The sequence below is a fragment of the Oncorhynchus clarkii genome, chromosome 13 (assembly GCF_045791955.1).
Source record: "Oncorhynchus clarkii lewisi isolate Uvic-CL-2024 chromosome 13, UVic_Ocla_1.0, whole genome shotgun sequence".
NCBI lineage: Eukaryota > Metazoa > Chordata > Actinopteri > Salmoniformes > Salmonidae > Oncorhynchus > Oncorhynchus clarkii.
Window position 1 is genome coordinate 38,472,877 of NC_092159.1, and position 144,179 is coordinate 38,617,055.

General features: G+C 45.3%; 4 protein-coding genes, 1 non-coding gene and 1 pseudogene across 5 annotated transcripts in view; 3 read left to right on the forward strand and 3 right to left on the reverse strand.

Moving 5' to 3' along the window:
* Positions 1 to 12,767: 12,767 nt before the first annotated feature.
* On the reverse strand, positions 12,768 to 29,246 carry LOC139364656 (cyclin-dependent kinase 12-like). The gene is made up of 14 exons (XM_071101586.1): positions 27,220 to 29,246; positions 23,481 to 24,182; positions 22,603 to 22,782; positions 22,233 to 22,372; positions 21,706 to 21,876; positions 21,413 to 21,602; positions 18,703 to 18,759; positions 17,819 to 17,920; positions 17,433 to 17,510; positions 16,560 to 16,676; positions 16,303 to 16,434; positions 15,842 to 16,065; positions 15,203 to 15,646; positions 12,768 to 13,327 (listed from the first exon to the last, which is right to left on the reverse strand). Exons 1-14 carry the CDS (start codon positions 28,476 to 28,478, stop codon positions 12,903 to 12,905), a joined length of 4,221 nt encoding a protein of 1,406 aa, XP_070957687.1. The 5' UTR covers positions 28,479 to 29,246; the 3' UTR covers positions 12,768 to 12,902.
* LOC139365349 (small nucleolar RNA SNORA5) lies at positions 23,055 to 23,191 on the reverse strand. Its single transcript, XR_011626636.1, has one exon. It is a non-coding gene; the product is annotated as a small nucleolar RNA SNORA5 (small nucleolar RNA).
* A 2,860-nt stretch (positions 29,247 to 32,106) lies between the features above and the next one.
* On the forward strand, positions 32,107 to 55,432 carry LOC139364657 (F-box/LRR-repeat protein 20). The gene is made up of 15 exons (XM_071101587.1): positions 32,107 to 32,366; positions 37,977 to 38,038; positions 44,690 to 44,744; positions 44,857 to 44,931; positions 45,662 to 45,756; positions 45,899 to 45,967; positions 46,085 to 46,180; positions 46,585 to 46,711; positions 48,777 to 48,851; positions 49,706 to 49,836; positions 50,168 to 50,228; positions 51,170 to 51,214; positions 51,312 to 51,368; positions 51,653 to 51,865; positions 52,025 to 55,432. Exons 1-15 carry the CDS (start codon positions 32,325 to 32,327, stop codon positions 52,130 to 52,132), a joined length of 1,311 nt encoding a protein of 436 aa, XP_070957688.1. The 5' UTR covers positions 32,107 to 32,324; the 3' UTR covers positions 52,133 to 55,432.
* A 4,097-nt stretch (positions 55,433 to 59,529) lies between these two features.
* Positions 59,530 to 91,888, forward strand: LOC139423932 (SH3 and cysteine-rich domain-containing protein 2-like). Its single transcript, XM_071175582.1, has 11 exons — positions 59,530 to 60,208; positions 74,947 to 75,301; positions 79,058 to 79,152; positions 80,340 to 80,430; positions 81,514 to 81,632; positions 82,787 to 82,856; positions 82,999 to 83,087; positions 83,212 to 83,300; positions 85,761 to 85,812; positions 86,191 to 86,328; positions 86,563 to 91,888. The coding sequence occupies exons 1-11, from the start codon at positions 60,125 to 60,127 to the stop codon at positions 86,659 to 86,661; spliced, it is 1,281 nt and encodes a 426-aa protein (XP_071031683.1). The 5' UTR covers positions 59,530 to 60,124; the 3' UTR covers positions 86,662 to 91,888.
* Positions 91,889 to 124,217: 32,329 nt separating this feature from the next.
* LOC139423554 (P43 5S RNA-binding protein-like) lies at positions 124,218 to 128,912 on the reverse strand (annotated as a pseudogene).
* A 4,617-nt stretch (positions 128,913 to 133,529) lies between these two features.
* The window catches only part of LOC139364658 (disintegrin and metalloproteinase domain-containing protein 11-like), a 25,002-nt gene continuing 14,352 nt past the window's right edge, over positions 133,530 to 144,179 (forward strand). The window contains exons 1-4 of the mRNA XM_071101588.1: positions 133,530 to 133,653; positions 134,087 to 134,280; positions 139,250 to 139,326; positions 141,228 to 141,294. Coding sequence (XP_070957689.1) covers positions 133,596 to 133,653; positions 134,087 to 134,280; positions 139,250 to 139,326; positions 141,228 to 141,294 — 396 coding nt within the window. The 5' untranslated portion in view covers positions 133,530 to 133,595. The remainder of the gene's footprint in view (positions 133,654 to 134,086; positions 134,281 to 139,249; positions 139,327 to 141,227; positions 141,295 to 144,179) is intronic.

Sequence of the window (144,179 nt, forward strand, 5' to 3'; positions counted from 1 at the left end):
TTGAGTTTCAGATTATTTTGTGAATGGTATGTCATTTTGGAGTCACTTTTATTGTAAATAAGAATAGAATAGTTTCTAAACACTTCTACATTAATGTGGATGCTACCATGATTACAGATAATCCTGAATGAATCGTGAATATTGATGAGTGACACACACACACACACACACACACAGACACACAAATATCATAGCCTCAAGACATGCTAACCTCTCACCATTAAAATAACAGGAGAGGTTAGCATTTTGCTATTTGTGCGTTTGTGACTTTCTCACTCATCAATATTCACGATTCATTCAGGATTAGCAGTAATAATGGTAGCATCCACATTCATATAGAAGCGTAAAGAAACATATTCTATTCTTATTTAGAATGAAAGAGACTCCAAAATGAAACAATACATTATTTACTTGGACACAGTTGGCAGGCAGTGGGGGGAGAGAGGAAGGTCAGGTGCTGTGACGTAGCTAGCCCAGTAGGGGGCAGAGGTGTGAAGGCTGGGAGTAGTTGGAAGTCAAACCAGACCTCACTGTGTCACACTGCACACAGTGTGTCACCACCCTCTGACAAAGAGGGGGAGAGAGGGATGGTAAAAGAAAGGATGGACTGCAAGTGTGTTTGTGTGTACTTGGCCTTCTCGGTGCTGATGTGTTGGTGTGACTGTGTGCATTGTATGTGTGCGTTAGATTGTTTGTATGTTCGACACAGCACATCTCTGGGTCATCTGTGTGTGTGTGTGTGTGTGTGTGTGTGTGTGTGTGTGTGTGTGTGTGTGTGTGTGTGTGTGTGTGTGTGTGTGTGTGTGTGTGTGTGTGTGTGTGTGTGTGTGTGTGTGTGAAATCCTATTTTATTTCCTCTTTCTTCTCTCTCTATCCCCTGAATGTGTCTCCTGGGACTCACTTGGCATCACTCCTCACTTTTTATTCTCGCTCCGCAAACTGCTGCTGTCTGAGCACAAGCTGGCATACCACACACACACACACACACACACACACACACACACACACACACACACACACACACACACACACACACACACACACACACACACACACACACACACACACACTCCCTGGCACACACTAAAACACAGACACTCCCTTAAGATCCCACCCATACACGTACAGATCTACCCACACACACAACACACACTTTCAATTTTAAACCACACACACTCATTCTTTCAAGCTCACATCACAGATAAAGAACAAGCTGTATTTTGACATGCACTCTCCCAATACAAACACCATCAAATACAAGTTCCATCAAAGACATTAACAGAAATACACAGACATCTATGCAAGCCCATGATGCGTGTACAGACTCTGAGGTAATACACACAAACAGTTCATCAGTGACAACAGCACATACAGAGTCAGGGCCACTCAGAATACCAATGGAGAGAGATAGAGCGTAAACACACACAAACACACACACACACACACACACACATACATATCCTGTAAAAGGAGAAGGTTCCACACGTTCAGAAGCACAAAAAAAGAACTGTCACAAGTGCTCACACAGTCATCCACACAAACACTCTCCCACAAACGCAGACTGACAGGCAGACGAGAGAAACTTCAAAAAGCAACAAATAAATAAATAAAAGACAAGTATGTTAGAGATTAATTATTAACAAGGAGAGAGAGATGCAAACAGGAAACAAGAGCAAGAGAGAGGGAGTGGGGGGAGAGAGAGGGAGTGGGGGGAGAGAGAGGGAGTGGGGGGGAGAGAGGGAGTGGGGGGAGAGAGAGGGAGTGGGGGGGAGAGAGAGGGAGTGGGGGGGAGAGAGAGGGAGTGGGGGGGAGAGAGAGGGAGTGGGGGAGAGAGCGGGAGTGGGGGGGAGAGAGAGGGAACGGGGGGAGAGAGCGGGAGTGGGGGGGAGAGAGAGGGAATGTGGGGAGAGAGAGGGAGTGGGGGGAGAGAGAGGGAGTGGGGGGAGAGAGAGGGAGTGGGGGGTGGGCGGGAGTGGGGGGGAGAGAGAGGGAGTGGGGGCAGAGAGCGGGAGTGGGGGGGAGAGAGCGGGAATGGGGGGGAGAGAGGGAATGGGGGGGAGAGAGGGAGTGAGGGGGAGAGATAGTGAGAGTGAAGACAGAGACAGCTGGGGAGGGTAGACCCCCATCTCACTTTTCTATTGAGCCTAATACCAATACTCACAGCTGTTGAAACTTAATAGACAGCAGGAACTACATTATTCACTGCATACACAACTAGCAGAAGCTCTAGTTAAACTGAACGTTTGAATGTGGGGTTGTGAGTACTGTAGGTACTGACTACATGTACCTGTGTGTATAGTATATGAATGTGTGTAAGTTTTGGCGACAGTGTTCATGAGTGCGTCCTATTTCGCCCGTTTTTTGAATTTCCTTCCCTCTCTCTTTTTTTGGTAAGGGAGCGAGTAGTGTGATCGCAGTATGCAAATGAAATGGTTATTACCGCATTGCTCATCAAGCAGCGCGGAGCAGACATTAATAGGCTGATGAATATGCATGTGAATTTGTTAATTAAGTTAATTATTCTGCTGAAAATGCATTCGTCTTCCAAGGACATCTTTCCCAGGATTCCAACCACCTCTCATTAGTCATGTGATATTTTACACTGGGCCTGGCTGGTGCTGGGACAAGTTGGGTCGGGGGTCAGGGGTCAGGGTGCAGCACACACTACATACAGCATGAGGCTTAAGTCTACTTAATAACAGTAATCACAGTCTCAGTGAGGAGAATAATGACCTCAGATCATTTATGTATTCAAAACTATGTATTCACATTTAGTCAGGAGAGAGAGTTGAACTTGACCAATATATTCTATCAAAACATACACCTGCCTTTTGTGATCAGGTTTTCCCCCCATCTCTATTTTTCCTCCTCCCTCCATCTCTCCTGTCCATCTCTCCTCTTTTCCAGTCTGGTAATTCCCTTTCTCTCCTGGTTTTCCTCTAATTGCTTATTAAAACCCTCTTAAATGAACTTTTTGTGCCAACTTTTCAACACATTAATTAATTGTTGTAGCCAATTAAGTGTCGCTGTGCAAATGAGCTTCAGCACAAATGGTCCTGCAGGGCCACCCCCCCCCCCCCCTTCCCAACCCCACCCCACCCCCAACCGCTCCCCAACAGTCTGCCATCCCAGCAGCCCCTGCTCCCTTAAAGAGGCAGACCTGAGCGAGAAATAGAAAGAGGCAGAGCGACGTCTGGCAATGGTCACTTTCACCCACCGGAAATGTGGGATTATTCAGTGACTTTACTTGGTCGATGGAGCTTTCTATTGACTAACCCCAGTCTTACCCCCCTCAAACACTGTGAACACTGATCTGTTTCTCTCATCTCTGTCTATACTTGGTCGATGGAGCTTTCTATTGACTAACCCCAGTATTAACCCCCCCCCCCCCCTCAAACACTCTGAACACTGATCTGTTTCTCTCATCTCTGTCTATACTTGGTCGATGGAGCTTTCTATTGACTCACCCCAGTCTTAACCCCCCCCCCCCAGACACTGTGAACACTGAACTGTTTCTCTCATCTCTGTCTATACTTGGTCGATGGAGCTTTCTACTGACTAACCCCAGTCTTAACCCCCCCCCCCCCCCCCCCCCCCTCAAACACTGTGAACGCTGATCTGTTACTCTCATCTCTGTGTATACTTGGTCGATGGAGCTTTCTACTGACTAACCCCAGTCTTAACCCCCCCCCCCCTCAGACACTGTGAACACTGATCTGTTTCTCTCATCTCTGTCTATACTTGGTCGATGGAGCTTTCTACTGACTAACCCCAGTCTTAACCCCCCCCCCCCTCAGACACTGTGAACACTGATCTGTTTCTCTCATCTCTGTCTATACTTGGTCGATGGAGCTTTCTATTGACTAACCCCAGTCTTAACCCCCCCCCCCAGACACTGTGAACACTGATCTGTTACTCTCATCTCTGTCTAGTGGTTCGACTAGCGATTCTGTTACCGTCTTTCTGTGGCTGTTACTCATTAGTGATAAAACGGCGAACAACAAACTGTGGCACCATTTTGTCTGTGAACTATAAACTGAGGAGGATTAGTATTTGGTGTTTAAAACAGCAATAAAGCACTCTGCAGCAGCAGTAAAACATATATCACTGGAGGAATAAAGTCAACGAGCCCATCAATAAACATGTAGCCATATCTGGAACGACTGACACACAATTTGGTTGCAAAGATGGTGAGGAGAGACGACTAATTAAACATTGTGCTTAACTTTCACCACACGGCCTGAGTTGAATTCGAAATGTAAATATTTTTCAACGTTTATAATTGTGTCTTAGCCGTGAGCGCCCTTAGCGGCGTTGGCAGGAAGCAGATGTTTCTGGTTTTCAGGGATACAGTATTTTCAACCTAACTTCCGTTTCCCCTGAAAAAAAGGAAGCAAGGACTCCGCAACGTTAGGTTAAGCCATGAGGTTCGTTGTAAGTGTTCAGCCATTAAACAAAATGTTGCAATTCTGCTGTTCATGCAACTCTATATGGACTTTGAAGGTGACACGTGCTCAGCAGCGATGCCTGTTCCCTTCCCTGTGTGTGTGTGTGTGTGTGTGTGTGTGTGTGTGCGTGTGTGTGTGTGTGTGTGTGTGTGTGTGTGTGTGTGTGTGTGTGTGTGTGTGTGTGTGTGTGTGTGTGTGTGTGTGTGTGTGTGTGTGTGTGTGTGTGTGTGTGTGTGTGTGTGCGTGTGTGTGTCTGTGCGTGTGTGTGTATATATAACTATGTCTTAGCTCTGGGGCCGCGGGAGTCTCTGTCTCCGCTCCCTGAATCTACACAGCCTTGGATCAAAGAGCCTCAGTCATCAAACTGAACATCAAACTCTAGCAGGGCACAGGGAGGCAACTGTGGCTCAGACACAAGCAAACACTCAGGAAGTACAACAAGCATAAGCAAAACATACACACACACATACATGCACAGCTGCACACACACACACAAACACCATATTCCAGAAGAACATATAAAAGTATCTTGGTCTACTGCTCTATGGGTACAAAGAATGACTTGTGTTATAATTAAGCAATAAGGCCAAGGGGGTGTGGTATATGGCCAATATACCACGGCTAAGGGCTGTTCTTATGCACGACGCAACGCGGAGTGCCTGGATACAGCCTTTAGCCGTGGTATATTGGCCATATACCACAAACTTCAGAGGTTCCTTATTGCTATTTTAAACTGGTTACCAACATAATTAGAGCAGTAAAAAAATAAATGTTTCGTCATACCCATGATATACGGGCTGATATACCACGGCTGTCAGCCAATCAGCATTCAGGGCTTGAACCACCCAGTTTATAATATTTCTTATTCCTCCAGAACCATATCAAAAAAAGAAGCGTGTAGAACAAGCTGTGGGATGAAACCAATGACGACAGTCAAAATGGAGTGTCTTAGCACAGACATAGTCCATGGGTTGTCTAGATGGGCCATAGTGAGTATGATAATCAAAATGGCAGGGTGGCACTTTTATGGGAATTCCCTGATTGATGATAAAACCTTGTCTACCCCCGCTCCTCAATGTATTCCTCTTGTCTCTAAGACTTGGCACTGGCATGTCCACTACTTCTCCTGTGGCAGCTCCCCGTGGGCACATTCACTATCATATAAAGCCCCTATAGGACAGACACACATCACACACACACACACACACACACACACACAAGCACGTCAACACACAAACAGACATATATATGCACACACACACACACACACACACACACACACACACACACACACACACACACACACACACACACACAACCAACCCTCTCAGTCACACACTCTGCGTTTGGGGCAGGTGAGCCCCCCACCATCACCACTCATAAAGGATCACTCACCCAGAGGGCTCAGCTGGGCCTGTGTCTGGCTGGTGGGGCAGGGGGTAAGCGTGTCTGTACGTGTGCCAAATGTAGAACTAGTCTGTGGGCAAAATAGGGCGAGAGGAGAACTCAACATCAACACACACAGCCTGCCATTAGACTGTTCAGCCCCACCTCTACATTTGCCCCATTCTTTACTTCCTCCTGTTCATTAGGCTACATGAGCTAGATGTTATTAGTTTAGTCCTTTTTTTAAAAATCAAACAAACACATTGTAAAGCCATAAAAACATTGAGCATGACATCCAGACATACCCTCCAGGACAACATGCATTCACAATCTAATACTACTTCAGCTTCACATAAGGTGAACATGGGTTCACAAGCACAGTGTTAACATTCAACCTGGACTATCACCTCCCAGTCCCAGAAACGACTTGACGAAGAAAGTGTGTTCGGATTCTCTTAACCTTTTCATTTCTACCAGTGATTCTAGCAAACGTTTGTTCATAAGATGCCACGTCCAGACTTGATTCTTTCTACCCACTGTTTCAGAGTAGGAGTCGCATGGCCTTTCCAAAGCAGAAGGATCAATCTAGAAGCTGTAAGGATACCAACAGTGATCAGTGAAAATTCCTCATTTGATACATTAGGTAATTATGTTGTCACCGAAGAGACATATTCTAGATGAAACTGGGATTGTTGATTCTGACCATTCTCCCAAATGTTTCAGAATATCCTTCCAAGAAGGTAGCTATGCATTCCTATATAGCTTGTAAGAATGTCCCTGTGTCAAATTGACATTTCCAGCACAGATTATTGTCCATAAAACCCATTTTATGAAGCCTTGTTGGAGTCCAAAAGAACCTTTCTAGCATCTTGTATTGAGTGACCTTCCCCCTGGCTTCCCTTATGTTCCTCACAGAGTTAGACCAAGGTATCATGAATTTCACATGATGTCCAGCTACTTTTGAATTGCAAACTAAATGTTTAAGCCATGGAGTTAAGAAATGTACAGGCAATCCCCCATTACAGTTTCGGCCTTAGGTCCTCCTCTCATGACTGAGAATCCGTAGCATGCTGTAAGTGTTAATTGCGTGCATGATTTCCCATCTGCATTTACTTTGGGAGTCTATGGGATACCGTTTTGGCCTACCCAAATGACGCGCCAGTCAATTGCTTATGTAATGTGCTCTTGAAGATTCAAGTGTTGTCTTTGTCACGGTAAACAATGAGGTTTCTCGCGCTTCCCGCCTCATCAAACGGTGGTAACCCATAAAATGCTGGACAGGACAACGATATTTTTAGAAGACAAATAGCCTGTGGTTCCAACCGAATAAATCGTGTTACCGTCTGGATAAAATACAGGTAGGTCTAGGCTGGACTATGTTTAAGGTCTTTGCGCACCGGTTGTTGTTTTTTTGCTACCTGAATGAGTTTGGTCTCTCAGAATTGTCCGACGACTCTTTTCATGTGGATGCCCTCAGTGCCCCGACAGGAGGAATATGCGGAGCCGGCTTTTTCAACACAGTCCTTGCAACCTAATGTGCCAGTGCCACCCAGAAGACTAACACCCCATCCCTGTCCCCCAGGGTCCAAACCTGGCCCTCCCTAGACTACGGAGGTCCCAATGGGTTGTCAACCTGAATTCAGGGTCAGTCTCTCATTCCCCCAGGACGAAGACGCGCAGCACCCTCCGCTGGACTGGTGTTGGTAAACGAGACCAGACCTACTGAGAAGACACCCCGGTATAAGCGAAGGAGACGGAACAGGATCAGGGTGAGTCCTTCTCCGCTCTCATATGTAAGCAAAACTGTAGCATGTATCTTCTCTTTTCTCAGTAGGCTAACATATTTAATTTGGCTACTTCAATATTTGAACTATATGAGCCTAATATTCAGATAGCGATCATTTTTGTTGAATGTGTCGTGGATTTGTCTAACCCCTTGCTATCTCTTCCACAGGGTAGACCTACAGCACATTCAAGGCAAGGACAGAGACAGTCCAGCTCACCTGCCGCTCCTGAGGCTCCACAGTCACAGTCAGTGGACACGAATGGACATTAACCTACTTTGAGTAACGACCCAGCTCCAGGCCAACACTGAGCTGCAGCTAGCCTGGCATATCCAACACCTTATTCTGTCAGTGGACAACAGAACAACACCTTGAGCCACCTCTCAGTAATCAGGACTTAAATGGTGGAGATATCTAAATTTAAAGCAATTGAAATGTTTGCTTGTTAGCAATACTTTACTCTACACTACATGATTAATCATATCAAGTATTCCATAAAATCCGATTTTGTGTATTAGTGCAATGGGTCGTGTGTGTGTGGGGTGGGGTGAAAAACATTTTCTGGGGACTGTAATTTTTCCTGATCTGGTATGAAACCAGGTAAAACTCCGGACCAAATTTGGTATGACATGATTAATCTGTTGTAAAAAAAATAAAAATAAAAGGTTTAATATAAGTTTACGGGAGCCGTTTTTCTAATCAGTTGACATGTTTGTTTGTTTTTATCCTGGAAAAACCCCTGGCCTTGGGGAAGATAAAAACCCATTCATATGAATTACAATACCAGTCAAAAGTTGACAGACCTACTCATTCCGTTTTTTCCCCTTTATTTTACTATTTTCTACATTGTAGAATAATAATGAAGACATCAAAACTGTGAAATAACCCATATGGAATCATGTAGTAACCAAAAAAGTGTTAAACAAATCAAAATATATTTTAGATTTGAGATTCTTCAAGCAGCCACTCTTTGCCTTGATGACAGCTTTGCATACTCTTGGCATTCTCTCAAACAGCTTAATCTGGAATGCTTTTCCAACAGTCTTGAATGAGTTCCCACATATGCTGAGCTCTTGTTGGCTGTTTTTCCTTTCACTCTGCGGTCCAACTCATCCCAAACCATCTCAATTGGGTTGAGGTTGGGTGATTGTGGAGGCCAGGTAATCTAATGCAGCACTTCATCACTCTCCTTGGTCAAATAGCCCTTACACAGCCTAGAGGTGTGTTGGGTCATTGTCCTGTGGAAAAACAAATGATAGTCCCACTAACAGCAAACCAGATGGACCGCAGAGTGAAGGAAAAGCAGCCAACAAGAGCTCAGCATATGTGGGAACTCCTTCAAGACTGTTGGAAAAGCATTCCAGGTGAAGCTGGTTGAGAGACTGCCAAGAGTGTGCAAAGCTGTCATCAAGCAAGGGTGGCTACTTTGAAGAATCTCAAATATAAAATATATTTGGATTTGTTTAACACGTTTTTGGTTACTACATTATTCCATGTGTTATTTCATAGTTTTGATGTCTTTATTGTTATACTACAATGTAGAGAATAGTAAAAATTAAGAAAAACCCTTGAATGAGTAGGTGTGTCCAAACTTTTGACTGGTACTGTATATTTTAAAGGACTAGGGGGGTTCCTAAACACAGCCACTGGAGGCTGCTGAGGGGAGGACGGCTCATAATAATGTATGAAACCGAGTGAACGGAATCATGGAACCCATGTGTTTGATAACATTCTGCTCCAGCCATTACCACGAACCCATTCTCCCCAATTAAGGTGCCACCAACCTCCTGTGACACACAGAGAAAGCAACCTGGTTGGACAATAAAACTCACAGGGCTGAGCTTGCATCATGCAGGTTTGCATCATTTAGTCCTGTCTTATGTAACTGTAGGTCTAATAAAACAATGACTCACAGTCTTGTCAGCTATTGCATTTATTGATTCATTCCAGTTAATAATTTGGTATTGAAAAAGTCTAGCCTAGTCTGCCCAAGATGGAATATACACTGAACAAAAATATAAACGCAACATGTAAAGTGTTGGTCCCATGTTTCATGAGCTACAATAAAAAAAATCCCAGACATTTTTCATAATCGCAAAAAGCGTATTTCTCTCACATGTTGTGCACAAATTTGTTTACATCCCTGTTAGTGAGCATTTCTCCTTTACCAAGATAATCCATCCACCTGACATGTGTGGCATATCAAGAAGCTGATTAAACAGCATGATCATTACACAGGTGCACCTTGTGCTGGAGACAATAAAAGGCCAATTTAGAATGTGCAGTTCTCACACACAACAAAGTGCCACAGATGTCTCAAGTTGAGGGAGCGTGCAATTGGCATACTGACTGCAGGAACGTCCACCTGAGCTATTGACAGGGAATTTAATGTTAATTTCTCTACAGTGAACTGCTTCCAACATAAAACTCATTCTGATTGGCTGGGCCTGGCTGCCAAGTGGTTGGGTTTATGCCTTCCAAGACCCACCCATGGCTGCACCCCTGCCCATTCATGTGAATTTATCTTGATTCACTAATGTCCTTATATGAACTGTAACTCAGTAAAATCTTTGAAATGGCGTTTTTATTTTTGTTCAGTATAAACCAAATTTGATCCCATTCACATTCTCCCCCCCCCAAAAAAGGGCTATAAAAGCACAACGTTACTGCTTCGTTTACCCTGGCCAGAGGGACAGCTCGTGTTAGTAGCCTAAAGTTGATCAGACTGAAAAAAATGGTCTCGTTTCCATCCAATAAAACATGTCAGGTCACTAATGCTGCTACATTTATGGATGATTTTTTTGCTCATCGCCTTTCTAAGTAAAAACACGGAGGAAAGTAGAGAGATTTGTGGCCGGCCCGCGCGAACTGCAATTTCTGTCTGATTGGCCAAGGTAAGCAGAGGCTGCAGCAGCATCAACGTTTAGTACTGAAATAGTGCAGGAGTTGTCAAATCGTTAAAAAAAAAAAATACACAAAAAAACTTTTGCCCTCCTTTTAAAACATTTGCGTCATTTGATTTTATTAAAACTTAATCAATAGTGCCACACCTGATTGAAAAGTCCTGTGGCAAATTCTGCCTTGCCACACGTCTTCCAGTGACCCTGTGTCTGTGTGAGAAAGCGTTTGCGAGAAAGATGATTCAATGTGCCACCTAGTGGCCATTCTGAATTCTATCAAGCAAAATACAATGAGTATACAAAACATTAAGAACACCTGCTCTTTCCATTTTATAGACTGACCAGATGAATCCAGGTAAAAGCTATGATCCCTTACTGACATCAGTTGTTAAATCCACTTAAATCAGTGTAGATGAAGGGGAAACTGGTTAAAGAATGTTTAAGCTTTGAGACAATTCAGACATGGATTGTGTATGTGTTCCAGAGGCTGAATGGGCAAGACAAAAGATTTAAGTGCCTTTAATAGGGTATGGTAGTAAGTGCCAGGCACACTGGTGTGAGACAAGAACTGCAATGCTGCTGGGTTTCACACACTCAAGTCTCCCATATGTATCAAGAATGGTATACCACCCAAAGCACATCCACCCAACTTGACAACTGTGAGAAGCATTGGAGTCTACATGGGCCAGCATCCCTGTCAAATGCTTTCGACACCAGGTGGAGTCCATGCCCCGAAAAATTGTGGCGGTTCTGAGGGCAAAATGGCTACAATTCAATATTAGGAAAGTGTTCCTAGTGTTTGGTATACTCTGTGTACATGATAAGAGAATAAATCACATCACTTTAAAACTTTCTGGTCACATGATTTCCTTTAATAAATTGAACCGAGAAAACACATATTACAAAATATCATCTTTTACAGTCACATGGTCACATGAAACCCAAAGCCAGATCTCTTCCCAATTTCTCCCGTCCCAAAACAAAACAAAGGAAACACAACCATGGACCATCGTTTTAACATGTAACTTTGTCTTTAAAGTAGAAAATAATCACACAAAACATATTTGCTGCACAGAGTTAGGCAGGGAGGCAAGAGATAACACAAGGCTATCAGAGATCATCAGGGAAAGCTTTGGAGAGAGGTGTGTGTGTGTGTGTGTGTGTGTGTGTGTGTGTAGGTCTATAGGTGTCCAGTCACTATGGGGTTGGGTGACCGGCTTGCTAGCTGTGAACAGAGGGTCAATGAAAGACTAGTGAGTATAGTAGAGCAGTTAATGACACAGTGTCAGAGTGTGTTTTCTGCCAGTGTGTAGCAGAGGAAGTATGAGGGTTAAGAGAGGCACACGAATCTGTTATTAGAGAGCGCGAGCGATCGAGAATGAACATGTTCATTTCTACATGGGAACGCTAACTGAGGCTGACATACATAGATTGAGCGAGAGAAACAACAAGAGGAGATAGGACTGAGACCCAATACCTTATTTTACAGTACCTTTGACCAAGGACACACAAGGTATGCTAATTTATTTTGAGCCATGCCTTCTCTTGTTAATGTGCCTTCCAGAACAGAAGAAACAACTCAACTCTTCCGTGTGGGCAAAGATCATTCAGGGGTTGCTAAGGACACAAAGGAGGCACGAGGTTGAAAGTCAGGAGCCCGCTAGCATGATGAGACTGACTGAGTAGTTAACTCGCTCGCAGTCCCAGTGTTTCACATCTGTACCCCTAGTTAACCACCTCTACATTTCAGACTTGTTCTTTGTTCCACCGGTGTCATACGTAGCAGACACCAACCCCCACCCATTCAACCGCAGATGAAAAGGAGTGAGGACACCAGACTCCAAAACCCACTGATAGCCTCGTAGTTAGAGGGCACTGCAGTAGACATAACAATCATTTGAGTTGCAAATGAAACAAAATAAAATCACAGCTGATCACATTCCATGTGTGGAACCAACTTCTTCAGCAAGTCAGGAGGTCGAGGAGGAGGGGCAGTGTTAGTGATTGAAGGGTGTGGAACTTTGTCACACCCCCAGGTCTAGAACCCTCACCAAGGCCCAACCCCAGTCTGTCTGTCTGTCTGTCTGTCTGTCTAGAGTGGGGCTTAGTTTGTCCTTTAGCCAAACCAACACTGGCATCTTCACAATAACATCCTCCAAATATCTAGACCCAAAGACCTGCTCTTTTCTCCAGACTAACAATCTCACAGCCATCTACCTCACATCTTCCAATATACACAACCTGCTCAGGTGAGCTGCTCTTCTGTTCCCACCTAGAGAGACTGGTCTATAGTATCATCATTATCAGTAGAGTAGGAGTCCCTGGCTCCTGTCCCTGTAGGTCGGTCCACTCTACCCCAGGTCTCTAAACAGGCCCACCCAGGATCAGCGAGCGGTCCTGTGGGCAAAGCGGAGGTCCTGGTCCTTGGGGAACTGTGCTGGGATAGCAGAGGCAGTGGGTTCCATGCCAGTAGGAGGCTCTCTGGCAGGGGATGGTTTAGGGGAGTCAGTCATCCAGGCAGGGGGTGGCTGTCCCCGGACAGGGGTGCCCACGGCGGGGGAGTGGTCCCTGCTGCGCTGGGGGGCCCCAGCCTCTGGGTCCTGTTGGGAGATGAGCTGCAGCAGGGCGGCTGCCACCGCCGGGCAGATGTCCTGGCCGGGCCCGGGCAGGGCTTCAGAGCTGGGCTGCTGCTGGCCAGGAGAGAGGAGGGCTGAGGGTGGAGGGCCAGGCGGAGAGGGGGGACGTCGCTCGGAGGATGGAGGGACCTGATTTGTTCCAATCTGCTGCTTCCGCTTGGTGACTGCACAGTCTGAGGGGGGAGTCAGAGAAAACAAGACAGTCAATCGGATATATTTACAAGAAACACAAAAGCACACACAGTTACAGTGAGATTTCACCTGGACATTTGTGCCATCTACACTACAGACACATTTTTATTCAATTCCCTTTAGTGAAATGTCCCAGGTAAGTGTTTGTGAGTGGGGTCTAGACAACGTAGAGCTGTATCTCCCACCGTGGCCAGCAGAGGGAGATCATGTACCATTCCTACCGCTGGATCCTCACCATCCAGTCAACAATATCGTTTCAGTTGGATAAATGTTTTCAATAGGCTACTGTAGAATTGGATGAGTAAAATGTGTAGCGGTCACGGGTTGATAATGCTACTAAATACCACAATTGTGAATATGATAAATGTTCATTCTCAAAACTAGGCTGGAATTGTGCCACCTACGTAATTCCTCCCCTCTCGGTTCATGGTATGTCATAAAATTCTTACGTAGGTGTTTAAAGTGTACCAATTTTTTTTTTTATGTTGACAGACAAGTCAGAATGTTGAGAGATGATGGAATATCAAAAGACCTCACGGTGACCTAAATAATCAACATAACATTTATTCACACACACGTATGTGAACAACAAAAGAAAGACGCAGGACATGGGGGGGGTGGGGGTGGGGGGGGGTTTACAACAATAATAATTGATTGGACCAATATAGCGCTTTTCGAGACACCCAAAGCACTTTACATAGTAGAGGGGAATGCTCACCTTAGGGTTTGTTCAACCCTGACAGACACTCAGTTATATTTCAACAACAATACGAGCATGGGTTATTATGGATAGGGAGGGGTAAAACCTGAAGTTTGGGGAGGGGGAGAGGTGCATAAAGCTGAGACAGAGAGAGATGCCTTCTCAGTCTGCTGCCATGGCTACCGGGAAACACTGCTGCTACAGTTGTTTCCTAGGCAACAGGGTTGTTGCGTTAAGTGACAACAGTAGGGTGACTACGGATACAGACTACAGAGGAGAACGCTTTACTAGCGTTGGATGATTGCGAGGACTAATGTAAAAGACAACATACAAACATAACATTTAAAATGTGTGATTTTAAATAAAAGTTAAATGAAGGACATGCAGGTGAAGTCTAAGGTTCAAAACCTTTATTTTTGCTTGATAATTTATTAGACTTTCTTCATAAAAATGTGGACATTACAGACTGGTTTTGAATCAATATATTTTTATGGAAAGAAGAACAATCCAAGAAACCTGCTTTAACAAATGGAGAAATGAGAGAGAAAGAGGGAATGGGAAAAGAAAACAGGGTGATAAAGAGGGGCAGGAGTGAAAGGGTGAAGGGGAGAGTGCAGTGGGAACCATTGTCTTTCTAACGCTGTAAAACTACAAACCTTCTCTTAGTTTACATTCACACCAATGAGAAAAGTCCTTGTGCCCAAAGCCCAGTCCATGTGACCTGGGCCGTCCGAAGCCACTCTGGTCAGACATCTTGAGGACTTGCCAACTTCATGTATGGTATGTTTCCACCTATGTGTGACTGAGTGGGTGAAAGTAGCCTTTGGAAGTAGGAGACGGGTGAGACAGACAAAAGGTGGATGGGGGTGAAACTGTTGGTGAGAGGAGGAGGGAGAGGTGGTGGGTCTAGACAACATAAAACTTCCTCAAAAAATATTCAAAGTAACCGTGGAATCTTTCTTTCGATTTGCCATTTAGTTAAGATCTTTCATCTCATCAGCTCGTTTATAAAGTCATTTACAACGGCTTTATGGTAAGCGGGAAAATAATTGGACGACAAGATCCGCACCATGACAAGATCGTCCACCAGTCTCCTGTGAGATCCCCTGACCCAGTGCTCTTTGCCCCTCCCCCTAGAGACTGAACCCAGACTTGCCCTTGCGGTCAGCAGTGGAGGCTGACGAACCGCGAGTCACCGCCTCCTCTGATTGGACGCCATTGCTCTCGTCGCCTTGCTCCGCCCCCTCGGCCTGCGGCTTGATGAGCTGGCCCAATAGGAGGGCCAGGAGGTTGGTCTGGTCATCCTGGCTGAGGGGCGGCTCGCTGTGGTGCGGGGAGGGCTCCTGAGGCTCTGGGGGAGGTTCAGGGGGCTGGGGCCTAGCCGGACCCTGGTCCTCTGAGGCCCCCCGGTGGTGGGAGGCCTCGGTCAGGGCAGACAGGGACTGGCTAAGGGTCTCTAGCTGCTGCTGGCTCTCTGGGTTGGAGGAGACGTTGAGGAGCTGGGCCATCTGAGGCAGGCTGAGGTCTGTCTGTCTCTGCAGCAGGTTCAACAGTACAGCCAGCTCTGTCTGGTTCAGCTGCTCCGCCGCAGCACCCAGGCCTGATGGGAGAGAGACAATGTTTACACATACTGTAGACAGCAGCCTGCTGAGAGCGTATGGAGACAACATGCGTTCACATTATAGACTTACAACAACTTTTGTCTACCTGTGCAGCCACTATCTAACCAAGGAGACATTTGGATAGGGGCATGTTCTTCTATAGTAGCAAACTGTGACTACTGTTTCTGCCTGACCTGCTAGCTCATTGGCAGAGATGGCTGAGGGTGGTGGTCTTCCCGGCGGAGGGGGCGGGGCTCCAGCTGGGCTGGCTTGGGGCCGGCTGTTCTCTCCACTGGAAGCCCCCGAGGGGTCCTTACGGGGCACTTTGGGCACAGGCACATCCTCGGGCAGCCCGCTCTGACGCTGGCGCCTCCGTTTCTTACTCCACAGCTCGTGGCAGTCCTGCCAGTGAGGGAGACTGGAGAGAGAGAGGGAGAGAGTATGATAAAGAGGCAAAAACAGGGTGATGAAAGTATGAGGGAGAAAAACAGAAAGAAAGGCTAAAGGTAAGTGTATGGGATATAAAGCGAAGAGGGGTGTTGGGTGTGACAGAAAGAAAGCAATAAGGGTTTGGGAGTATGGTGGTGGATAGTTTGAGGTTGTTCTCTAGATGTAATGGGCCCAGGAAAGGACAGGGCAAAGACGAGGTCCTCACTTGGGCGGGGACATCTTGCTGGGCTCCACGTTACACAGGAAGTCACTATTGAGGGCCTGTTCGGCCGTGCAGCGCCGCGCAGGGTCAAGGGTCAGCATGCGGTCCAGCAGGTCCAGGGCCTGAGCAGGCAGACTGACAGAGAGAGAGATGAGAGCGTGCGAGTCAAACAAATAGCATCAACAACTGATGTACTGACACAACTATCAGATTGATGAAAGGACTAGAAAATCCCGTGGTGTGCATGTCATGTTACGTACAAGGCAAACTCCTCGCGCAGCCGTCGGCGGTACTGTTTCTTGGGCTTCATGGTGTTGAAGTAGGGCAGCTTGATGACGTCAGGCCAGGCAGCGGGACACGGGCTCCCACACAGACGACTGAGACAGAGAGGGAGAGAGTTAGAGCTGTGGTAAACATGGACTGTATCCCAGATTGGAGCCTATTCCCTACATATGCAATGCTGTTGACCGAGGCCCTTAGAGCTCTGGTCAAAAGTAGTCCACTATATAGCAGGGGTATTCAACTACTATTTGAGAGGGTCCAGTCCCACAAATTTCCTAGGCGGCAAAGGTCCAGATGGGCAGCCATTTATCAGCGTAGTAACAAACCCCAACCTCAAAACCCATACGACCCGAAATGGTTCACACGCCTCTTGTTGGCGAAGAGAACATACTAATTTCCTGCAATTTTACACATTTTGCCATTTCTTATGTGTGTTCATATGATACTCGCGTGGCTCAATAAAATCTAAAATGGGGGACCAATGTGGGTCGAGGCCCCCGGGCACATCATTTGGCCATGATAACTACAAGATTTAGGTAGCTGGGTCAACTTACCTCTCTAGTTGACATCAACTGGACATTTATGACAAGTTAAAAACAGCTATTTAAGATCGGTCAGTGAATGACAGAGGAAACCATGCCCTTCCAAATTTAGAAGTCACACTCAACAGCAGTAGGTTCCAAAAAACAAAAGAAAGTCAGGACCCGCTGTCCGTATTGACCCCATTCTGGGTCTGGACTGCGGTCTGCCTGTTGAGTATGGCTGCTATATAAGAAATAGGTTGCCATGTCAGACAGGATTTTAACGTGGCAATGCAGTCTTCCAGGCAGCAGGGGGCAACACCAGCATACCTGATCAACTCTAACTGCAGCAGCTCCTGATTGGCCTGGAAGATGGGCTTCTTGGTGAACAGTTCTCCCAGAATACACCTGTGCACAAACATTCAATGGACAATGTTGATAACTCACATAAAAATTTAAATTAAGGATTTACCAATCTTGAGTTAGGATTTGTTAAGAGTGATAATTCATTGCCAGTCCTTAGGTTTAGAGCTCCGACTACTTCAGTCAAAATGATATATCAGTTTTATAGTGACACCATGTGGAAAAACAAGGTAAGTGCAATCTGTTTTCCTACATAGGAAGTTTGATTGGAGAATGTGTGTGAATGAAATGTGTCCAGGTAGATGGCAGTGTGTGGGTGAGTCGCGCTGAGCTGTGTGTGTGTGTGTACTAACCCGCAGCTCCAGACGTCGATGGCTGGAGAGTACCTCTCCTCTCCCAGGAGGAGCTCAGGGGGACGGTACCATAGCGTGATTACTTTATTAGTGTAGGGTCGACTGGAGAGAGCAGGGAAGGGAACATTCAGATAGAACACGCAGATACAGTACCAGTACCTCTACTCTGCCCTCCAGTGCCCAAACACCCACAATGCATCGCTCAACAATGGGCTGACGGAGGGAGAACCTCTTTATACAGGACACAGCACCACCAAGTGGGGAATCATTGGAATAGATAGGTGTTTTCATTCAGACTGCCTTTTCTCAATTGGATTTGCTCAACTCCAGCGTCCTCTCTCCTCCGTCTTCTCTCGCTTTCTTTTGAAGGTCAAAGGTAATCGAGGAGAGGTGAGGGAGCGTGGATGAAAATGTGCTTGTATGAAATGAGACTCCTCCACTCACAGATCATGAGGCAAATTAGGTTTACATTGGTGGATCCCAAAATAAATGTGTAAAGTGATCAACTAAATGAAGTAGCATGTTGTTTGTGTGCATGCTTTTCTCCTCCAACAAAACAAAAGTGGATTTAAAGAGGGTGTGGCAGGTATCAAAACCTCCGTGAAGGACTCTGGTAGGATACACATGACTATCCTCATGAAAGGTGGCTATCAAGGAGGGAAGGACACTGTTCCGGTCGCCTACTTACAAATTGAAATTTCCCGTGTCACAGAGGTCGTCGGACAGAGGTGAGAGGGTGGAGGACAGGGCTTTTTACCCAAATGAGAAAAGGCCAGTGTGAGGGTCAGTTTAAAAAGGTTTGAACCAGGGACAGGAAGGACCTCTGACTTTATGATGATGTCACCGTTGCGCCGAAGCAACTTGAAAAAATCCAAGTATCTCACCTTTCCTCCGAGTTGTAGAGGCGGGCCAAACCAAAGTCAGCCAGTTTGATCTGACCACTGCGCGAGGAGAGAGATAAAAGAAGTTAGAGACAGAGAATCAAACTCAATAACAACACAACTTATTGCATTTCTACAGCTGTTACCTTACACAACCCTAACTACAGAAGTGAATAATTCAATCACAACAGCGAGGCAGAGGAAAGAGCATTTGAATTCCCATGAAGGAAACGTTGCACATTGAAAGAAGCACCAGTCAAAAAGGGGAAAACCCAACCCTACTATAGCTACAACAATCATTTCAAACAACTCCCTGTGTTCACTACTCAAACCACACAAACTACTACCGTTGCCATTACCATAACATTCTAGGTTAGTGGGTCCATTGTTTATACCAGGGACCGACAAAGCTATGCTTTTCCCTCCTTGGGGAACTGCTTACATTAAAAGGTAGACTCAGCGAGGTGACGTAGCTGTTGTCAAGTCCCACGACAACTAAGAGCGTTGACGCGCGAGGCTGAACTCGGCCGCTGTTTTGGTCCCGTAGATACCACGGTGTAGCAGCGTGAGGTGCAGAGATACTCTGTGTGACGGGGAAGTCTTGACTCATCTCACGGTGCTGCCTGTCTTCTCGTTGAGTCTACCTTTAAAACTAGCACTGTGGAAGTGTATCATTTCAAATGGACAGTGAACCATCTCAGCGACCAGCCAGCAACATCTCACGGACCGGCCCATGGACCAGGGGTGAGATGTTGCTGGACCAGGGGTTGAAAAAAAACACTGTTCCTTCCCTCCTTCTGAACCTATTAGTGTTGTCACGACACCAACATTTAACTAATGATACTATACGAGGGGGGAAATCAGTGGCCTAGCATCCTGTTTGCCCCGTCTCCCGGACGCTTGTTCCCGTTTCCTAAATGTTCTGCGCACGTGCTACGCAAAGAACCTGTCACTGAAATTCACACTTCTACTCAATACAACGCAGTGCATTTAACTGCATAGAATGGCTGATTTGCTCATATTTGCAAAGGCCCTACCTGTGATTTGGCTGGAGGAATGGTCTGCATGGCATTGTAGCAGTAAGGGGAAAGCACTGCACGACACATTTACTCTTCAGTTAACACAGACACAGTCCCTCACACACGCCGTCTCCCAACTTAAAACGTTAGGCACCAAACACAATTTAAGGAGCCCCAGAAAGAGACATTTGATATAGTTTAGGCTTACCTCTATGAATCTAGCTTTGAAGCACATCTCATGAGTAGCAGCCCCTTCTCCGTTCTTCCTGTGCCAATCAAATTAGCCTAAAGCTACTGTCAAGTTACCAGATTGTTAGCTAGCTAGGTAACATGACTGAACAAAGTTAGCGACCTCGGATTCGTTTTAAAAAACTACCCGCGACATGGTTTGTGAAATTATATCTAATGCGCACGAATCCCGCTAGAAAGACAACAAGTTATCTCCGGTAATATTGCTCAGATGTTTTGTTGTTGTTGCAGTTTAGGCTAGAGACAAGCCGTTTTCTTTGCTGCAAAGCATGCCTGTCGTGACGCGGTGCTCCATTACCCCTCTCTGACACTCAGAGGCTGTATGACAGTGAACTCGCAAAGTCTACTCTGACTGGCCTATGTTCTTGGTTGGAACAGGCGACGAAATGATACAATGTATCAACATTGCTTGAACTGAGCGCTGCACCAATGTAACACACGTACAAATCTAACAGAAGCCATCGGGGTCTGCATCCACGCTCGCCATCACGGCTAAATTATATTTGAAAAAATAATGGAAGAATAGATGAGCATGAAGAGGGGATGGAGAGAGAAGCAGGTAGGGGATGCTGAGAGAAGCAGGTGAGTGAGGACTGGTAGGGGATGCTGAGAGAAGCAGGTGAGTGAGGGCTGGTAGGGGATGCTGAGAGAAGCAGGTGAGTGAGGGCTGGTAGGGGATTCTGAGAGAAGCAGGTGAGTGAGGGCTGGTAGGGGATGCTGAGAGAAGCAGGTGAGTGAGGGCTGGTAGGGGATTCTGAGAGAAGCAGGTGAGTGAGGGCTGGTAGGGGATGCTGAGAGAAGCAGGTGAGTGAGGGCTGGTAGGGGATGCTGAGAGAAGCAGGTGAGAGAGGGCTGGGTAGGGGATGCTGAGAGAAGCAGGTGAGAGAGGGCTGGTAGGGGATGCTGAGAGAAGCAGGTGAGTGAGGGCTGGTAGGGGATGCTGAGAGAAGCAGGTGAGTGAGGGCTGGTAGGGGATGCTGAGAGAAGCAGGTGAGTGAGGGCTGGTAGGGGATGCTGAGAGAAGCAGGTGAGTGAGGGCTGGTAGGGGATGCTGAGAGAAGCAGGTGAGAGAGGGCTGGTAGGGGATGCTGAGAGAAGCAGGTGAGAGAGGGCTGGTAGGGGATGCAGCTGGCTGATTATAGCCGCCATACGTGATAAGCGCACAAAAGTGAAGTGGACATTATTGGACCTGTGCATACAAGAGACTAGTGGCTGGTGCTTCAATTCAACCGACTTTATAAACCAAACCGACTTTATAAACCAAACCGACTTTATAAACCAAACTGACTTTATAAATATTTTCTAACAGGCAGCGGGTTCATTAGATCGGTAGGGCTGAAAGACTTCGTAGTCTCATAGGAAACGGTACAACGGTATGTTAAAATGTTGGTATCATAAGTGCCATGATGTTTTGGTACCGTGATATTACCATGCTACACTAGTACCTGTTGTTGAGCAGTATGTTGGAGCACTTGATGTCTCTGTGCAGGAAGTTCTTCTTGTGGCAGTAGTCCAGCCCCTCCATCAGCTGTCTCATGAAGCTCCTCACGTGTTCCTGGGAGAACTGACACAGCCCCGACTCCAGCAGACCCATCAGGTCATGATCCATGTACTCAAACACCAGGTAGAAGGCACCTGACGGGACAGGCAGGGGTAAGGATGATCCGCATACACACGCATACAGGCACAGACATACACCAAGCACAACCCCCCCACACACACACACACACACACACACCTTTGTCCTTCTTGAAGTCCAGTGCGTCCTGTTTGTCTGTGACGATCTCCTTCATGTTGACCACGCTGCGGTGGTTGAGCTGGCGGAGGATCTTGATCTCTCGGATGGCCGTGATCGGGAAGCCCTCCTTCTCATTGTCCAGACGCACCTTCTTCAGAGCCACCAGCTCACCTGGAGGGCAGGTAGAACAACATGAACATTAAGTCACTGTCCAATGTAAGAGGGTGGATGAAAACGTCCGTTTTATGGTAGCAACTCTGTCGATTGTCCTGATCAGAAGCTGAATAAAAAACACATTTGTCCAATGTACACGGACGCCCAACGGAAATGTGTCTTCTGCTTAATTTCAAACTCCTCTGAAAGACACGCATAGAGAGGCTGGAGCAAAGGGGACATGGGGAGGCGAGATCAGTCACAACACCCCGTGGCATACACACATACTGCAGGCGTGGGGATCCTTTGAGCCTCTCTCAAGAACAACGAAAACACAGGTATGCCAGTGAAAGGGCGACACACGGGGCTCTCACCGGTGTCTTTGTCCTTGGCCTTGTACACCTGGCCGTAGGTGCCCTCCCCGATAATGCCGATGATGTCAAACTTGTCCACGCAGCGTTTGCCCCAGTCGCTCTGTGTCTGTTTGCGTTCGCCATAGCGTGGACAGCAAAACCTAGACAGGAGAGCCGAGGAGACTTGCTATTAGGAAATGTTTTACCTCACGGAATAAGCCCTTGATGATAACTTTGTACTATCTTATGCTTATTTTTTTTCCCTTTCTATTGAAAGGAAATAGGCTGCGGTGGGAGAGGAGGGCTGTGGAAAAGAGGAGTGTAGAGAGGTGGTTTGAGGTGATTGATGAGGAGGAGAAGGGTAGGTTAGGTTGAGCAGATAGGAACTCACTTTGGTCTCTTCTTGAGAGCGGACTGGGGCGGAGGTGGAGCTCTGTAGACGGGGGACTGAGGGGGAGAGGGGTCTCCTCCGGCCAGCGTGGGGGGCAGCGGGAGGTCGATCAGAGACGGCCGATTCCGCACCTCTTTCTCCTTCCTGGAAGACCTCTGAGGAGGAGTGGACTTCTTCGGACTGATGGAGGGAGAGAGAGAAAAGGAGAGCGCGAGAGATTGAAGGTAGAGAAGGAAGGAGAGAAAAAGAGAGCGCGAGAGATTGAAGGTAGAGAAGGAAGGAGAGAAAAAGAGAGCGCGAGAGATTGAAGGTAGAGAAGGAAGGAGAGAAAAAGAGAGTGCGAGAGATTGAAGGTAGAGAAGGAAGGAGAGAAAAAGAGAGCGCGAGAGATTGAAGGTAGAGAAGGAAGGAGAGAAAAATAACATTTCATGAGTTTGGATTTTCTTTTCCTTATATGTCTGTGGCACAAATGTATCCCCAACTACCATGACAAAGGGATGTGGGGCCCATGAACTACAGTTTCACCTCAGCAGCCATTTTGGCCAGCGCAGTCCACTGTAGAGGAAGCACTGAATTTGACAAGGCTGCAAGGAGTTAGTAATGATTTTGAAGTCCCACGTAGGCCTGCTTTGACTACTTGACGTAGTCACGGTCTGATGGCAGCTAAACCATCGCCTACAGAGCATTCAGTTAGTCTGTTCAGAATTCCAGTACTGTACTGCAGGCAGGTGTGTGTTTCAGAGAGACTGACTGTTGGGGGAAACCTGAGCCTACAGTAAAGGCCTAACGACTGTTCTGTTGATGACTACACGTTTGCCAAGCAACAGGACTGGGAAGAGGATAGTTGTGTGTGTGTGTATGCACGTTTCATGGCTTACCTGTCCTGGCAGTCTCCCACTAGCATGGGTGGTAAAGGCAGGGGGGGCAGAGTGGAGGTCTTGTGGATGGGTGTCAGGCGAGCAGGGCTGCGAGTGGGCATGGGGGCAGGAGATTTGGACTGGGGAGACGACAATGAGGAGGAGGAGAGGGCTGTGGAGGGTGCGAGGATGGTCTCAGTCTGGCCCTGGGGTGTAGGTGGCTGAAGTTGGGTGACAGGGGTGGAGGGCAGAGGAGGTGGAGGTAGTGGGGTCGTCTGACCGGGGGGCAGAGGGGGAGCAGGAGATGAGAAGGGTGGAGATGCAGAGCCGTGTTCTTCCCCAACAAGAGTGTCCCGGGGCTGGGGTGCACTGGGTGGAGGCTGGAGGTCCGCGGCTTGGACAGTCTCTCTCTCAGGTACTCTCTCAGGCTCAGCTTTAGGGGGGCGTGAGGTGGACCCCTTGGTCTTGCGTGAGGAAGGTGGAGGGGAGGGGGGGCGAGCTGCAGCCACCGCAGCCTGGCGCTCCTTCTTCCTCCGGCTAAGCTCCGCCCCCAGGCTGGAGTTGAGTGGCAGGCGGGAGGAGGGTGGGGAGCGGCTGGTGGGCCGGCTGCTGTGAGACCCGCCTCCCCCGGCAGAGGACGAATGCTTCTTGTTGCGAGAGCGAGAGGAGGAGCGACGGGAAGAGGAGAAAGGAGGCGAGCGGCTCCGGGAGCGAACTGAGCGCCTGGAGAGAGAGGGAAGATGTTAGGAAAACAATAATTCCTTGTTGGCTGCAAGTTCTCTCTCTCTCTCTAAGTTGGGAGTGAGCACCAAGAAAGAGGAACTCGAAGGGAGGCCATTTGACATTACTGGGGCATTGTGCACTTGTGTATTAAGGTGTTTATAAAAACAACAAATGGCACGTCATTGCAGATGATAACTACCAAACGTGTGTTATGTTTATATAATGAGATAAGGCCATGCGGCAAGCTCACTCCACAGCTAGCTTGGCATTTCACCAATTGTGCTATGGAATTGGATCCTTTTCTATAACAACTGGTTTGTAAGTGGTCAACTGGCAGTCACGTGTGTTGGTGAGGCAGGACCCTGATTCAAGCTCAGTTAGAGGCAAGTTTAGGGAGGGAGTGCTATTTGCTAAGATAAAATGAGTTATGTGTAAATGTGGTCAGTGTGCGGTGTCTCCTTCCATATAAGCTACACTTCCCATTCCCTTAGTCAGCATACAAACATACAATTAGGTCAGTCAGGGGAACAACCTTTGCTTTAGTCTGAACTTAAAGTAGCCAATGTGTGTACAAACGTCCTCCGGAAGTCTACTGTCTTGTGAGTTAACCTCAACATTCCTCTGGCATTAGGCCAAATTCAGACACCTCATCACCATACATACTTTTGATAACCATCAAAGTAACCCTTATTCAAATGTGGGAGACGTAAGTATGAAAAGTACGAAGATTCTGAACATACTTAAAGGGATACTTTGGGATTTTGGCAGAGTGAGATAAACTCATCAATACCATTATCTTTGTGTCCAGTATGAAGGAAGATCGAGGTAGTTTTGCGAGACAATGCTAACTAGTTAGCAATTCATCTAGCGCTAGTTGGCAACTTCCTTCAAACTGCATGCAGACATAAAAATGGTATCCACAAGTTGATCTGACTCTTGGGAAGTAGATTTTTATTTGAGATCAGAAATCAGTTAAGAACAAATTCTTATTTACAATGACGGCCTCATAAAGGGCACTTGGAAGAAGATGGCACTGATGAAAATAATTAAGTATCCCTTTGACTGCGGAGACAACATTCAGATTCAATCATTTGTTTGAAGGTTAGGAAAACAAATTAACTAGTAGCAAGTGAACATGTCCCTGAGCATGAAGACTTATAATAGTCTACAAACTAAATCTAAAATTTGATTATTATAAGTTAATAACTGGGACATTGAAGTTAATTAGCTAGACTAAACAAATAGCCTACAGTTAGATACAGGCTTGACTGGCACCCGAGGGATGCAGCGGTCTAAGGTACTGAATCTCAGTGCTAGAGGTGTCACTACAGACCCTGGTTCGATTCCAGGCTGTATCACAACCGGACGTGATTGGGAGTCCCGTAGTGCGGTGCACAATTGGCCCAGTGTCATCCGGGTTAAGGTTTGGCCAGGGTAGGCCGTCATTGTAAATAAGAATTTGTTCTTAACTGACTTGCCTAGTTAAATAAAGGTTCAAATAAAATAAAAAGAAATAAAAAGACTACACCAACATGATTCACCAGCAGCATCTTTCAACAGTCTACTGACAGCAGAGAACTTTTTAACGATCACTATGGAGGGCCTAGTTTTATCGTACAGCTATGCCCCCTCCCTCCAACAGAAGCTCAAGGTCCACTCTCTGACGCAACACAAAATCAAAATGGCTGAATGTCAACAGCCTAACCCAAGGCTCTCTAACCCTGTCCCTGGAGAGCTACCATCACCCCGCTGTCTGGCTAGTGTAGTCTATCCCCCAATTTATGCCCTCTCCTGCTCCAAAGACCACCACAGCTCCTCATAGGGTTTCCCTAGACTGGAGCACAGGCCTTGCCTGTGTCTGTCTGAACCCAATGTGATGCCTCACCTGACTTCCATAGGTTTCCCTTCCCCCTCTACACCACATGGCAAGAGGCAACAACTCCCTGGCAGAAACAGCCCTGCATGTCACACAGACACATCTGAACATAGAATCAATGTCTCTTCCCTGACCATAGTTTTAAATAGCCTATACAGGACACTGCAACCTGGCCTAGCCATTCCCATTCCAACACCCTGAGGCTAGGAGCACAGGAGAGGAAGCTGCAGGTACTGTCTGTCACCCATGGCTCAACCTCAGCTGTCTAAAGCGCTGTCTCGACCACTTACGATTTAAAAAGGTGCAATATGCAGAAATCTCTCTGCCATTTCCTGTTTGCTAAAATTCTAATAGTTCTCCTAATTTCAGTTTGTGACTAAACAAGCAATGCATCATTGTACCAACTAAACTCGCTGTGAAATATTGTCTATAACCCAAAATATTGTATTTTCAGCTGTTTGAAGCCGGTGTACAAAACCGAAAGTAAAAGACGCAAAAACAAAACTTTACAGGAAGCATAGAAATAGCACACATAGAACGCATCTACTGCTTCCTAAACTTACTTTCAATGAGAATGGCAGATCTATAACTCACATTTCTATGTGAATTTGGTCAGGTCGCCCCCAAAAAATACATATTGCTGCTTTATCAAACACACAGTACAAGCACCTCCTTAGCACACAGACAAAAGGAGGTAGAAAAACAGTAGAAACAGTCAGTGGCCTGGCCCTGTTCCAGTATGACTAATGAGACCATCAACAATAACAACAACAGTTCATTACCACGTTTGGGGCCTTACTGGGTCTCTGTAAAAAGGCACATTGGGCATTTGTGAGAATCAATGTGTTAGACAGCACTGGTGAATATGCCTCTGTGTGTGGAGGTGCATGCCATGCATACAGTGAGTGAATAACCGACTGAGATTGGGTGGCTAGTAGTAGTCCATAGCTACATGTTAGTACTAGGCTGTGTCTCAAATGACACCATATTCCCTTTGTAGTCCACTACTTTTGACCAGAGTCTCGTGGGGCCTGGTCAAAAGTAGTGCTGTATAAAGGGAATAGAGTGCGATTTGGTACGAATTACGCAACTAGCATAAATGTGAATCTGTATATGAGGCAAACTGAATGGAAGGTGCCTGGGTCAGGCTAGAATACTCACCGGGACACAGGGCTAGCGCTGGAGGACCTGCGGTTACCATAGGGACTGATGGAGCGTCTCCTTGAGTAGGGGCTGTCGTCTCGCTCATAGCTGGAAGACCTCTGCCTGCTGGCGTAGGGGCTGTCTGACCTCTGCCTGCTCCGCCTGGACATCTCCCTGTAGGGGCTGGGGCTCTGTGGGGCCGGCCTGCGTCTCTGGTGGTGGTAGCTGTCCACCTCCTGGCTGTAACTACCGACCATGGGGCTTCCATTACCCCCTCTCCTTGGGGGGCTGGGGGACTGTGTAGGGGCTGTTACCTTCCGGCGAGGGCTCCCCCTGCTCGAGGAAGGCTGCCCCTTGCCCTTAGGGCTGGACTTGTGGCTCTTTGAGGACTTGCGTTGGCTCCTCTCTGTCCGGACCTTCTGAGAGGCAGAGGTGCTCTGGCTGGCGGTTGCATCCCCCCGACCCTCAAGCCCTTCTCTCTTCTGTGGCTTATCCTTACGAGACTTCCCAGAGCGGCCACCCTCCTTGCTGCGAGATGACGAGGAGGAGGATGTGGTGCTTCCCACACTAGCCGCCGTTTGGGCCTGGGAGGAAGGGGGCAACTCTCCACGCTTTGGCCCCAAGTCAGCCTCCAGCTGACCCTGACGACGTGACCCGGAGGACAGGGATGCTACAGAGGACAGAGAGGCCACCTTCTCCTTGACTTTCCCAGAGCTCCCTCTCTCACGGTCTTTGCTGCTTTTTTTCTTGGTACTCTGACCCCCTTCCCCAGAGTCTCTAACTTTGTTGGGATCCTTCGACTTTTTGCGCGAGTGTCGGTGCTTGTGTTCCCGACCATCTCTACCAACAGCCCCGCCACCATCTCCTTTACTATAATCTGGGACAGGTTCTAACCGATCCCCAGACCCTCTCTCAGCAGGCGGGTCCGAAAAAGTATCCGAATCGGAACTTATGTCGTCATATTCTACCAGCGGCTTCACGGCGCTAACGGAAGGAGGCGCTGTGGAGGCGAGCGCAGAAAAACCAGGGCCCTGAGCCACCTCGGACTCACGTCCATGTTTGGCTGATTTATGCCGTTTGCGCTTGGAAGAAGATGGCACTGACGACTTTGACTGGAGGTTACCGTCCTTGCTCGTCATGTTGCCCGCAGAGGTATGAGGCAGGACCAGGGGCTGGTGTAGCCCACTGTTGCCGCTCGTTGTTTGGGGTGGCAGGGCAACGCTACTGTTGGATTCCGGCTTCCTCTTGGTCCCATGGTGTCTATCCGACCCAGGCATTCCTCACGTCAGCGGCGGAACCTCTCCCGAGCGTGGGCCTCTGTAGCCGAGATAATACATTAACGGGAGAGTAGTACTCCGAAATCCGGTAAAATTAGATCCAGTGTTCTAAGCAAGCCGACAAATAGAAATGAGTCTGCCCAGGTTTAGTCCTCACGCATTATCCAAGTCGTTCGGCAGCATGGTTTGTCAAATCAGAAAAATAAAGGTTGCTAGTGCCAAAAAAAGCCACTAAAATGAAGGCCTGTGCATTTAGCTAGTTAGAGAAACTGGCTGAAAGGCCCAAACAATAAATCGGAGCATTGTGCGCTCTTCTCCGTGTCTATTTGGCTAGCTAGCTCTGTGTAGCTAGCATGCTGTTTGGTAAAAAACGAAAGAAAAAAATAAGTCCCTTTTCTTTTAGATTCCCTTGTCCGGTGCCAAGCTTAGTTTAGGTGTTATTGTTCCTTAGATTTACGGTTTTGGAGTTCAATAAACAAACAGTTAGCCGTCATTAACAGCCGATGTTGTTTCTCGAACAAAATGAAAACTTGACCCGGTTGGTACTGTTTACATGGTCCCTTTTAATATAATTTTATCTCTTGTTAATTTGATATTGATCAGAAATTATAGTATTTTCATGTGCAGTAATTGTTCCAGTTTATTTTTAATGGCTCTGGGAATCAACCAGGCCTATCTTTAGGGCGATGATAGTGGATTTAATAACATCCACAGCCCTGTCAAGAGACGACAACCGCCATTGTGGCTCCTGTTATAAATTCTGCAACTGCGCTCTTATCGTTATCGCCCTATGACTAGTACCGGAAGTCTCGACGGCTGTCATTCTTCATGGTAGCTCAGCAACAGCCTATCCCAAAGCGTTATCCAGGGAGCTGCACCGCCAACCGCCCTTGGCGAGACGTAATTTTTCACCTGTAGAGGGCCTATTAAATATAACTTTCTTTCCATGAAAGTCAACATTATTGTTTTCCAACTACATTAGCTAGCTTGTAAATAATTTAAACAACTTCAGAAGTTTTATAACAAAATACGGAACACAAAAACGATACGGGTAGAATAATGTGTCAACATTTTATTAAGAAATTAAACAGAAAGTGGCCCTGTGCAGCCGTCCAACAGCTAGCTATGATGTGTAAATACAGATTACTGAGACCCCGCTGACGCAAAACATAGCAAACTGACACTAACCGATTTAAAACAAATGTATTTTTTTTATCACTCAGTGGTGTCACCTAAAAAAAAACACAACACTCAGTGGTGTCACCCCAACAACCACAGAAATGGTAACCAGAGACCAACTGTTGCTTCCATGCGGTATCAGCACGTTCAATAATTATTTAATTTTGCTCCATAATAAATCAGTGCAGTGCTCAACATTAGACAGTTTCTAGTAGTAACGCCAATGTTAAATAAATACTAACTTATTTATTTCAACACTAATGTTATCGTAGACCGGTCTCCACCATCAGAGACTTGTGTTATGAAAAAGTATCCATAATTGTATCTTGAAACATATAGAAAATTATCTAACCGATACCTCCATTTCCAACCTGGACTCAAGGGTAGACGTAACATAGTCAACAAAGTCCGGGACACTCAACTTAGTATATGATATGTTACATTTAGTATGGTATGTATTAATTTGCGGATGTCCATCATCCATTTCTATGATATGTTACGAATTTGCTATTTGCTATGATATGTTACTATTTCCAATTTGTTGTGGCTAAAGTTAGCTACTTGGCTAATGTTATCTAGGTGGCTACGTTAGCTAGGCTAGGGGTTAACATTAAGGTTATGATTTAGGTTAAAGGTTTAGGGGAAGTAGTTTCAGAGTAGTAAAAAAATATTTATCCGTTATTTAACTAGACAAGACAGTTAAGAACAAATTCTTATCTACAATGACAGCCTGGGAACAGTGGGTTAACTGCCTTGTTCAGGAGCAGAATAACATATTTTTACCTTGTCAGCTCAGGGATTTGATATAGCAACCTTTCGGTTACTGGCCCAACGCTCTAACCACTAGGCTACCTGCCATCCCAAAAGTAATTGCAAGGTTGCTAATTAGCTAAAATGCTAAAGTTGTGCGTAATGAGATTCTAACACACAACCTTTGGGTTTTAGACCTTTGCATTAGCTAACATGCTAAGTAGCTAAAAAAGTAGTAAGTAGTAGCTAAAGTTGTCTGTGATGAGATTTGAACACACAATCTTTGGGTTCTATGCCTTTGCATTAGCTAATAAAATGAAACCGTTGCATTGGCTAACATGCTAAGTAGTTGCAAAGTAGCAAGTAGTTATAAAGTTGTCTGTGATTAGATTTGAACACAACCTTTGGGTTGCTAGATGTTCTTGCCATGACCGACCGACCAACCAACCACTCTCCTTTCGTTTTAACCTTCTGTAATCATACCAAACGGATTTTAGTTTACTATGTTACGCCTAGTCTATGAGACCAGCCTGCCATTTCTCGACCAACTACGCTTGTCCATTGCTTTTTCGGATTTCCCAGTTGTTTTGAACGCACTAGTCGGAAGTCGGAGATTTCCGAGTTCCCAGTTGGTTTGAACGCGGCACATGTCCCGGATATATGACGTTAGCAGCTGGACGTATGTGCATGCGACGCTGGAAATTTTTGCCAAAGTATATTTCCTCCGTTATAAAGACATTATGTGTAATCATGTTTTCTTTATACTGTGTGAGTCGACAATAGGAATCCAGAAAGAACTGCAACTTGATTTAAAGTGCAATGGCTCAGCATGGATTTCTACTCCCTGTTTATATGCACCTTTTCCCGCTACAATGACATCGGATGACAAGTCACATATATGTGTCTTGATTGGTTTCTTGCAGCTGGAAGCAGTCCAAAGCGGAAGTGCTCTTTCCCCAAACAGCAACAACAAAGTTACAATGTATCAATTCGTTCTTCAGATTGGCAGTTTCAGAATGTTGTCCATTGTTTTGTCAGGGGCTATTGAAGTTTGATATATATATATATATATATATATATACACACGTTTTATAATGGGAAATAATGGACACCACAGTGCATTATTTTTTAATAAAGATATGTTGACATTATTATGACCATTTATGTGTATACACACAAAGTAGGTATATGCAAAAGGCGATGATATTATGTATGTAATCTTTATTTATGCAACATCATTATGCCCTTTATCCTGCATGAAAGACAACACACAAAAAACTACAAAACAAATCGCAGGTAGGTTACGCTCCTGTCCGAAACTAGGCCTCACATGGCTCCAATGACAACTGGACAGCACAATAGCATACACAGTAGGACTACCAATAAACTGCCATTGCATAGTGTCCTCCTTTATATCACAGTTATTTAAGGTTAATGTTTTGATATCCCATAGCCCAATGATATAGGCAGGGCCTAGGCTAAAGGGAGAAATAGGCTAGGCCTAATTCTATAGAATTCTAAATAATGGCAGAATATTGCCCTGATGAAAAATGCATGTAGGCTATACATCGTCCATGGTTATTATCAAATGTCATTATTTGTGTCCATAATAAAGAAGGCTAATGCTAAAAGCAGTGTTCACAGATAAAGGGGGAACGGTGGAGGGGAGGGCGAACTAGTGAGCGGAGATATAAGAGTTCGGGTTGTTGGCTGGGGCAGTTGTAGAGAGGTAGGCTATTGCAATTGTGTTACAAACCGAAAAAACGATGAAATCCGCCGTCGCAGCTGCCGAAACAACGGTAGCATGGTAGCTTTGGACTGGGGTTTCCAAGACGAGCGCCGATATCTACACGTTACTGTAATTTTAACACCGAATTACTTATCCCCCTGATCGAGTCGGGTAAACCACCGTCCGAGATGGGGAAGGAGGTTAATGGTGTTTCGCGGAGCCGGTTTGAGGTGAGTTTATAATATATGCGATTGATAGATGACAATTATTTTTGATTGGTGTTATGGTGTTTGTTAAACTGCGTCCATGGTTGCGCACCGATGCAGCTTCCGCAGTCAATGTTTGGATTAGGGCAAACATGTTGTTTTCAAGTAACGACAACATCTTGATTTCTTCAATAGCTTACCAGAATGTACAATTATTAAATTGGATTATAGTTTAACAATTTGTTTTATAAAGCATTCATAGGTTAAGGCTGATTTTAAAATTGTGGAGCCTATCCGAGCTTTCTCTTTGTGCCGTCAAAACAAAGACAATGGCACAAACACAGACTTTTAGGCTTCACACTGATACGAAGCCCTACATTTCCCATCGTTTTATAAACATAAAATGTGATATAATATTCGGGCCTACTTCATCCTACTGTGTGACTGAGTTATTTCACAGAGTTGACGAATTGGAATGTTGTCTTTGATCAGCTATGGTTCTGTTGTGTGTAGACTCATGGCCGCTGCTGGTTGATTCTAATACAGATGGGCCATTCGCTCGGCCACGACTCGGCTAGTCCACCACCACACTCTGAATATCAACAGCAAATACAACAATATATCTGTTTTTCAAATCATACAGGCTATAATTTCCCTATAGATGTTTACGTTGACAGAAGTCCCATGTTGTTTTTTATGCAAGCGATCGTTATTCAACGTTGTGGCAAAGTTTGTCCCTTTATACGCAGCGATAAATAATGCACCAAATGTGAAATATTGCTTTGGATAAATAGTCTAACAAATGCCACTCGTGTGTGTGTTCACATCGTGACATTGGCCTGTCTACCATGAGCACTCTGTGTTGTTTAATCCTCATCTAGGCGGCGTAGGATTTGTGGTTTTATTTATTTTTAAAGTGCAACAGCTGACGACTCAGAAGATTCAGGCCGTACCGTCTGGCCTGACAAGCTGACATCTGCGGCAGATACGTGATCTGTAGTTTATTAGCCAATAACAAAGGACTTTAACGGTTTGCAGAGTAGAATTGAAATTGTGTTGCATTTATAGGCAGGCCTATTCTTAGTCACGCCCCTGTTTTTTTATGGATCGACATATTGCATATTGTCAAGAGGCCTAGTGTTTGTACATTGAAACGCTACAGTTAGAGATAAACAATTTTGTGTTGTGCGTATTTAGTTTCCAAAGTGATGAGGTGTGTTGTCTTCAGAAATTCTTAGTGTGAATCAGTCAGTGAGCTCAGTTCATATACCAGTACATGTACTGTAACCAAGGCAAGGCAACACATATCCCTTAAGTCTTAAGCATTTCCAACAGTTTTTCATAGACCAGAGACAAAAATGTTATAAGAGAATGTTAACCCATTGGCTTTGAATTGTGTCTTGTATTCTGAACATTCTATTTCAACGTTTTTTAGACCACACTGTCAGTTATTGAACTAATAGAAAGTCATTCATATCTAGATTTCATATTCAAAGGTTAGAGAACAATTTGTACATTTAACTTATAACTTATCATGATGGGAAAGGATCCAAATTATTTGAAAACTTCCTAAATAGTATGAGTATGATTTAGCCTTATTTCAAACCATTTGATTTACAGTGCATTCGGAAAGTGTTCAAGACCTCTTGACTTTTTCCACATTTTGTTAAGTTACAGCCTTATTCTAAAATAGATGAAATATGTATCAACCAACAAACAATACCCAATAATGACAAAGTGAAAACGGGTTTTCAGAAATGTATTTATAATTTATTTTATTAATTTATAAAATCAGCAAAAACAGAAACCTTATTTACACACGTATTCAGGTCCTTTGCTATGTGCCTTGAAATTTAGCTCAGGAGCATCCTGTTTCCATTGATCATCCTTGATGTTTCTACAACTTGATTGGAGTCCACCTGTGGTAAATGGACATGATTTGGAAAGGCACACACCTGTCTATATAAGATACCCATAGTTGACAGTGCATGTCAGAGCAAAAACCAAGGCATGAGATAGAAGGAATTGTTCGTAGAGTGCCGAGACAGGATTGTGTCGAGGCACAGATCTGGGGAAGGGTACCAAAACTTTTCGGGAGCATTGAAGGTTTCCAAGAACAAGAACCCGATGGTCACTCTGACAGAGCTCCAGAGTTTGTCTGTGGAGATGGGAGAACCTTCCAGAAAGACAACCATCTCTGCAGCACTCCACCAATCAGGCCTTTATGGAAGCCACTCCTCATTAAAAGGCACATCCCACTTGGAGTTTACCAAAAGTTATCTAAAGGACTTTCAGACCATGAGAAACAAGATTATCTGGTCTGATGAAACCAAGATTTAACTCTTTGGACTGAATGCCAAGTGTCACTTCTGGAGCAAACCTGGCACCATCCCTATGGTGAAGCAAGATGGTGCCAGCATCATACTATGGGGATGTTTTTCAGAGGCAGGGACTGAGACTAGTCAGGATTGAGGGAAAGATGAACTGCGCAAAGTACAAAGATCCTTGATGAAAACCTGCTCCAGAGCGCTCAGGACCTCAGACTGGGGTGAAGGTTCACCTTCCAACAGTACAACAACCTTATGTACACAGCCAACACAACGCAGGAGTGGCTTCGGGACAAGTATCTGAATGTTCTTAAGTGGCCCAGTCGGAGCCCACACTTTAACCCGATCGAACATCTCTGGAGAGACCTGAAAATAGCTGTGCGTCGACACTCCCTATCCAACTTGACAGAGCTTGAGAGGATCTGCAGAGAATAATGGGAGAAACTCCCCAAATGCAGGTGTGCCAAGCGTCATACCCAAGGAGACTCCAGGCTGTAATCGCTTCAACAAAGGTGCTTCAACAAAGTACTGAGTAAAGGATCTGAAAACGTTTTGCTTTGTCATGGGGTAATGTGTGGAGATTGAGGGGGGGAAACAATTGAATCAATTTTTTTAGAATAAGGCTGTAATGTAACAAGATGCGAAGAAAGTCAAGGGGCCTGAATGCTTTCTGAATGCACTGTACAATAGGATATATCACATGAAAGAGTATTTACCATTCAAGAAAAGGTACTTTGTAAAAATGTGTGACATAACATACTCAAACCATAAGGGCAGTTCCACGGTAACGGAATTGCGTAGATTTTTCGCTTAAAATGTATGCCCAACAAAAACCATTGATTTCAAAGTTTAACAAGCCTATGGAAAAGGAATAGTTTTGAAAGCAATTTACACGGAACCTTTTACAATAACACATTTACTGGAAGAACTGTGCAGATGCAAAGTTTGGTAACAGAATTTCATAAAAATCTCCCTGTGTCAACGTTTTCCAGAAACTCTAAACATCTGCTCCGAATTAAGATTCAACAATGTCTGCAGACAGACTGCGATGTCAGCTATGACCTGAGACATTGACTTTGAAAAATCTCTTTTGATTATTAAACTACAGTAAGTGAAGTGGATTTACACCCAGTAACGGAATTGCGGTAACAGAATTTTGTCATGGGTCCCTGATCTGTACTACACAGAAATGCATAATAATGGATATGCATATCATTCTCTTCATAGTGTTGTATCCTAAATAGGTACACAAAAGGTATAAATATGTAATATCCTCCTCTGCATATTTGGGTATTATTCTACACACGGGCTATTATTTTAATGAGCTCTGCCCCCAGACAAGACCAAATTTGAATGGACCAAATCAAAACCAATCATAGACCTCTGTTTCACAAGCTTGGACATTCAAAGTACAGTACAGCACAATAGAGCTCAGTGAAGGACAGAACAGTAGAGTTCGGTAGAGTATAGTTTACCATTGTAGCCAATTCAATTTCAGAAAATCACTTACCAATTTGGGGGGGGGGGGGGGGGGGGGGGGGGGGGGGTTTAATCACTTAATAATGAATTAACAAAATGGATATCTGTAAAAACAGTAACTTTATTGATAGGTCTACCTTTACTTGTTACTTAAAGATATGTTGGTTTTTGGTAAAGGAATTTCAAGGCACAGGGCAATGTTTCTTAAACTTACACAAGGCAAAAAAGTTATAGAAAACATGTTTATTAGTTGGCAGGGGTCTTTATTTCCTTAAGCATTGTTGTGTTTTTATGTATTTCTATTACCTTTTTTTTTTAAATACTTTTTCTGGTAGATGTTTTCTAAGACCCCTTTTCCATCTGTTTGGCCCGAAATCAAAGCCTTTACTCATTCTGAAATGTTTAGGATGGATTTTTTAAATGTATGTATGTATGTATGCCTTCTCAAAAATATAGTCTTCGTTTTCATTTGACACCAGATTTGATATGCTCATGTGGATTTCACATGTTGGTGCTCATGGGTCCTCTTTACATGGAAATGACCAATAACTACTGTGGCCCTGCAAACAATCACATAATGTTACACCACAAAGGAAAAACAACGTAGCCTATACGCCCCAGACCATGAGCATCTGGTTATTTTGGAAATGGCCGTGGATTATTTGACCCGTTGAGTAGTTCTCTGAAAGGCAAGCTTGTCAGAGTGAATTTGCCCCAAAAGCGAAATGCCTGTCCTTTCCTGCTCCCTCAGTGTGGAAGTAAACAGGGATCATAGGACAGGCTTAATGTACTATTGACCCAGTGTGTCTCCTGAATTTGTATTATAAGTTAACAGACAAATCATAGATTCACATTCAAAATATACATATATTAGAGGTCAGGCTAACAGCAGACTCATGTTGACTTTGTCAGAAATTTGCTCAAGTCTCTACAATGGATTAAGTATATTCCTGTTTATGCTTGATATCTTTGTCATTACATGGAACACCAGTATGGTTCAGCATTACTGCATTTGACAGGTCCTATTCTGACTACAATACTCCTCCCATTAATCATTTTTAAAATAATATATGCCATTTAGCAGACCAAAGTTATCCAAAGCGTCTTAGCGACAGGCCAACTAAGATATTTGTTCCACTAATTGGTGTTTTTGACCAATCACATCAGATCTTTTCGCGCATCTTTTTCAGAGCTGATAAGTTTGGTCGAAAGACAAAAAAAATCTGAATTTAATTGGCCTATCAGAATTGGGCTGATTGTGTAAATGCAGCCTTAGTCATACAACCAATGTTGTATGGGTGGCCCCAGGAATCAAAGACGAATGCAATTGACTTACCCATTAAGTGCTTCATACTTGGACAAATGTAAGTTTGCTCCTAAATATGGGAACTCTGCACACTAGAGTAGGATACTATTTTCCATGACATCATCTTTCAGTGTATCAAGGGACTGAATATCTCATGGGTCCTAATTCTCTGTCTGTGGGTGTGTTAAAACACCTCTTCTGTCGTCACTGTTCAGACATTTACAACGTAAACATGGGAAGCAAGAAAACAGTGAGATGATCAGACAGGAAGGAAGCAAGTGACATTTCACACCGGGTTTGATTAGGAGGCAGAAAATGTCTCAATCTCCACCGCACTCACTGTATCACCCCCTTTCTCCCATCAAGCTTTGACGTTGAACCTATCTACTGATGGTGATCGTTTATATGCTGGAGCTTTCCTTGGGGCGGGGCCAGAGAGAATAGAGGAAGTCTAGGCCAGTCCTGCTGTGAGCGACAGAGCCAGAGGAAGTTAACACACTCTCCTTCATCTCTTCCTCACAGATGTTCTCAAACAGCGACGAGGCCGTCATCAATAAGAAGCTGCCCAAGGAGCTGTTGCTACGGTGAGCGAGGGCTTTCCAATGACTGGGCCGTCTGCGCACACATAATATACCATGCCACATGCTCAACGCCATCAGACATCTTAACCTGCCCAAAACACAGCATCCACCTGCTCCACACAACACAGCCACTGACAATTTGGGAGGTTACATCGTGACACTTAGCCATGATCTACCTTAGAAACAAAGGGTGACTATACCGGGGCTCTAGTGGTTTGGTCAACATCACCGACCAACTGCCATCTGCCGCTCTCCCTCATGCGCCCCATCCCACTTGCCCCAATTTCCCCTCCCCCAATGCTAAAACTAATTAAACACAGATGGTCTGGGCTATAAAACATTCAAATCAATTAAGCAAAACAAAAAAAGTAAAAGCCCTTGAGCAAACAGAAAATGGAGGCCATAACTCAAGCCTGGGTCTCACCAGCAGAACGGTCTGGGATAGAGGTGCTGACAGTTGGGGGTGTGCTGAAGGTGCGGGGGGCCACAGACTGAGCTCTGATTTACTAGGGCTTTTGGGTTAGGGGCAGGCTTGCCGAGGCCAATTGCAACATTATACTCACCCTATATCACACTGGGCTGCAGAGTGCAATGTGTTCCATATGAATCCATCACACATCCACACTATTCTTGAAGGGCATAGATGGCAAGGCAGTATTCACACCTTGACTTCTTCCACATTTTGTGTTACAACCTGAATTTAAAAATGGGTAACATTTCAATGTTTTGGTTCACTGGCCTACACACAATACCCAATAATGTCAAAGTGGAATTGTTTATGGAAATGTTTACAAATGTAATAAAAATTAAAAGCTGAAATGTCTTGACTCAATAAGTATTCAACCCATTTGTTATGGCAATAAAATGTCTTAACGAGTGGCGTACGTTGTATGGACTCACTCTGTGTGCAATAATAGTTTTTGAATGACTACCTCATCTCTGTACCCCACACATACAGAAAATTGTAAGGTCCCTCAGTCGAGCAGTGAATTTCAAACACAGATTCAACCATAAAGACCAGAGACATTTTCCAATGCCTCGCAAAGAAGGCTACCTATTGGTAGATGGGCGAAGAATTTAAAAGCATACCTTGAAAATCCATTTGAGCATGGTGAAGTTATTATTTACACTTCGGATGCTGTATCAATTCACCCAGTCATTACAAAGATACAGGTGACCTTCCTAACTCAGTTGCCAGAGAGGAAGGAAACTGCTCAGGAATTTCACCATGAGGCCGGTGGTGACTTTAAAACCGTTACATAGTTTAATGGCTGTGATGGGAGAACTGAGGATGGATCAACAGCGTTGTAGTTACTCCACAATACTAACCTAATTGATAGTGAAAAGGAAGCCTGTACAGAATTCAAATATTTGAAAACAATCATGCATCCTGTTTGCAACAAGGCACTAAAGTAATAATGCAAAAAATGTGGCAAAGCAATTAACTTTTTGTCCGTAATACAGTGTTATTTTAGGAGGCCAATACGTTACGGAGTACCACTCTACATATTTTCAAGCATAGTGGTTGCTGCATAATGTTATGGGTATGCTTGTAATCGTTAAGGTCTGGGGAGTTTTTCAGGATAAGAAAATTAATGGAATGGAGCTAAGCACAGGCAAAATCCTAGATGAATTCACCTTTCTGCAGGACAATAACCTAAAATGCAATGCCAAATCTACACAGGAGTTGCTTACCAAAAACACAGTTTGACTTAAATCTACTAAAATCTATGGCAAGACCTGAAGTTTCACAGCTGCAATTGCTGTAAAAGGTGCTTCAACAAATATTGAGTCAGGGGTGTGAATACTTATGTAAATGAGAATGTAATAAATGTTGAGTTCTGGCTGTAACACAATGTGGAAAAAGTCAAGGGGTATGAATACCTTCTGAAGGCACTGGTACACGACATACATACATACATACATACATACAGTTGAAGTCGGAAGTTTACATATACTTAGGTTGGAGTCATTCACTTTTTCAACCACTCCACAAATTTCTATAGTTTTGGCAACTTGGTTAGGACATCTACTTTGTGCATGACACAAGTAATTTTTTCAACAATTGTTTACAGACATTATTTCACTGTATCACAATTCCAGTGGGTCAGAAATTGACTGTGCCTTTTAAACAGCTTGGAAAATTCCAGAAAATGATATCATGGCTTTATAAGCTTCTGACATCATCTGAGTCAATTGGAGGTGTACCTGTAGATGTATTTCAAGGCCTACCTTCAAACTCAGTGCCTCTTTGCTTGACATCATGGGAAAATCCAAATAAAAAAAATCAAGGTATTGGAGTGGCCATCACAAAGCCCAGACCTCAATCCTATAGAACATCTGTGGGCAGAACTGAAAAGGCGTGTGTGAGCAAGGAGGCCTACAAACCTGACTCCGTTACACCAGCTCTGTCAGGAAGAATGGGCCAAAATTCACCCAACTTATTGTGGGAAGCTACCTCAAACCCAAGTTAAACAATTTAAAGGCAATTCTAACAAATACTAGTTGAGTGTATGTTAACTTCTGACCCACTGGGAATGTGGGTCAGAAGTAGAAATAAATCATTCTCACTATTATTCTGACATTTCACATTCTTAAAATAAAGTGGTGATCCTAACTGACCTAAAACCGGGAATTTGTACTAGGATTAAATGTAAGGAATTGTGAAAAAAAAACTGTATTTGGCAAAGGTGTATGTTAACTGACAACTTCAACTGTACATGCAGTACCAGTCAAAAGTTGACACCTACTCATTCCTGGGTTTTTCTTTATTTGTACTATTTTCTACATTGTAGAATAATAGCGAAGATCAAAACTAAAAAATAACACATGTAGAAACAAAAAAACTCTTAAAGATTGTTTTTGTTTATTGTGTTATTGGCTTGTTTATTCCATGTGTAACTGTTGTCTGTTTTGCTTTATCTTGGCCAGGTCGCAGTTGTAAATGGGAACTTGTTCTCAACTAGCCTACCTTGTTAAATAAAGGTGAAAAAAATATATATATATATTTTTGAGATTCTTTAAAGTAGCCACCCTTTGCCTTGATGACAGCTTTGCACACTCTTGGCATTCTCTCAACCAGCTTCATGAGGTAGTCACCTGGAATGCATTTAAATTATCAGGTGTGCCTTGTTAATTTGTGGAATTTCTTTCCTTAATGCGTTTGAGCCAATCAGTTGTGTTGTGACAAGGTAGGGGTGCTATACAGCAGATAGCCCTATTTGGTAAAAGACCAAGTCCGCTTTATGGCAAGAACCGCTCAAATAAAAAAAGAGAAACGACAGTCCTCATTACTTTTAAGAAATGAAGGTCAGTCAATTTCAAGAACTTTGAAAGTTTCTTAATATGCAGTCGCAAAAACCATCAAGCGCTATGACGAAACTCGCTCTCATTAGGACCGCCACAGGAAAGGAAGACCCGGAGTTAACTCTGCTGCAGAGGATAAGTTCATTAGAGTTACCAGCCTCAGAAATTGCAGCCCAAATAAATGCTTTACAGCATTCAAGTAACAGACACATCTCATCATCAACTGTTCAGAAGAGACTGCATGAATCAGGCTTTCATGGTTGAATTGCTGCAAAGAAATCACTACTAAAGGACACCAATATTATTATTATAAAGAGCCTTTCTTGGGCCAAGAAACACAAGCAAATTAGACCAGTGGAAATCTGTTCTTTGGTCTTTGAGTCCAAATTTGAGATTTTTGGTACCAACCGCTGTGTCTTTGTGAGACACCGAGTAGGTGAGCGGGTGATCTCCGCGTGTATGGTTCCCACCGTGATGCATGGAGGAGGAGTTGTGTGGGTGCTTTGCTGGTGACACTGCCAGTGATTTATTTAGAATTCAAGGGACACTTAACCAGCATGGCTACCACAGCATTCTGCAGCGATACGCCATCCCATCTGGTTTGCGCTTAGTGGGACTATCATTTGTTTTTCAACAGGACAATGACCCACTATATCTCCAGGCTGTGTAAGGGCTATTTGACCAAGAAGGAGAGTGATGTAGTGCTGCATCAAATGACCTGGTCTCCACAATCACCCGACCTCATCCCAATTGGGATGGTTTGGGATGCGTTGGACCGCAGAATGAAGGAAAAGCAGCCAACAAGTGCTCAGAATATGTGGGAAGTCCTTCAAGACTGTTGGAAAAGCATTCCAGGTGAAGCTGGTTGAGAGAATGCCAAGAGTGTGCAAAACTGTCAAGGCAAAGGGTGGCTACTTTGAAGAATCTAAAATAAAAGTGTTAGTTACTACATGATTCCATATGTTATCTTATCGTTCTGATGTCTTCACTATTGTTCTACAATGTAGAAAATAGTTCAAACAAAGAAGAAACCTTGAATGAGTAGGTGTGTCCAAACTTTTGACTGGTATTGTACACACACACTGAGTATACCAAACATTAGGAACACCTTAATATTTAGTTGCACCCCCGTTTTCGCCCTCCGAACAGCCTTAATTCGTCGGGGCATGGACTCTACAGTTGTGGCCAAAAGTTTTGAGAATTACACAAATATTAATTTTCACAAAGTCTGCTGCTTCAGTGTCTTTAGATATTTTTTGTCAGATGTTACTATGGAATACTGAAGTATAACTACAAGCATTTCATAAGTGTCAAAGGCTTTTATTGACAATTACATTAAGTTGATGCAAAGAGTCCAAATTTGCAGTGTTGACCCTTCTTTTTCAAGACCTCTGCAATCCGCCCTGGAATGCTGTCAATTAACTTCTGTGCCACATCCTGACTGATGGCATTCTTGCATAATCAATGCTTGGAGTTTGTCAGAATTTGTGGGGTTTTGTTTGTCCACCAGCCTCTTGAGGTTTGACCACCAGTTCTCAATGGGATTAAGGTCTGGGGAGTTTCCTCGCCATGGACCCAAAATATCAATGTTTTGTTCCCCGACCCACTTAGTTATCACTTTTGCCTTATGACAAGGTGCTCCATCATGCTGGAAAAGGCACTGTTCGTCACCAAACTGTTCCTGGATGGTTGGGAGAAGTTGCTCTCGGAGGATGTGTTGGTACTATTCTTTATTCATGGCTGTGTTCTTAGGCAAAATTGCGAGTGAGCCCACTCCCTTGGCTGAGAAGCAACCCCACACATGAATGGTCTCAGGATGCTTTACTGTTGGCATGACAGAGGACTGATGGTAGCGCTCACCTTGTCTTCTCCAGAAAAGCTTGTTTCCAGATGCCCCAAACAGTCAGAAAAGGGATTCATTCGAGAAAATGACTTTAACCCAGTCCTCAGCAGTCCAATCCCAGTTACCTTTTGCAGAATATCAGTCTGTCCCTGATGTTTTTTCACACCAGGCCATCCTCTTGACACCAGGCCATCCTCCAAAAGTATTTGCCTCACTGTGTGTGCAGATGCACTCACACCTGCCTGCTGCCATTCCCGAGCAAGCTCTGTACTGGTGGTGCCCCGATCCCGCAGCTGAATCAACTTTAGGAGACGGTCCTGGCGCTTGCTGGACTTTCTTGGGCGCCCTGAAGCCTTCTTCACAACAATTGAACCGCTCTCCTTGAAGTTCTTGATGATATCCTTGCCTGTGAAGCCCTTTTTGTGCAAAGCAATGATGACTGCACATGTTTCCTTGCAGGTAACCATGATCAACAGAGGAAGAACAATGATTCCAAGCACCACCCTTCTTTTGAAGCTTCCAGTCTGTTATTCGAACTCCATCAGCATGACAGAGTGATCTCCAGCCTTGTCCTCCTCAACACTCACACCTGTGTTAACGAGAGAATCACTGACATGATGTCAGTTGGTCCTTTTGTGGCAGGGCTGAAATGCAGTGGAAATGTTTTTGGGGGATTCAGTTAATTTGCATGGAAAAGAGGGACTTTGCAATTAATTGCAATTCATCTGATCACTCTTCATAACATTCTGTAGTATATGCAAATTGCCATCATACAAACTGAGGCAGCAGACTTTGTGAAAATTAATATTTGTGTCATTCTCAAAATTTTGGGCCACGACTGTACAAGGTGTCGAAAGCGTTCCACAGCGATGCTGGCCCATGTTGACTCCAGTCCACAGTTGTCAAGTTGGCTGGATGTCCTTTGGGTGGTGGACCATTGTTGATACACACAGGAAACTGTTGAGCGTGAAAAACCCAGCATCGTTTGCAGTTCTCGACACAAACCGGTGCTCCTGGCACCTTCTGCCGTACTCTGTTCAAAGGCACTTACCTTTTTTGTCTTGCCCATACACCCTCTGAATGGCACACATTCTCAGTTGTCTCAAATCCTTCTTTAACCTGTCTCCTCCCCTTCATCTACACTGATTTGAAGTGGCTTTAACGAGTGACAAATGAGGGATCATAGCTTTCACCTGGATTCACATGGTTAGTCTGTCATGGAAAGAGGTGTTTTTAACATTTTGTGTGTGTTAATGCCCCACAACACAATCTCGCTCTGCAAAAGTAAACATTTATCCAGCCTTCAAGCACAATAACCATAGTAAAGTTAACATAAAGTCACCCACACAATAACACAATCATAAGTGTCATGCTCATCAAACAAAGTGGCAGAGTTCTATATGTAATTATAGGGTAGAACAGGGATTCTGGGTAGAGCCTTGTATACATAGAGGGCTCTGGTTCTGGGTACCAGGGGTTCTGAACCATCCCTGTCTGTGTTCCAGAATCTTCTCCTTTCTGGATGTGGTGACACTCTGTCGCTGTGCCCAGGTCTCACGGGTGAGTTGGTGTTTCTGAAGTGTGTATTTGGTTCAGTGTGAGTGTGTTCAATTGTGTGTTGGACAGAATAGTGAAACCAGTGAAGTTGACCTTGTGCCCCTCTCTCCCTCAGTCGTGGAATGTGCTCGCCCTGGACGGCAGTAATTGGCAGAGGATTGACCTTTTCGACTTTCAGAGAGATATTGAGGTCAGGAAGTCTCGCATAAACCTTCTTTTTCCTCACCTCTTCTCTCTCCTATCCTCTCCATCTCATCCTCACCTCTTCTCTCTCCTATCCTCTCCATCTCATCCTCACCTGCCATTAATTTTTTTGTTTTATTTTTTTGTCTGTCTGTCTTGCCATCTTTTATGGAAACAAAGTGGATATTCATGGCTTTGACCTTTTATAAACACAAACAACGTTGACATTAAACCCACATACCGTGATTATCTAAGATTGAATTCAGGACCTTAGCAGTTGATTGTCTACCAAAGGAAAGTTTTAATAGACTACTATTGATGTAGTGCGTTCACCACAGTCAATGCCATGTACTGTATGTCAGTCTATTGACCATGTCACTGTATGGATGACAACATATGACCATTTAAAGGCCTTTGAAATGTATGACTGATGTATTCACACACGTGACAAGTTTAGTACATTGCCATAATCAACGATGAACAACCTGAACGCCAGGTCAAGTATAATCGTGTTTGCCAGACTTGAGTGCCATATGAAGACAGACACTCAACAGGCTCTGTGAAATGGGTTCAAGTCAAGCAGTCAGTGTTTACAAAGATGGTTGAGTTTAGCCTAAACAGGCAGACTCCTACCCTATGCTCCTGCCACATGTATTTTTGCATGTATGTGAAAGTGAAGATGATCCCGGGATGAATCTGGTTTGTGAGAGGTGTTTGTTTGTGTCCGTGTGTTGCAGGGGCGAGTGGTGGAGAACATTTCGAAACGATGTGGGGGATTCCTGAGGAAGTTGAGTCTGCGGGGCTGTCTGGGGGTGGGGGACAGCGCTCTGAGGTGAGGACTGACTGGGAATCTGGACTAGACTGGGCACTCTTGGCACTGAGGAGGGTGAGGGGAGGAGATTGATTGTGGGAGCTGGAGGGCAAGTACACACACTCCAGTGCAAATATGTCTGTTCCTGTTTGTTTTTCAACAGAACCTTCTCCCAGAACTGCAGGAATATTGAGCTGCTTAGTTTAAATGGCTGCACCAAGATTACTGACAGGTATTTGCAGACATTTATGCCTTATTATGTTTGTCTAGTATAATTATGTTTCGCTAATGTACTAAATTGTTACATTATTATACATGTAAGCCTCTTGTCTCTTTCTCTCCCATGCAGCACATGTAATAGCCTCAGTAAGTTCTGTCCCAAGCTCAAGCACTTGGACCTCGCGTCCTGTACCTCAATCACCAACCTGTCACTCAAAGCACTTAGGTGAGGGGTCTCTCTTTCTCCCTCTCTCGTGCACACACACTCATACTGTCAGCATTCCTGGAAAAACCTTGTCACTCACCTTTTGGTGATTGGATTGTAGTCATCCCTCTTCATGCTCCGTGACAGTTTGTTGACTCTAGGACTAATATAAGCCAATCAAAATATCCGGGGACTTTTTTGAGATACAAGGTTTTTCTAGGACTCCGACAATACTCACTCTCTCACACACACACCGGGGAGTCTCCTCAGCAGGAGCAGATGGTTGCATCTGTTGTGCAGGCGTAGGGTGAACAGGTAATTCCGTTATTCAGGGGATGTGCATAAATTTGGGGGCACATTTGTTGTTTTGCCGTCTTTTTATCTAATATCTGTGCCGGGGTCTGACCCATTTTCTTCCCCTGCAGCGAGGGCTGTCCTCTGTTAGAGCAGCTTAACATCTCGTGGTGTGACCAGGTGACTAAGGATGGCATCCAGGCCTTGGTACGATGCTGTCCCGGACTCAAAGGCCTTTTCCTCAAGGGCTGCACACAGGTAGGGCCAGGGCAAAGGGCAACAAACGGGTCCGCTAGAGATGGAACCATTAAAAAGCACAAGGTCTCTACCTCGGTCTAAGAAAGGTGCATTAACAGAAGAAGAGACTGGATGTGTGAGAGGTATTCAGACACCCTTGGGAGGTGAAATGAACAAACGGATCGCATAAGGTTCGTATTGTAGCTAGGAGGATGAAGCGTTAAGATATAGGTAAACTGAAGGGCTGACTGAGGGGAGAGGGGCTTAGCTAGTCTAGATATGAGACCAGGGCTAATGTTTGTATTGCACGCAGTGTTATGGGGATGGTAGATCCAAACAGCAGGTAGGGCATTTAGTTGCAGGAGGGGGTTAGCTAGCTACAGTGCCTTGCGAAAGTATTCGGCCCCCTTGAACTTTGCGACCTTTTGCCACATTTCAGGCTTCAAACATAAAGATATAAAACTATATTTTTTTGTGAAGAATCAACAACAAGTGGGACACAATCATGAAGTGGAACGACATTTATTGGATATTTCAAACTTTTTTAACAAATCAAAAACTGAAAAATTGGCCGTGCAAAATTATTCAGCCCCTTTACTTTCAGTGCAGCAAACTCTCTCCAGAAGTTCAGTGAGGATCTCTGAATGATCCAATGTTGACCTAAATGACTAATGATGATAAATACAATCCACCTGTGTGTAATCAAGTCTCCGTATAAATGCACCTGCACTGTGATAGTCTCAGAGGTCCGTTAAAAGCGCAGAGAGCATCATGAAGAACAAGGAACACACCAGGCAGGTCCGAGATACTGTTGTGAAGAAGTTTAAAGCCGGATTTGGATACAGACCACTGCAAATCTACCAAGACCTGGCCGTCCCTCTAAACTTTCAGCTCATACAAGGAGAAGACTGATCAGAGATGCAGCCAAGAGGCCCATGATCACTCTGGATGAACTGCAGAGATCTACAGCTGAGGTGGGAGACTCTGTCCATAGGACAACAATCAGTCGTCTATTGCACAAATCTGGCATTTATGGAAGAGTGGCAAGAAGAAAGCCATTTCTTAAAGATATCCATAAAAAGTGTCGTTTAAAGTTTGCCACAAGCCACCTGGGAGACACACCAAACATGTGGAAGAAGGTGCTCTGGTCAGATGAAACCAAAATTGAACTTTTTGGCAACAATGCAAAACGTTATGTTTGGCGTAAAAGCAACACAGCTCATCACCATGAACACACCATCCCCACTGTCAAACATGGTGGTGGCAGCATCATGGTTTGGGCCTGCTTTTCTTCAGCAGGGACAGGGAAGATGGTTAAAATTGATGGGAAGATGGATGGAGCCAAATACAGGACCATTCTGGAAGAAAACCAGATGGAGTCTGCAAAAGACCTGAGACTGGGACGGAGATTTGTCTTCCAACAAGACAATGATCCAAAACATAAAGCAAAATCTACAATGGAATGGTTCAAAAATAAACATATCCAGGTGTTAGAATGGCCAAGTCAAAGTCCAGACCTGAATCCAATCGAGAATCTGTGGAAAGAACTGAAAACTGCTGTTCACAAATGCTCTCCATCCAACCTCACTGAGCTCGAGCTGTTTTGCAAGGAGGAATGGGAAAAAATGTCAGTCTCTCGATGTGCAAAACTGATAGAGACATACCCCAAGCGACTTACAGCTGTAATCGCAGCAAAAGGTGGCGCTACAAAGTATTAACTTAAGGGGGCTGAATAATTTTGCACGCCCAATTTTTCAGTTTTTGATTTGTTAAAAAAGTTTGAAATATCCAATAAATGTCGTTCCACTTCATGATTGTGTCCCACTTGTTGTTGATTCTTCACAAACAAATACAGTTTTATATCTTTATGTTTGAAGCCTGAAATGTGGCAAAAGGTCGCAAAGTTCAAGGGGGCCGAATACTTTCGCAAGGCACTGTACCTCATTGGTGGGGTTACCTTGGTGCACTGCTAATGGGATTTCAAATGACTCTCTCTGTCTCTTTCCTCTCTCTGCCTCTGCCTCTCTCTGCCTCTCTCTCTCTGCCTATTTCTCTCTGCTTCTTTCCGTCTCCACATATTAACTAGTTGGAGGATGAAGCACTGAAGCACATTGGTGCACACTGTCCAGAGCTGGTCACTCTCAACTTACAGACGTGTTCGGTAAGCAAGCACCTCTTTCAGTGTTTAGGTCACATAACAGCAAAACCTGCTGGTCACAGCTCCAAAATAAAGTGAGTGTCTTGCTTGATATTTCAGCACCCATCATGTTTGGGGCTGAATGCTTTGTTGTGGTGGGTTGGGGGCTAGTAACTCCTGAATAGGTTTGTCATTGAGAAATTAGGAATTTGAGAAATGAGGAATCTCTAATAGCTGTTGTGGCCATCCATATGGAAGGTAAATGAGTAATGTCCTGCCTCTCTGCTGTTTTTTTTGTGGACTTCTTTTGTGTACAAGGCTGCTCAGTCAGTCTGCATCCTGCCCTGCAGTAGAGGGACTGGTGTGGACTGAGGCCTGCCCTGCCATCTAACCTACATAACGAATAGCGTGTGAAATCCACCCAGACAACACATTTGTTTCTCTGGCATCCTCTTTATCGGTGTCTCCAAATTCCCTTCCTGTTATGTCTACACCCCAAATGCCTCCCTCCCTCCCTCCCTCCCTCTTTCATTCCTTGTCTCCTTCTCAATGTCTCCCATCTTTCAACAGCTCCCTCTTCTTTTGCCAGACTCACCTCTTTTTCGTCCTCTCTCTCTCTCTTTTTACACCTATGCTTTCTCTGTGTGGTTCCCCCTCGCAACTTTCTGCAATCTTGTAAGATCAGAACTATAGAGGGAAAAGAAAAGAAAATATATCACAAAACAAGATATGATTCTCATTCACCGTTCTGAGGTGGATATTCATAGCCTACGGCATCAGTTATGGTAATATTATGTTAATTTTGTAATAATGGTGTTATAGCTGTTTGATGCTGTGGAAGTTCTGCTAGTTACCCGTGCCTGTTTCCCTCTGAGCAGCAGATCACAGATGAAGGTCTCATTACTATATGCCGGGGCTGTCACCATCTGCAGTCGCTGTGTGTCTCAGGTTGTGCCAACATCACAGACGCCATCCTCCACGCCTTGGGACTGAACTGCCCGCGCCTCAGGTTGGTACTCCCTTTGCTCCTATTCTACCTCCTCACCCCGAACTTTGCTCAAACCCCTCCACACTGGTCTAAGGTGTGTGTGTGTGTGTGTGTGTCCACCAAGCCCGCCTCATCCAACCCACATCCACGCTACCCCCACCCATCCCTGCTTCTATCCCCTGTTCACTCCAAATACCACCAGAAACCCCATACAACCCTTCATACATTAACGACTCAAATACACCCCGCTCTCCTTTCTGGTTAGTGCCCAAGTTAACCCATCTTGTATTTCCTCACACGTCAATACATAGCAGTTCCCCCGACCATAACAGTATGTCCTGTCTCCTTTCAGAATATTAGAGGTGGCTCGCTGCTCTCAGCTCACAGATGTGGGCTTCACTACACTGGCAAGGGTGAGTGTGGAAACTGAAGCAGGTCACACACACCTCTGACATACACTACCGTTCAAAAGTTTGGGGTCACCTATACATTTCCTTGTTTTTAAAAGAAAATCATTATTTTTTGTCCATATAAAATAACATCAAATTGATCAGAAATACAGTGTAGACATTGTTAATGTTGTAAATGACTATTGTAGCTGGAAACTGCTGATTTCTTATGGAATATCTACATAGGTGTACAGCGGCCCATTATCAGCAACCATCACTCCTGTGTTCCAATGACCGGTTGTGTTAGCTAATCCAAGTTTATCATTTTAAAAGGTAAATTGATCATTAGAAAACCCTTTTGCAATCATGTTAGCACAGCTGAAAACTGTTCTGATTGAAGAAGCAATATAACTGGCCTTCTTTAGACAAGTTGAGTATCTGGAGCATCAGCATTTGTGGGTTTGATTACAGGCTCAAAATGGCCAGAAACAAAGAACTTTCTTCAGAAACTCGTCAGTAAATTCTTGTTCTGATAAATTAAGGCTATTCCATGAGAGAAATTGCCAAGAAACTGAAGATCTCGTACAACGCTGTGTACTTCTCCCTTCACAGAACAGTGCGAACTGGCTCTAAGCAGAATAGAAAGAGTGGGAGGCCCCAGTGCACAACTGAGCAAGAGGACAAGTACATTAGTGTCTAGTTTGAGAAACGGATGCTTCACAAGTCCTCAACTGGCAGCTTCATTAAATAGTACCCACAAATCACCAGACTCAACGTCAACAGTGAAGAGGCAACTCCGGGTTGCTGGTCTTGTGTCTGTGTTCTTTTGCCCATCTTAATCTTTTCTCTATATAGGCCAGTCTGAGATATGGCTTTTTCTTTGTAACGCTACCTAGAAGGCCAGCAAACTTTTGAACGGTAGTGTATATGTGTTGTCTTAGTGTTCTTTTTTTTTTTTGTGGCAGAATTGTCATGAGCTGGAAAAGATGGACCTGGAAGAGTGTGTGCAGGTGAGCTAGCCTGTGCAACACGCACGTTCCCACACACACTAACATACACTGTAGCACCATCCACCAGAAGGATACGTTTGTTTATGTCCCTCCCCAGATCACGGACGGCACACTCATCCAGTTGTCCATCCACTGCCCTCGTCTGCAAGTTCTGGTGAGCACTAGCTAATGGCTTCTATCCTAGGAGCTTGTCTCAAACATGCTTTGTTCAATCTAAGGAACCTCTTGAAATTCTACGAAATACATTTCAGAAGAACTTGTTTCTTAGATAATCCACAGTCTCATGGTGTTAATAACAAAAGACACCCAGTGTGTCGGGTGGCAGTAGTATTGCTGTTCTAAACTGTGTTCCCTTGTTGTTGTTGTGATCTCTCTCTCTCTCGCTCTCTCTCACTCACTCACTCACTCACTCACTCACTCACTCACTCACCCACTCAGAGCCTGTCTCACTGTGAGCTGATTACTGATGATGGCATTAGACATCTGGGCAGCGGGCCCTGTGCCCACGACCGGCTGGAGGTGATCGAGCTGGACAACTGCCCCCTGATCACGGACGCCTCGCTGGAGCACCTGAAGACCTGCCACAGCCTGGACCGCATCGAGCTCTACGACTGCCAGCAGATCACCCGCGCAGGCATTAAGAGACTAAGGGTAGACACTGGTGCTACAGCGTACATTGCTGCTTATGCGTTGTGCAGACACCCAGACTCGCATAGATTACAGTAGAGGAATTAACATTTCTTAGATGCGGTTGTATAGACCCTTACACCAACACTTGTGTTTTTTATCTCTTTCTCTCCTCCTCTCCAGACCCATCTACCTAACATCAAAGTGCACGCGTATTTCGCCCCAGTCACCCCACCCCCCTCGGTCGGGGGGAGTCGCCAGAGATTCTGTCGTTGCTGTATCCTGCTATGATGTGAAGACTGCGCCCACCCCCCCTCCCAAAATCTGCCCTTCCACCCAACCTGGCTCGGCCTGGTCCGATCCGGCCTCCAGGTATACATGCTGGTGTGTCCCCCCCCGATTGGAGCTGCAGAGAGAGGGAGAGAGCCCAACCACCACAGGGTCTGGGAAGAACCTTCCCCACGACGTTCCCAAACCCACTCACAACAGCCTTTGTCAAACACACAAATAAACACACACCCACACACACATCACCACAGATGAGCGTCAGTACATTCCCTGCTGTCCCCAGGCCCATGTGCTAAAGACCACCCAGCATTACAGGGAGGATTACATAATAGAACCACTGCTGTTTACAGATTAGGCTCCTGATACACTGTATGGACTACATGAAACTAGGGCTCACTGGATACAAGGTTCCCTATGGACTAGTATGACCTTTTACTGAAGGATCATGAAGATAGGTTTGGATCAGAAACTCACATCCAATGTGTCTGGGTGTTGGGAGGATAACCAGAAACATGGCTAGAGCTATGAGGATATTGGTTTGGTAGGAATGCCCTCAGAATCTTTCAACGACTGACAAGCTACCTCTAGACATCTTTGTTATCCTCTGGTTCCAGACTGCCCACTCCAAACATATAGCTAGGCCAGTTTTTTATTTTATTACAAAAGACCGGTTTCCATTGGCACTTTGAAGTCAACCCAGGTTGGACTGGCCTTGGTGGGCAAGCTGAAATTGCGTTTCCGCTGCCTCCAAATAGAATAAATGATGTCATGTTGCTAGGTAGTCAATATGTGACTGCAGCTGGCTTCGCTAATGTTGCTAACTGGCAAGATGTTGACGAAGTTAAAGCATTGTGAGGGTGAATTTAAATAACTTTAACCCATACTCCTGTCAGTGCTAGCCATACTCGGAGCCATGTATTTAGCTTGCTAACTAGCCAAACGGTTAGCGTTGCCATTCGCAATTGGCTAGCTAGCTAACCAAGCAAACCAGGCAACCGGTTTAATATGATGCAACTACGACCTGGCCAGCTACAATTCCTGCTAGCTCATTTTAGCTAGCTACAGTAGCTTGTTTTAACTCAGAAATGCTAGCTAATAATGGTAGCTATCATTTTAGGGCTGACTGTTGTCATAAAGGTTTGTGTAGTGCAAAGATATATGGATCCAGCTGTGGTGGTAATTCGTGTCATGTCTAACTACTGCATTACTGCTTGTCCATGTGCTAGCTGTCAGCTCACACACCCAGATGAGCTAGCTAAACGTTGGCAGCACCCAGCAGTGATTTTTTAATTAAAACATTTTATTTTTTTAACTGCGTTACCAGCTTGACCAGTTGTGAAACTGGCCTGCTCTGGCTCGAATTTGGGAATTCCATTCGAAACAGCTCTAATTTGGCCCTAATTTTAAGTGCTAGTGGAAAAGGGTGTCTTCTACAACCATTAAACTGCCCCCCCCCCCCCCCCCCCCCCCCCCAAACATAGTGTAGATGCAGTAGGTGGTAGTTCTTATCTAGACTCAAAGTAGCTGCAAAGTAGCTGCAGCTTAATGCAGGCCTGCTAGGGGATATGCTGAGTTTATCCAGCAAAATGATGACAGAGTCTCTGACTCACCTAATAGTTTACTGCCACATGACTACACACACTTGAACATGCGCGCGCACACACACACACACAGCTCAATACCCTTTCCCCCTTCCCCTTTCTCTGTTACAATCAGAAGCTTCATTGTACAAAAAAAAAAGAGAGAATGGTGAATATTTTTCTAAAAAGGACACCAATTGAGACTTACACGTGGGGACTTGAGAAGATGCCAAATGTTGCATGTAACAATTCTAGTTTTTTAAATGTAATATATGTAAGTACTGTGGAAATCCAGCCCCGCAGCCAGCTAAACCACACCACAGACCATCGTGTGAAGGAGAGATTTACATCAATGGGTCTCGCACTATGAACTATGTTAAGCCAAACACGTACTGTGTGTGTGTGTGTGTGTGTGTGTGTGAGAGAATGTTCCGGGGCTATGGGGAGTAGTTTGGACAGTGAACCATTTTGGAGACATAATAAACCAGGCCCCTGCAAGCTAGTCTTAACAACAGCAAAATATAGAATACAGACACAAACTCATAAAATAAAAAAGATTGACGTCACTGCGAGTTTGTGATGCCAGACAGACCAGGAGAACGGAAAGAAAAAGCAAACCGAAAACAAAGTATCTGTATTTTTATTTTGTTGCTTTTAGTCTTTTTTTTCCCTTGTTGATGAACATTCTTTATGAATGCGAGCTGGCGAACCACACATGGGTAGGAGGAGATGCCCAGTGTTGCTCGCGGGCACCGGGATCTGGTCAGTGACAGTGATGCCCCTTCAACTCCCATGAGGCCTTGCAGGGGAGAGGGTGCTATTGAAGTTGACCCTGCCACCAGCGCAACGCCCCCTCTTTCTGCCTGGATCCAGTGACATGAGAGGAGGAGGGGCCGCTGGGATTGGATAGGAACAAGGAAGTTGTTTAGAATCTTGACCTGGAGTGAGCTGAGCACACAACACTGGCCTGCTGACAGATGTTGGAGTGCAGGGGTATGTGTCCCAAAACGCCACAACTACCACCTTATGAAAAGACTTTGACCCCTGTTCATGAGTATCAAAGCCTTTCATCTGGATCCTTCCTCCTCTCCCACACTTTAACCTTCTCTGTTTTCTGTCTCTCCTCTTCGATTCTCTCTGTTCTGTTTTTCTTTTTGTAGTTGTCTTTGTTTTAGCCTTTTTCTGTTCAAGTTGGTGACTTCTACATCTCGTTCTCACCCCTCGCCACTCTCTTTTCTGTTTGGTGTGTTTTGGGGTGGGGCTGTTTTTGTTTTGCATTCAGTCATGAGTTCAGTGTTTTCCCCAGTTAAGTTTGAGCCCTCTTGCAGTCCTTGGTTTTTGGTCTTATGCGGTTTGTGTTCTATTACGAGTTCTTGTTACCTAATGTCCAGAGTGTAGCCTTTGTACAGCGGGAAGGGTTGGACACAGTGCAATTTGTAAAATAAGTTAATGATGAGGATGAACCGGTGTCCATTGTATGTATAATGGATGTTATACAACGTATTGAATGTGTTTCCATGAAGGTGTTGTCTGGGAACGTGGGGGGTTAGGGCCTAGGTTGTGTGCTGATGTAGCAGAAACAGATTCCTCTCCTGATGTGCTTTCCCTTTACTTGTTATGCCTTGCTTTGGGGATCCCCTAACACCATGATGCAGCCCAGCCCACTGTAGAAACAAAACAGAGTTGGTACGCCCAATATAAATGTTTTAATGTTCCCTAAAAATGCATATTTCCTTCTAAGATTCAAACAAACCAACAGGCAAAACATTTAATGATGATTATTTTCTATTTTGTGATTTGTCAGCCAGGGGTAGAAGTGGGAGGGGGATAATGCAAACTGAGATGAATCTAGTCTGATCTGTTTTGTTGAATGTGGGTTTATGGGGGATTAGAGAACATCCAGGAGCCAAGATGGCAGAGATGCATAATGTACTCTTGTACTACTCACCCTCTGGCTACGTGCAACTGTGCTTCCACTGCTCTGTACGGTCTGAAGTTACTGGAAGGAAAGTCATGGTGAAGCCTGGATCCAGAACACCTGTTTGCCCTCTTCACACAGTTGCTGAGTCACAGGCACCACTTCTACTCGCTTAGTCATACACAGACACACTGAGACACACACGGTACGCACTGACCATTTGCACTCCCATGGTCCTCTCTGAATCATAACTCAGTTGAGAGCGAAGGTATGCAGAGTAGACATGCAAGCCTACACATACACACTATTGACAGCACAGACAACAGGCAAATTCAGACTCGAGCGGTACCTTTTAGAATGTATTCAGTATACAAACACATGAGAACATGTCCATACCGGGTTCTCATAAACTACACAAACTACCCTGTAGAATGTCAAGACGAAACACATGCAAAACAATTATACTGCTTCATTCCACTTTTTTCCCCAGCAGTTTACATGAAAGATGACAGATGACTGAATTCTGGATCGGTCCACTCAGTCCCTATGACTAGGCTGTGTGTTGGAGGGGGTAGGGGAGGAGGGATGGCTGCGTGAACAAGATGGTGGATCTAAAGTGTGTCCTTGGTAGTTTGACACCCGGGGATGACTTTACTTTTTTTTTTTTTTAATTATTTACTTTACACAATGACTGTAGTTCATATAAATTAATGTCAATCTTTTTTCCTTTTTTTTTATTTTCTTTTTTTTTTACAATTAACTGATTATAAATAAATATGTATGTATGAATAAATATATAACTATATATTATTAAGATTTGCCTGTTTGTTTATTTCTGTAATTGCAGTATGTTGAAGTGTTCATTAATTTTGCTCTGAAATTTTTCCTGGCCTGACTAGGAAAAACTCTTGGCCCCAGTTATAGGCTATATATAGGGACTAGAGTTTTTCCTGGTCAGGTAGTCTCCATTATATTGTAATAGTCCTACATGTTTTCCTGTTACTGTATGTAATGCATGTTGTCCAAACCTTAGCGCAACACTAGAGGGCAGCAATAAGCTACTTTCCCCAAAAAAAGTCTGAGATACCCAACCCTGAGGATTGTGCAGGGTTGGAAGAAGCAGACTGGAACTACGTTACGAGTAGTTAAATGCTCTTTTACTTAATTGATCCACTTTGTAGCTAAATTTAATTCAAACATGTATGTGACCCAAGTCTTCATACTAATGGTGTGTGGGTATCTGATGTCAGTGACGAAATCGCAGAAGAATGATCCTGTTCATTCAATCTGCCCCATTGGGAGTAACCACACTTCTACCCGTCCTACAGTGCCATGACGACCAGCGACTTAGCTTGTGATGTTGTTGGGCTCATAGTGCCACATGGGGGCCATTTTGGCTCCAGTTGTCCCCCTGCTGCCAGAGATATTGTGTTCCCCCTTCTCCTTCCCTCTGGCATGGAGTGGCTTGTTTTTGCATCCTATCTTGTCATTGGGGGGGACCTTATTTTTAGCTGGCTTACAGACACCTGGGGTATTAGTCTGCGAGTGCACAGGAGAGAAGGCAGATTATAAATCGTATGAATGTTCATTGAGGGTGTATTGTTTTCTCCACACAAAGCAATTGACTAATAAGAATGGCTAAGTTTGTAGTCAAGACTCACACTCGGGTAATTGGTCACACTTGTGCCATTCAGGATAATGACATTCTGCACACACTTTAGAGACTAATGTGGCATATGCTTAAATATGACGCATGTGGCAGTCGACAAACAATGCGCACACACATGCCTCCCCTAAACACACATGCAGGAGACTGCAGCCCCAGTGTTATATCAGGAAGCGTGTTCCATTGCTCTCTGCGTCTGCACAATCCGCCATGCAGCTGGCACTTGCTGCTGACGTGCTGGAGAAAACTAGGAATAATGCATTTGAATATGATTACTGAGGCTGGGGTAACACAATAATAATGTCACCGTCCTTGGCTTCCTTTTCTCCTCTCTTGCTCTCTCTCTCCCCCTCGCTCTCTCTTCTCTCTCTTTCTCCCTCTCTCCTCCATTAAATGGCTTCTGACAGCTTAGCCCAAACTTTGATGAAGGGCTTAGGTGGAATAATGGAATGCATACATAGACATAGAAATACTGTAATCATATGCAGAAGTGTAGCTCTCTCTGATGTTGTGGCAGACTGCTACCAGCTCTGTGTTTGCGCGCGTGCGCACACACACACACACAGGCTCTCCCTCACTCTTTCACCTATGTGAAAGTAGAAGAGTTTGTCCCTGATTGTCCCTGTCAGTGAGTCCACAGTTGAACAAATGACCAATCAATGGAAAACAACAGATGAATGTGATGGGCTCAAAGACGAAGGAAAATGTTTGTAACCACAGCCACCACCCGTAGCCCCCCTTTTAACCATCACCCTGTCAGTATCACATGGCCCATGACGAATGGCCACTGCCTGCTGTTTAAGCATCAGAGGCACATCTGTATAGGAGATTAGGAGCTCACCTTTTATAAGGCAGATAGGGTCTGTGACTGTGCCCGCTGTGTTTTATAGGACAGGGAGAAAATGAAGGAGAGATGGGCTGTGCAACACTTACTGAATCCGCTAAATGGAAGCTGCTGTAACAAAGACAGCACGTAGGGGTTCGTTTTATAAGCACAGGTAACCTTGGAGAGGAGCATGGTGGTTAAATAAAGGAGAGGACAGAAACCAGGAAGAGAACAGAGAAGATCATTACCTGAAGATGCTCTGGTGTTTCTCTTTCCCTTGCTCTCACTCTCTTTATTCCCTTTCTCTAACTATCCTCCCACTTCCTACCTCTCTTTTAGATACGCTCATGTAGATACTTTCACACAGACAGTGGAAAATGGGCCAACCCGTCCCACAAGGGTCGTCTTTCTGGGGGAAATCACTTGAAAACTATTAATAAGAATTGAAGCTCTCCTCGGATTAGATTCCCAGAATTTTCATCCCTCCTCTGGGTCATTCAGATCAGTGTTTTTCATATTTAGCCTAAGTATAAACAGACCGTGTTCTCAGTAGGCTACCCGGTGAGACGGCTTCATTCTCTGTATTCATTCCAAGACAAGTGCACTAGTCAACGTGCAATGATTGAAACGGTTTTTGAATAATCTATTACACTTCAGGCAAGATGTCATCACATCAGTGTGGAAAACCTGGCCCCCTAACCAATCATTTGATAATAGACAGGTATGACATCTACATATATCCTGTGGTGTGTGCTCTAAGGTGTAATAAGGTACAGTCTATTATTTGGAAGTGATTCATCATGCTTATTCATGAGCTGTCCAGTACACACACACACACACACACACACACACACAGAGAGTCTGATCTGGTTTGTCTTGTGCTCGATGACGCATACAGAAAGAAGGGCACATATAGTCTGGTTACCTACATTGATGACTAACACCTAGAAACAAGACATGGTGGTGACAGTGGAAACAAAAGTAAAGGAGATTCTTTTCTAAAGTTTTTGTTCATTTATTTTTTTTATTTCATTTATTCTAAAATAACAACCTCTAATGTAATCCTTACGCGAAATGTAAGTAAACACTTTATGATAGCCCATCAATGGAAATGTTGACAAGTGTTCTGTGACCATGGCATTCATTTACACAGAGATGGTCCCTGTTCCCAATACGTTTGATGGAAACTTTACTTGAAGCCCAGTATTTTCTATCATAACCTACTGTCACACCAAGATACCGTCCCTTTTATGAAATTCTGACAACCACCAATCCTGAAATTGGAGTAAATGAATATTGACATAGTTGTAAAGAGTGCTCCAATCATGCGCCACGGACGCACATGGAGGCGTGACTGGGTTTGAAGTTTAGTCGAATTTATGTAGGCAGCACACGTCCAGTAAAAGGTTCGACGAAAGGAAAATGCTATTGCACCCTTACCATACTACTACTACAGGAGTTCTGGCTTGTGAGAGGAACCTTCCTGGAACGTCTACTTGTTTTTGGAAATCTAATGGACTATAAAAGCCCTCAGATTCGAACACATTATTAATATTTGTTCTTCTTTAGTAGAGTCGCACCTGCTTGTTCCAACATGAGGTATTTGGATCAGAGTTTAGTTGACTACTATAGTACTATCAGAGTGAATAGCAGTTGGTAGGTTACTTGCCTCGCAGGGCAGGATAGGACCGTCATTTGCTGATGCGTAACTAAGGTCCAATCTTTCGAATACCGCCACAGACTGCACCCTTTCTGCAGCCCTGACCTAAAATGCCTTTAGACCTGTGATGTGTATTAATTGGATGTAACCCTGTGCATCTCGTGGCGCAAAATCCTCAACAGCCTGCCTATTACCCGCGCGCGTGAATCGTTAAAACGTGGTGAGATGTCACACTTTATTTAGCCAATTTCAACGGCTACACTGGGCAGTACTTTTGACTAACTCACATTTGAATGAATTCAGCAGTAACAGCCGACTGTCTCATTTCATCCCGTGAAGAGACTGATGATGACGGAGAACATCGAGATGGAGACCGAGACGCAGCTCCAGCGCTCGCCAAGCAACTTGTCCATCACACCGGTGTCAAAGGCAAGTAGTATACTACAATCACATGTCTCACTGGCTGACAACTGTTTCGGACCTCGGTGAAACAACAACTATCCTTGCAAGATAACCAGCGGGAGAAATTTGAACCTCAGTCCACAGTGGTGTGAAGGTTTTACGCAGTCCGTTCTTCTGACTAGATAGTGGAGATTTTAAAATATGAAGGTGTTTGACTGGTTGTTCCAGGTGTTTTCACATAGTGAATATGTTTGATTTGTGTTAACACGTGTAATATTTGGCCAGAAAGCCATGACACAACCACATACCAGTAGCCTGTATGACTTGGGTTAAGAAAGTTAAAAGTACTTGTTGCTTTCACTATCACATTGATACCTTTCTTTTGTTTTACGATGCTGAGACGGAGTTACTGTTGACTTAATATCAGGGAAAAAATAATAGTTAATCACTGCTTTATTACAGTATTGTAGTTTTTTAAATATTATTTATTATAACATAGAGTTTTTTTTTTTTTCATCATTTGAATCGTTATAAACCCAACTGTCTTGAACACAGTAGATTTCAGCCAGGTGCATTTCAAACCGCATCATCAGTAAATTGCGTCACTATGGGGGAACTAAAATAACTCACGTCAGGTGACGTAAAGGGGGCAAGATGATTGGAACATTCTCTTTCTCCCACTTACTGTGCGTGTGTGTGTGTGTCTACGCTTACACACATGCTCAAAATGAAAAAGACTTTACAAAGGGACACTCAGGTTCCAGAATGTCTTGGAATAAATGTCCTGTCCAAGTTATCTTGCCATCAGGCCCATTAGGAAAGTTTGTTTAGTTTTGAATGTAAATTATTTGAACACTGCAGACACTCACAGCATTACTTCACTCACAATTATTTAGTTTAATGGAAGAGATTACAGAGTGCCAAGCAACTTCTCAATTGATGCAAACTAATTTACTGTCCAGAATTCAAGGTCCCTGGGGCCAAACATGAAAGAAACAAGCTATTACATGTTGTCTCTTGAATTTCTGGTCATTTGACTGCCTTGCTGTGCATGTATGTTTCTATCATTGTCTATCACGTGTCATTGACTGAGGTTAATGCTGGGTTTAGATGGCACGAGGTAGACGCCAAACTGGATGTCATCGTTTTCAATGAGAGAACGACGGTAAATGCCTTGAGGCTGGCAATGAACGCAGTCAGACGCCACTGTAGACGGGTCTTGCCGCCAGAGTTCAACTATTTCAACTTTTGCCTTCTGCCATAGCGTTGTTTTCTATGTTGAATTGCACTCTTTGTTTACTGAAATCACCATAGCAACGCATACACTCGTGCTGCCGTCACTCTCTTTCTTGCTTCTCTTTCTTGCATTCTTGTCCTGCTACGCCGACTGGTATGAAGGTTTTGCAGCATTAGATTAAAGCAGACAACATCCATTGATGTAGCCTGCCTACGCTCAGCCTCAGTTGTTCAAATGAGGTTTGTGATGACATAGAATGCTACCTGACTGTGAGACACTATTTCGAAAGGTACATTGAAACCATTTATTGAAGTGCCTTTTTAAACAGACACAAACACACACACACACACAATTCTTTGGGGACTGTTTTCTTCCAGCCTGAAATCCAACACAACACCGCTGTTGTCCTCAAGCTCCTTGTGGAGAAGCTGGGTGACACCAAGGAGGAAGATGTTAAAGAGGACTGGTGCCAGCACACACCCCTGCCTCACACCGATGCTTACTTCAAAGGGCACTGACTCCTGCCCTCCTATGGCCACCTGAGCCATCATCCCATCATGGAACTGGCAAAGGATGTTGAGTAGAATGCCCCATAGTAGTTCCCTGCTCACTGTGTCGAAGGCCTTGGACAGGTCGACAAAGGCCATGAAAAGGTCCTGTTGTTGTTCACGGCACTTCTCCTGGAGTTGCCGTGCCATGAATATCATGTCCACCGTACTCCTGTTCTTTCTGAAGCCGCATTGTGACTCTGGCAGCAGTTCCTCTGTGATGTTGTTCACCAGCCTGTGTAGCATCACCTTGGCCATGACCTTGCCGGCAACAGCCAGAAGGGATTTCCCCCGGCTGTTGCCGCAGATGGACTTGTCACCCTTGTTCTTATGGTGACAATGTTTGCATCCCGCCACTGTTGGGGGACGTTCTCCCGCTCCCAAACCTCTGTGATGTGCTGGTGGAGCATTCTGGTGCAGAAGTAACCTCCCTTCTTATGTAGCTTTACCGGGATGCTGTCAGCGCCAGGAGTCTTGTTGTTCTTGAGCGAACAGATAGCTGATAACACCACTTGGAAGGTTGCGAACGGTTGAGGTCTTGAATGGGTGGACGGACAGGCAGTTCTTCCAGGATGGAGTGGTCTGTAGGAGAATGATGATTGAGTAGTGCTTCAAAGTGGTCAGCCCACCTCATAGGATCTGGTTTTGGTCCTTCAAGAGAGTCAGACCATCAGCTGTTTTCATGGGGGTGATGGTGCGACTTCTTGGGCCATAGATAGCTTTTGTTGGAGAAATTGTGCATGTCGTTTTTGTCCGCATAAATTCGGATTTCCTGTGCCTTATTAGTCAAACATTCGTTCTGCAGAGCATGCAAGGTTGTTTGCAATTTCTTGCGCGATGCACGCCATTCCTTGTGAAGGGTAGCAGATGTGGGACTGTTGAGAGTAGAGGTCGACTGATTAATCGGCATTTCCAGAAGAAGAAGAAGGTGTAACCTTCTCCCTCCTCTTTCAGGGACCCTTCATCCAGGAACCTGGTCTCACTCAGGGCAGCAATGTAAATGTTGTCGCACCTTAGTTCTGCAGCAATCAAAGCTGTTCTCCGATGGGGTCTATCGCTATTATCCTCAGTGTCCAAAAGAGTTCTGATGTTCCATGTCACCAGTTTCAGGGGAATTATTTTCTGAAGCATTTTTTGACCGCTGAGTGGAACTGAAATAGGTGCGGTAGCCTATCCAGGATGGAGTGAGTGGGCAATTTTTAGGCCACCTTTTCTAGGCCTCTCCCCAGCTGGGGTGAGCAGTATGGCTCCTAAATAGGGCTGCTCAGTCACACAGGGGTCTGCCGAGAGCAGCTGCCACTCAAGTCCCAGCTGCTGGCGACCATAATAGCCCTATGCTGTTGGCGTGCAGGTGTCTGATTAAGCGCTCCCGCAGCCAGACACCCCAAGGCCGCCAGACTTTAGTCCGGTTTCCGGTCGATAGTGGTTACCTGCGCAAAGGAAGTTATTTAAGGTGTCGCTGAGGGTGCGCAATCCTCAACAGCACTACTTCACCGTAGGAGGGTTGAAATTCCAGTGGCAAGGAGGGAAACCCAGGACGACCAGTATCTTCCACATCTGCAGGAGGCTGCTGGAACCCCAGTCTGTCTGCGTCCGCCTACCGCGCGCCGCCAGCATGCTGCTTTTCTCTCAGGGTGAGCTCCCCTAGCTTTTGTCCTACCAGACAAACGCACAAGGCAGTGGATCAGTGGTTGATGGCTGCCAGGACGTGTCCACACAGAGGTGGGCCTGCACAGTCGCATCTCTGGGGCCCACTGCTGCTCCGAGATCCCCTGCCGGAGAGCCTGGCATTTCAAGTCAACCAGTTAACGTGTGCCGTCGCGAGGAGGCCGGACAGGAGTCTTGGTCATGGAGAGGCTTTGTACCGGCAAGGGGAGACTTGTGCATGAAGCTGCTCCCCAATTCACCACAAGGGCTAGCCGGCTAGTATGCAAGCACGTGGTAAGGGGGCATGCAATTAACCTCTACCTAGACACTACTGTAGTAGACGCGTCACATGCACCCTGCGGTTGCCCACACGCTCTCTCTCTCTCTCTCTCTCTCTCTCTCTCTCTCTCGCTCTCGCTCTCTCTCTCTCGCTCTCTCTCTCTCTCTCTCTCTCTCTCTGTCTCTGTCTCTCGCTCTCGCTCGCTCTCTCTCTCTCTCTCTCTCTCTCTCTCTCTCTCTCTCTCTCTCTGTCTCTCGCTCTCTCTCTCTCTCTCCTCGCTCTCTCTCTCTCTCTCTCTCTCTCTCTGTCTCTCGCTCTCGCTCTCTCTCTCTCTCCTCGCTCTCTCTCTCTCTCTCTCTCTCTCTCTCTCTCTCCTCGCTCTCTCTCTCTCTCTCTCTCTCTCTCTCGCTCTCTCTCTGTCTCTCGCTCTCGCTCTCGCTCTCTCTCTCTCTCTCTCTCTCTCTCTGTCTCTCGCTCTCTCTCTCTCTCTCTCTCTCCTCGCTCTCTCTCTCTCTCTCTCTCTCTCTCTCACACACACCACACACTGTCTCACACAGACACTGAATCAGCTCACACATGCTTCACATTTCTATTGTATTCCAGATGTCTATGGTTTACTACATCACCCTGAAGAAGGCACAGTGATGCCAAAACATTGGTGGTTTATCCAATGAATGACTTGGAGCTTGTGTGTACAGTCTGCGACTCTTTATTTATTTTCATAGCATACAACCTACTACATCACTCTGACATTGCAATCAGAACATGTTCCTATCATATCATCACTGCTAGGAAAAAAACACATTTACCCACGTAGAATGATTTCTCTCCTGTCTCCTGTCTTTGTTTTGTGCTCAGTGAGCATGTGCCTCATCAGACACGCAGAGTGACCTGTCTCTCTGTCTGTCTGTCTGTCTGTCTGTCTGTCTGTCTGTCTGCCTGCACGCACCCAAAATATCAGACCACCATTCAAAAACCACCCGACTCATCGACTCATCAAGGATTTGAACATCCCGCTTCATTCCTCAATGTCAGCTACTACTATAATCTCTGCTTTCGTTACTGGGAGATTAGGTTGTAGTATAAAGGCATCAAGAGTCAGTGCCACAATTATTTATCTTTTTCACCTTAAACCCCATGGTTCTGATTGAGGTTGACTCCTGGAGTGTTAAAATAGTAGGTTAATTGCCAATGGAGTTCCCATTTAAATGCTTGAAATATAATAGGTTTGTGCCCAAAGACACTTTCTCGGTTGTTGTCTATTAAGAATCCATTAGTTGAACACTGTGGTAAATGTCAAAGCCATTTTCTCCAAATAATTGGATCAGGGGGAGGGGTATGGACCCTATAGACAGGGTCTGATGGTCTCAGGATTTGGGGTTCTTGCTGTCAATCTTTCGCACATGCACGCACACACACACATACACCCACACACACACGCTGCACACATCCCATCTCCCCGTCTATCCTTCTATCTTATCTTTCTATCCGTCTATTTCTCTTTCACACACATAATCAGAGCCACTCCAAAAAAAGAAGGCCTCCTGAGTTATTTGACGTGACCAGATATCAGACAAGCACAAGGCCATTCTGATGAGAGGGAGATAGAGAAGAATGACTCCCACCAGATAACAGATGCTCCCTGAAGCTGCCTGCAGCGTGTTCTCACTAGTCCAAACTTAGATGAAGGATGTCAGAAATTGAGAGAAAGGCAGAGGGCCAAAGAGGGAGAAGGAGAGGAGGACTCTAGAGTGTTGCCGCTGGGCTGGCTCACAGTGGCGTGCCTTGTCCAGACGGGCTGAGGTCTGTGTGCATGTGTGTGTGTGTCTGTCTGTGTGTGTTGAGGAGCAGATTAGATTCTGGGGGAGTGGACAGCAGCCAGGAAAATAGCACCCTTCTAGTAGCTGCAGACTGTCATCACTAGCAATATCTTGAAGAACAATCTGGCCTTAATGGACATGCACTCTTCTAATCTCCACCCAGCTCAGCCAGAAGAGAACTGGCCACCCCTCAGAGCCTGGTTCCTCTCTAGGTTTCTAATCTCCACCCGGCACAGCCAGAAGAGGACTGGCCACCCCTCAGAGCCTGGTTCCTCTCTAGGTTTCTAATCTCCGCCCGGCACAGCCAGAAGAGGACTGGCCACCCCTCAGAGCCTGGTTCCTCTCTAGGTTTCTAATCTCCGCCCGGCACAGCCAGAAGAGGACTGGCCACCCCTCAGAGCCTGGTTCCTCTCTAGGTTTCTAATCTCCACCCGGCACAGCCAGAAGAGGACTGGCCACCCCTCAGAGCCTGGTTCCTCTCTAGGTTTCTAATCTCCACCCGGCACAGCCAGAAGAGGACTGGCCACCCCTCAGAGCCTGGTTCTTCTCTAGGTTTCTTCCTAGGTTCAAGCCTACAGGATACAGGAGACTTCCGGGAGACTGTATGTGATCGGCAATGACTCCTTCAGTAAGACAGGCCACAACACCAAACTTTCACATTCAATATGCTCTTCCTCAGTTAGGTTTGGGGATTTTGCTTTGGGGTGTGCTATAACATGGTGTCTGTCATTCCCTCTGACACTTCTAATACTCCTCTACCTCCCTTTGGGCAGGGCTCTTGTGTCAGAGAGACAGAGACCACAGAATGATGGGGGAGGGGGACTTTAATTGGTGTAACACCTTCACTGCCTGGTTGTTTATTGATGCGACACCTTGCCTGACACCTTGCCTGTCACTGACAGGGATGCACTGCTGTAGGACTGTGGCACACTGCAGGGAGGGAGCAGTGCGAGGATAAGGAAACATCCACATATTATGTGTTCACTGGAAGAGCTCCAGATTTGCCGCAGGTAGCATGTGCTTTGGCAATTGGGTCTCTCTCTCTTTCTCTCTCTCTCCCCCCTTCTCTCTCTCTACCCCCTTCTCTCTCTCTCTCTCTCTCTCTCTCTCTCTCTCTCCCTTCTCTCTCTCTCTCTCTCTCTCTCCCTTCTCTCTCTCTCTCTCTCTCTCTCTCTCTCTCTCTCTCTCTCTCTCTCTCTCCCCTTCTCTCTATCTCTCTCTCTCCCCCCTTCTCTCTCTCTCTGTCTCTCCCCCTTCTCTCTCTCTGTCAATCTCCCCCTTCTCTCTCTCTGTCTCTCTCTCTCTCCCCCCTTCTCTCTCTCTCCCCCTTCTCTCTCTCTCTCTCTCTCTCTCTCTCTCTCTCTCTCTCTCTCTCCCCCTTCTCTCTGTCTCTCCCTCTTTTCTCTGTCTCTGTCTCTCCCCCTTCTCTCTCTCTTTGTCTCCCTCTCCCTCCCACTCTGTGATTGACAGGCCGTGTCTCGGGGTCTAGCATGTGGACAGTGACCAAGAGAGTGCAAAGGGCGGGTGATGAGCTGTCAGGGTGAAGGTGATGGTGGGTTCCTGGGGGGGGGGGGACCTGGTACTGCTGATCTGAGGGGGTGAAGAGAGGAGGGGGACGGGGGTGGAGGTGCCAGCCAGGTAGAGCAGCTATCCTTTTATATGGAGCTTGGTTTCACACAGCCTAGCACAGTAAGTCTGGAATAAATACAGAGAGAGAGAGAGAGAGAGAGAGGGGGGGGGGGGGGGGGGGGGGGGGGAGAGCGTGTTTGTGAGTGTGCCCATTGTTGGATCAGTTGGGTTCATGTGTGTACTTGTGTGTCTGCGTGTGTGTACGAGTGTGTGCGTGCAGAGAGAGCTAGAGAGAGACTGCTCGTGCATCTCTCATTCAAAGTGGGACTCTGCCGTTGCCATGCATAATGAGCAGCTCTAGTCTAGCAGTGAAATCTACAGACATTCAACAGTTTCATGTCTCTTCTGTTTTTCTTGCTTATATAATAAAGAAGAAAAGTGTTTATATTACCCTTAGTACCTGATCGGCTACTTGAATCCTCTCACAATAGGATCCCCTTGCATTTAATTGGACCTTAGTAAACACTGTTGCATAGCGTGATCATTTGTGTCTTTCCCTACTATTCCTCTATTCCTCTCTGGCCACCTCTTGTTTCTATCAACATCAGCAGCAGCACCAACACAGCATCTGCATCCCCAGCACTTCTTACATCCACACAGACTCTGCAGATATTTGTATCTTCATTAGAATAATGGGAGGTCTCTTGTCAGCGTTTTAAATGAGTCCTCTGTTCACATTTTCTCTCCAATTCCCTCTCCCAGAGTACTCAATATAACACTGACTGAACCGAGCCGTAAAGAACAGTCCTATCATCTGTCTATCTATCTATCTATCATCTACAAGTAACTGCCAAAATAATGGAAACACATTTATTGGTTTATTGGTTTATGAATGATTTATTGTGGACACTGAATGGTTTAATGAGCATGAAAACGATGTAAACTATATGCCATGGCCGTCTCAGACACCACATCTCAACCCAATTGAACACTTATGGGAGATTCTGGAGCGGCGCCTGAGACAGAGTATCCATGAACAAAACATCAACTGATGGAATTTCTCTTTTGAAGAATTGTGTTGTTATCCCTCCAATAGAGTTCCAGACACTTGTAGAATCCATGCCAATGTGCATTGAAGCTGTTCTGGCTCGTGGTGGACCAACGCCCTATTAACACGATTTATGTTGGTGTTTCCTTTATTTTGGTAGAGACTTGTATCTATCTGTCTATCTATCTATCTATCTATCTATCTATCTATCTATCTATCTATCTCTTGACCTAATTACCTACCTACCTACCTACCTAGAGTACATACCTTACTGTTCCTACCTACCTACCTACCTACTCTCTATCTAATCTAACTCTACCAGTGTCCTGACCTGATCTAGCGGTGAGGGATGGAGCCACTCTGCTGTGGTGCTTCTAGCAGGATCACTGCAGCAGAATGATCACCTAGCGTAGCACTTAAACCTGGTTGATTTTTCTATTGAATTGACATAATGTGTGCACTCTAAACCAATAGCTATGGAAGTAACCCAGAGTGGAGGCAGCAGTGGAGATATTGGGTCAGAGGATGTCTACAGAAAGTGGTGGGGGGAGTGAAGAATATGAAGACACATGTGTGTCCCCAGGGCCAGCTAGTCAACCTGCTGCAGTCAACCTGCTGCAGTCAACCTGCTGCAGTCAACCTGCTGCAGTCATTCTGCTGCAGTCATTCTGCTGCAGTCAACCTGCTGCAGTCAACCTGCTGCAGTCAACCCGCTGCAGTCAACCCGCTGCAGTCAACCCGCTGCAGTCAACCCGCTGCAGTCAACCCGCTTCAGTCAACCCGCTGCAGTCAACCTGCTGCAGTCAACCCGCTGCAGTCAACCCGCTGCAGTCAACCCGCTGCAGTCAACCTGCTGCAGTCAACCTGCTGCAGTCAACCCGCTGCAGTCAACCCGCTGCAGTCAACCTGCTGCAGTCAACCCGCTGCAGTCAACCTGCTGCAGTCAACCCGCTGCAGTCAACCCGCTGCAGTCAACCCGCTGCAGTCAACCCGCTGCAGTCAACCTGCTGCAGTCAACCTGCTGCAGTCAACCTGCTGCAGTCAACCTGCTGCAGTCAACCTGCTGCAGTCAACCCGCTGCAGTCAACCCGCTGCAGTCAACCTGCTGCAGTCAACCTGCTGCAGTCAACCTGCAGTCTGAACAATAATCTGGTCCGGTCAGGGAGAGGATTGCTGGGTGATGGTAAAATAAGATTATACTTGATTGTTTGCTTGCCCTGAAATTTGCCTTTCCGATACAATAGTTCCTTAGCAACCAATATCAGACAGGTAAAACAAGTTACAATAGATAACTGGGTACACAGAAAACCAATACTGTCATATCTTCTTTGCCCTTATGCGCCAGCCGGGGTAATGAGGATGAGTGAGTGAGTGTCATATCTTCTTTGCCCTTATGCGCCAGCCGGGGTAATGGGGAAGAGTGAGTGAGTGTCATATCTTCTTTGCCCTTATGCGCCAGCCGGGGTAATGGGGAAGAGTGAGTGAGTGTCATATCTTCTTTGCCCTTATGCGCCAGCCGGGGTAATGGGGAAGAGTGAGTGAGTGTCATATCTTCTTTGCCCTTATGCGCCAGCCGGGGTAATGGGGAAGAGTGAGTGAGTGTCATATCTTCTTTGCCCTTATGCGCCAGCCGGGGTAATGGGGAAGAGTGAGTGAGTGTCATATCTTCTTTGCCCTTATGCGCCAGCCGGGGTAATGGGGAAGAGTGAGTGAGTGTCATATCTTTACGTAACACACCCATGAGTCAGAGAGGTAAGGAAGGGCTGGTTCTGAGGAGAGGAGAAATATTGGAGGGGGATAAATTCAACAACAACTCAAAGACCACAAAGCATCAGTCACTGCAGCTTTGGATCAAAGTTCTCACAGAGACCTTTGTTTCACTGGAATAATGTTCTAAAAGACAGACAGCACAACATTCCCCAATGCCCCCTCCCCCTGTGCTGCTTGCATCCCATTAACAAGTCAACCGCAGCAAGAAGAAATAGAAAATGTGTGTGTGTGTGCATGAATGCTTGCGCGTGTGTGTGTGGGTGGCGTGCGGACGGTGTCTCTTCCGACATTATTCATTTAGACTTAGGGAAGTTTCCCAGCAGGTTATTTATACTGTATCGTCTGCCAATCGTTTCTCTTACATCTCCAGACAGAGAAAACCCAAGGTATGGTTTTTTTTGTGTGTGTGTGTGTGTGTTCTGTTTGTTCCCTTGTTTTTCATTTTGAGAGCTGTCCATAAACATCCCTTTGTCTCTCCCAGGGCTGCAACAGTGTTTGGTGCTCAGCACAGCTTTGACCTGGGAGTTGAACAGTTAGACATTGGAGAGGGATTCTTCTTGAGGTGGTGGGTTGGATGCCCATGATATATGGCAGGGAGAGAGAGGGGGAAAACAGTTAGAAAAAGGGAGAGGGAGGGATGGGAGAGACAGAGAGAGAGAGAGAGAGAGAGAAAGAGAGAGAAATGAAAAGATAGCGAGATAGAGAAAGCTTTTCCTCTGAGGCAGCCCTTCTCTTCTCAGCCCTTCCTCTGACGCAGGACCCACGTGACTACACAGGACGTGGAGAGGCTGGTGTTAGGTAAACGATCCTAGACTTTCTGGCAGTATTATCACGAAATTACAGGGGATAGGCATTGAATATGGCAGTTAAGCGACTAGTTCACACATACGTATGCCAGGGTTGGATTGTACAGTTGCTAGGTCACCTAAGGTATTGTATGCAAAGGACATAATCCACATGTAAATGACAACAAACAGTCATTATGAACTGGAGCCTTGTGGATTACTATACATGAAGCCAACTGGCAGTACTGAGGGTTAATGTTGGCGTTACTCCAGATGATAACGTCTCAACTAAAATAGAGTTTGACGAGGGTTTTTCTCTGGTCGAGTCCCAAATGGCACCCTATTATATCTGTAGTGAGCTGCTTTTGACCACGGCCCATATGCACTAGAAAGGGAATCGAGTGCTATTTGGGAAGATCAGCACAGAGGCTTGATTAGATACACTCTAATTGAGACGTGTGTTCTATCACGGCGCGGGCGGCAGGCTACGACCGACCATAGAAATAGAATCTAGATTCGGTTACTATGACGCCCAGGCTTCTTTCCTCTGACTTAACATGCTCTGGACAAACGCCTCTGACGCGCTGCACCGCACCTCATGGTCGCTGCGTAGGGAGCGCCGCGCTGACAGGTGTGTCAAACCAAACCGCCTCTCCGCTTCAATTCCCAATCGTCATAGGCTCAGATGAGCAGCTGTAATCAAATGATTTGACACGGGGAGAAACGCACACTCGACACAAACAGGCACCCGCATGCACGCACACAACACTTCTATGCTCATCAACACGTACACAGGGACAGCTATCAGTCTTTCTGACTCACACGCTCTCTTGGACAAACTGTCTTCATCTCCTATTCCCTGAGAAACAGAGGCGTAAGCCTCCGCTAGCAGCAGACAGACGGACAGAGAGAGAAAGAGAGTGTGTACGTGTGTGTGTGTGCGCCGGTGTCGGTGTGTGTGTGTGTGCGTATGTGCATTCGCACGCAAAGCGCAGGGAGCTGTGTCTGTGGTGGATCCACGGTGTGTCTGCCTACCCTGGTCCGTTCTTTTAGTTTCCGACAACGCCCTCCTCTCTCTGCTAGCTCCTCACCTCTATGGTGTCTCTGTGACAGACACTTCACCACAGCACCATCCATAACACCGAACTCCACATGATGTATGATCATCAATATCTCTGGCCTGAGGAGCAGGTTGGCATTTTATTGTCATCAATCTTGCCCCGGACGCCGCTCTGCGGTGGTCACTAGCTAGCACAGCCAAAGTCATAAAATCTGGTTTTAAACCTAACCCTCAACTTAACCCCACCGCTAATCTTAATGCCTTACCCTAACCTTATATTCAAAGTTTTAAAAAACACATTTTTGTCTTCATACATTTTTAAGATAATAGACCATTTTGACTTTGCAGCTGGCCCATCTAGCAGAAAATATTCAGTTCTGCCACCAGGGAAAGATTCATAACAATAAACGTCAACCTGCGCCTGGGGAGAACATCAGTCAGTTGAGGGACATGTATTTATTTAGGTAATCAATGCAAGTTGGAGAGACAGAGAGACAGGATACAGGAGCGATGGCTTTGACATGTGTTCATTAATAAGTCATGCAGGAACAGCTCGGTCAATAGAGCTGATAAGGAGTAGATTATAGTCCCGTCATGTACAATATGTGGGGTAAGGATGCTGTGTGTATAACCGTGTGTGTGTGTGTGTGTGTGCGTGTGTGTGTGTGTGTGTGTGTGTGTGTGTGTGTGTATGTGTGCATTGCATGTATACAGTAGGTGTGTGTGATATGTGTGTACGTTTACCATTTAAGCCCAGCACTCGCACTGACAATGGACCAGAGGTAGGCTGGTGTGATGACATCGTCAATAGGCCCTCAACTAACCTGCACACTGACTCGGCACCGGTGCCCCCTGTATATAGCCTCGTTATTGTTTTTCTTATTGTGTTATTTTAGTCAATTTGGTAAATATTTTCTTAACTCTTCTTGAACTGCACTGTTGGTTAAGGGCTTGTAAGTCAGCATTTCACCTTAAAGTCTACACTTGTTGTATTCGGCGCATGTGACAAATAAAGTTTGATTTGATTTGATAAAGGTACTGAATCAGATAAGGAGCCATGAGATTGGCTGCTGATAAGGCTGCTGGGTAATCTGTCTCGGTCCTTTTCATCAGCCTTTCTCCCTCTGAACCAGGGAAATGTTATTTACACACATCCAAACCTCCACGTAAAGATTTCCCACTGGGCACACACTGGTTGTAAATATTTCCCACTGGGAACACACTGGTTGTAAAGATTTCCCACTGGGAACACACTGGTTGTAAAGATTTCCCACTGGGCACACACTGGTTGTAAATATTTCCCACTGGGAACACACTGGTTGTAAAGGTTTCCCACTGGGAACACACTGGTTGTAAAGATTTCCCACTGGGAACACACTGGTTGTAAAGATTTCCCACTGGGAACACACTGGTTGTAAAGATTTCCCACTGGGAACACACTGGTTGTAAAGATTTCCCACTGGGAACACACTGGTTGTAAAGATTTCCCACTGGGAACACACTGGTTGTAAAGATTTCCCACTGGGAACACACTGGTTGTAAAGATTTCCCACTGGGAACACACTGGTTGTAAATATTTCCCACTGGGAACACACTGGTTGTAAATATTTCCCACTGGGAACACACTGGTTGTAAATATTTCCCACTGGGAACACACTGGTTGTAAATATTTCCCACTGGGAACACACTGGTTGTAAAGCCTTCCCACTGGGAACACACTGGTTGTAAAGATTTCCCACTGGGAACACACTGGTTGTAAATATTTCCCACTGGGAACACACTGGTTGTAAAGCCTTCCCACTGGGAACACACTGGTTGTAAAGATTTCCCACTGGGAACACACTGGTTGTAAAGATTTCCCACTGGGAACACACTGGTTGTAAAGATTTCCCACTGGGAACACACTAGTTGTAAATATTTCCCACTGGGCACACACTGGTTGTAAAGCCTTCCCACTGGGAGCACACTGGTTGTAAAGATTTCCCACTGGGAACACACTGGTTGTAAAGATTTCCCACTGGGCACACACTGGTTGTAAAGCCTTCCCACTGGGCACACACTGGTTGTAAAGATTTCCCACTGGAACACACTGGTTGTAAAGATTTCCCACTGGGAACACACTGGTTGTAAAGATTTCCCACTGGGCACACACTGGTTGTAAAGATTTCCCACTGGGAACACACTGGTTGTAAAGATTTCCCACTGGGAACACACTGGTTGTAAAGCCTTCCCACTGGGCACACACTGGTTGTAAATATTTCCCACTGGGAACACACTGGTTGTAAAGATTTCCCACTGGGCACACACTGGTTGTAAAGCCTTCCCACTGGGAACACACTGGTTGTAAAGATTTCCCACTGGGCACACACTGGTTGTAAAGCCTTCCCACTGGGCACACACTGGTTGTAAAGATTTCCCACTGGGCACACACTGGTTGAGTCAACGTTGTTACCAAGGCATTTCAACAAAATTACTTTGAATTGACGTCCATGCCCAGTGGGTTACGGCTAGCAACCTTAAATGAAACCCAACTAAATGGGATTTCCCAAATGATTATTTTCCATGTGAGTGCTAACGTCTTTTTGTGCTGTCGTTTTTTTTCATGAAATGGTAAGTCAGTATCGCGTGTTTATGGAACTACTACGGAAACGACTTGGCAATGGAAAATTGCTTGTTCATCGTCTCGGGGGAACAACTGGTACGAACAACCTGTTATTGTACCCGTTAAGTCCCTGACGTGTTGATACCTGTTGTGAATGTTCTCCTGATGCTCCCCTCTCTCCACTCTCCCTCCCTGCAGCTCCAGCGTCTGAAGTGCTCCCTCTCCTTTAAGTCCCTGATGTGTTGATACCTGTAGTGAATGTTCTCCTGATGCTCCCCTCTCTCCTCTTTCCCTCCCTGCAGCTCCAGCGTCTGACGCGCTCCCTCTCCGTTAAGTCCCTGACGTGTTGATATCTGTAGTGAATGTTCTCCTGATGCTCTCCTCTCTCCCTCCCTGCAGCTCCAGCGTCTGAAGCGCTCCCTCTCCTTTAAGACCCTGATGCGCAGTAAGAGCGTGGAGAACTTCTTCCAGAGGTCCTACAGTGACGCCCGTCTCCCCCCTGACTTCATCACCGACCCACCACCCCCCTCCCCGCCCCCTGGCTCTCCCCTCGCCAGTGAACGCTCACCCTCCCTCTCTCCGTCACTCAGCCCCAACCCCTCCCTCTGCTCCCACTCCCCGTCTCTAAGCTCCTCCCCCTCGCTGTCTTCCAAGGCCCCGCCCCCAACCCACCTGACGCAGTTGACCCACTGCTTCCAGGAGCACGTGTTCCGCAAGCCCACCCACTGCCAGCTCTGCAAGCACCTGATCGTGGGTAAGGTGCCTACTTTACTCCCAGGCCTCTCGACACTACCAGCCTGCTTAGGCCTCAGTGTCTATGTAGGACTAGTGGCTTCATTCAGCCATTTCTCCTGGTTACTTGATCTTGTATTTCTAGCTGGTCATTGTCCTTACTTTATTAGGTCACAGCCACTATCCATTATACTAGAATCCACTTGACTATTAAGTGAACAGATTTCAAAGGCAGCACTTGACTAGGTAGCTAATGACTGGAATAGTTAGTTGAAATGGCTCACATCATTTAATTCCTATTCAGTAGCAATAACAATTTAATATTGATAACAGTGAGGCAAACATTAGTTGGACTATAATTGGAGTTGATGCAGGAGAATAGCAGAGGTACCACAGAAAGGGTATTAGACTCCTCTCGTGGTTGTATTCTTGGTTTTCGGACATAAAGCATACGGTTTGATTGGATTGAGAAGCTGAGGGCAAGTCTAGTTAGCATGTTCACGTGCCCTTGATTTGATATGCTGCTGCGTGTGTACAGGTCCCTAAACATTCTCATACTCTTTTCCTCTTTGCTAAATCTACTTCCTGTCGCCATGATTGATTGCAGAAGAAGTCTTACTCTTTGTTTTTGCTTGTGTTTTGCTTACATCGTCGTTTTTTTCTTCACTGCACCAGCTGACCCAGCTGTCCTGTAGCCCGCCTCATCGCTCCCAGTCTCTTCTCTCTCTCTTTCCTGGTCTCTTCTCTCTCTCTCTCTCTCTCTCTCTCTCTCTCTCTCTCTCTCTCTCTCTCTTCCCAGTCTCTTCTCTCTCTCTCCCAGTCTCTTTCGCTCTCCCAATCTCTCTGTCCTCTCTTCATCCCCATCTCTCCTGTCTCTTCCCGTCTCTCCTCTCTCTTCCCGTCTCTCCTCTCTCTTCCCGTCTCTCCTCTCTCTTCCCGTCTCTCCTCTCTCTTCCCGTCTCTTCTCTCTCTTCCCGTCTCTCCTCTCTCTCCCAGTCTCTTTCGCTCTCCCAATCTCTCTGTCCTCTCTTTCTCCCCATCTCTCTTCTCTCTTCCTGTCTCTCCTCTCTCTTACCGTCTCTCCTCTCTCTTCCCGTCTCTCCTCTCTCTTCCCGTCTCTCTTCTCTCTTCCTGTCTCTCCTCTCTCTTACCGTCTCTCCTCTCTCTTCCCGTCTCTCCTCTCTCTTCCCGTCTCTCCTCTCTCTTCCCGTCTCTCCTCTCTCTTCCCTTCTCTCCTCTCTCTTACCGTCTCTCCTATCTGTCCCAGTCTATATCAGTCTCTCCCCTCTCTCCCAATTTCTCTCTCTTCCAATTTCTCCTCTCTCTCCCAGTTTCTCCTCTCTCTCTCCCAGTCACCCCCCTCTCTCCCAGTCTCTCCTCTCTCTCTCCCAGTCTCTACCCTCTCTCCCAGTCTCTCCTCTCTCTCTCCCAGTCACCCCCCTCTCCCCCAGTCTCTCCTCTCTCTCTCTGTCATTCACAGTCTCTGTCACTCACAGTCTCTCTCTGTCACTTCCAGTCTCTCTCTCTCCAGTTTCTCTTCTCACTACCAGTTTCTCCTCTCTCTCTCCCAGTCTCTCCTCTCTCTCCCAGTCTCTCCTTTCTCTCTCCTAGTCTCTCCTCTCTCCCTCCATGTCTCTCCTCTCTCCCCTCTAGTCTCTCCTCTCTCTCTCCTCTCCCCCTCCATGTCTCTCCTCTCTCCCCTCTAGTCTCTCCTCTCTCTCCCAGTCTCTCTCCCAGTCTCTCCTCTCTCCCTCCCAGTCTCTCCTCTCTCTCCCAGTCTCTCCTCTCTCTCCTAGTCTCTCCTCTCTCCTTCCAAGTCTCTTCTCTCCCCTCTTAGTCTCTCCTCTCTCTCTCCTAGTCTCTCCTCTCTCCCTCCAAGTCTCTCCTCTCTCTCTCCTAGTCTCTCCTCTCTCCCTCCAAGTCTCTCCTCTCTCCCCTCTAGTCTCTCCTCTCTCTCCCAGTCTCTCTCCCAGTCTCTCCTCTCTCTCCTAGTCTCTCCTCTCTCCCTCCAAGTCTCTCCTCTCTCTCCCAGTTTCTTCTCTTTCTCCCAGGCTCTCCTCCCTCTCTCCCAGTCTCTCCTCTCTCTCCCAGTCTCTCCTCTCTCTCCCAGTCTCTCCTCTCTCTCCCAGTCTCTCCTCTCTCTCTCCCAGTCTCTCCTCTCTCTCCCAGTCTCTCCTCTCTCCCCTCTAGTCTCTTCTCTCTCTCCCAGTCTCTCTCCCAGTCTCTCCTCTCTCTATCCCAGTCTCTCCTCTCTCTCCCAGTCTCTCCTCCCTCTCATAGTCTCTCCTCTCTCTCTCCTAGTCTCTCCTCTCTCCCTCCAAGTCTCTCCTCTCTCCCTCCAAGTCTCTCCTCTCTCCCTCCAAGTCTCTCCTCTCTCCCTTCTAGTCTCTCCTCTCTCTCCCAGTCTCTCTCCCAGTCTCTCCTCTCTCTCCCAGTCTCTCCTCTCTCCCTCCAAGTCTCTCCTCTCTCTCTCCCAGTCTCTCCTCTCTCTCTCCCAGTCTCTCCTCTCTCTCTCCCAGTCTCTCCTCTCTCTCCCAGTCTCTTCTTTTTCTCCAAGGCTCTCCTCTCTCTCCCAGTCTCTCCTCTCTCTCCCAGGCTCTCTTCTCTCTTCCAGTCTCTCTTCTCTCTTCCAGTCTCTCCTCTCTCTCCCAGTCTCTCCTCTCTCGTCCAGTCTCCCCTCCCTCTCCCAGTCTCTCCTCTCTCTCTCCTAGTCTCTCCTCTCTCTCCTAGTCTCTCCTCTCTCTCCCAGTCTCTCCTCTCTCTCTCCCAGTCTCTCCTCTCTCTCTCCCAGTCTCTCCTCTCTCTCTCCCAGTCTCTCCTCTCTCTCTCCCAGTCTCTCCTCTCTCTCTCCCAATCTCTCCTCTCTCCCTCCAAGTCTCTCCTCCCTCCTTTCTCTCCCAGTCTCTCCTCTCTCTCCCAGTCTCTCCTTTCTCTCTCAGTTTGTAACAGAACTGAGCTTGAGCAAATAGAAGATTCAGTTCATGTATTTTTTGTTTGTGTTTCCACGTCTTTGTCATGGATTGGTAATCATAGGGCTCTAGACTAAATCCTTCTAAACAATATTTTTGGCACGGTGAGTAAGTAAACCTTGAATTGGAAATGATGAGTCAAAACAATGCAGCTGAATGACATAGGGATTATCTTGTCACTCTCCAACGTATCAAAGAAAAACAAAAGTAATTATGTCAAGAAAAAGGACAAAGAACGTTTCTCCACTCTTACTAGGCTTGTTCCTAAGACACTGCTTGATGAGAATTGGTGTGACTAAAAACCAAATTGAACCCAAATGCCTCAGTCTCTCCATGTTTTGAGAGGGACCGTTGATGATGCTTAGTTCAGCAGGCAGTGCAGCAGAATAGAAGCTTGATCAACCCTCTCTGGATGACCGAGATGAGATTTACATCAAACTGGAACCTGCTCTTATCACATGCCTTATTTATTACTACATTCTGTCTCTCTCTCCCTTTCTCCCTTAACCCCCCCTCTCTCTTTTTGCTCTCTCTCTCTCACCCCCTCCTCTCTCTCCTCTCTCTCTTAACCCCTCCTCTCTCTCTCCTCTCTCTTAACCCCTCTTCTCTCTCCCCCCTCTCTCTCACCCTCTCTCCCCCCTCTCTCTCCTCTCTCTCTCTGTCTCTCTCTCTGTCTGTCTCTCTGTCTCTCTCCCCATCTCTCCTCTCTCTTAACCCCTCTTCTCACACACCCCTCCCTCTCTCCTCTCTCTTAACCCCTCTTCTCTCTCTCTCTCTCTCTCTCTCTCTGTCTCTCTGTCTGTCTGTAGGTAACTCTAAACAGGGTCTTCGGTGTAGAACCTGTAAGATGGGTGCTCACCTGTGGTGCACCTCAGAATTGTCCCAGCAGCCCTGCAATGGAAAGGTATGTCCCCTGCCCTGGTCTACAGATCTGGACACACACACACACACACACACACACACACCCCGCAGTACTGGCCCCAAGGCTGAATACGTGCTTCTCAACGTCCTGTCCATGTATGCAGTGAAAAAGTGCTAACCATATGGGCACACATATGGAATGGGCAGTGAGTAAGCAGCAGTGTTTGTGGGTGTGTGTATACATTTGTGTACAGCTGTGCGTGCATAGATACTGCTGATGCTGTTGAAACCGGTCCGTTAATCAGTGGTCAGAGTGGTCCCTCTAGTAGAAGGCAGAGGCTCCCCTGTCTGAACTCTGTCTAAATATTCCCTATCTGTTTCAAACCACACATGATCTCTCTGGATCCCTTCAAGGACGCCAGATAGATGCCATTGGTAGGCAGGGGAAGTCAGGTCCCTGAACAACGCTGTTTGAGATTCCCTGAGAAACTCAGGAGCTGTTGGATGTAGATAAAATACTGTACTGAGAAGTTGAGGGGGGGGAGTGAGAGGGAGGGGGAGAGTTAGAGAGAGAGAGAGGGAGGGATGGAGGGAGGGAGGGGGAGAGAGAGAGAGAGAGGGAGGGAATAAGGGAGGGAGTGATAGACGGAAGGAGGGAGAGAGAGAGAGAGGGAGGGAGGGAGGGATAGGATTATCTACGATGAGCCAGAATATCTCTGGAAGGAACAAAGGAAGACCATTCATCCCTGTTACTCTGCCTCTGTATTATAACAGTGCTGATAGCTCATCTCAATGTCAGTGCACATGGAAATCAATATCTCCATTGAAACGGTCCCGTGCCTAATTCAGTGTGAAATTGTTTGTTGTGTTCTGTGTGCAGTTGTGAAAATGTAGGTAGGCTATGTGCTTGTGTGAGTGTTTCATTATGTGTGTGTGAGTGTGCGCGCGTCGAGACCCCGGCAGTAGGTTTAATTGATTTACAATTAAGCCAGAGAAAACACAGTGATGTTAGCAATCTTACTTCTCGCAAGATACTCATGTATTGACTTTTGGCAACTGTTGGTCAGACTGTTGCTGCCAAGTCCGCCCTATCTCGTCCTCTCTCTCTACTTCAATTACTGTAATGTAATTCTATACATTTTCTGAATAAATACCCACTACCACAGGCTATAAAAATGAATGCATGTAAACAGAAAATCCATATTATTCCCCCTCCTCTGTGTGTGTTAGTCTGGGGTCGGGGTGTTCAAGCGGAACTTCAGCTCTCCCATGCTGGTCAACGAACAACTGGCTGTCGTCAAGGAGGTGCAGCCCACCCAAGGTGAACATGCTCAGTAAAGAGTGTGTGTGTGTGTGTGTGTGTGTGTGTGTGTGTGTGTGTGTGTGTGTGTGTGTGTGTGTGTGTGTGTGTGTGTGTGTGTGTGTGTGTGTGTATCTGTAGCCATGTGTGGGGTGTCGTGCATGAAGACGTGTGTATTCTCCACGTGTCCATCTGCTTGTGTGTGTCCTATCCTAGCCCTGCGAGGAAGTGGACGTGATTCATGTCCTTCACCCTATAGAATAGATCCTTGTGAATAAGGGTCAGCTCTCATTCCACCTGCTGTCCTTTCCTTCTTCCCTGGTTCCTTCCTCCTTCCATCCATCAGTGTTCTGTTAACCTGCCCCCTCCCTCCCACCACCATAACCCCAGGTCTGTCGCTTTGACCTCTGGGCTTGTGTTCCAAAATGGGACCCTATCCCCTTGGCCTTGTCAAAAATAGTGCACTATAAATGGAATGGGGTGCTGTTTGGGACTCACATTGGGTCTGAGCCAGGGCAGGCTAGGATTATCACCTGTCATCACACACATCAGGTAATACAGGACAGTCCATCTGGCTGCCATTACAGTGACTGTCGAGCGTGGAAATGACTGGTTCAGTTTTAGTTAAATCTAGGTTTAGTTAAGTTTGGTTAAATCTAGGTTTAAATTGATGGAATAGAGAACCAGTCTGCCAGTCTACCTGGAATAGAGAACCAGTCTGATTCTCATTCTGACTGAAACTCTGAAAACACAGCTTCAACCACTAATGCTTGACTTTCATCTCACAGAACTCTGAAACGACAATGTACTTCCTGAAAATACAATGTGCAAACTTGTAAAGAGCCTTGGACTTCACTGGTGCCCTCTGTCAGATCTTCAGCAGGTCACTGTCTGTCTGGGACTGTCATTACACCTATATTTAGAGCTCTGGGCTGGGCCTCCCTTAACGTCAGTTATGATGGCAGTTATACATGATCCCAATCTGTGATGCTGCTTCTACAAGGTTGTGTGTGTGTGTGTGCGCGCATGTGTTTCTGTCTTCTTGCACGTGTGCGTGTCTGTGCGTGTGTCCCTGTAAAGGTTTAAATATCTGTGTGTTTTCAGGGGCAGGCCGGGGGCGTGGGGTGGACCCTATTTACGCAGCCCTGCGCTATGGGACGTCCCTGGCACAGATGAGCCGCTCCAGTTTTGGGAGCGTGTCCGAGTCACCCACGCACAGCCAGGTATGACGTCACCACCTGTACCATGGGGACACGCAGCCTGTTAATTAGTGACTCTATAGATGGTGTCTTCACCTTCGTGTGACCCTGTATTCAATCTTCACATGTTCCTTCACCTTCGTGTGACCCTGTATTCAATCTTCACATGTTCCTTCCCCTTCGTGTGACCCTGTATTCAATCTTCACATGTTCTTTCACCTTCGTGTGACCCTGTATTCAATCTTCACATGTTCCTTCCCCTTCGTGTGACCCTGTATTCAATCTTCACATGTTCTTTCACCTTCGTGTGACCCTGTATTCAATCTTCATATGTTCTTTCACCTTCATGTGACCCTGTATTCAATCTTCACATGTTCTTTCACCTTCATGTGACCCTGTATTCAATCTTCATATGTTCTTTCACCTTCATGTGACCCTGTATTCAATCTTCACATGTTCCTTCACCTTCATGTGACCCTGTATTCAATCTTCACATGTTCCTTCCCCTTCGTGTGAGCCTGTATTCAATCTTCACATGTTCTTTCACCTTCATGTGACCCTGTATTCAATCTTCATATGTTCCTTCACCTTCGTGTGACCCTGTATTCAATCTTCACATGTTCTTTCACCTTCGTGTGACCCTGTATTCAATCTTCACATGTTCTTTCACCTTCATGTGAGCCTGTATTCAATCTTCACATGTTCCTTCACCTTCATGTGACCCTGTATTCAATCTTCACATGTTCCTTCACCTTCATGTGACCATGTATTCAATCTTCACATGTTCCTTCACCTTCATGTGACCCTGTATTCAATCTTCACATGTTCCTTCACCTTCATGTGAGCCTATTTCTCTTGTCCTGTTGTGTTTCTGTACAACAGGAAGGCTGTTTAAAAAATAATACAAATGAACCCTTATTTTAGCAGGTAAGTTGACTGAGAGCAGATTATCAGGCTCTGAGTCATAGAGATATATTGTAGGTAAGAATGCTAGTTGAAGTGAGGGACAATTTCTGGGATTACTGGTTGGCGGGAAAAGTCTTGACATAGAAAACTACAGAAACACATTTAGTGTCTCGATGTGTCCCGAGTTTGTCCTCTCTCCCTCTGTCTCTCACTTCCTCTATGATTTGTTGTCTTGAATCCCTCTTTTTCCATTTCTTTTCTCTGTTTCTCAGGGTGAAGGAGGAGAGGAGGGGGAGCAGAGGCAGTACAGCATGGAGGAGGAGATGCCACAGGAGACAGGGGGTAAGAACACGAGTGTGTGTGTGTGTCTGTTTGCGTGTGTGTGTCCTAATGTATTTATGTGTGTGTATCTTGAGTATGTACATCCTTGCTTGCTGTCTGACCTGATCGTTCAGGCTGAGTGACCCATCTCCTTGTCTGTCAGATCTGCCTCCGTGTGAAAACGAGAAGGCTGAACCTGAGGGTGGGGGCAGCGAGCAGCTCCAGGAGCCTGTAGAGGAAACCAGCGTGAAGGTACACACACACACACACACACACACAGTCCTCTTGCTGCTAGCTGACCTTATGTTCAGAGACACTATATTTAACTAAAACGTTTTTCCGTCTGTATTCCTTCTCCCTGTCTGTGTCCATCCAGGTTCCCAGGCGTATTGAGGTTCACTCCATCCACACGTATGTAGCGCTCTTCAAGTTCCTGCCTCAGGAGCACAACGACCTCGGACTAGAGTGAGTGGTGGAATGGGGTCTGTTTGTGTGGGTTTGTTGTGTGCCTCTATGTGTGTCCGTCCCAGCTGTAATTTCTTCGAGATTCAAACGGAACCCTTAAGGAGGTGCAGCATGGGGCCTCCCGGGTGGCGCAGTAGTCTAAGGCACTGCACCGCAGTGCTAGCTGTGCCACCAGAGAGAGATTCTGGGTTCGAGCCCAGGCTCTGTCGCAGCCGGCTGCGACCGGGAGGCCCATGGGGCGGCGCACAATTGGCCCAGGGCCGGCAGGGATATCCTTGTCTCACCGCGCACTAGCGACTGCTGTGTCGGGCCGGGCGCAGTGGGTGCTGACCAGGTCGCCAGGTGTGCGCGGTGTTTCCTCCGACACATTGATGTGGCTGGCTTCCAGATTGGATGTGCGTTGTGTCAAGAAGCAGTGCGGCTAGGTTGGGTTGCGTTTCGGAGGACGCATGACTCTCGACCTTCGCCTCTCCCGAGTCCGTGTGGGAGTTGCAGCGATGAGACAAGACTGTAACTACCAATTGGATACCACGAAATTGCGGAGAAAAAAAGGAGGTGCAGCCTGCTAAATATCAAACACAACGACAATTACCGCCCAGAAAATACACACAGTCAGCTTTAGGGAGGGGCTTAAAGACTGAAAATGAATTAGAGATGAAAGGAGGGATGGAGGGACTAGATGGAGAGAACAGCTTGAAACAGACACAGAGGGAGAGGAGAAAACAAGGGGGCTGGGGGGGAAGGGAGAGACAAAAGAGAAGCAAACAATGCCAGCAGAACAGAGACAGGGTAGAAGGGAGTGAGTGGAGGAGGAAGGAAAGATAGAAGAGTATAAAGGTCAGGATGTGTGTTAGGGAGAGAAGAGAGCTGTGGGTGCAGGTAATAAAGAGGTGCATCGCCATGGGGATGGTTCACAGCCACCTGGTGTCTCACGGGTGTGTGTGTGTGTGTGTGTGTGTGTGTGTGTGTGTGTGTGTGTGTGTGTGTGTGTGTGTGTGTGTGTGACAGGCCAGGACGATCAAATAGGGCAGCAGGGAGAGCAGAGCAGACACCCAAGGGACTCCATAGAGAGAATTTGTGTAATGGGGACGGTACAGTAGCTCTGTGTATATAGGACAGTACAGTACACTAGCTCTGTATATAGGACAGTGGATACTAGATAGTCTGTGTACATGAGTCTGATTCGTGTTTTTAAGTGCTGTGTGCTTGTGGGCTGTGACGTCATGGAATTTTGGGTGATGGTAATTGGCCAGCCAAATGACCGCGGTCACCGTAATAACTGTTCAAGTAGCCTGGGGGGGGAAAAAAATATATATACACATTTTCTCCTTTCCTCTGCTCCTGGCTGCATGTGCTGCCATAGAAATATAATTAATAGAGTGGGCGTCCCCTTCAAGTCAATGGGGGCATAATGGGTGGAAGTAAAAGCAGGAAGTACCCGTCAATCTGTGCTGTGATTTGTTGATTCAACTCAACTGACAATACAAAAAATGCATTACATCGCATGAGCCACGTCAGTCAACATCTACATCGCCATGGAAGGTCTTCTGTCACAGTATCAAACAGCCTAGGCAACTGAAGACTCGTTTGCTACAACACCTTGCTTGCTTCGGCAAGGAGAAACAAAGTCTCATTGCGTTGTTAAGAGTCCATGTTACCGCAGATAACCGCACCACTGCCCGGCCGCCCTGTCTCCAGTCAGCTGTTCGCGCTTGTTTTATTTTCATGTCAGCCTTCATCCATAACTGTCTGTTACACGCTTATACGGTCGTTGTGCCAGATCTATGCTGTACATGCATGTGTGCGTGTGTTTCCTTTTTGGGGGGGGGGGGGGGGGGGTCTCTGAGTTGTGAGTTATTGTGTATGTGTAAATTGTGTGTATACATACGTGGGTGCGTGCGTCTGTGAGTGAGAGAAACATAGAGCGGGAGAAAGACAGAGTCACCGTTTGTCAGACACCGTGCTTGCCACTGATTGGTGCTATTACGTCAGTTAAACATCCATATGTTGCTCTTCTCAACGTCATTATTCTGTGTAGGAATCAAAGTCACCTGTTCCTTACCTACATTTTATTCATTTAGCAGACGCTCTTATCCACAGCAATTAGGGTTAAGTGCCTTGATCAAGGGCACAACAACAGATTTTTCACCTAGTCGGTGCGGGGAATCGAACCAACGACCTTTCGGGTTTATGGGCCGACGCGCTTAAACTCTAGGATACCAGCTGCCACCTCTGAGTCATGGGAGGGTAGCATGCTGTGTGCAAAGATACACCACAGAGTACAGTACTCACTCAGTCTACAGTCCCTATACTCTGGTCACGTTTGTTTGAAATCATGGACACACTCTCCCTGTATGGTTCTCTTCACTTTTTTTCAATGCTGGCTTTTCATGTACTCTCTCCCTCCCTGCTTCCCCCCCCCTTCCCTTATCCTCCTCTCTCTTTCTTTCTGTCTCTCAGGCCTGGTGATCGGGTGCTGGTCACTGATGATTCTAATGAAGAGTGGTGGAAGGTGGGCAATGAATAATCTACACCACTGTAAATGTGTGTGTGTGTGTGTGTGTGTGTGTGTGTGTGTGTGTGTGTGTGTGTGTGTGTGTGTGTGTGTGTGTGTGTGTGTGTGTGTGTGTGTGTGTGTGTGTGTGCGTGAGTGCGTGAGTGCGTTAGTTAGGCGTGTGAGTATGAACTATATCACCTGCCATATTGTTTGCCTCTCCTAAACATCCAGGCAGTCTGAAATAGAAACATCATTTCCTCAGAAAATCACTTTAAGAGGGAAACATAATGAATTAAACTAGCGGTGCGACCTGAAAGAGCTTTTTATTGACTCGGTAATGAGTATTTATTTGAATATATGTCACATCTACTCTACGTGTCATCTGTGTGGCAGGGTAAGAGTGGAGACAAGGTGGGCTTCTTCCCTGCTAACTTCGTTCAGAGGGTGCGCCCAGGGGAGAGGGTGTGGAGGGTCACCCAGCCTGTCCCTGCCAGCCGAGGGATGGGCCACATGCCAGTGAAGGAGGATCAGGTGAGACACTCATTTTGTCTCGTCTTTCTTCCTTTGCCCTGTAGTTGTGCCAAAACTATCTATTTCTTGTCTGCTCCCACTGCCTTTCTATTTTAACCTTCCTAAACACCCTTGTCTCTCTTTCTCTCTCTCTCTTTCTCTCCCCCTCTCTCTCTCCCTCTCTCTCTCTCTATCTGTCTGTCTCTCTCTGTCTATCTCTATCTCTGTCTCTCTCTCTCTCTCCCTCTCTGTCAGATCTGTGTGGGGAAGAGTGAGGACAGTGAGGGTTTCCTGAAGCTGAGCAGTGGGAAGAAGAGAGGACTGGTCCCTGCTAAATCCATTGAGGAGATCTAACCTCTGTCTCAACACCAGCCCCCCATCTCTCTCTCTCTCTTACCAGCACCCTGTAACCTCCCCACACACCTCTGAGGAGGACCAGCCAGTCCGGGGGTCCTCGAACACCACCATCGTGAGGCCCACCACCCTACTAAACTGAGTGGGGAGCCGTGATAGTTCAGCTTGTGAATTCCAGGTGATGTGGAGGATGCCTCAGCTTTATCCTTGCTGACCTTGTCTCCTCCACCCCAATGTAGCTGACAACCCAGACTTGAAAGAGTTGGCCTAGGTGTTGTGGAGGACTATCTAAGACCCCAGTACCCCATGTTTTCCTGCTGTAATGTACCTTAGTCTATTAGTGAACTGGGTTGGTCTGTAGTCCACACCACAGGGGTAAGAGTTTTAGGACTGAAGGACTGGCTGCTGTGGACTCCAGTAACTTCCCTCAGGATGGAAGGAACTTTGAGACTATTTTCTGTCTGATGAGTCTGGTCTCTCTGTGTGTGATTTGACCAGTTCTTTTTCACTGTCCTCTATGGCTGGATATCACAAGGCTGAAGAATGCAGGATTAAGGCCGTCGCACACTATACAGTCGAAACGTGGCGCGTTCCGTTTCGCGCATATATAATGACTCAAATGTGTGCCGTTTTTGTTTGGTGTTTGGCAGGTTTTTTTTTTTGTCTGTTCGCTCACACAACATTTTTTATTGGGGCAAGTTGAAGTTCAGTAGCCGATGTCTACACCCTTTCGTCTGTCATTGGTCAACTGTAGTGTTTTCAAATGAAGGTCCTTTAAGGGAGTATGAGAGCACAGTCGTGCGCGCACACCTAGCCGAGTTCTGCCAGGAGCAAACAGAACCTAGTATTAGTATACGTTGCCTTAATCAGGAGGATGTACTTGTGTTGTGTGTGGGGGTAATGTTCCTGGTCACTGCATGGAAGAAAACATTTGTTCTTTCTCTGATGAACTAGAACAAGTGTCACACTCCTGATGGTAGCATCACAGATGGACGCCCACTATGATCACAGTAATTAATTTAAGAGGTGACCGTGAAGGAGATAATTGCATGCTGAAGGATGCACTTGTTTCAATGTCGGTGTCAGTGAGATGTTCAAGATACTGCCGATGGTTGTAGGTTTCGGTGCTCGCGTTTTCTCTCCCCCGTTCCTTTGGTCCACCTTCTCTCTCTCTCTCTGTCGCTCTCGGTCTCTCTCTCTCTCTCTCTATCTCTCCTTCCCTCCTCCATCTTTCTCAGCTATCACATTGGTCCCTTGGCTGGGATTTGACTTCAGCTTAATTTAGACTGGCACAGAACTTAACTGCTCTGCAAGGACGGATGGACGGGCAGGTGGGTGGGTGACACTGGGCAGAGTACACCCTGCTCAGACCGACCAGACAGCCAGCAGAGGACAGGACAAACTAGGTCTATTTCGACACACACTCTCTCAGATCCTGACTCACTGGCTGACTCACTGACATTTGACCTCGCACTTGGCAGGTTCCAGAAGGTCATGGATGTAAGCCACGTCATTCTATTGTACAGGTCAATCAGTCGCACACTTCAGAGAATGTGTTTTTCTATGTCCTATTTATGAAAAATACAAGAGACGACATTAGATTGGGGCGGTGAATACTTACATAAATACTTCAGTGTTTTTTGTTCTCTCCCTCAGTAGTGTTTGAATAGCCTAGACTGTAGAAAACATCTATGAATAGAGACATTGTTTAAAAAAAGAAGAAGAAACAAATGGAGCAACAACACATTTTTTTTAACTGCTCTAAATTTGTTTCAATTTTCTGGCCAATTTAGCAGACGGGCACTGAGGAGCCGTGGAAGACTTGGGAAGTGTTTTCGTGTCTTTTGACTCGTCTGTTTGGTCCACCGCTGGTAAACAAACAACAGCCAAGAGCCAGTCGGCTGGAAAACCACATGAACAGACCTTGTAAGTGTGACCACCGGACATGGTCCCGCTGGTCTGAGGGACAGGGAGCCAGGGATATGGAGGGACAGGGAGCCAGGGATATGGAGGGACAGGGAGGGATGTAGACAAAAGGGGTTGACCCAGGTGTTGAACCATCATGAATCAATGTGTCTGTATGCAGCTTTCTTTGTCTATGGATGACCAATTCAACATTGATCAAATGTCAGTCCATCTCTTTCTCTCTCTCTCCATTCCCCACTCGCTTTCCCTCTGTCTTTGACACTATTGGGCATTTTTGCTGCTAGTGGGAAGGGTGGCTGGACTGATGTATTGTACATGTAGATGTAAGCATGTTTAATGATAGGATAATGGGTTGGATTTCAACGTTTCCATAATGTACTGATAATTTATTGATTTAGACAGATATCTATCTACTTGCTGAGTTGCAGCACGTAGCGGTCACACTGTTGGCATTAACGGCCAATAACATGTCCCCTCCCTCTTCCTGTAGTATAAGAATGCAGTATATACAGTAAGTCATCGGAAGTGTAAAAGAAGTACGATGATGAACATATTGGGTGCGTTCGTAAATTCAATCTGGAGTGCCAGAGTGCGCTCTGGGCGTTCGTAAATTCAGATTGTTGTCAGATTGTCCGTTGGTAAACGCTCTCGGAGCGTTCAGAGCTCACGCTGGACGCTCCGGCCGAGGAGGTTTGATCCAAGCGTTCAGACCCCACAACGACAGTCAAGCACCCAAGCTAACTGGCTAACTTGCTAGCTACTTACAGACACAAATGAGAGAACACCTCACTCTGACCAGTTTACTCGCCCTAACAGAGCTGGTTAGGCTGTTTTCATGTTATCCAGAGTGTTGGGGACTGTAACTGTTCTGCCGGCAACAATTTAATCACGCTTTCTTTGTCGACGTTTACTGACGCCGGCCATATTCAACGGGTGTTGCGTGTTCGTAAATTCATCAGTTATGCTCTGGCACACTCAGACGAGAGTGCTCTGAAATCAGTGTAGATGGGCAGAGCGAACTTACGAACGCACCCATTATTTCATGTTTTGTTCATCACATTGTGCATGATAATATGATCATCTTTGGGTCTATATCCTCTGTGTGTGTGGATGGATGAAGTTTCACAGACTGTGATGAATATGGTATTTTCCTTCCATTGGGTCCATGTGTTCCTATGTGTAGCAAGGACTTCTCTGGTCCTCACAGTCCCAGACCAGGAGCTAACAAGACCTCAGTATAGTCACTGGGTGTATAACTGGATTAATTGTTTGTTAGCTTATTCTCTACCGAATTTTCACATAAGATGTACATTATCGGTGTGTTCATGTAGACTTAAGAGTCTGTCACCCATTGTGGACCCTGTTTGATTCGCTCTTCGTGTAGCATTTCTGTGTACAGGCCCTGGCCTCGTTTCCCAGTTGCGATGTAACTTAAGCATTACGACGATTTGAGCAACTTTTTAGAGCTACTGCCTCTGAAATTTTGGTCATAAATGGTATGTCACGGAATGAAGGGTACAGGAACAGTTTTTCGTGTTTTATTTTTATTTTTATATCCTGCCCATAGATAGCAGCACACAAGTAATCATCTATTCAAAGCGACGCTGCACGTGACCCGATCATTAATGCCCATGGTCAATTTGGTTTGACAGTCAATATCCCTATGGGGCAAGTTAGGGACCGTCAGTAAATTACACAATTTTGGGACAATATTTTAAAACTTTAATAGCTCCAAAATTCAATGACTTAAAAAACTCAAACCAATTGTAAAAATTAATATACAAATATTGGAAGCATTTAACCTTTTACTGCAGTGGGCTAAATCAGGGTCACACAGAGTGTTTCTTGGTAGTCTTAAACAAATCTGCTTAGAAACAAAGTATACACCTCACACACATGGTTATGGGCTTAAAAATAAGAAGATGCCTTTACCTTGTCAGATATAGAGTTTAAATGTATTCCATTTTGAGTTTGCATCCCAATATTACACGTTATATACATCACAGAATACTGAAATGTAACAACTTTTTGACATAGAAACAAGATTTTCAGAAGTTTTTTCAAAATAATGTTGATTTATTGTGAAATTATGAAAAATATGAATAACATTCCACTCACTCATGAGGCCACTAGGTAATTTGACTGCATGAAAGAGCTACTGAGACAAAAAAATAATATGCAACATTAAAATATTGTCCCATTTACATTGTGTAATTTATTGATATCCCTAACTATCCCCAGAGATAGGCTGTCCAAAGTCAAACCGTATTTTCCCCGATTAGCTGAAGCTGATTGGCTAAATAATTTGGCTAACTATTCCCACCTGCAAACACACAAGACACCCACATTAAACCACACCCCAAAACCAACTCACGTTTGAATTCAGTCATGGCCGCTAGCATTTGCTAATGAACCAAATCCAGAACAAGGCCAAATTAGGAAGTGCAGTCACCTTTTAAGAGTGTTTCCCAAACAAGCATGTAGAGAGGCATACCGCTCGCGTCATTAGACCATGTGTCAATACTGATTGGATCAAAAGAAAAGTATCACTCTCAAATCAGCTTCCTCCATTCAAATCTTACCTTAACATTATAATTAGAATTATCCCACAATCCTGACGATGGATCACTTCCTATGAGATATTACCACCTACAGTATGGCTACAAATAAGCTATTGATGCGGCTTATTATGCTTCCCCAATAATAATGCACTAAATCACAGAGTGGGCCCATCACTGCACAAGTGTTGTCACACATCATGAAACACATTGAGGCAAAAAATTACAGATAGTAGCAAAATAGAATTGAATGAACATGAAATGCATTTCAGTATGATTGAAATAGCCATGTAACCTATGTCTTTTAAAGCAGTCATCTCACTTTTCATTTGAAACACAATTGTATCCTTGACTTGTTTGTAACAAATACTTTGGTAACTTTGTATTTGTAGTCAACTTCGTTTTGAAGTTATCAGCAGTCACAGTCAGACAGATAGAATCCAGATGTTTAGCAGGAGATCTGTGAATAACGTGACGCAGAAGGGCACTTTGGGCACGAGTGGTCTGCAAAAGGTTTTTAAGAGCCACGTTACTAATGAAGGCTCTGGGAAAACACCTCGGCTACTAAAGACACATCGTCTAGAAAGTTCTAACGATCTGATCTGTCAAGATGAAGGCTCTGGGAAACAAAGCTCTGCACAGTAAGTGTATGTTTTAGTGTGTGTGTGTGTGCGGGATATAGCCTTAGTTAATATCACTGGAAGAACACATGCCTCAATAATAAAAAATTAAAAACTCTTTAACCTTGAATGAAACTCTGGTGTTGTGTGAGTAACTGCCTCTGCTCTCATTCTCCCTCGTCTAGCCACGTTACTCTGTGATACCAGCACCATGTCCTCTTTGCTCTCTCTTCGCTCTCACTCAGTCGTTCTCACTCACTTCCGCTCTACAGACATCGGACCTTAATTTGAGACAGTTCGCTACAGCAGGAAAATAATCTCGCAGCAACAGGAAATGTGATTTATTATGTGGATTATAATAAATGGACGTTGTTAAATGTTTTGATACATTTTTCACAAGGGAAAATCAAGTCTGACATTTTTTCTGGGGGGTGGAAAGGACTTAACTTCAGAAACTTATTTGAACCTCAAATGCATTACAAGTACAACATTTCATGCATTGCATTCTCCTCCAACACACCTCTTTCTTTTGTGGAAGAACCTCTACACTTCATTTGCAGGGTAGGATAGTGTGCAGAAATCCAGTAGGTTTGGAAAAGACAATGGTATTCCAGACTCCTTGTTTAAGTACAGGGATAATAAACACTTTACTGAAATGGGGCCTACTTTTATAACTACCAATGACTGCAATCTGGCCTTTCTCTAGTGTGTGTACCTTAGTATGAGTGTGTGTGTTTTCTCCTATTCTCTCAGCCTCCACACTGTTACTTTAGAGAGAGAGGGTGTGTGTGTGAATGTGTGGTGTGGGCACATTTGCTGGCAGAGGTGTGTTACAGCCGCAGGGGTATTTTGGTGTCCTCTTGTCTGCCTGTAGTAACCATCATCTGTCTAATTGGTGTATAAGCAGCAGAGCATGGAGGGAGGCATGCTGAGTGAAACAGTACTTGATGGAACCCACCCACACACAGTCAGTCACAAACGCAAATATAGGGACTAAATATTTTGATGCTTATGCAAGGAACACAAATCGTAAGGGGTTGTGATGTCGTTTCCTAGTTTACAACGAGGCTGCTGAAAGGAAGAGCTCTGACAAGCCAGAGAGAGAGAGAAGCGGAGGTAAAGAGATAGATAGAGGAAGAGAGTGGGGGGGTGGAAAGAGACTGTGGGAGTGGTGCCAGAGGAAGCTCCATATCAGAGTGAAAGGTAACACTTTAATTGGATTGTCCATCTGTAGATGCTCTACAGACTATCAGTAACATTTCAACTAACCCTAACCTTCACCCTTATCCTAACCTTCATTCTAACCATAACCTTAGCAAGCAGTTGCTCATCAACAGATAGTTTGTTGATAGTATGAGATTCCTGACAATCCAAATAAAGTGTGAACGAGTGAAAATAAATGAATCACAAACTCTATGTTATGTCACTGACTGTCAAACATCCCCTGGTTTTTGGGAGTCCTGATGGGTTCATGTTTGATCATAACTTACAAACCAAAACGAATGAATAACATGTATGCAGGACACGTCTCCTGAGGGGAATAAACAGGCTGTTCGCTGTACCAATTGATCTTCGGATTTCTGTGAGCGTGATAGGGCAAAGCTAGCCTGGGAACCCTACTAAGGTAGATAGAAGGCTACATTGGAAGGCTTTCTGAAGAAAGTTCGCTGCCCTGTGCAAAGCCTGATCTTAAGGCCAAGATAGTTTACTACACCTAAGGTGAAAACATACACTGAGTGTACAAAACATTAAGAATTTCGTTTTTTTTTGTTGCCTCAGAACAGTCTCAATTTGTCGGGGCATGGACTCTACAAGGTGTGGAAAGCCTTCCAGAAGGATGCTGGGCCATGTTGATTCTACTGCTTCCCACAGTTGTGTCAGTTGGCTGGATGTCCTTTGGGTGGTGGACCATTCTTGATACACACAGGAAACTGTTGAGCGTGAGAAACCTACTACCATACCCCCTTCAAAGGCACTTAAATATTTTGTCTTGCCCATTCACCCTCTGACACACATACACAATCCATGTCTCAAGCTTAAAAATCCTTCTTTAACCTGTCTCCTCCCATTCATCTACACTGATTGAAGTGGATTTAACAAGTGACATTAATAATCAATCAATCAAATGTATTTATAAAGCCCTTTTTTACATCAGTAGATGTCACAAAGTGCTATACAGTAACCCAGCCTAAAACCCCAAACAGCAAGCAATGCAGTGGATAGGAAAAACTCCCTAGAAAGGCAGGAACCTAGAAAGAAACCTAGAGAAGAACTAGGCTCTGAGGGGTGGCCAGTCCTCTTCTGGCTGTGCCGGGTGGAGATTTATAACAGTACATGGCCAAGATGTTCAAACGTCCATAGATGACCAGCAGGGTCAAATAATAATAATCACAGTGGCTGTAGAGGGTGCAACAGGTTAGCACCCGAGGAGTAAATGTCAGTTGGCTTTTCATAGCAGAGCACTCAAGAGTTTGAGAAAGCAGGTGCGTTAGAGAGAGAGAGTCGGAAAGAGCGCGGCTCCGGGACAAGGTAGCACGTCCAGTGAACAGGTCAGGGTTCCATAGCTGCAGGCAGAATAGTTGAAACTGGAGCAGCACGACCAGGTGGACTGGGGACAGCAAGGAGTCATCAGGCCAGGTAGTCCTGAGGCGTGGTCCCAGGTTACAAGTCCTCCGGGAGGGGCGGGAGAGACCATAGCTTTCACCTGGATTCACCTGGTCAGTGTATGTCATGGAAAGAGCAGTTGTTCTTAAAGGAAAATTCCACCCAAAACTGATATTTTGGCATTTGTTTCATTAGTCCAAACTGTTTGACTTGTCAGCAATGAAGTTTTCAAGATATGTAACTTTCAAAATACAGAACTCGGCAGCCCGGGTGGCACAGTGGTCTAAGGTGTCACTACAGACCTGGGTTCGATCCCAGGCTGTGTCACATCTGGCTGTGACCGGGAGTCTCATAGGGCGGTGCACAGTTGTCTGGGTTAGGGGAGGGCTTTACTTGGCTCATCACGCTCTAGCGACTCCTTATGGCGGGCCGGGCGACTGCAGGCTGACTTTGGTCGTCAGTTGAACATTGTCTCCACCCGACACATTGGTGCTTTTGGGTTAAGCCAGCGGGTGTTTTGAAGCTTGGTTTGGTGAGTCATGTTTTGGAGAACGCATGACTTGACCTTCGCCTCTCCCGAGCCTGTTGAGGAGTTGCAGCGATGAGACAAGATTCTAATGGGATCGCAATTGGATATCACGAAATTGCGGAGAAAAAGGGGTTAAAATACAACATTTTTTATAAATACAGAAATCATCCCCAAAATGCATCATATGGGGTTGATTTCTGTATTTTGAAAGTTGCATATTTTGAAAACTTGACTGCTGACAAGCAAAACATTTTGGGACTATGTCAACAATGGAATAATGAAACGAATACCAAAATATAGTTTTCCTTTAATACACTCAGTGTCTTGACCCAGAAGAGCCACCACTACGGTAGTAATTCATCATCGTTGGCTCACCAGCTTCTCTAAACACTTCACTGTGACGCCTGCTGCCCATCTGTTATGAGTCAATACCCTCTGTGTCCTCCTCCAACTGATGAACTCTGCTACTCTGCTGTGGGGGACAACTGGACAGAAACTTGCAGTTAAACAATTCCACCTCTCTCCTCTGTTTTCCGTCTCTCTCTAAATGCCTGTCGCTGACACTGATGTCATTCAATCCCTCCCACAAGGTCTCGTACAGGGGCGCAACTTTGGTTTTAGAAGTGGGGGGGACATATATATAGTTTTCTGTCCAGTCGGATAAACACTCCAAACAGCCTATCTGACCGCTTGGAGGTGGCGTCCGCACGGTCCTAAACCACACAATTGACTCGTTTTGTATCACAGTCCAATTATAAAACTGGGGGGGGGGGGCAAAAGCAATTTTGGAATGTGTCCCCCTCGTTCCCCAGTGAAAGTTGCGCCCCTGGTCTCGTACAAACAGACACTCACACACACTCTCACTCATATCAACCCTCACTCCTCTCTCTCTCTCTTCCCTTCCTCCTCTCGTCCTGTGATTCATCACTGCTGACTGGGAACGACTGACTCACTCTCTTGTTCATAGTTAATATGGTCCTTCTCTTGATGGGACATATGATCGGAGGTATTGAAAGGAGTTCTCCGTTAAGCCTTCATCTATATTCACCCCGACACATTAGGTGATGAGAAGAGGGGGAGGGGAAGGGGGAGCAAGAGGAGAGGAGGGTGTGAGAGGCGAGGGAAGGAGAGGAGAGGGCACTAAACATGAAATGATTCATTAATAATGGCTCATCTCCTGACTCTAAAGGTACTACAACAGACAGCGAGTGGCAATTATCGGGCTTTATGAATCTGGTTGTGTCTGATACATTGCACGGTGGTGTCAGTGCTGGCCAGCCCCCACACAGACAGATTGTTTGTAGCCCCTGAAAGAAATGTCTGGAATCGCTATTCAAAATGCCTCATGCAGTTATTACCATCACTGTCTGACAACCTTTTGGCACTGACTTGAAAGCAGCGGATGGCTGGACAGACGAATAGCTTGTTTGTGTGCTTGTGTCTGTTCTGTCCTAGATGCTGGAGAGCCTGGACAAATTGACGGATGGCACATCATCTGGTGTAGTGTGGCATGTTGTTTGTCTTCTACACTCTCTTTTCACCTTTTTGTACATTCCCCTTTTCTCCTGTTCTCTCAGCCTCCACATTGTTCCATCAGAGAGAGAGAGAGAGAGAGAGAGAGAGTGTGTGTGTGTGTGTGTGTGTGTGTGTGTGTGTGTGTGTGTGTGTGTGTGTGTGTGTGTGTGTGTGTGTGTGTGTGTGTGTGTGTGTGTGTGTGTGTGTGTGTGTGTGTGTGTGTGTGCGCGCGTGCGTGTGTGCGCGCGTGCGTGCGTGCACGTTTGTGGAGGACTGGAGGACACAGACTTGATCACAGGGCTCCGCATTCACGAGAAGAAGCGTTTCATCACCAAAGAAAGGGGGCCGTGAAAATGGAACAGAGGAGGAGGGAGAGCAGATCAAACGCCAGAGGACAAGAGAAGGAATGAGAGGAGTGAGAGGAGAACGCTAAAAGGGAGGAGAAGGTTATTAACTGACACGACTTTCTCCAATACACACTCACACATACACACAACACACTCAAAGTGTCCATCTCTCTGGGACTTCAGGAGTGTTGTGTCATTGTTATTATTGTTATTATCTTGTGCTTACACAGTGTAGTACATTTCCTCTCTCCTTATCTCTCGTTCATTACAGTGAGTGATTAGAGACAAAAAAACAGTGCCCCATCTCTCTCTCTCTATCTTCCTCTCTTCCACTCTCCTTCTCCCTCCCTCCCTCTCTCTCTCCCTCTCTCTCTCTCGGGGTGAAATGGAATTGAGTGTGCAACACAGAGCCATTCAACTCAATACAACTGGGCAATTCCGCAGTAACGGAATTGTGATAGTTGGGAACTGTACTGAACTATACTCTACTTTTCTCTACTCTACTGTACCCTACTATGCTGTACTGTGCTGTCCAAACTTGTGAACCCAATTGTGGTTTGTGACTACTATGATTTCCCATTGTAGCCAATTCAACTGCAGAAATTCCATAACGGATTTTTTTTTAAATTCCGTTACTGATTTGGTAATGCAATTTCTAGTTTTAATCACTTAATAATTCATAAGCAAAATTGATATCAGTAAAAACACTATTACTAAATGATAGGTCTTCCGTTACTTGTGATGAGGGAGAAAAATTGGAAAATGTGTATCCAAAACGAAATATGTGTTGGTATTAGTTGGCAGGGGTCTTTACTTCAACATTGTTGTGTTTTGATGTATTTCTAAAACCTTTTAACCCGTCTGAATCTATGCCCTGTCTAAGCCTGGGGAGCGGGTTCTACTAAGCTATATGGAATTGTTTTACAGAAGGTCATACCAAGGATCCTTTTGCTCTTTGATTTGGAATTTTAAGACCCCTTGAAGTACCCCCCCCCCCCAAAAAAATGTTTTACATTTGTTTTTTTAAATGGCCTTACTGCTATTAACCCATACAAACACATTTGATAACAGATTCACTACATGGAACAACAGTCCCCCAAAAATATCAAAAGGAAGTTTGTTCTGAAGTGTCTGTTCTATATCTGAGAGATACACTATACAGTATATAAAAAAAGTATGTGGGCACCCCTTCAAATGAGTGGATTCGGCTATTTCAGCCACACCCGTTGTTGACAGCTGTATAGAAATTGAGCAGACAGCCATGCAATCTCCATAGACAAAAACTGGCAGTAGAATGGCCTTATGTAATGGCCGTTGTTGGTAGAAGAAGGTGAGGACCAAGGTGCAGCGTCATATGTGCCCATATTTATTAGAATGAATACGGAAATAACAAAAATAACACAGAGAAACGACCAAAAACAGTTCTGTCTGGTGCAGACACACAACAGAAAACAATCACCCACGAAACACAATAGAAAACAGGCTCCCTAAATATGGTTCTCAATCAGGGACAACGATTGACAGCTGCCTCTGATTGAGAACCATACCAGGCCAAACACAGAAATAGCAAATCATTGTAAAACTAACATAGACAACCCACCCAACTCACGCCCTGACCATACTCAAACAAAGACATAATAAAATAACTAAGGTCAGAACGTGACACCTTACTGAAGAGCTCAGTGACTTTCAAAGTGGCACCATCATAGGATGCCATCTTTCCAACAAGTCAGTTCTTTACATTTCTGCCCTGCTAGAGCTGCCCCTGTCAACTGTAAGTGCTTTTATTGTGAAGTGGAAACGTCTAGAAGCAACAACAGCTCAGTTTTGAAGTAGTAGGCCACACAAGCTCACAGAACAGGACCACTGAGTGTTGAGTTGTCTGTCCCTCGGTTGCAACACTCACTACTGAGTTCCAAATTGCCTCTGAAAGCAACTTCAGCACAATAACTGTTTATCGGGAGCTTCATGAAATGGGTTTCCATGGCCGATCAGCCGCACACAAGCCTAAGATAACCATGCGCAACGCCAAGCGTCAGCTGGAGTGGTGTAAAGCTCGCCACCATTGGACTCTGGAGCAGTGGAAACGCGAACTCCGGATTAGATGAATCACGCTTCCCCAACTGGCAGTCCGACGGACGAATATGGGTTTGGCGGACGCCAGGAGAATGCTATCTTCCCCAATGCATAGTGCCAACTATAAAGTTTGGTGGAGAAGGAATAATTGTCTGGGGATGTTTTCCAATGGTTCGGGCTAGGCCCCTTAGTTCCAGTGAAGGGAAATCTTAACGCTACAGCATACAATAACATTCTAGACTGTTCTGTGCTTCCAACTTTGTGGCAACAGTTTGGGGAAGGCCCTTTCCTGTTTCAGCATGACAATGTCTCCGTGCATAAAGCGAGGTCTATACAGAAATGGTTTGTTGAGATGTTGGTTTGTTGAGATGTTTGTTGCCCTGACCTCAACCCCACCGAACCTCTTTGGAATGAATTGGAGCGCCGACTGCGAGTCTGCCCTAATCACCTAACATCAGTGCCTGACCTCACTAATGCTCTGGTGACTGAATGGAAGCACGTCCCCGCAGCAATGTTCCAACATCTAGTGGAAAGCCTTTTATAGCAGCTCCATGTTAATGCCAATGATTTTGGAATGAGATGTTGTTCAATGGGCAGGTGTCCACATGCTTTTGGTCATGCGGTGTATAAGAAAGATCAGGAAACATTTGTTATGCTTTTTGACATGTATTTAATCCCATATTTTTTGTCATTGAACAGCCTCCATATGTACTTCCATTCATTTTTTCAACTGGTACCGGGGGAACTTCAAACAAGTCTTGTGAGGCCTGTGGGGGACCTAGAGCAAACCAACCGACATGCACATGTTCGTGAGAGTCTCACCTTTGCACAGATGCGTCATAATTGTTTGTAGGCCACCATTCAGATGCTTTGTGAGAAGACCGATTTTCGGGATGCAGTCCTGCATGGTGCTGCTAATAGCCCTTGATGTAATTTTCTCTGTTTCCATTCTCTGAATAGGAGGAAGCACAATCAATAGACAATGCAAACAACAACTTGTCAGAGATTCAAAGCACACGCAACAATTAAATGCTGGTTAAATTAGTTTATATTCTAAATATAGCAGGTAATCGGAGGTTACACACACAGGCACACCCGGGCATAAAAACACAAACACAAACACACACACACACACACATAGACACACACACACACACACACACACACACACACACACACACACACACACACACACGCACGCACGCACGCACGGACGCACGGACGCACACACGTACACACACACACACGTACACACACAAATTCTGGCATACACACACACACACACACACACACACAAATACTGGCATATACACACACACACACACACACACACACACACACACACACACACACACACACACACACATGCACGTACACACACACACACATACTCACATACACGCACAGGCTTGTATGGCTGACACCTGCTGACAGGAGCATAAAGAGTTCTTCCTGTATAACATACCATTAGGCTATCCCCGTATTTCACCCACACAGTAACACATGCAATGCAGTGCTCTCATGCAATGCAGTATGTGTACTTCTCACAATCCTGTAACTCTCTCTCCTTTGCTCTCTCTCTCTCTCTCTCTCTCTCTCTCACACACACACACACACACACACACACACACACACAAATACATGCACACACGCACACACACAACCATAATTTAATTCTCCAATAAGTGAATCTGTCAAAGTAATCAGATCTCATCTCAGTCAGTGGAAGAAATGGATAGTTGTATCTTTTGATCGTGGCTCTGCCTCCCCTCTCCTCTGGTCCTGTCGCACATCTCTTTTTGATCAAAGACAAATATTACCAGGATATATTAACTTTATGGAGGAGAGACAAGCTGCAGGGGACAAAGGGAATGAAATGGCCGTGACACCGGACTTCCAAGCACATGCCCGCAGGGACCAGTTTCAGTGTCGCACAGGAGGAGGCACAGCACAGCTCAGCTACACAGCAACACTGAAACTGTATAACAAACAGATCAGATTATAGTACATACCTTATTTTGTCTATTTCTGTACCAGCCACACAGACCCCCTATACTCTGTAGACAGTAGATATATTTTGCAGTCTAACAATGTTATGGTAGAGTATGTGGTGGTGGTAGTATTGTGTGACAGACAGACAGAAACACGAATGTCTCACGGCAGACTGTCCCTTTTGACTTTGACTCCCACTGTAGCTGTGAACAGCAGGAGTCACGCCAAGGCCAGTAGCCAGGGGAGAAGTTATACCTTGGATGGACACAGGTTATATCAGGCATGGATGTAACTGGGCTTGGTGTGTTGTAGTTTCAGTTTGGTGGCTGTCTTTTTGGGTCTGTCACGACCTTTGTTAAGTTCCACATCAACCTACCTACTGTATTGATCCACTGACAATCAAATAACGACAGACAAGAGTGAAGTGTAATCTATGGCAATTGTTTTCAGTGTAAGGATACAGATCAGATCAGTGAGTTTTTTTTTGGTCCACATCCCGGCTCGACCCTAACCATAGCCATAACCCTAACCCTAGTTCCTTAAGGTTTGTCCCTGGTCCAGGATTAGTAGTGCTGGTGTCCAGACACAGTGTTGGGTGTTGTAGGTATAATACAGACTGGTCTAGGATCAGTAGTGGTGGTGTCCAGGGACAGTGTTGGGTGTTGTAAGTCTAATACAGACTGGTCCAGGATCCGTAGTGGTGGTGTCCAGGGACAGTGTTGGGTGTTGTAGGGAAAATACAGACTGGTCTAGGATCAGTAGTGGTGGTGTCCAGGGACAGTGTTGGGTGTTGTAGGTCCGGTGGTGATTTTAGCATTTAAATCTTGGTGGGGCAAATTCCACAAAACAGTGTTTGATGGATGCCAGCAAAGACACAACACAGCACTAAACATTACATTAATTGCACTATAACGGCGACAAGCAGTTGCCACAAACTGTTAGTGCCTATATGTCCCAACAGCAAAGCTTTCTTTTCAGCACCATGAAATGAATGCTTACCACCGCTACACCTGGCTATCAGCAGAGCCTTGTCTGGCAGCAAAACAGTTCTTTCAGCCTCATTTACTGCCTTTTAAAAAACATAGCTGATGTCACTGACTTACTTAAACAAATGTGGTTTCTACTGACTATTGAGATGTACAAACTATGGCAAAAGGGGACAACAAGTGGATAAGAGGCATTCCGTCATTTCGATTAAGACATTAATGAGCGAGCGACGACGGACGTAGCCAATATAACTATGTGTTCAGCACTTTTGAAATGTACAGCGACAGAATGCAGAACATGGGCTGCTCTTACAGTATTTTCCCTGTACACCAAGTCAGAACCGTAGGATAAATAAAAGGGGCATATAAGCAGACAATGAAACCTCTTACAATAGTAGATGATTACATTTCTCAAAAACAGGTTATAGGCTACATGTGCACCACCACTGAGTCAGACCAGTAACAGTAGGTGAAATTAAGAGGTGAAAATAGACAAAATTGTTAGGGTGAGGCACATGGGCTACTAACAGCTTACTCCACAACATACACTTAGTATTACTTTCTTTGCTACAGTATACATATCTCCCTGCCATATTACGTCATTTATGCAGCAGCATACAATACATTTTTGGACTCACCTTGGCTTGTGATATGTTCACTTAAGCATGAAGGTGGCGTGGTGGTTTTGTATTCAAACTTTGCCATCAAAGTCTGGCGTTCTCTGGATTTATGGTGGGAATTCTGGAAAAAACTAAAACAGCCACTCCATTGAATAGCAGGCTACTGGTTGCTTTGCACAGCATGCAGTTAGCCACTGATACCTTCCAAACGACTCATTGTTGAATTTGCGATTTCCAACTTGTTGTGTAATCTTTATGGGCAATGAGCACCGATACGTTTTATCTTTAATTTCTCTTCATATGACAAGGATTAAAAAGGATTTCCAGTAGATTGTCGACTTGATTCATGATACTGATTGCTAGCTAAGACTTTGAAAGTAAGATGTTGATGTGATCAGTCCAAGTTTTTTTCACTTAGAAATGTCCTTGTTTTCCATGAAAACATACATGAAATGGGTTGCAAAATAAATAGGAAATATAGTCAAGATGTTGACAAGGTTATAAATAATGATTTGTAATTGAAATAATAATTGTGTCCTTCAAACTTTGCTTTCGTCAAAGAATCCTCCATTTGCAGCAATTACAGCATTGCAGACCTTTGGCATTCTAGTTGTCAATTTGTTGAGGTAATCTGAAGAGATTTCACCCCAGGCTTCCTGAAGCACATCCCACAAGTTGGATTGGCTTGATGGGCACTTCTTACATACTGTTTCTCAAACTATACACTCTAATGTACTTGTCTTCTTGCTCAGTTGTGCACCGGGGCCTCCCACTCTTTCTATTTTGGTTAGAGACCGTTTGTGCTGTTCTGTGAAGGGAGTAGTACATAGCGTTGTATGAGATCTTCAGTTTCTTGGCAATTTCTCGCATGGAATAACCTTCATTTCTCAGAACAGGAATAGACTGATGAGTTTCAGAAGAAAGGTATTTGATTCTGGCCATTTTGAGCCTGTAATCAAACCCACAAATGCTGACGCTCCAGATACTCAACTAGTCTAAAGAAGGCCAGTTTTATTGCTTCTTTAATCAGGACAACAGTTTTCAGCTATGCTAACATAATTGTAAAAGTGTTTTCTAATGATCAATTAGCCTTTTAAAATGATAAAGTTGGATTAGCTAACACGACGTGCCATTGGAACACAGGAGTGATGGTTGCTGATAATGGGCCTCTGTACGCCTATAAAGATATTCCATAAAAAATCTGACGTTTCCAGCTACACGGTAGTGTATTACGTGATTTGGCGTCATTTTATCTGTGGCCAATGACCTTGAGCCTTCTTGGAAGGGCACTTGCAATATAACTCTATGGCAGGACTTAAAGGGTTGACATTTTGGATGTCTACCCATACTAAGAACATAAACTTCGCGATGACGTAGTGTCCCCATGAGTGACAGAACACTGAGCCAATCATGGCGCAATGCTCCTATTTTTTGCTGTCTCGACCCACCAACACAGAAAGCACTGAGCTAGGCTGAAACACCTGCATTTTGGAGCTGCCTTACTCAAGAAATCTAAAAAGAGACCATGTGAGTATTTGGCTTAATTAAGTCAATGATATATATACATTTCTTACATTGTTTGCAAACTGATATGTGACACATATTAATGTCAAAATAACATGCAAAACCGGCAAGCCCCCCAAAATATATACAGTATATTTATATGACGGGTCGCCACTGTGTAGGTCTGATACAGACTGGTCCACAATCAGTACGGGTGGTGTCCAGGGAACGTGTTAGGTGTTGTAGGTCTGATACAGACTGGTTCAGGATCAGTAGTGGTGGTGTTCAGGGGCAGTATTTTTTAGGTGTGTCATTATTACCCTGCGTAGAATTTGTTTAACACATTTCCTCAAATTAAGCTGAGGTGACCCGGCCTCCTCTCTCCCTGCGTGCTGCCCTGTATTAATGAAACATGAGCCTCAGCGCCTCATGAGGCTACAGCGTACCACGCAGATCACTCAAGAGTGACTTCGAAATTGGACGTCTATCCACGTAGGCCATCGTTGTAAATAAGAATTTGTTCTTAACCGACATGCCTAGTTAAATAGAAGTTCAATTTAAAAAATATATTTTTTAAATGTCCTGAGGACGTCAGGAACGGGCATGACTTCAAAACGGGCCTTCAGGGGAAACAGTGAGCACTATTACCATCAGGTAGGCTTGGGTTTTTGCTATGGCAGTTGTGGATATCGGTGGCGGACGGTGTGATCCTATGACTCTGGATCACATGGTTGTGTGTTTAATCCCAGTGGTGGACCATTGTTTCAAAAAATGTTTATTTTAACCCGATCCCAAACCTTTAACCCTTACCTTAACCATTTGAAATGAGTGCTGAAACGTAATGTTTTAACCCGATCCCAAACCTTTAACCCTTACCTTAACCATTTGAAATGAGTGCTGAAACGTAATGTTTTAACCCGATCCCAAACCTTTAACCCTTAACCTTCTACATTTTACATTTGGAGCAATTTCAAAATTTGACGTTTAGAGAAACGGAACGATACGGAGCAGGAGGAGTCAATCCAGTGTGTCAGAAACACTTTGAAGTCTGCTATACTGCGGAACTGTCTGAGTGAACAATACACATCAAGCCCTTTTCTGTCTCGCTGTAAATGACCTTTCTCTCACAGAGTCCCTCTCTGTCCTCCACTAATAATTTATCAGTCTACTCTTCAAATACTCCAGGCTATCTCTCTGCCTCTCACCCTCTCCTTCTGTCCATTAATTACACTCTTCTTTCCTTCTGTTTACAAAGACCATTTCTATCCATCTCCATCGCTCCCTCCTCCTCACCTCGTTTCAGATTAATGATGCACCCCAACAAACACTACATTTGTCTCTCTCCTCTCCTCATTTGTTCTTTCTCCTGACCACCTCACTGACATAGTGACAGAACACCAGAGAGATTTAATGCAACTGCAAACATAAATACAGCAATCATTTCTCAGAGGACATGCAGACAGACTGGCTGTAATGTGAGCTTGTTTGCTATCTGGCATTTTTGTCATCCTTACTACATTTCTCACAATGTTATTTTCAGATCCAGTTTACCAGCCTCCTGTATACCTGTCTCCTCTCCTTTCTCTCACCTTGGTGGTCATGTCAAACACACACCTCTACGGATCCCCTCTACACCCTCACCACTGGGAGATAACGAGACACGTCTCCAGTTACCACCTACACCCCAGCAGAAAGCATTACCACAGACACCCAAGCAGACAGAACTACCACAGACACCCCAGTAGATAACACTACCACAGACACCCAGGCAGATAGCACTACCACCTGCACCCGAGCAGAAAGCATTACCACAGACACCCCAGCAGATAGAACTACCACAGACACCCCAGCATATAGCACTACCACAGACACCCCAGCATATAGCACTACCACAGACACCCCAACAGATAGCACTGCCACAGACATCACAGCAGATAGCACTAACACAGACACCCCAGCAGATAGCACTACCACAGACACCCCAGCAGATAGCACTACCACAGACACCCCAGCAGATAGAAATACCACAAATATACCAGCACTACCACAGACATCACAGCAGATAGTACTACCACAGACACCCCAACAGACAGCACTGCCACAGACATCACAGCAGATAGCACTACCACAGACACCCCAGCAGATAGCACTACCACAGACACCCCAGCAGATAGCACTACCACAGACACCCCAGCAAATAGCAATACCACAGACACCCCAGCAGATAGCACTACCACAGACACCCCAGCAGATAGAACTACCACAAATATACCAGCACTACCACAGACATCACAGCAGATAGTACTACCACAGACACCCCAGCATAGATCACTACCACAGACACCCCAACAGATAGCACTGCCACAGACATCACAGCAGATAGAACTACCACAGACACCGCAGCAGATAGAACTTCCACAGACACCCCAGCAGATAGAACTACCACAAATATACCAGCACTACCACAGACACCCCAGCAGATAGCACTACCACAGACACCCCAGCAGATAGAACTACCACAGACACCCCAGCAGATACCACTACCACAGACACCCCAGCAGATAGCACTACCACAGACACCCCAGCAGATAGCACTACCACAGACACTCCAGCAGATATAACTACCACAAATACATCAGCACTACCACAGACACCCCAGCAGATAGCACTACCACAAATACACCAGCACTACCACAGACACCCCAGCAGATACCACTACCACAGACACCCCAGCAGATAGCACTACCACAGACACCCCAGCAGATAGCACTACCACAGACACCCCAGTAGATAACACTACCACAGACACCCCAGCAGATAGCACAACCACAGACACCCCAACAGATAGCACTACCACAAATACACCAGCACTACCACAGACAGCCCAGCAGATACCACTACCACAGACACCCCAGCAGATAGTACTACCACAGACACCCCAGCAGATAGCACTACCGCAGACACCCCAGCAGATAGCACTACCACAGACACCCCAGCAGATAGCACTACCACAGACACCCCAGTAGATAGCACTACCACAGACACCCCAGCAGATAACACTACCACCGACACCCCAGCAGATAGCACTACCACAGACACCCCAGCAGATAGAACTACCACAAATATACCAGCACTACCACAGACACCCCAGCAGATAGCACTACCACAGACACCCCAGCAGATAGAACTACCACAGACACCCCAGCAGATAGAACTACCACAAATATACCAGCACTACCACAGACACCCCAGCAGATAGCACTACCACAGACACCCCAGCAGATAGCACTACCACAGACACCCCAGCAGATAGCACTACCGCAGACACCCCAGCAGATAGCACTACCACAGACACCCCAGTAGATTACACTACCATAGACACCCCAGCAGATAGCACTACCACAGACACCCCAGCAGATAGAACTACCACAAATATACCAGCACTACCACAGACACCCCAGCAGATAGCACTACCACAGACACCCCAGCAGATAGAACTACCACAGACACCCCAGCAGATACCACTACCACAGACACCCCAGCAGATAGCACTACCACAGACACCCCAGCAGATAGCACTACCACAGACACTCCAGCAGATATAACTACCACAAATACATCAGCACTACCACAGACACCCCAGCAGATAGCACTACCACAAATACACCAGCACTACCACAGACACCCCAGCAGATACCACTACCACAGACACCCCAGCAGATAGTACTACCACAGACACCCCAGCAGATAGCACTACCACAGACACCCCAGCAGATAGCACTACCACAGACACCCCAGTAGATAACACTACCACAGACACCCCAGCAGATAGCACAACCACAGACACCCCAACAGATAGCACTACCACAAATACACCAGCACTACCACAGACAGCCCAGCAGATACCACTACCACAGACACCCCAGCAGATAGTACTATCACAGACACCCCAGCAGATAGCACTACCGCAGACACCCCAGCAGATAGCACTACCACAGACACCCCAGCAGATAGCACTACCACAGACACCCCAGTAGATAGCACTACCACAGACACCCCAGCAGATAGCACTACCACAGACACCCCAGCAGATAGAACTACCACAGACACCCCAGCAGATAGAACTACCACAAATACATCAGCACTACCACAGACACCCCAGCAGATAGCACTACCACAAATACACCAGCAGATAGAACTACCACAGACACCCCAGCAGATAGCACTACCACAGACACACCAGCAGATAACACTACCACAGACACCCCTGCAGATAGAACTACCACAGACACCCCAGCAGATAGCCCTGCCGCAGACACCCCAGCAGATAGAACTACCACAGACACCCGAGCAGATAGAACTACCACAAATACATCAGCACTACCACAAACACCCCAGGAGATAGCACTACCACAAATACACCAGCAGATAGAACTACCACAGACACCCCTGCAGATAGAACTACCACAGACACCCCAGCAGATAGCCCTGCCACAGACACCCCAGCAGATAGAACTACCACAGACACCCGAGCAGATAGAACTACCACAAATACATCAGCACTACCACAAACACCCCAGGAGATAACACTAGCACAGACACCCCATCAGATAGAACTACCACAGACACCCCAGCAGATAGAACTACCACAGACACCCCAGCAGATACCACTACCACAGACACCCCAGCAGATAACACTACCACAGACACCCCAGCAGATAACACAACCACAGACACCCCAGCAGATAGCACTACCACAGACACCAAAGCAGATAACACTACCACAGACACCCCAGCAGATAACACTACCACAGACACCCCAGCAGATAACACTCCCACATACACCCCAGCAGATAGAACTACCACAGACACCCCAACAGATAGCACTGCCACAGACACCCCAGCAGATAACACTACCACCGACACCCCAGCAGATAGCACTACCACAGACACCCCAGCAGATAGAACTACCACAAATATACCAGCACTACCACAGACACCCCAGCAGATAGCACTACCACAGACACCCCAGCAGATAGAACTACCACAGACACCCCAGCAGATAGAACTACCACAAATATACCAGCACTACCACAGACACCCCAGCAGATAGCACTACCACAGACACCCCAGCAGATAGCACTACCACAGACACCCCAGCAGATAGCACTACCGCAGACACCCCAGCAGATAGCACTACCACAGACACCCCAGTAGATTACACTACCATAGACACCCCAGCAGATAGCACTACCACAGACACCCCAGCAGATAGAACTACCACAAATATACCAGCACTACCACAGACACCCCAGCAGATAGCACTACCACAGACACCCCAGCAGATAGAACTACCACAGACACCCCAGCAGATACCACTACCACAGACACCCCAGCAGATAGCACTACCACAGACACCCCAGCAGATAGCACTACCACAGACACTCCAGCAGATATAACTACCACAAATACACCAGCACTACCACAGACACCCCAGCAGATACCACTACCACAGACACCCCAGCAGATAGTACTACCACAGACACCCCAGCAGATAGCACTACCACAGACACCCCAGCAGATAGAACTACCACAGACACCCGAGCAGATAGAACTACCACAAATACATCAGCACTACCACAAACACCCCAGGAGATAGCACTACCACAAATACACCAGCAGATAGAACTATCACAGACACCCCAGTAGATAACACTACCACAGACACTCCAGCAGATAACACTAGCACAGACACCCCATCAGATAGAACTACCACAGACACCCCAGCAGATAGAACTACCACAGACACCCCAGCAGATACCACTACCACAGACACCCCAGCAGATAACACTACCACAGACACCCCAGCAGATAACACAACCACAGACACCCCAGCAGATAGCACTACCACAGACACCAAAGCAGATAACACTACCACAGACACCCCAGCAGATAACACTACCACAGACACCCCAGCAGATAACACTCCCACATACACCCCAGCAGATAGAACTACCACAGACACCCCAACAGATAGCACTGCCACAGACACCCCAGCAGATAACACTACCACCGACACCCCAGCAGATAGCACTACCACAGACACCCCAGCAGATAGAACTACCACAAATATACCAGCACTACCACAGACACCCCAGCAGATAGCACTACCACAGACACCCCAGCAGATAGAACTACCACAGACACCCCAGCAGATAGAATTACCACAAATATACCAGCACTACCACAGACACCCCAGCAGATAGCACTACCACAGACACCCCAGCAGATAGCACTACCACAGACACCCCAGCAGATAGCACTACCGCAGACACCCCAGCAGATAGCACTACCACAGACACCCCAGTAGATTACACTACCATAGACACCCCAGCAGATAGCACTACCACAGACACCCCAGCAGATAACACAACCACAGACACCCCAGCAGATAGCACTACCACAGACACCCCAGCAGATAACACTACCACAGACACCCCAGCAGATAACACTACCACAGACACCCCAGCAGATAACACTACCACATACACCCCAGCAGATAGAACTACCACAGACACCCCAACAGATAGCACTGCCACAGACACCCCAGCAGATAACACGACCACCGACACCCCAGCAGATAGCACTACCACAGACACCCCAGCAGATAGAACAACCACAAATATACCAGCACTACCACAGACACCCCAGCAGATAGCACTACCACAGACACCCCAGCAGATAGAACTACCACAGACACCCCAGCAGATAGAACTACCACAAATATACCAGCACTACCACAGACACCCCAGCAGATAGCACTACCACAGACACCCCAGCAGATAGCACTACCACAGACACCCCAGCAGATAGCACTACCGCAGACAACCCAGTAGATTACACTACCATAGACACCCCAGCAGATAGCACTACCACAAATACACCAGTAGATAGCACTACCACAGACACCCCAGCAGATAGCACTACCACAGACACCCCAGCAGATAACACTACCACAGACACCCCAGCAGATAGAACTACCACAGACACCCCAGCAGATAGCACTACCACAGACACCCCAGCAGATAGAATTACCACAGACACCCCAGCAGATAGAACTACCACAGACACCCCAGCAGATAGAACTACCACAAATATACCAGCACTACCACAGACACCCCAGCAGATAGCACTACCACAGACACCCCAGCAGATAGCACTACCGCAGACACCCCAGCAGATAGCACTACCACAGACACCCCAGTAGATTACACTACCATAGACACCCCAGCAGATAACACTACCACAGACACCCCAGCAGATAGAACTACCACAGACACCCCAGCAGATAGAACTACCACAGACACCCCAGTAGATAGCACTACCACAGACACCCCAGCAGATAAGGCATAGGAAAGGAGGAAGCTGAGACAGAGAGCATTTGGTAGACAAGGATAGGCTATGCAGAACTGACTGCAGCAGACTGAAATTTGTCCGTTTCTTGTTTCCTATTCAGAACAACAGAGAAAATAAGGAGGCGGACGTTGATTGAGTAGCAAAAATATTATTCAGAAATTATTCACTGGATCACGACCAAAGTTAATGTAATCAAACCAACTAAATGTAATCAACCCAAAATTGCTCCCACTTTTTAATCACAGCAAAGATGTCAGTTGCAGCACAGGTAACAGTCATCCATGGCAGAGTAACTCAAGCCTAATCATACATAAATTAACCCGATACACTGCCGAGATCAATAATGTCACTGTGTCCTTTCATAAAATCTAGTTTCACATTCATGACTATATTATGCAAATCCTGGGCCCCAGAGAATGCATAATATGGTTCCCCTCAACCTACGCCATCAATCCCTTGTCAATGCATGGAGTTTGGAGATGTCAAAACTCATTGCTATTCACTCACAATTTAATCAGGGATTTCATTGCTACCTGTGATATCTGACCCATGCTGTGAACTGAAGTGGCAACACCACACAATTAACCAGACAATCAAATAAATAAATAAATAAATAAATAAATATATATATATATATATATATATTATCATAGTCTCCCTCCGCTCGTTGAGCCATCTCACAAGATGAATAGAAATATAATATATTTGCTTTAAGCTGGAGAGAGAGAGTTCATGTTTTATTGTTTATTTCACTATTGTTTATTATCTATTTCACTTACTTGGGCAATGTCAACATATGTTTCCTATGCCAATAAATCCCCTTAAATTGAAATTTAATATTTTTTTTGAGAGAGCGGGGCAGAGAGAGAGAGAGGGAGAGTCAGAGAGCGAGAGAGAGGGGCAGAGAGAGTGAGATAGAGGCAGAGAGAGAGTCAGAGAGCGAGAGAGAGCGGGGCAGAGAGAGAGATAGAGAGAGAGTCAGAGCGAGAGAGAGAGGGGCAGAGAGAGATAGAGGCAGAGAGAGAGAGAGGGTCAGAGAGAGAGAGAGGCAGAGAGAGAGATTCAGAGAGCGAGAGAGAGAGGGGCAGAGAGAGAGAGGCAGAGATAGTCAGAGAGCGAGAGAGGGGCAGAGAGAGAGAGAGAGGCAGAGAGAGAGAGAGAGAGGGGCAGAGAGAGAGAGATAGAGGCAGATAGAGGCAGAGAGTGAGAGAGGGGCAGAGAGAGAGAGACCGAGAAAGAGGCAGAGAGAGAAGCAGAGAGAGAGAGAGAGAAGCAGAGAGAGAGAGAAGCAGAGAGAGAGATAGAGGCAGAGAGAGAGAGGGGCAGAGAGAGAGAGAGAGAGAGAGAGAGACAGAGAGAGGCAGAGAGAGAAGCAGAGAGAGAGAGAGAGAAGCAGAGAGAGAGAGAGAGAGGCAGAGAGAAGCAAAGAGAAAGAGATAGAGACAGAGAGCGAGGCAGAGAGAGAAGCAGAGAGAGAGAGAGAGAAGCAGAGAGAGAGATAGAGGCAGAGAGAGAAGCAGAGAGAGAGAGAAGCAGAGAGAGAGAGAAGCAGAGAGAGAGAGAGAGGGGGGGGAGGAACTGAGACGTATGGTGCCCTTTTCATATATTCATGAAGCATTTGACAGTACTTCAATGAGAGGGGGATGAAAAGTTGGGGGCAGGAAGGAGAACGAGTAAACTGGATGCAGACTGAGGAGGAACTGTAAGGATAAACTCTGGCACAGGAGAAATGGAAGAGAAGACAAACAGAGAAAGCAAAAGTGCAAGTAGAGAAATATTGGCAACATAACAAGGAGAGAGAGAGGTGTAGAGACAAGGCTGTGACAGTGAAGTGTAAGATGTGATATGATGTGAGAGAAGGAGAGCGAAGAAGAGAAGAGATTGTCCTTGCCATGATCTTGGCGGAGGTAAATGAGTAGACAGTAAGAGAGAAAGATAGTGAGAAAGATAGTGTAGACAGAGACAGAGAGCCAAGGAGAGTTTGTTTGTTTGTTATTACAGGATTACAGCTGAACAATGTGAGCATCATCCAGGATCCAGAACCACTAGACAACCACAGGAAAACAAAACACACCAAAACAGAAAAGTGACGTCGGAAAATTGAAGGGAGTGGTGAGTCAGCACAGACAAGACAAAAACAACTTCATCGACAAAAATTTCATTGGGACATGATCTTTTTTCAAATTCACTATTTACCCCTCCAAGGGAAGTGATTGGCTGTTCCCCAGTAAACCATCACCCTGCACCTCTGCCCCCTTCTTGGTGGGTTTCAGTTTCCTGACCCCTGCTGTGATTCCTGTTTCCTAGGAACCCAGCCCCCCTGCCTAGATATCCAATCATCTAAGCCAATTTCACATACAGGAAGGAAGTAGGGTTTATATTGACTCTGAATGCCAACATGAAGCGTCTGCTACTCTGCCTCTCCATTGGTTTACATCACTGTCTTTTATAGCTTGTTGATGTGAGGGATTTTACTCTGAACTGTTTGGCTTCCTAACTTCCTAACTGAGCGTCATGGAATGTGACAGAAGTATGAACTATTTCATCTTAAATTTATGGATTGAACATATGAATCGTTAGAAGCAATTCCTGAAAATTCCATATAGCCTCAACACATGGTTCAAGCTATAATTTTGATATGATGGATTGTCAGTCTACAAATTTGAGAATGGTTACATTCCTCCAGCCCCATCCCTCAGCAAAAACAGGGGTGGGGAGGCCGCTTTGTTATTATCAATTAAGAACAAATTGCTATTTACAATGACGGCATGGCAAAAGGCCCCCTGCGGGGATGGGGGCTGGGATAATACAAATGTAAAAACATTGTACGACAACACAGACAGAAGACACTGGCAACAGCACAAATGCAACAGCAAACAAACAGTGGATGTGTGTGTGTGTGTGTGTGTGTGTGTGTGTGTGTGTGTGTGTGTGTGTGTGTGTGTGTGTGTGTGTGTGTGTGTGTGTTGTGTGTGTGTGTGTGTGTGTGTGTGTGTGTGTGTGTGTGTGTGTGTGTTTGTGTGGGTGCAGGTGTGTGTGGCGTGTGTGAAGTAATAATATAAATCATATAAATAATCATTTAAATCTATACTGTACATTTCCAGGAATGCATCTTCATTCCCAGGCAATCAATATTTCCATTATGGTATATAGGGCCAGAAAACGACAACATCGTAATGCAGGGGGAACTAAGTAGGATACTTTTTTTTTGGGGGGGGGGGGGGGGGTTCTGGGTGGGGCTGGGTGGGGGGGGCTGGGTTCTAGTTAAGAAGCCATGTTATTACTCACGACAGCTACAGCTGCTATATTCTCAAACTAGGCCAGGGATGGAAGGAGAAAGGGAGGGGGAGAAGAGGTCTCTCACAGTTGTGGGTCATCTATTCTGGAGGCAGTAGGGCTATATCAGGGTGAGGAGGACTGACGGCTAACCTACTTCACTTTAAGTCCCTGTCCGTTTCACAGGGTTCTCCAAATGTATGCTCGGCTCTACCGTAGCCGCTACCCTCCTCTTGTTGTCCTATTTCTCCTTAATCAACCTCCAACTGAGACAGAAGGATGTGGCACAAAGTTATTTAAACCTTCACATCATATCGTAGTGCTGCACCACCACTGCAGTGGATAGCTGGTTCAGTAGAGTCTTGTTACATAATGTAGATTACCTGTTTGGTGTAGTTGAGCAAAGAGGATGAGGATTTGACTATAGGCTACCCACTAACCCACTCTCTCCTCCTCACCTCTGTTACAGCTCTCAGGTCAGTCCTAGTGGTACCAGATAACCCAATCAGTCAATTCACCAACTAGTCAATGGACAATCTATTCACTCAGGGATCCTTACATCCAACCAGGATATTAAACCGACTACTACTTCAGCACACTCACTCAGCCATTCTGTAAGCCAAGCTAGCTACTCATCTAGTGCAACGGCAGCTGTCCTGCCTGCTGGACATCTCTACAAAGAAGCTAGTGTGAGTGAGGGATGGAACCATGATGACAAGCCAGCAGTAATTCATTCAGTATATTGAGCTGACCACAAATCAGGATTCAGCTCCTTCCATCCACTGTGTCTGTATCTCTCTCTACATCTCCTACAGAAACAGCACTGCTTACGAGTTCCCATGTGTGAGCCCACAAATTGCTCTAATCTCCACTCCAACACTTAGCTATTCAACGCAATTCATTTCATTTCATATAATTGGCAAAACTTTAATTAGCAGGGAGACAATAAAAAAATTTTTTTTAATGAATTTAACCCCACCATTCTATTCTTCGATGCTGAGATGGTTCCAGAGCAGAGTATAAAGCTCTGTTCCTCCACTGCACTGTGTGAGGTAAATAGGGAAGTAATGAGGTCCAGCATGTTATTTCAAAGGTCATAACTGGCTGGAACAATTAGCGTGGCATTTTAGCCTGGTCTGATGGGAGAAGGGCTGGCTGCGACTAACGGCGCGTGTGATTCTGATCTGCGCTGTTGCTCTTGTCGGCGCTGCAAAACCAAACGTGCAGGTCGAACCAGCCAGCTGTGTCCTGCGCTTGAAACAAAGCTTGGCTAGTCTAATTCTCGTGGGAGATGATGCTGCTGTGCCAATACGATGACGCTAGTGGAAACAGCATGTGCCACAGCCTGGGGCAACAGAGAAAAGCTTACCGTTTCAAATATACTGAACAAAAATACACTGAACAAAAATATACACGCAACATGCAACAATTTTAAAGATTTTACTGAGCTACAGTTCATATAAGGTAATCAGTCAATTGAAATAGACGCATGAGGCCCTAATCTATTATTTTTTTAATTTCACCTTTATTTAACCAGGTAGGCTAGTTGAGAACAAGTTCTCATTTACAACTGCGACCTGGCCAAGATAAAGCAAAGCAGTTCGACACATACAACAACACAGAGTTACACATGGAATAAACAAACATACAGTCAATAATACAGTAGAAAAAGTCTATATACAGTGTGTGCAAATGAGGTAAGACAAGGGAGGTAAGGCAATAAAATAGGCCAAAGTGGCAAAGTAATTACAGTATAGCAATTAAACGCTGGAGTGATAGATGTGCAGAAGATGAATGTGTAATTAGAGATACTGGGGTGCAAAGGAGCAAAATAAATAAATATATACAGTATGGGGATGAGGTAGTTGGATGGGCTACTTACAGAGGAGCTATGTACAGGTGCAGTGATCTGTGAGCTGCTCTGACAGCTGGTGCTTAAAGTTAGTGAGGGAGATATGAGTCTCCAACTTCAGTGATTTTTTGCAGTTCGTTCCAGTCATTGGCAGCAGAGTACTGGAAGGAAAGGTGGCCAAAGGATCTATGGATTCACATGACTGAGAATACAGATATACAGCTGTTTGTCACAGATACTTTTTTTTAAAAGGTAGGGGCGTGGGTCAGAAAACCAATCAGTATCTGGTGTGACGACCATTTTCCTCTTGCAGCTGTTGATTGTGGCTTGTGGAGTGTTGTCCCAGTCATCTTCAATGACTGTGCAAAATTGCTGGACATTGGTGGGAATTGGAACACGCTGTTGTACATGACAATCTAGAGCATCCCAAACATGTTCAATGGGTGTCATGTCTGGTGAGTATGCAGACCATGGAAGAACTGGGAAAATGTCAGCTTCCAGGAATTGTGTACAAATCCTTGCGACATGGGGCCGTGTAATATTATGCTGAAACAAGAGGTGATGGTGGTGAATGAAGGGCACGACAATGGGCCTTGGGATCTTGTCACGATATCTCTGTGCATTCTAATTGCCATTGATACAATTGTGTTCACTGTCCTTAGCTTATGCCTGCCCATACCAGAACATCACCGCCACCATGGGGCACTCTTTTCACAACGTTGACATCAGCAAACCGCTTGCCCACACAACGCCATACACGCTGCCATCTGCCTGGTACAGTTGAAACCGGGATTCATCCGTGAAGAGCACACTTCTCTAGTGTGCCAGAGGCCATTAAAGGTGAACATTTGCCCACTGAAGTTGGTTACGACTCTGAACTGTAGTCAGGTCAATACCCTGGTGAGGACGATGAGTATGCAGATAAGCTTCTCTGAGAAGGTTTCTGAAAAAAATATTAGGTTGTGCAAACCCACAGTTTCATCAGCTGTCTGGGTGGCTGGTCTCAGACGATCCCACAGGTGAAGAAGCCGCATGTGGAGGTCCTGGGCTGGCGTGGTTATACGTGGTCTGTGGTTATGAGGTCGGTTGGATACACTGCCAATTCTCTAAAATTATGTTGGAGGAGGTTTATGGTAGAGAAAGGAACATCAAATTATCTGGCTACAGCTCAAGTGGACATTCCTGCAGTCAGCATGCCAATTGCATGCTCCCTCAAAACTTGATACATCTGTGGCATTGTGTTGTGTGACAAAACTGCACATTTTAGAGTGGGCTTCTACTGCCCCCAGCACAAGGTGCACCTGTGTAATGACCATGCTGTTTAATCAGCTTCTCGGTATGCCACGCCTGTCAAGTGGATGGATTATCTTTGCAAAGGAGAAAAGCTCACCAACAGGGATGTAAACTAATTTGTGCAAAAAGATTTAGAGAAATACTATTTCCGTGAGTATGGAAAATGTTTTTTAGCTCATGAAACATGGGACCAACACTTTACATGTTGAGTTTATATTTTTGTTCAGTATATATATACACAATACCGTGTATATATATATATATATATATATATATATATATATATATATATATATATGTATATATATATATATATACAATACCGTTCAAAAGTTTGGGGTCACTTAGAAATGTCCTTGGTTTTTTTTGTCCATTAAAATAACATCAAATTGATCCGAATTACAGTTTAGACATTGTTAATGTTGTAAATGACTATTGAAGCTGGAAATGGCAGATTTTTTAATGAAATATCTACATAGGCGTACAGAGGCCCATTATCAGCAACCATCACTCCTGTGTTCCAATGGCATGCTGTGTTAGCTAATCCAAGTTTTCATTTTAAAAGGCTAATTGATCATTAGAAAATCCTTTTGCAATTATGTTAGCACAGCTGAAAACTGTTGTCCTGATTAAAGCAGCAATAAAACTGGCCTTCTTTAGACTAATTGAGTATTTGGAGCGTCAGCATTTGTAGGTTCGATTACAGGCTCAAAATGGCCAGAAACAAAGAACTTTCTTCTGAAACTTGTCAGTCTATTATTGTCCTGAGAAATTAAGGCTATTCCATGCGAGGAATTGTCAAGAAACTGAAGATCTCGTACAACACTGTGTACTACTCCCTTCACAGAACAGCGCAAACTGGCTCTGACCAGAATAGAAAGAGGAGTGGGAGGCCCTGGTGGACAACTGAGCAAGAGGACAATTACATTAGTGTCTAGTTTGTCTAGTTTGTCTAGTGTCTAGTTTGAGAAACAGATGCCTCACAAGTCCTCAACTGGCAGCTTAATGAAATAGTTCCCGCAAAACACCAGTCTCAACATCAATGGTGAAGAGGCAACTCCAGGATGCTGGCCTTCTATGAATAGTTCCTCTGTCCAGTGTCTGTGTTCTTTTGCCCATCTTAATCTTTTATTTTTATTGTCCAGTCTGAGATATGGCGTTTTTCTTATAAACTCTGCCTAGAAGGCCAGCATCCCAGAGTTGCCTTTTCACTGTTGATGGTGAGACGTATGGAATCACGTAGTAACCAAAAAAAGTGTTAAACAAATCAAAATGTATTTTACATTTGAAATTCTTCAAAGTAGCCACCCTTTGACTTGATGACAGCTTTGCACACTCTTGGCATTCTCTCAACCGGCTTCATGAGGCAGTCACCTGGAATGCATTTCAATTAACAGCTGTGCCTTGTTAAAATTTTATTTGTGGAATTTATGTGTTTGAGCCAATCAGTTGTGTTTTGACAAGGTAGGGGTGGTATACAGATGATAGCCCTATTTGGTAAAAGACCAAGTCCTTATTATGCCAAGAACAGCTTAAATAAGCAAAGAGAAACGATAGCCCATCATTATTTTAAGACATGAAGGTCAGTCAATATGGAAAATGTCAAGAACTTATAGTAAAAATAAAGAAAAGCCCTTGAATGAGTAGGTGTATCCAAACTTTTGACTGGTACTATATACAGTTGAAGTCTGAAGTTTACATACACTCAATTAGTATTTGGTAGCATTGCCTTTAAATTGTTTAACTTGGGTCAAATGTTTCAGGTAGCCTTCCACAAGCTTCCCACAATAAGTTGGGTGAATTTTGACCCATTCCTCCTGACAGTCAGGTTTCTAGGCCTCCTTGCTTACACATGCTTTTTCAGTTCTGCCCACAAATTTTCTATAGGATTGAGGTCAGGGCTTTGTGATGGCCACTCCAATATTTTTGACTTTGTTGTTCTTAAGCAATTTTACCACAACTTTGAAAGTATGCTTGGGGGCATTGTCCATTTGGAAGACCCATTTGCGACCAAGCTTTAACTTCCTGACTGATGTCTTGAGATGTTGCTTCAATATATCCACATAATTTTCCTCCCTCATGATGCCATCTATTTTGTGAAGTGCACCAATCCCTCCTGCAGCAAAGCACCCCCACAACATGATGCTGCCACCCCCGTGATTCACGGTTGGGATGGTATTCTTCGGCTTGCAAGCCTCCCCCTTTTTCCTCCAAACATAACAATGGTCATTATGGCCAAACAATTCCATTTTTGCTTCATCAGACCAGAGGACATTTCTCCAAAAAGTATGATCTTTGTCCCCATGTGCAGTTGCAAACCGTAGTCTGGCTTTTTTATGGCGGTTTTAGAGCAGTGGCTTCTTCCTTGCTGAGCGTCCTTTCAGGTTATGTCGATATTGGACTTGTTTTACCTGTTTTCTTCAGCATCTTCACAAGGTCCTTTGCTGGTGTTCTGAGAATGATTTGCACTTTTCGCACCAAAGTACGATCATCTCTAGGAGACAGAACGCATCTCCTTCCTGAGCGGTATGATGGTACCTTCAGGTGTGTGGAAATTGCTCCCAAGGATGAACCAGACTTGTGGAGGTCTACAATTATTTTTCTGAGGTCTTGGCTGATTTCTTTTGTTTTCCCATGATGTCAAGCAAAGAGGCAATGAGTTTGAAGGTAGGCCTTGAAGTATATCCACAGGTACACCTCCAATTGACTCAAATGATGTCAATTAGCCTATCAGAAGCTTCTAAAGCCATGACATAATTTTTGGAATTTTCCAAGCTGTTTAATGGCACAGTCAACTTAGTGTATGTGAACTTCTGACCCACTGGAATTGTAATACAGTTAATTATAAGTTTAATAATTTGTCTGTAAACAATTGTTGGAAAAATTACTTGTGTCATGCACAAAGTAGATATCCTAACCAACTTGCCAAAACTATAGTTTGTTAATTAACAAGAAATTTGTGGAGTGGTTGAAAAACGAGTTTTAATGACTCCAACCTAAGTGTATGTAAACTTCCGACTTTAAATGTATATATATTTATAAACTGGCTGGTTTGAGCCCTGAATGCTGATTGGCTGACAACCATGGTATATCAGACTATATACCACGGGTATGACATAACATTTATTTTTACTGCTCTAAATTACGTTGGTAACAAGTTTATAATAGCAATGAGGCACCTCGGGTGTTTGTGATTTATGGCCAATATACCACAGCCAAGGGCTGTGTCCAGCCCTTAGATGTGGTATTTTGACCCTACATTATACCACACCCACTTGGGCCTTATTGCTGAAATATATTCTATATTCTATGTAAAAAGATTTATTAGAATAACTGTTCTGGGAAATGAAATGTTTATGAATCTGGGGAAATGAAGAGCAAATGAAAGTGGTCTATGCATATATGCTGAATTTGAAACATTTTATTACCATGGAGTCAGCCAGGGCCAATCTTCCAAACAGCTAGTCTGCTGAATCTCAACTGTAAATTCATAGAGACCCCCTGATGTCCCATTACAATAAATCATAAATCATCAAAGCAACACATTGCTTTGAAAGCCTTCAAACACAGACTCGCACAACTTATAATTAACCCCGTCTCACCCTGAACACTTGTGAATCATTTACATTTCAATTACGCTTTGGACACGAGGGCAACAAAGACTTTCTGTTATGGTCTAATCTGTTGTAAAAACACATTTCACACAAAGCACCAAATGCAAAGTAATTATAAACACTTGTACATTAGCACCACATAAACACACAGTGGAGAGACGGAGAGCGCACGTGTTCCCTCTCCATGGTTTGGGCCGTTAGCCAGCAGAGCAGCAGACATATAGGCCAGGTTTATGTGAAGGATTACGAGTTGCCATGGCCTGAGGCGGCAGGAGCAGCCCTGGAGAATGAGCACCACAACAGCAGCAGAAAAACACATCAAAAGTAATGACTCCAATAGAGCTTCCATGACAGGCTGGAAGTGGGCTTAGCAAAGGCTTTGAAATGTCAAACTGGACCCAGCCATATTACAGCCACAACACAGGCCTTGGACAACTAGACACCTTGGAATATGATGGTACACCAGTGTGTAAAAGAGGATCTGCGTACAAAACATTCATTTTGTATAGAGTACACATTACCTCATGTGTACGATTGTGTCTACACTGTAGGTGTATGATTACAAGTTAGTCTTCCTACACTCTCCATTTTCCCCAACTGGTGAGTTGACAGGGTAAAAAGTGACTCAAACTGTTGAGGTGAAGCTGGGGAGTTACAGATTCCGCGGTAGAAATAAGGTCATTCAGGATTGAGCCGACATATGCAGCGTTTACAGTGAATGCAGTCTCCCCTAAAGCAGGAACATTGCCGTTAAATTTTAATCACGCTGCAAAACGAAACTTCCGTGACACAGTTTGAATAGAGCCGTAAATTGTTCAGTAGAAAAATATAAACGCGTCATGTAAAGTGTTGGTCCCATGTTACATGAGCTGAAATAAAAGATATAAACGCGTCATGTAAAGTGTTGGTCCCATGTTACATGAGCTGAAATAAAAGATATAAACGCGTCATGTAAAGTGTTGGTCCCATGTTACATGAGCTGAAATAAAAGATATAAACGCGTCATGTAAAGTGTTGGTCCCATGTTACATGAGCTGAAATAAAAGATATAAACGCGTCATGTAAAGTGTTGGTCCCATGTTACATGAGCTGAAATAAAAGATCGCAGAGATTTTCCAAATGCATGAAATGCCCATTTCCCTCAAATTTGGTTTACATCCCCGTTAGTGAGCATTTCTACTCCGCCAAGATAATCCATCCACCTGACAGGTGTGGCATTTCAATAAGCTGATTAAACAGAATAATCATTACACAGGTCCACCTTGTGCTGGGGACAATAAAAGGCCACTCTAAAAAGTAGTTTTGTAACACAACGCCACAGGTGTCTGAGGTCGAGGGAGCGTGCAATCCACCAGAGGTGTTGCCAAATAATTGTGTTCATGTCTCTACCATAAACAGCCGCCAATGTCATTTCAGAGAATTTGGCAGTATGTCCAACCAGCCTCACATGTAGCCATGCCAGCCCAGGACCTCCACATCCGGCTTTCACCTGCGGGATCATCCGAGACCAGCCAGTCAGACAGAGGATGAAACTGGGTTTGCTCAACCGAAGCATTTCTGCACAAACTGTCAGAAACAGTCTCAGGGAAGCTCATCGTCCTCACCAGGGTGTTGACCCGACTGCAGTTCAGAGTCGTAACAGACATCAGTGGGGAAATGTTCACCTTTGTTGGCCACTGGAGAAGTGCACTCTCCACAAAAGAATCCCGGTTTCAATTGTTCCGGGCAGATAGTGTATGGCTTAGTGTGGTTGAGCAGTTTGCTGATGTCAACATTGTGAACAGAGTGCCCCATGGTGGCAGTGGGGTTCTGTGAAATCCATAGATTAGGGCCCAATTTAACTGATTTCCATATCTGAACTGTAACCCAGTAAGATCTGTGACATCGTTTCATTTTTATTCAGTATAGCTTTATTGGACAAGTTCAGGTGGAAACTGTGATTCAATCACAGAGCGCACTCTGTAGGCAGCAACACAGCAGACTAGCCATTAGCAGTCAGCTGAAGTCATACAGGGTTCTGATGGAACAAACACTAGAAAGCTAGCCACATTACAGAGCAATTCAGTTGAAGTGGCAGATAGGGGCAGAGACTGATGGAAGAAATGTTTGATACAATCCGTCACTGGTCAGACTTAAATTATTCTGCAGTCTTTCAAAAGGCACACCAATTGTAAAGCTGACAATTTTGTACTGCCAGTTCTCAGCTCTCCCCCTCTACCGGGGATTTGGATTGAGGCGTCATCTAATGACGTGGACCTGGTGCCTGAACAGAGCCCTGCGCTTTGAAGAATCAATGGTGGGGGACTCATCACTCATAGGTCAGGAAAAGTTCTCATCAATGCAAGTCAACCTGCACACCCATTGTGGCACTAGGTCTGTAAACTGACATCACACAAAATGGTTTGTGCCAAAATTTGCTTCACTGGTTCCGGTTGCATTCTTTGGCATCATTAAAATGCAATCGAGTCATTACCTCCCTCTGATCAAGAGACACGACCCAAGCCGTATTTACACTAAGGACTGACGCAGGGTGATTGATCACCCTGACACGTCATTAATGATTTAGTTGGAGAGAAACTAGGTGGCACAATTCCATCTTCCCTGAACATTTAGACAAACAACTTCAAATTATTTATTTATATTGGGTCAGGTCTGATCAGGCAAAGGATACAAACAAAACTCAAGTGCTTCTAGACAGGAAAACAATGAGACAAATAGCTTTATATGTACCATAAAAAAAATGTTTTAAATAATTCAAGAGCTCAGTTTAGTGCAACTAAAAGAGCAATGGTACTTCACTAGTATTTACAACTTAACCTCAATATAGTACTACGGCACTTTCAGACTACAAGTTAAACCCTTGACCACAGTGACCTCTGGCTGTGTGACCTCCACAGGACCTGGCTCTGCAGAGAAGGAGGATTGATGCTGAAGAGGTTACACAGGTTGACCTCCGATTCCACAAAGTGAGGGATCTTGCGCTCGTTGAAGAGGCCTGAGAGGTTAACCTCCACCTTGGCCCATCGTGACACCCTCATGCGCAATGCGTTGAGGCGCCGCAGGTCGTCCTCCACCAGGGGCAGCTGGTGGCCTTCCAGACGCTTCTGCCAGTCCTTCTTGGGTCGCTTGCGCTTCTGCTACAGAGAGAAAAACAAGATGCGACAGAGGAAAATGGATTTGGGAGGTATAAAATGTTTAGTGGAACTATTCACCACTACAACGGTTCAGAACGGTCATTAACTTTAACTGCCCAGTAGACAGGAAGCCTGTGTAGAAGGACTTCAGTTACTGTAGGGGCTTCAGAGCTGGACAAATTGAGACAAGACCGACATTGTGTGAGTCAACACCACCCCTCCCTCGAGCCCCACTATGCCCAAAGCTGCTATAGATTCCCGTCAATCTACCAGACATCTAAGGGACTCTACTTTCAACTGGTTCAAAGACATGGTTCAGGGCACACATACAGACCAATGATCACCTGGCCAGAGCCAGACACTCCAAACAGTAGACCCACGTCATCTTTCCCACGGAGGATAGTTGGACTAAAACCATGCTCACCTTCTCAGGGTTGGCATCTGGGTCGTGGTGAGCCAGGTGTCTGCTTAGGCTCTCCTTGGAGACTGAACAGAGATGTTCATCACGACAACGATGGAGTACAAACATTATGACAGCAGCAAAGCATGAACATCAATCTATTCTAAACATTTATACCGTACCAATGCCACAACGGCAAACATCTCCATTCACTACATGGACAAATATTTCTTGCGATTAAAATGACATTTTGTCCACGGGGAGGTGATAGAAAACAAGCCACTAGAAGTTAATTGACAAGACATTCAGTGACGACATAGAAATTCATGAGGCTGCTTTGCATGCAGCGATTGAAACCCAACTGCATGTCGTCACTGTAGAAGACAAGACAGTTATGGATGCGTGGTCTTAGACAGCTGACAGGCAGGCTGAAGAGGCAGCTTAGGGCAGAAAGCTGCAAGTGTGTTCAATAGAGAACAGCAAACTAGACCGCCTAAAATCAGGGATGGGCATCTCCAGTCGTCAGGGACCGGAGCGGTGTCACCCCCCATCCTAGCAAACAGCTGATTAATTGCATTCCAAACAGATAATTGTTGGAGTGGTGTTTTAACTTAGGCAAAAGTGGGACACCAATCAGCCCCCCCCCTCCCCCCTCCCCCCTCCCCGAGACTGGAGTTGCCCATCCCTCATCTAAACAAATAATATGCCTAAGACAATGGAAAGGTCAAACAGTTCCACTATATCTAGGTTCTTGAATGACTCAATGCCCTCTGGAAAGTTCACACATTTGAATAAATTAACTGCAAACCCTTACCTGGCCAGATAAAAGGAACCCTTAAACAGGGGAGCACAGGAAGTGCAACAACTAGGGTCTGTACTCCAAAAGAGTGAAAGTCTCAGTAGGAGTGTTGATAGAGGATAAGTTTCACCTTAGAGCATATTGAACTGCAGGACCTGATCCTAGAACACCAGTCTCACTCCGTCGGAACACAGACCCCACAGTACATACCCGCATGGCAAAGGTCCTGTGGCAGTCGGGGAAGTAGCAATGGTACTTGAGGAGCTGCAGGTGGGCCTTGTGGATGTGGTGCTGCAGGTTGAAGGTAGTGGAGAAGTAGGCCTTGCAGCCACTGCTGGGGCACAGCAGGACAGGCTTCTGCAGGGCGTGGGTCCGCTTGTGTCTACGCAGAGAGTCCACATGCTTAAACACCTTCTGGCACAGCTTTACAGGTGAATGTGGCTGCAGGGACAGGAGAGAGGCAAATGGCACTACTGGATTCCTGCCCAACAAGTTGTCCATTAGTCAAAACAGATGGTACGAGCAGGCAGCTGGTGGCAGAGTAAAGGTTTACCAATACAATAAACTTCCCCTTAATTGCATTAATAGTCAGCCAACACATCTTAGGCCGTTTCCCCAAACACTGTCACAATAGAACTAGCAGGGTAGAAGGCAGGACATTAGGGGCGGCAGGGTAGCCTAGTGGTTGGACTAGTAACCGAAAGGTTGCAAGTTCAAATCCCCGAGCTGACAAGGTACAAAATCTGTCGTTCTGACCCTGAACAGGCAGTTAACCCACTGTTCCTAGGCCGTCATTGAAAATAAGAATTTGTTCTTAACTGACTTGCCTAGTAAAAAAAATAAAAAAAGATTCAAAAGTGTGACAACAATGACAGTCAAACAGTAAAGGCAGGTTGGCCTGGAACAGTAATTAGTGCTTTTCGTAGTCCTTCAGTAACACTCCCTAGTTTGGTGGGGTGCTTACCTGGGTGTTTGGCCATGCGCTTGTGCATTTTACCCCAGGTTTGCTCAAAATGATTGCATTCAGGCTGTGGGCAATGGTAACCTGCAGAGTCAATGACAACTGCTCCCGTCATCTTCCTCAACGTGATCAAGACAAAGGAGATTGTGGACTACAGGAAGAAAAGGACCGAGCACACCCCCATTCTCATCAATGGGGTTGTAGTGGAGCAAGTTGAGAGCTTCAAGTTCCTTGGTGTCCACATCACCAACAAACTAACGTGGTCCAAGCACGTCATGAAGAGGGCACGACAAAACCTATTCCCCCTCAGGGGACTGAAAAGACTTGGCATGGGTCCTCAGATCAAGTTTCTACAGCTGCACCACCGAGAGCATCCTGATTGGATGCATCACTGCCTGGTATGGCAACTGAGCGGAGCTACAGATGGAAGTGCGAACGGCCCAGTATATCCCCGGGGCCGAGCTTCCTGCCATTCAGGACCTTTATACCAGGCGGCCCTAAAAATGGTCAAAGATTCCAGCCACCCTAGTCATAGACTGTCCTCTGCTACCACACAGCAAGCGGTACCGGAGCGCCAAGTCTAGGTCCAAGAGGCTTCTAAACAGCTTCTACCCCCAAGCCATAAGACTCCTGAACAGCAAATCAAATGGCTACCCAGACTATTTGTATTGCACCCCCCCCCCCCCCCCCCCACCCCCCCCCCCACACCACCACACCTGCCAGTCTTGTCATCTATACATAGTCACTTTAATAACCCTACATACATGTACATACTACCTCAACTAAACGGCACCCCCCTGTATATATTGTTATACTTCTGCTCTTTAATTACTTATCTAAGACATATTTTTTCTGAACTGCATTGTTGGTTAGGGGCTCGTAAGTAAGCATTTCACCGTAAGGTCTACACCTGTTGTATTCGGCGCATGTGACTAATAAAATTTGATAGCGATACAAAAGGTGAGATCTTTGAATTGATTGACGCAAGACAGGACAGCAATAGAAGACCGACAACCAATGCGAAGGGACAAACCTGCATGTTTCTCCTCATGGGCTTTGCAAGCGACATGCGTGTCAAACCTGACTCCACATCCTCTTTGAACATCTGAAGAGAACCAGGGACCGAATAATTTAACCTTTAATCTACTAAAACATACACTTGTGTTTTAAATAGAGAGTATGCGTCAACAGCTTAGGCCTTGTGCAATTTTCAAAGGCTATAAGGCCTACATGATCAATTAAAGATTGTGACTTACTTGAAACCAGAAGATATTCCATGCTCCTTCAAATGTAATTTATACACCCTCCGTTTCTGGAATGTCAATAAGCAATTTGGGAAATTGCACTGCACATGGGGAAAATTAAGCAAGTCAATATAACATTCAGCACATTGAGATGGTAAATAAAAGGAAATGGTTTCTTAAATGGCAAGAACACATTTCATAACATACACATGCCAGGGCCAAGGGTATCCGTTTAAAAGGGAATAGAGGATGCTGAAAGTGGGCAATCTCCAAAAAGTAACGTGGTTATTCGGCGCCATCTAGTGGACAACAACCTTAAAGTACTAGTCCTTTTCGCCGTGGGCATAATGGGCGTGTCTCTTCAACTTGTCCGCGTTGAAGAAAGCAGTTGTGCAACTCACAAATGTGCATCTGTTGGGTGAAACATTAACTAGTGTGAGTTCAATCTCAAACTATAACCTAACCCATGGGTACGAAATGAAACGTAAACTGAAATTAACACCGGAATTCTTTCACCCCGGTGTGGCAAAGTGCGTGGCGGCTCAGGTGAGATTTCCGTGAGAAACTACGGCCACATTCATGCCACTTCGCATTGAAAAGGTTGCTGAAAAACGAGAACCAAGATGGCAATAAATGATAGTTTACACAATCGTAATCTTTGACTCTAATCATGAGGCTCAAACTTCAGAAATAACTTTCCCATTCGAACTATCGCGAGTCTACGCACTTCAGCAAAACATTATTTATTTTTTTACACGAAATCAATTAGCTCGGGAATGGGGTTAAATCCACGTGAACCATAGCTGAATTCGAATATCACTCAATTATCAGCCATGTCCCCATATCATATTTACTGCTCCTGTGTGCACGGTCTCGTGCTCTTTCAAACGCCACTCCCGTTTGAACGTCGCCCCACAATCAGCATGGTTGCAGTTGAAAAACTGTTGTCGAAGACCCGAGTCCTGTTTGTGGGCTACGGCGTTCATTGCCTCCTGAAAACAGTCGTCTATTCGGTTACACACTGCCAATCAAGAGGATAGTGTTCCCCACGCCAACAACTCTTGTAGCCTCTAAGAGTGCACTGAGGTTAATTGACCCAGGTTGCGCGTGTGCCGAATTAATTGCTAAAGTCAGGTGTCAGTGTTTGCAGTGAATGGCCGTGTTCCAGGCTGACTGATTGGTGGCCTGAGGTGGACACAGTTCGCTTGAACGTTTGCTACGTTGCGAGACGGTTTGCAGTGAACGACACAATTCCCCAGTCATGGGGCGGCAGGTAGCCTAGGGGTTAGAGCGTTGTGCCAGTAACCGAAAAGTTGCTCGATCGAATCCCCGAGCTGGCAAGATACAAATCTGTCGTTCTGAACAAGGCAGTTAATTGACTTGCCTAGTTAAATAAAGCTAAAAAAAACAAACATGTTATTGAACAGACCTTGAGGTACTTTTGGTGGGTGTGGCGGACTGGCTTGAAGCAACAAAAATTGTCTTTAAAGGCCAGTGGCCATGCTGACAGCGTTCCCAACCCATAAACCAAACCCTAACCGCTCTTCAACTGGTCGTTCAGTACAGCACCGTTTCCGTTCAATTGAACAGAACTTAAAAACATACAAAACGCAGGTCACGTCAAACATATTATATATATATATATTTTTTTTTAATCAACACAGATCACCACTGTTCATCATGTATTCAACACGCTGCGACGCAACTACTGTATTCTTACAGCAGAGGGTGGCATATCTTACTACAATCAGATTTGAGAGAGAGATAAGGATGTAGCATTTTTTGTTGCAAGAGTTGATTAATTCCTTGATCAAACGAAACTATTATTACCAATCCCAAGGATTGGACGCAACATTTCTTGTTTACTGTTATTATGTTGGTAACTAGTTAATAATAGAAATAAGGCACCCCAGCCGTGACCGGGAGTCCCATAGGGTAGCGCACAAGTGTCGCAGCGTCGTCCAGGTTAGGGGAGGGATTGGCCGGAGAGGCTCCCGAGTGGCACAGCAGTCTAAGGCACTGCATCTCAGTATTACAGACACCCTGTTTCAAATCCAGGCTGTATCACAACTGGCTGTGATTGGGAGTCCCATAGGGTAGTGCAGCATTGTTTGAGTTTGGCCAGTGTAGGCCTTCATTGTAAATAAGAATTAGTTCTGAACTGACTTACCTAGTTAAATAAAGGTTACACATTTTTATGTGGCTCACAAAAGTAGCCCTCTAGCGATTCCTTGTGGCAGGCCGGGTGCCTGCAGGCTGACTTCAGTTGTCAGTTGAACTTGTTTCCTCCGACACATTGGTGCGGCTGGCTTCCGGGTTAAACGAGCGGCTTTTTAAAAAAGGGGGTTAAAACATAATAATAATAATAAGGCACCTGTATCCAGGCACTCCACATTGTGTCATGCATTTTTTAAAACTTTTATTTAACTAGGCAAGTCAATTAAGAACAAATTCTCATTTTCAATGACAGCCTAGAAATACTGGGTTTAACTGCCTTGTTCAGTGGCAGAATGACAGATTTTTACCTTGTCAGCTTGGGGATTCAATCTTGCAGCATTTCAGGTACAAGTCCAACACTCTAACCACTAGGCTACCTGCATAGGTACAACCCTTATCCATGGTATATTGGCCATATACCACACCTCCTCAAGTATTTTAGCTTAAATATGCCACGGATAGGGGCTGTTCATATGCTGCCTTCATAACCTTCATTCATAGACGGTATTGACCACATGCGACTGGGAAAAATCATGAACGCCCCTCTTACTGGTAATTACTAGTGAGAAACGTGTCTATCATCCCTGAGCTCCGACTTCTCCCACATGCATCTACTTATCAATTTTTAGATTTGTTGGTATTTTGATCCAGTATTATTATTTTGGTCCCTCAACATTTTAATTAATTTTATCCACTTTAAAATGGATATACCTCAATAATTTCAAATCTCACTACGTTAAATTACACATCATTTAACATCCCATTTCATAGAGAGTGTTACAAATTGGACTCTATTTAGTGACTTTGAAGATATGGTGATTAGGTCTAAATAGGTGTTTGGCGTTTGTTACTCTAAATTCAGTGTATTTGTCTTTAACTGCCATTTAATGAGATTTCACCTAATTTGCATATTTTAATAAAGTGTTTACTTGAATGTGTAATATAAAATAGTCTTAAATTGTGTCTACATTCAACTGATAAAAGTTGATTATGATATGATTAAGGTTGAAAAAATTACCCTATGAATTAAATGCAACAAAACTTGATTTATAAAAAACAATATATTAATTATAGTTTTTGAGCACTATAATTTGTGAGCATGATAGCTGTAATTTTAGTTTATTGTTGACACAGCTTGTTTGCCATGAGCTAATCAGCGTTTCTCAACAAGTTCAAAGCGCATGAATGCATTCAACTCATATTTACTACTTCACAACTGGAAATGACCAACTTCCCACTTGGTTATGAATATGAATGCAGCATTAGGCAGAACGCAAAGTTGGCAAGTGTATCTCAGTCATGGCCTTAGTGCACTCCAGCTTTAGGGGCGCTCCTGAAGTAAAAGGATGGTCTGGGTGGCCCATGGCCTGGGTGGCTGAGGAGAAGATATTCACTTTCGAGTTCTCATTTTTAGCACACAAATCTGAGGGACCAACATCACTATACTGAGAGTGTTTCCATTTTTAAAATGACATATTTGGGTATTTTTGGAGCATTTGTTCATGTTTTTTCAGAGCCCCCGTACTGCACGATGAGGATGAGGAAGTGAATTGCCTGTTGGGGTAAGTGTCTCAAAAATAAGTGAAATCACCAAAAAAGCGGTCTTCTTGGGTCCAAAAAGTTGGACCTGGACCCAAACAGACCCGATCATCAACGAAAAAAAAGGAGGACGTTGACCGGAGAAAATCAGACCTGAACCCGAATAGACCCGACGACAACCAGACCTAGACTCGACCTGTACCTGTATCTAACGGGTTCCGGGTCTAGACCAGAACCGATTGGAACCGAGTGACCCAAAAATCAGCCAAGTTGCTCTTTTTGTTAATAAATATGTATTTATATGTTAATAAATATGTATTTATATGTTAATAAATATGTATTTATATGTTAATAAATATGTCAATAAATTCACCATATTAGCGTAAAATAAATATGCTATAGGCTATACAGAGCTGTGGTCAGGTCCATTCGGGTCCACTCGGGTCTATCAGCTATAGTTACATAGACCCAAGACCCAATGACAAACCAACAGGACCCGACCCAGACCCGAGGGAAAAGATAGAATTTTGGACACAGACGCACTCGGTTCCCGGGCCAGGTATCGGGTATTCGGGTTCAGTCAGAATAGTGAAGAGTACTGTACGATGAGGATGAGGAAGTGAAGACTAGAGAGTCTGGACCCTTCTATAACATTCCATTTAAATCAAAAATGTTGATTTGGTTGTAAAAAAGCTCAATTCTCCTTTAATGAAATGGCACATTATGGCATGATTAATATTTTGTGCACAACAATAGCCCTCGTTCTGCACATTCAGCTTTATCTGTATGATAATCTAAGACATCCAGCTTACATGGAGTCACCTCAGGACACTTCTTATCAGATCCAACACACACACAGCCTGCTAGTCAAGCCCACTTCTTCCAACAATAGCTTGTCATCACTCTTCACTGTCCCATTTCCCGATGTGTGCCTGCAGCTTCTGTGTCTCCTCATGGTAGTGGACAGCTGGAGATAGGGAGGGAGAATGGCGTCTGTATTTACCATACACACCTCTGGGCATAATGGTTGCACCATGTCCTGCTATTAGATACCACTTTTCAATTGCTGTGTGGATCTCCATTTTGTTCACTACAATACATTCTGTTAGTGAGTTTAGCTGCACCACAATACTGACCAATATGTAGGCCCCTGGACAATGAAAGTCCATTTCTATAGGATACTGCAGGCTATTGTGTTTTCTCTGAAGAACATTTTTCCCACCTCATCCATCCATGGATGAACCTATCTATTCAGGATCTTCATGAATTACTCGTGTTGACTCGAGCAATCCATAAGTCCTCATAGAAAATGAATGAACACACAAAACCCTACTATGTTTACCTCAATTGGCACCTTGGTACCCGGGTTGTCGCATCCGCTCTTGTGCAGATAGAGAACTGCATGGCAACGGAAGGACGCTTGGAGATAGAATGAGGGGAGGGTACTATGGTCCCACGTGTCCTCATCACCGCAGACCCAACGCAATTCTGTTCATTTTCTATCTACCATTTCCACATACCGCAGATTCGCATACACTCATGCATACATACAGCTTACACACGCACAATCATGTAGGATGTATGCATACGTGCACTCAAATATCCCCATTTGACCTATTCTACATAATCTAGGCTAATTTGCCAATTCCAATATTGATCGGCTCTGTCATAGGCTATTAGGCCTGTTTCTTTTTTCATTTGGTGATAGGCTATTTAATGCAATTGCCTGATATCGGTGAGACTGTATGCTACGAGTTGAATGGGGAGATGAGAGGACGAGCGTCAGCTGTCAAGCAGATTCATTCGGTGTTTTTTCTCTCTCGCCATAATCGTTTGAGCGTCGGTTTTCTTTTTATCTGCGCCTGTTACATTGTAACGCACTCGATGTTAATTCGGGGGAATATGTGAACATCATGCTGGCGGTGTGGTGCTTGGTCTTTTCTGCAGTGGGCGAGAGGCTTGCCGTGTCAGGTAAGAGGGATGACGGGAGAGGGAGGAAGCACCCTTTTCATTTCCAAGTTTACCCCTGCCCAATGTAGGCTTTCCCCAATTTTTGCATCTGCAATCACTTCTTCCCTCTGTAGACTAGTCTACAATAGTGTGTGTGGGGGTAGCGCGCAGCTGGAGATAGTTGCCCCTGTGCCAAGAACGTAGTGTTTTTAATAAGATCCCTCTCCTTCAGTTCTACGGATGCGATAGATTTGCTGCATCAACACATTTTCACCGCAGCGCTGTCGCCTTTTATATCAAGGGCTTGCACGTACTGTAGAACCAGCGCCTGACGCGGTGCCATATCAGTCTATTTATGTCAAATATCATTTTTTTAAACAATAAGTATCGTTTTTCTGTGTGATAAACCGTGTGTGTTTTAAAGTTGGCCGTTATCAGGTCTCCTGCGTTACAGGCGACGGCAGGTCGACTTTGCTGCGGGATGCGAGTTTGTGGGATTGGTTCTCGCCAGAGGAGCGGGGAGACAGCAGCGACATTGCGGTCGAAGTCGCCTATCCAAAGCGGCTGGTGCAGCAGATGGAGTCGGAGGAAGAAATGTCCCACGGCTATTTGGATACTCGCATGAAGAATACCACGGGAGGTACCCCCGTAAGTATAGACCACTGTCTGCAATGGAGAAGTGGGTGTGGCAACCCGTTCTTATTGGGGGTGTTATTTATTCGTTTTCGTTCTCTCTCTTGCATTAAATTCCCAGTTCATTGTTGACACTGTCATGGTTTCTCCCCACCCAAATTACTTATGCGAACCCTGTCTTGCCTGTTTTGGCCTGTCTCTTGTTTTCAAGTGTATCATAAGATCCATCCCAAACTGCACAAGTCTATCATCAGTCCCATAATGCCCTAACTTCCACTCTGTGACTGGCAGGTGTGCTGTTCTTACTCTGAACCTCCAGGTGTCTTCAGCTTGCTTGTATATACACTGAACAAAAATGTAAGCGCGTGTGTGTTGGTCCCATGTTTCATGAGCTGAAATAAAAGAACCCAGAAATGTTCCATATGCACAAATAGTTTATTTCTCTCAAAATTTGTGCACACATTTGTTTACATCCCTGTTAGTGAGCATTTCTCCTTTGCCAAGATAATCTATCCACTTGACAGGTGTGGCATATCAAGAAGCTGATTAAACAGCATGATCATTACACTTTGTGCTGGGTACAAGAAAGGTCACTCTAAAATGTGCAGTTTTGTCACACAACACAATGCCACAGATGTCTTAAGTTTAGAGGGAGCGTGCAATTCACATGCTGACTACAGGAATGTCCACCAGAGCTGTTGCCAGAGAATTTAATGTTCATTTCTCTACCATAAGCCGCCTTCAATGTCATTTTTAGAGAATTTGGTTGTACGTTCAACTGGCTTCACAAACACAGTATTTGCGTTGTGTGGGTGAGTGGTTTGCTATTATCAACGTTATGAACAGAGTGCACCATGGTGGTGGTGGGGTGATGGTATGGGCAGGTATAAGTAACGTACAGGCAATGAACACAATTGCGTTTTATCGATGGCAATTGGAATACACAGAGATACCGCAATGAGATCCTGATGGCCATTGTCATGACATTCATCTGCTTCTGGAAGCTGAAAATGTCCCAGTTCTTTCATGGCCAACATACTCACCAGACATGTCACCCATTGAGCATGTTTGGGATGCTCTGGAGTCTGGATCAACATGTACAACAGCGTGTTCAAGTTCCCGCCAATATCCAGCAACTTCACACAGGCATTGAAGAGGAGTGGGACTACATTCCACAGGCCACAGTCAATAGCCTGATCAACTCTATGCGAAGGAGATGTTTTGCATTGCATGAGGCAAATGGTGGTCACACCAGGTACTGGCTGGTTTTCTGATCCACGCCTCTACCTTTTTAAAAATATATATCTGTGGCCAACAGATGCATATCTGTATTCCCAGTCATGTGAAAGCCATAGATTAGGGCCTAATGCATTTATTTCAATTGACTGATTTCCTTATATGAACTGTAACTCAGTAAATCTTTAAAATTGTTACATAGTGCATTTATATTTTTATTTTGTATACTGTATATATTTAACTGTAACCAATGGTATTACACCCTATGTTGGGGCACAATATCTGGGACTTGAACCCAAAACCTTCTGACCAACTCTACTCACCCACTATGTCACCTCATGCCACAGATTCAGAATTGCAGTCCACCGGAGAGAAGAGTATCTGAAAGAGATCTGAAACAGAAGCCTGTTGTGTGAATGTGATTTTATCTGCTTGGCCTCATGATAAAAGGCTCTGTGGGGTGAAATATTCAGATCTCTCATGGAGAACTCCTCTCTCCTCCATTCCTCTATTATTCAATGGTGTGTTGAAGTAAACTCAGAAAAAAAGAAATGTCCTCTCACTGTCAACTGTGTTTATTCAGCTAACTTTGTACAAATATTTGTATGAACATAACAAGATTCAACAACAGACATAAACTGAACAAGTTCCACAGACATGTGACTAACAGAAATTGAATAATGTGTCCCTGAACAAAGCGGGGGGGGGGGGGGGGGGGGGGGGTCAAAATCAAAAGTAACAGTCAGTATCTGGTGTGGCCACCAGCTGCATTAAGTACTGCAGTCCATCTCCTCCTCATGGACTGCACCAGATTTGTCAGTTATTGCTGTGAGATGTCACCCCACTCTTCCACCAAGGCACCTGCAAGTTCCCGGACATTTCTGGGGGGAATGACCCTTGCCGTCACCCTCCGATCCAACAGGTCCCAGACTTACTCAATGGGATTGAGATCTGGGCTCTTCACTGGCCATAGCAGAACACTGACATTCCTGTCTTGCAAGAAATCATGCACAGAACTAGCAGTATAGCTGGTGGCATTGTCATGCTGGAGGGTCATGTCAGGATGAGCCTGCAGGAAGGGTACCAAATAAGGGAGGAGGATGTCTTCCCTGTAACGAACAGCATTGAGATTGCCTGCAATGACATCAAGCTCAGTCCGATGATGATGTGACACACTGCCCCAGACCATGACGGACCCTCTACCTCCAAATCGATCCTGCTCCAGAGTACAGGCCTCGGTGTAAGGCTCATTCATTCGACGATAAATGCGAATCTGACCATCACCCCTGGTGAGACAAAACCGCGACTCGTCAGAGAAGAGCACTTTTTGCCAGTCCTGTCTGGTACAGCGACGGTGGTTTTGTGCCCATAGGCAACGTTGTTGCCAGTGATGTCTGCTGAGGACCTGCCTTACAACAGGCCTACAAGCCCTCAGTCCAGCCTATTTTGGACAATCTGAGCACTGATGGAGGGATTGTGCGTTCCTGGTGTAACTTGGGCAGTTGTTGTTGCCATCCTGTACCTGTCCCGCAGGTGTGATGTTCGGATGTACCGATCCTGTGCAGGTGTTGTTATACGTGGTATGCTGCTGCGAGGATGATCAACTGTCTGTCCTGTCTCCCTGTATCGCTGACTTAATTGCCTACCGTCTGTAAGCTGTTAGTGTGTTAACGACTGTTCCACAGGTGCATGTTCATTAATTGTTTATGGGTCATTGAACAAGCATGGTAAACCCTTTGCAATGAAGATCTGTGAAGTTATTTGGATTTTTACGAATTATCTTTGAAAGACAGGGTCCTGAAAAAGGGAATTTTATTTTTTCACTGAGTTTATGTCCCCCTCAATGATTCAACAGGCCTGTGTGAGAAGTGCTACTTGGGCTAAAATCTCCACTGGTACAAAATCCCCCTATTTTTTTCCCACTTTTATCTCTACCTCACCCTCCAACCCCTTTCTTAAAAAAAAAAATCATACACCCGCTCTCTTTCTCTGAAGAGGAAGTTGTAAGTGGGATTGAGGGTGTGGTTCTATGTAGGTCTATGTCTATCAGTGGGACACCAGAGATCAATGAGTTAACAAGATAACTCACCTAAAGATTCTGAAATAATTTCATTTGTTTTAAGGATAAGCTTGAAATGAGTATGGTCAAAGTGATTCAACAAACAAAAACACATTTCTAAGTTAAGCTCTTAAAGAATCAGAAAATCAATAGCTATTTCTGGTTGTTTATCAATGTTACCTGGCTAACTTATTGATCCTGCTTTGTAATATACCCTTCTGGTGGGTTGAGTGTTGAGTTGAGTTGGTTGAGAGAATCATTACACTCATCTGGAGATAAATCTGGCTCTGATTACGCTGCTTGGTTTAACCTACCGTGTGATGTGATTGAAATATTTAAAGAGGCTCATGGGTATTTGGATGGGGATCGTGTAAAAACCCGGTGCTGTTGTTTTTGGAGATGTTTTTGAGAAGTGGTTTAATTGGTAAAGGGTGATCTTTTTACTTACAGTAATTAGGAGGGTTCTGTTTTTTTTGCCTTAGTTCTCTTTTTCTTATTTTTTTTTATAGAGGATTCTAAATAAGTTTAGATGGAATATTCCTAGCTGTCATTCTGACATGAATTGATCAACTTTTCCATAGGTAAACTTTGATTCCAAGTTGTACAGCCTACTGTTTCCTCAGATGTCTTTTTTTAATCAATGGACTGGAAGTGAAGATACATCAGTTTCTACAGCATGTGCACATTTCAGATTTATTTACAATCACTGGTTGTTACTGAGTAATGAACCTGCTATCACAAGGTTCCCGAGGGACTGACTTTGGCATTAGAACAGTATCAAGATGCCTTGATGTCACAGACAGGGGTGCTGTTGGTTGCCACCTAAATATCCCGAGGGATGTTATGATTCAGGGCTGGTAAATACTGATCGATTCAAACAAATCTACTGATCTATTGATTGACCAAAATAAACCGTCTTGATTTCTTCACACATAAAAACGTTACAGAACTCCTTGGATTGATATCCATGACACCACATTTGAATCATTCCTTTAGCCAAGCAGAACTACCCTCGCCCTGCTCCAGCTGAAGTTGAGTGGTGTGGAATCATTGGAGGGAATGATTTCCGAATGGGAGTCTTGTTTCAGTGAAAGTCCAACGATTCACTGCAGCCTGTATCCTGCAGACAGAATTACAGTGGGCTGGGATTGAATGCTGGCACTGTTTGGGCTTTTGGCGACACTGTGTTTTGACTGCTATAAATCTCTGGCAGACAGTAAAGCTCCTCATTGCCTTCTCCTTACCTCTCCATTTTTTTGGCAGCCGACAGTAGGAACACATTGGCTTCACACCAGCTTAATGTAGATGGAAATGTAAAGCTTTCTCTCTTCCCGTAAACCCTCTTCCCGTCCATCTCTACCGCTGAATACAAATGCACTTCCTGGATGGCTTCAGTGCTGCCTGTTGGAATGGATTCAGTGCAGCCAAATCAATGGACACTTTATCAATCCGACTATGTTAGCTGCTAAAGTGCTTTTGATACATACGCAGTATTGCGCTGGCAGAAATGCATTTGTACAGTACATATGTTGGTTTGTGATACTTCTTACAGAATGAAAGCTTTCATTGTGACTCACCAAATGGGCGAACCGCTATTAGAGTGGTCTACTTTTAAGTGGTTCTTCCTGTAATGTCTCTCTCTCTCTCTCTCTCTCTTTCGATCCTCATCTCACCTTCTCCCTATTTAAGCCAGTCCATTTGGCCCAGAGTTGTTTCCAGGTGGAAACCTTCGGACACACCTTCACAATGGACCTGGTGTTAAACCAGTGAGTACATTTGATTTGTCAACTTGATTGACGTATTCGCCACACCCCATTTCCATCAGTCCGTATTCTCTTAATCGCCACAATCATCAACGTTGGCATTTCCATAACCGCTACCGTTAGCAAATACACTTTTCTCCTTCCATGTATGACACATGATCAAATGCTTAGTGGAGCGTCAGGGACACAGAGACCCCGAGAGCTCCTTCAATACAGCTACCCACCCTAGAGAGAGAGAAGAGAGAGAGACGGGAGACAGAAAGAGAGAAAGAGGGGGATGGGGGGACAGAGAGAGAGAGAGAGAGAGAGAGAGAGAGAGAGGAGACAGGAGACAGAAAGAGAGAAAGAGGGGGATGGGGGACAGAGAGAGGAGACAGGAGACAGAAAGAGAGAAAGAGGGGGATGGGGAGGCAGAGAGAGAGAGAGAGAGAGAGAGAGAGAGAGAGAGAGAGGAGACAGGAGACAGAAAGAGAGAAAGAGGGGGATGGGGGCAGAGAGAGAGAGAGAGAGGAGACAGGAGACAGAAAGAGAGAAAGAGGGGGATGGTGGGGACAGAGAGAGAAAAAGGAGACAGGAGACAGAAAGAGAGAAAGAGGGGGATGGGGAGAAAGAGGGAGAGAGAGGAGACAGAAAGAGAGAAAGAGGGGGATGGGGGTGCAGAGAGAGAGAGGAGACAGAAAGAGAGAAAGAGGGGGGACAGAGAGAGAGAGAGAGAGAGAGAGAGAGAGAGAGAGAGAGAGAGAGAGGAGACAGAAAGAGAGAAAGAGGGGGATGGGGAGGCAGAGAGAGAGAGGAGACAGGAGACAGAAAGAGAGAAAGAGGGGGATGGGGGGACAGAGAGAGAGACAGGAGACAGAAAGAGAGAAAGAGGGGGATGGGGGGACAGAGAGAGAAAGGAGACAGGAGACAGAAAGAGAGAAAGAGGGGGATGGGGGGGCAGAGAGAGAGAGGAGACAGAAAGAGACAACATGGGGGGATGGGGGACAGAGAGAGAGAGAGAGAGAGAGAGAGAGAGAGGAGCCAGGAGACAGAAAGAGAGAAAGAGGGGGATGGGGGGGCAGAGAGCGGGAGGAGACAGAAAGAGAGAAAGAGGGGGATGGGGGGACAGAGAGAGAGAGAGGAGACAGAAAGAGAGAGAGAGAGAGAGAGAGAGAGAGAGAGAGAGAGAGGAGACAGGAGACAGAACGAGAGAAAGAGGGGGATGGGGGGGACAGAGAGAGAGAGGAGACAGAAAGAGAGAAAGGGGGGGATGGGGGGGACAGAGAGAGAGAAAGGAGACAGGACACAGAAAGAGAGAAAGAGGGGATGGGGGGGCAGAGAGAGAGAGGAGACAGAAAGAGACAAAAGGGGGATGGGGGGACAGAGAGAGAGAGAGAGAGAGGAGACAGGAGACAGAAAGAGAGAAAGAGGGGGATGAGGGGGACAGAGAGAGAGAGGAGACAGAAAGAGAGAAAGGGGGGATGGGGGGGACAGAGAAAGAGAGAGAGAGAGTGGCCCGGATTGTCATGACTTTATTATTAATGTGCTTAATGTACTGTAACTCCCCTACAGCACAGTAAAGGAGTCAACACAGCAGCCAGACCACAGCTACTCTGTTACGGCTACTGCCTAGCTACGATAACGTCATAAATCACGTCCATATGCTGTACGCTACAGCCATGCATTACACAACGCCCTCATGCATGAACTCTGAAATGGAATTACGTTTAAGAACAGACCATATTCGTACAGACTGCGTATCTATTCCCAAGCAGAATAGATATGCAGAGAACGAGGATAATTAATAAACATGACGGATGCGCCTCGTTGTCTTAGACGTAGCGTAGAGCTCGGCTTGCGGTATAGTTTGTGAGAGAGGTGTCTGTTCATAATAACAGAGGTGGCTCTGTGTTTTCTCTCTGCAGCAACCTCCTGTCCTCAGACTACGTGGAGCGGCACTTCCACCAAGACGGCAAACCCTCGCAGTCTATGGTAGTGTGTGTGTGTGTGTGTGTGTATGTTTGAATGTGTGTTTGTGTGTTTGTGTGTGTGTGTTTGTGTGTGTGTGTGTGTGTGTGTGTGTGTGTTTGAGTGTGTGTGTGTGTGTGTGTTTGTGTGTGTGTGTTTGTGTGTGTGTGTGTGTGTGTGTGTGTGTTTGTGTGTGTGTGTGTGTGTGTGTGTGTGTTTGTGTGTGTGTGTGTGTGTGTGTGTGTGTGTGTGTGTGTGTGCATGTTATAATTAGGGCCCTGTGTTTTGCACAATCATTTAATATGCCTGGATTTCAACCGTTGTTTAAAGCTTTTTCAACAAACTGTACCATTTTCTTTTCATGTCAAATCCATCCTCAGACAACTGCTTTCATTTTTGGTATAAATCCTTTTTGCATTAGGCTTAAAATACAGGATAAACTCTTGCTATGTCACATGATTGCACAAAACACATGGCCCTAGTTATAATAGAAGTTCTAACCATGCCTCTGAAAAAGCTACTGTGTTTTCTGCATACTGTAGACATACTGCTGACATACTGCTGACATACTGTTGACATACTGTAGACATACTGTTGACATACTGTAGACATACGGTTGACACACTGTAGACATACTGTTGACATACTGTTGACATACTGTAGACATACTGTAGACATACGGTTGACATACTGTAGACATACTGCTGACATACTGCTGACATACAGTAGACATACTGTAGACATACTGTAGATGTACTGTAGACGTACGGTAGACATACTGTAGACGTACTGTAGACGTACTGTAAACATACGGTTGACATACTGTAGACATACTGTAGACGTATTGTAGACGTACGGTTGACATACTGTAGACATACTGTAGACGTACTGTAGACATACTGCTGACATACTGCTGACATACTGCTGACATACTGTAGACGTACTGTAGACGTACTGTAGACGTACGGTTGACATACTGTAGACATACTGTAGACATACTGTAGACATACGGTTGATATACTGTAGACATACTGCTGACATACTGCTGACATACTGTTGACATACTGTAGACGTACTGTAGACATACGGTTGACATACTGTAGACATACTGTAGACGTACTGTAGACGTACGGTTGACATACTGTTGACATACTGTAGACGTACTGTAGACGTACTGTAGACGTACGGTTGACATACTGTAGACGTACTGTAGACGTACTGTAGACGTACTGTAGACATACGGTTGACATACTGCTGACATACTGCTGACATACTGTTGACATACTGTAGACATACTGTAGACGTACTGTAGACATACTGTAGACGTACTGTAGACATACGGTTGACATACTGTTGACATACTGTAGACATACTGTAGACGTACTGTAGACATACTGTAGACGTACTGTAGACATACGGTTGACATACTGTAGACATACTGTAGACGTACTGTAGACATACTGTAGACATACTGTAGACGTACTGTAGACATACTGTAGACATACTGTAGACGTACTGTAGACATACTGTAGACGTACTGTAGACGTACTGTAGACATACTGTAGACGTACTGTAGACATACGGTTGACATACTGTTGACATACTGTAGACATACTGTAGACGTACTGTAGACATACTGTAGACGTACTGTAGACATACGGTTGACATACTGTAGACATACTGTAGACGTACTGTAGACATACTGTAGACATACTGTAGACGTACTGTAGACATACTGTTGACGTACTGTAGACGTACTGTAGACATACTGTAGACATACTGTTGACGTACTGTAGACGTACTGTAGACATACTGTAGACATACTGTTGACGTACTGTAGACGTACTGTAGACATACGGTTGACATACTGTAGATGTACTGTAGACATACTATAGACGTACTGTTGACGTACTGTTGACGTACTGTAGACGTACTGTAGACATACTGTAGACGTACTGTAGACGTACTGTAGACATACTGTTGACATACTGTAGACGTACTGTAGACGTACTGTTGACATACTGTAGACATACTGTTGACATACTGTAGACATGCTGTTGACATACTGTTGACATACTGTAGACATACTGTTGACATACTGTAGACATTCTGTAGACATACGGTTGACATACTGTAGACATACTGTAGACATACGGTTGACGTACTGTAGACATGCTGTAGACATACGGTTGACATACTGTAGACATACTGTTGACATACTGTAGACATACTGTTGACATACTGTTGACATACTGTAGACATGCTGTAGACATACGGTTGACATACGGTTGACATACTGTTGACATACTGTAGACGTACTGTAGACGTACTGTTGACGTACTGTAGACGTACTGTAGACATACTGTAGACATACTGTTGACATACTGTAGACGTACTGTAGACATACTGTTGACGTACTGTTGACATACTGTAGACATACTGTTGACATACTGTTGACATACTGTTGACATACTGTAGACATACTGTTGACATACTGTAGACATACTGTAGACATACGGTTGACGTACTGTAGACGTACTGTTGACATACTGTAGACATACTGTAGACATACGGTTGACGTACTGTAGACGTACTGTAGACATACGGTTGACATACTGTAGACATACTGTTGACATACTGTAGACGTACTGTAGACATACTGTAGACATACGGTTGACGTACTGTAGACGTACTGTAGACATACGGTTGACATACTGTAGACGTACTGTAGACATACTGTAGACATACGGTTGACGTACTGTAGACGTACTGTAGACATACGGTTGACATACTGTAGACGTACTGTAGACATACGGTTGACGTACTGTAGACATACTGTAGACGTACTGTAGACGTACTGTAGACGTACTGTAGACATCCTGTTGACATAATGTTGACATTGTATGCTA

Bases quoted from the DNA above. Each gene is read 5' to 3' on its own strand.
- LOC139364656 (XM_071101586.1), bottom strand. From the start codon at position 28,478: ATGCCTGGGTCGGATAGACACCATGGGACCAAGAGGAAGCCGGAATCC. The intron at 16,435-16,559 runs GTACGTAACATG...TCTCTCTGTCAG, and splicing joins CTGCGCGAGGAGTTTGCCTT to TCTGCCTGCTCAGGCCCTGG. The intron at 13,328-15,202 runs GCAAGTCTGGGT...CTCCCCCCTCAG, and splicing joins CTCCACTGCTGACCGCAAGG to ACTGTGCAGTCACCAAGCGG.
- LOC139364657 (XM_071101587.1), top strand. From the start codon at position 32,325: ATGGGGAAGGAGGTTAATGGTGTTTCGCGGAGCCGGTTTGAG. The intron at 44,745-44,856 runs GTGAGTTGGTGT...TCTCTCCCTCAG, and splicing joins GCTGTGCCCAGGTCTCACGG to TCGTGGAATGTGCTCGCCCT. The intron at 44,932-45,661 runs GTCAGGAAGTCT...CGTGTGTTGCAG, and splicing joins ACTTTCAGAGAGATATTGAG to GGGCGAGTGGTGGAGAACAT.
- LOC139423932 (XM_071175582.1), top strand. From the start codon at position 60,125: ATGATGACGGAGAACATCGAGATGGAGACCGAGACGCAGCTCCAGCGC. The intron at 75,302-79,057 runs GTAAGGTGCCTA...GTCTGTCTGTAG, and splicing joins CTGCAAGCACCTGATCGTGG to GTAACTCTAAACAGGGTCTT. The intron at 83,088-83,211 runs GTACACACACAC...GTGTCCATCCAG, and splicing joins TAGAGGAAACCAGCGTGAAG to GTTCCCAGGCGTATTGAGGT.